Source organism: Sparus aurata, chromosome 20 (assembly GCF_900880675.1).
Source record: "Sparus aurata chromosome 20, fSpaAur1.1, whole genome shotgun sequence".
Taxonomy (NCBI): Eukaryota; Metazoa; Chordata; class Actinopteri; order Spariformes; family Sparidae; genus Sparus; species Sparus aurata.
The window spans coordinates 11,128,694-11,250,589 of NC_044206.1; the positions used below are offsets into that span (position 1 = coordinate 11,128,694).

Genomic DNA, 121,896 nt, shown 5'->3' on the forward strand with positions numbered 1-121,896 from the left:
ATCTAAAAAATCACAAAAGGTTTCAAACAAGAGCTGGAGGTGTGCCGTAAATTTAAAAAGTTAATCTAATTTGCCAAAGAGGCCAAGTTTCCTTAAGAGAGACGTTTCCAGACACGTTCCATATTTCTTTGCTTTTACGCGAGGCTGTAACTGCTAAATTATTTTTTATTTTCAGGTGTTACGCGCGGCACATGTCATAAACAGTACATTAAATTCAGTAAAACATAAAACTCTTTTTTTTGTGCGCTAATTTCTAAATGCCCACAAAATCTGAGCAATTTCCTTCCACAGTAAATTCTAGTTCGTCCCACAGAGCGTCCCAAGTTTGGAATATGGAGAACATATGCTTCAGACAAAAGACAGGAACTGACTTTTTTTCCCCAAAAAACACATTCGCCGTTCATACACGCGAGAAGGAGCAGCGTTCACAACTGACCTGAGTGCGGACCCATGGAGAGGTGGGATGAGTAGTATTTCCCCGGCTGGAAGTGAGCGGGGTGCTGCACGGAGCCGTGGCCGCCTGGCGCCATCCGAGACGCGGCGCTGTGAACCAACGCGCTCCGCTCCGTCAGGAGGTGGTGCGGTGGAGCGAAATCTCGGCTTTCCATCCCGGTGAGAAGAACCGATAAATCCCAAATCCAAAGTAAAATCCGGAGGCACCGAAGGTCTCAGGCAGCCAGATGCAAATAATCCCTTTTATGAACTTCGGGCTCCCCTCGCATTGAGCGGAGTTTTGGCTTTGCAGGGCAGAAACTGAGTCCCCGTCATGTCCTACAAAAGAGAGAGCAGGAGACACGTCAAAGCGCTGACAATAATGAGCCAGCCAGGGATGTAGTGCTGAAGAAAAGGCTGAACTGGGAGACAGTCGCTGTTCATGTTTAGACAAACAACCAGCATTTACAAAAGCAATTCAAATTTGACCAAAAAAAAAAACAGAAAAAAGCGCTTGAATAGACCACATTTACATATTATTCTTACCGCTTTGTCTCAGCGATTCATTTAAGGGGCGATTTACGCCAACAGAGGAAGGTGAGTAAAGTCTGTCCTGCAGATAAAAAAAGGTGGCTGAACTGAGTTTATGTGGATTTACCCCTGCACTACATCGTTGGCCCCAACAGAGGAGTCTTTGCTCCCCCCCCCCCCCTCCCTGCTCCTCCTCCTCCACCACCACCACCACCGCCTCCTCCTCCTCCTCCTCATCCTGTGACCGAACACGATGCAAATAACGCACACGGGAGCTTTCTTTATCAGCGAAAAGAATGGGAAAAGGAAAGGGGGAGATTTGGCTCAGGTACAAACAAATGGTGCATATACAGTACAAGAGTTCACGGCGGCGAGGAGCCCTTTTTTTTTCCTCCGTGAAGGACGAGCTGTTAAGTCTCTAGATTGAACAAGGGCTGGTCATAAACAAGCTGGACCCGTGTGTGCGTGTGTGTGTGTGTGTGTGTGTGTGTGTTGGCGGGGGTTCTTGCATTGAAATATGAAGAAAATACGTTTCATTGTTTGTACCCTCAAGTATGTTCGCCACCAAAAGCTGGAATAAACGCGCGTTTCCAGGTCTGATTAATGATTTTTTTTGTTTGTTTATGTCAACGCAGTTGTCATTAAAAAAAAATCTGACTCGCCGGTGCGTCTATTTAATATTTAACACGTCGTTATGTCACTTTACAAGATAGTCTTGATTCCTGTTTTTATTTGAGAAAAAAACAAAAAGAGGCTATAAAACACCGGGTTGATATAAGATCCAGCAGCCACACACACACACACACACGTTTCAGCCTTGGATCAATAGTGTTTGATGTACAGCTTTTATAAATGAAAACTGACTTTACTGATCGCTGGGTTTTTTTTGTGCTCATTTCCTGATTTTCTTTACAGTAACCGGGACCCTTGTTTTGTTGGCGCTGCTTGTTAATGGAAACGGGGCGCTGAAACAGCCATTTCTAGGAGTCACCAGCGGTGGCCCCCATGCGTCTCCGCTACACGTACAGTACATGTAGGGCTACACTGTAATCACAAACACAAATCAAATCACCTTTATGCTCCGGTGCGAGGGGAGCGGGGCAATAAACAGTGAAATAGACTAGGAAATCATCGACTTTATATGTATGCCTTATAGCCCGGGTCATTTACTTAAATAGGGCTCCGTGTGACGCTCAGATAGGGGAGAGCGAAGGGCGCCTGCGTTCTCCAAACACACCTCAGCAGTCCATCTATTAGGCCTCTCAATGCATGGCACGTCCATCTAGCGCTCTGTAGATGCTGATAGCACCTCCCAGGAATCAACGATAAAGGAACAAAGAAAATATCAAATGCTCTGGTGGACCAAAGGGGGGGGGGGGGGTGATCGTGAAGTGCGTGAGAATACAGGCAGCGCACACACACACACACACTCAGGCACACACACGAGCTTGGTCTCAAGGACTCCCAACTTTCAGGGAATTGTGTTTGGGAGAGAGGGAAGAGGGGGGGGTCTCAAAGTTCGGCAGCTCTGACAGAACGCGCCCAGAGCGTAAAAATACCCAAAACACGCGAATATCTCAAACGTTTCCCTCAAAAGTGCGAGTATGTTGTAATAATGCAATCTCTCTGTCTCTCTCTCTCCACCCCCCCCCCCCCCTTTTTTGTGTGAGAGTCACGTTATCGTTTTTTTTTTTTTCTTTACATCCAGTCCACAGCGAGAAGGTGGGAAAGAACGAGGGTGGAAATGGGAGAGAAGCGCTACTACTGCGAGCGCACAGGGAAGGCAAAATGGACTCTCTCCTGTCCCCTAGGCTGTGAGAAACAATGGCCCTTCTCTGCGGGACATCAATCATAAACCACTCTCCTCTGACATTTGTCTATACATTTTTAAATTTTCGGGCCGTAAACACACGTCCTCGGTGTTTACATTCCACGTCAACAGAGAGCCACTCAGGCTACATTTAACAACCTGGATCTAAATCCCCGTGTTATCGTGCGCCACGCAAACAGAGCGACGTGAGTGAGCGAGATCGCGCGTAACAGTTTGTGTGTGTATGGGGGGGGGGTTGTGATCATTTTGGATCTGCTGTAGTGTGTGTGTGTGTGTGTGTACGTGGAAGGCGTTCAGACTTCCTTCCACTTCACCCAGACTCCCCCAAACACACACACACACACACACACAGAGATACGCACACACACCTTCCCAAACGCGCACACACATCCACCATCACTGCCCTGCAAAGGGTCAAACTATCGTCACACACACACACACACACATACAAAAATCCCCCGCACAAAAGTAAGCAATACTGATCAAAACGGCGTGACATGAACACAACACAAAAGCTGGAAATTCCGGAGAGAATTGTGCTTTTAGGACGAGGCTTGAAATTAAAAAAGGAAGTGAAAAAAAGATGCGTTTTTGCTTTTTGAGCAGGAATCTTTTAAATCATAAACATGTGCACCTTTGGACGAGCGATAAAAGGGAATTAAAAGCCATCCGCGTCGGGTTCAGAGGCCAGCTCACTGCCTGCAACAATTTTGCAATAAAAGTAAAGTCACAAAGCATGACCGGGACAGTAAACCCGGATATTCAGAGGCCGGCTGAGCAGGAGAGACAAGCCCGAGCCGAGCCGAAGACAGCCCGGCGTCTGCACAGCCTTTACGCCGAGGAGAAGGAGGAGGAGGGGGGGGGGATGCAGAGAGCACTGCAGTTTTGCAATAAACTGCCCCTGTCTCCCTGCCTCCCAAACGCACACTCGCACACACTGACAAAGAATAATCTACAATTCATCATCTTTGAAACTAGAGGCGTGAGGAGGCGCAGTGAGAAGCGAGTGCTTTGGAATCGTCCTCTGAATGAATTAGAAACACACACACACACACACACACACAACACACACACAGTAATGTGGCTGTGGAGAGGTCAGATCAAGAAGTGACACACATATCGGCCGCAGCTCGGATCAGTCCTCCAGAGAGAAAACCCAGGGGAGACGATGACTGAAATAAACCCGTCAAATCGTGAGATGTGTTGCTTTAGCGCTAATATTTTAATTAGTGAATGAGGGGTGTGTGTGCGTGTGTGTGGATTATCATTCTGTAAGGTACAGCAGAGTCATACCAGCCTGTGTTTTACTTCTCTAAAAAGGTATGACAGCGAAGAACAGCGGAGTTTATAGAGGGGGAAAATAGCTGCATGTCCATTTAAATAAATCGGTAAATGTAGATCCTCCTCTCCTGCATGCAGCGCTCCAACTAAAAAATAATAATAATAATAATAATCGACATCCAGCTCGAGCATTTAAAGACTCTATAAAAGCTTTAAATTAATTGTTCTACTTACTGGTAAGTTATATCCACTGCGTGGCGAGGAGGGTGTAATGAAAGGAAAAGTAGAAAAATATTCAAAGTGAAAATCCCGAGTCGCAGAGGTGAAACATGTGGGATTGATTACATCCTATGCTGCTGCTGCAGACTGTGCTGTGCAGTCAGTTGAGGTATGGGAGAGACGCATCGTAGAAGTTCAGGCTTGTAGTGAATCGAGGCTCGTTCATGCAGCCGGAGACTCAGACACGCCGGGAGGAGGAGGAGGATGGAGGGGTGTGTGTGTGTGTGTGAGTGTGTGTGCGCGGGGCGGGGTGAGCGCGCAGGCCTATTGGTTTGAGAACGACAATGTGAAAGCGTGCCCGTGAGGCGCCCCCTCCACCACCGCCGCCGCCGCCCCACCCTACCCTATCCTAGCCTTTCCTACACACACACACACGCACACACACACACAGACACCCCAACTCTCCCCCCCCCCCCCCCCCCCCATCGACGGTAAACACGCGCCGCCATTGGCTGCTGCTCCGAGCCAATGAGGAAGCCGCCGGAGCCGCGGAGCGAAACGGCGGGCGTTTGATTTGCAGCCCTCGGCGCGCTGCGTGCACAAGCAAATGCGAGGAGACAGGCGGCACAGCTCGGCGCGGCTCGGTGCGCGGAGAGGAGAGGAGAGGAGAGGAGAGAAGCCGGAGCCGTGCGGCGATGCCTGCGCTTTCTGATCACTGGTGGAGAGCAAACAGCATCTAGCCTATTCTGTGTGATCCCGCTGCAGTTCAGTTCAAATGCCGCATGTGCTCTGCAGTGTTTCGTTATTTTTTATATTTTTTTTTTCGCTCGTGTGACAGCGATGATGTGATAGTTTTATTGATGCTCCTTTAGGGAAATCCGCTTTTTTTTTCTTCCACCAGCCCTACTGCATGTGTTTTGCTAAATAAATCCTTATTTGCTGAATTTGCCTCTGATTTATTGGACATGCAGGGCTGTGTCACTAATGAAAGACAGTTTGCATTTCACATGAAGAGAAGTTTGTGACCTGTTACTAATAGGCGTAAAGTCTAGTGTGAGTCCGATAAAGAAAACGTGTCCGATGGGGGTAAATCTGGAAGTTTTCATTAAATCTGATTGTGTAATTTCTTTTGTATCAGCCCACATGATCCACCGGCATGCCGTTTATAAACTCTTGTCATTTAACTACATTAGAAATGACACTTGAACGCAGCTGGCCCATTATGGAGAAAGGGTTAATAAAGTGGCTTGGTTTTTATGTGCATTCGGGGGAGAGTTTATCAGGGTTACACGTAAATTTAAACAACATAGACCAGACTACATTCAATATTTTCTATTTTATAGCTGTATGTCTGTTTACCTGAATCTGCCTCTTTCTCTCACACACACACACACACATACACACACACACATTCACACACACGGGCAAATTGAATCACTGCGTAATTTGAAAGCATTACTGTCCCCGGGGTTAGCCTCGCGCACGGTTCACTAATTTAGCCAATTAAAAGTGGAAGGATATGGGCTTGTGTGTTTCCATGTCGAAATATATGAGCAGCTATAGGCTAATATTCCCCGTCCAGGTTTGTTTATACGTGGAGGCAAAGGGTTAAAACTCGGGGCTTCAGCCGCGCGGGGCTCCTGATTGGCTGGCACGCTGCCAGAGTGCTGTCAATCACCGAGTGTAAACAAGGCTCTGATTGGCTGCTGGCCAGTCCGCACTGGGCTGCCTGAAAAAAGCAATTACTGCCCCTGCGGTTTCAAGGCGGCCCCGCGCTGAACGATGAAAGGCGATAAGGAGGGGCGGTTTCAAGGCGCCCCCCACGGCGAACCCCGTTGGCCCCAGAGCAAAAGGAGAGTCAAGAGTGACTAAATCAAAGGGAATACGGTAAAAGGGGGGAAATTACACGTTGTATTAAATGCAGGGGCTAAATTCGCGGAATGGTGCAATAACAACTTTGTGTTTAGAAAATGGAGGAGAGAACGGCGACGACAACCGGAAAACAGCTACTGCGCTGCTCCGAGGGAGCTCCTTCTTTACAAACACGAAGGGAGAAAAGTTTGTGTCGACAAAGGAAACATGGAAAGAGAAGCAGTAGGATTGTGAACAAACTAAACGATAAGATTCTCTGTGCTAGACGTTAAAACAGGGGCTTCAGGACTCGGCTCTCATTGTGCTCCTGCGCTTCAAATGTCGACTAAAACTTGACAGCTGTTAAATAATTGAGTGGACATTTCCGCTTTTTACGCTTCAGCATAAACGGTAGGTCAGTTATGATAATTAATTAGGTTAGCTTTTTTTTCTAAAGAGGGAACAGAAGGTACTGATGATTCCTTATTTTTGTTTTCCAGTATAAAAAAAACGAAATCGGAAAATACACATAACAACTATGAAAAGTGTAACAATTAAATGCAATTGAATTAACTGAATCGAAGTAAAAAGTAGATGTGTAAATGTGTTTACCTTTTGACGTTTGCGTTATCTGGTTTCCCAGAAACAGTATAAATAGAACAATACAGAAACCTCATGTCAAGGAATATACACACATATATATATATGTGTATATATATATATATATATATATATATATATATATATATATATATATATATATATATATGAGAATCTTTGGTCATTCTGATGATTTATTTAGTTATTTGGGAGTCTTTCTTCAAACCAACAACGCAGCAAATATTCAGTCATGTGGCCGCATGAAAGCAAAACCTCACAGCCTGTTTATCTTTAAGCTGAACTTGTCCAGAGCTGACAACAGTGAACATGCACCTCATAAACTATATGAAGACTGTTCCAACTGATGTCCCTTTACATTAAAACAGAGCCTCGCTGCCTTCGCTTTGGTCGTCCAGCCCCCAACAACACACACTGGACAAAGGAGAGCCGGGCGACAGACAGACTTGTAAACTGTGCCGCGAGGAGTAAAACGAGACTCTCATCTATACGGTAAAATTAATTGATACATATATAATTCAAATCAAATAACGCCAAAGCGAGCAGATTTATCACGTCTGTAATTAGATAATCGTTACCCTCTTTTCCTATTTACATAGCAGCCTGCATTCCGCAGCCCTGCGCTCTCTCCAATGGGCTTCAGCCACCACGTGTCCACACACACACACACACACACACCACGCGCACACACAGACAGAGTATACAAAAACTCAAATCCAACAATATTCCACACTTCCACAGTTGTTCTACGTCGATAGTGTACTCGTCTAAAGACGACCGTGAATGCTTTGGAGTCCATTTAGATATTTAGATGACAAACATAAACCTGTGTGCAGTTTTGAAACTCAAACTGGTGTTTCCGGCGTCCATCAGAATGTATAGCCTATAGAGTTAATGTTGTTAAAGCTTTCATGTAAAACTATATATATATAGCTACAAAGATTCTCATGGGCTGTAGAGACGACACGTTTGGATCCAAAATGAACTATGGCTTTATCATAACCAACACGTTTGCAGTGATCTTGCACATTCGAGAATTCACAGGCTGGTTACAACCCTACGCATAGTGAAAAACAAACAGTGGACATCCTCTGCCGATAAATCGACATGCCGATAATATATATAGTTTCCTTAGTTTCCTCCCTGTTCTCACCCTGACGGTGTTGCCCTCAGCACTAATGACAGAGGGACAATAAAGAATCCTGTTCCGCGGCTCACAAAAGGGGTCCAGCACTTAAAACAGAAATCTGCATTTAATTTATTTAGTGACAAGGAAAAGCCTTTTATAGCTGGATTTTTATTGGTTCTTTTTCACTTTAAAGGAGGGGGGTGTGAGGTGCGTGTGTGGATGAGTGTGAGTGTTGCAGAGAGAGAGAGAGAGAGAAAGCATAACACACACGCGTGCGAATACACACACTCACACACACACACCAGCCTCCTCCTCTGGTCCGTGTGCCAGCGCGAGCTACCCTATACGGTGGGAGGAGGGAGGTGGGGGGGCGCGCGGATAATTAATGCGGATTGACTGATTGCTCTTGAAACAGACCGGTCCTGCGCGCGGATTGTCCTCAAGCAATGAAGCGTTCCTGACTGACACTTTCCACCTTCCCTTCTTCGCTTCCTTCTCCCTCCTTCCCTCCCTCCCCCCCCTCTCTCTCCCCTCACACCAGACCGGTGTGCGAGACTTCCTCCGCGGCGAGGAGCCACACATCCCGGCCGCGCCTCTGGTCGTCCAGCCGGGCCAGCCGAAGTACGCTCTCCCCCCCACCCCAAGTGCTCTGGAGATGTGGCGCGAGCGTTTCACAAATGAACGAACCTGAATTGTACTAAATAAATCAGCAGATAAATTAAGCATGCACACATTATTTATAGATCAGATTTTGGGGGTATTTTTGTTTCTCCTTGTGCGTAAAACCACAATTTCTCGCGCAGCCGGCACGGCGCTGCCTTTTTTTTTTTTTTTTTTTTTTTTTTTACGAAAATGAACTCTTTACTGCAACTTCCCCCCACGTGAGGAGTTATGCCTCCGTAAAACAAAACAAGGTGAGCAAGCCATTTTCCGCACATTAAAAAAGTGGAAGAAGTGCGTTTAAAGTGGGTGCCGTACCCTCCAGTTGCAGCCATGACATTAATTGAATAAACTTCTGAACGTCTAAATAGGACCACATGAAAAAGAAAAAAAAGAAAAGAAAAGAAAGAAAAAAAAAACATAATTCACAGTGAACGGAAAACACATTGGCGAAGCTGGTTTTTAAATGAGGTCCAAATGGAGAGCTGTCTCCACGGGAGGCCCTCAGTACAGGGCAACCGTGCTATTCTCACCAGATATTTCTGATAGCCCTTTAATGACGCGCATTTCCAAACAGGCTCGTTCACCAGGGAGACGCCCCGGCTATCTGAAGGTGGCGCAACCCCGTGAGACAATAGAGCCATATTAGAGAGGAAAAGGCATGAGAAATGTGGTGCTGCTGCGCTTCACAACAAGGCTGTTCTGTGAGTGCAGCGGCGGTGATGTGGGCACCGTTTCTCCCTCCCAGTCTTTGGTGGTAAATATCCACCGCTGAGATGGAGGAGAAGACGTGATGGAGTCAGAAGTTGACTGGACACACACACGCTAAAAAAAACAACAACAACAAAAAAAAAACAACAACAACGTGACCTTTTCGTCTCTGTGTGCGCAGGACAGATGCGGCTCCCTCTGACAATCCTGACAGGAGAGAGAGCTGAGGCCCTCGCGACGGGGTCATGCGATGCGAAATCGTTGGCCTGAAGAATGAAACGACTCGAAATGTTCTTGGTTAAAAGACGTGGATTTTGCGAGGCTTCAGACACCTCGAATCAAGAGCAGGACGCGACAGCAGCAGCAGCAGCAGAAGAAGAAGATGATGGCAGTGATGATGATGGTGACGGAGGCACCAAATTAGTAGCTGTCACAGAGCCATATATCCGGCTGTAACCACCAGCAGGCCTGTATGGATGAGATGAAAGCACCAGCATCTATTTATAGGCCATCGAAACACGCAGGTGGAGGCTTTAATTAGCATTACTATTTCAACATAAACAGCCATAGCGTGCCGTCCTGCGCTGCGAGCTTCATGTGTAGTTTATACTCCGACAGGGAGGAGAATTGAATCTTAACAGCCAGTGAGAGAAACGCACGCAAATAATGGGACTGAACGTGGCGCGCGCCTGACTTGGTGCCACCTCACTCTGCTGCGTCCGTCTCCCACAGTGTCACTTTCTTCTCCAGGACAACAACGTGACGCGCACGTCCACGGGAGTAAGAAACTTTTCGCTCACCTTGGTTTACTTTCAAGCACCGAGATCGTAAAATGTGTTTTTGCTCAATCGGAAAAAATCTCAAAGCAAATGTTGAAAGTGCAATACTGAGCATCTCCAGCATGGGACGTGGAGGAGGGGTCAAAGGTCAGCTGACCATCTGCGATTCATCACTGGGGTTTTCAAGTGAGCCAATTGTTTCTTTCAGCAAAAACAAAGACTTATTTTGTAACCAAGGTCTTTGCATGACTCACAATTCAAAAGGTGCAGTACGTAGTTTTGGGGAGGAAGACACAGACCTTCACCCACTGATTTTAAAAAATGTATATGTCTAAATAAACAAGATAAATAAACTCTTTGGTTTCATGACAGAATAAACAAACTGACCTTAAAGGACAATACTATTTCATACTGTTTTACTTTGTTTATATTTGGCGGGCCATGCCACCTTTCTAGTTTATTTTACTTATTTCCCCCTGAGAACATTTTGTTTAGTCAGATATGGGAAAATACATATTTCTGAGTTTGAATTATTACTTAATTAATTAATTTTGTAAATATTAAAATTCTGGGTTTTAATTTCCTATCCAAAACTACAGAGTGCCCCTTTAAAGCCTTAAGCAAAAAGGGCCAGCAACTGAGAGAAAACTGGATTTGAGAAAACCTTTCAGAGAAAAACACTACATCATGTCCTCTGTTGTTTTATGGTTCATTTAAAGCACCTGATCAGAACTCTTCTCTGCGTCTGGATCTTCTCTCAAACAGAAAACACAGCCAACAACAACTGCATGTCGAGTTCAACTCTGCGTGTAGGAGCCAGAAACATTTGGGAGTGGACACGCTGCAGCACAGGGCGTCAGTTTCTGTGGAAAAGTGTCGAGGACATTAGGGTCATATTTAAAAAAAAAAAAAAAAAAACAACTTTGATTTGTATGGTCTTCAACATATGCGATTTGAGGCAATGTAATGAGGGTGACTGTATTAAGTCAGAGTGGATGGTCACAGCAGGGAGAACAAAACACAACGGCGCGCATAAAAATTCATTTCACTTCATTTGTTTGTCAACACTTTAAGATATACTTATTTTATTTATTAATTTTTTTTTGCTAATTATGATTTTTTTAAGTCACTTCAAATAGTGTTTACATGGCACCCATGCACTGCAGAATCAACGTTCAACTTAAATTCCAACTACAGTGAACCCTAACCCAAACCACGACACGATCCAGAATTTAAAAAATGCATCACTTGTACGATCCAGACACACTTAATTACTTTTTGTTACCGCTGCACATCATCATTTTAATAAGATTTTTTTTTACCAAATGTGTCTTCAACTTGATGATTTAAAATAATTCAGATAAATAATATAACATAGAAATGTATTCCAGAATCACAATCAGTGTGCCTCTGAGCGCTGACACAAACCAGTCAAGGTGTTTATTGCAGACTTTCCTTCGCTGTGGCTTTTATTTTTCTTCACTGCAGCTAAACTACTAATGTGCATGTTCAGATGCACACATCAGGACGCTCGGTTCTGCCGTGCACATTGTATTTAGCTTACTTGACCCCGGGATGACGAGCGCAATTATTCATAAATCAGACAAACGCGACAAAATCCAAATAAACAAAAGCGGAGTGCTGAATAATCGGTCTTTGTGGTGCGGATCTCTGTAGAGGACTCCCTCAGTCAACGTCCATCAACTTCATTACATCTGACTCCACTGCCACTTTCTCAGACTGAGTCAGAAATCACAAATGTGACCTGAAAAGGCAGCGTCATCTCGCGTGGACGGCTGTATGGCGAACGATGTTGCCAAAAGCTCTCGCTGGTGTGTGTGTGCGTGTGCGTGTGTGCGTGTGTGTGTGTGTGTGAGAGAGAGAGAGAGAGAGAGAGAGAGAGAGAGAGAGAGAGAGAGATCAACTGCTTATACAGTGGTACCGTGTAACACAATATAACACAAGTAAGCCTGACAAACTATAACACCCAACTGTGGAGCCGATCGACTGATGGGAACTCTGGTTTACATGGTTGGATCACCGTGTGGGTGTGTGTGTGTGTGTGTGTGTGTGTGTGTGTGTGTGTGTGTGCGCGCGCGCGCGTGCGCATGCATGTGTGCGCGCGCATGTGTATTGGCACATGCCACCCCGAGAGGCCCCAACTGATACACCTTCTTACATGGAGCGCACACCCAGTGTTCAGGAGAGACGTCGAGATCCTTCGCTCAAAACCATACACCCAGATAAACATCACAGTCGTTATACTCAAAATACGCACAAATACGAAATACGTGTTTAGACGTTATAAAGTTGTCGGAAGAGTAAAAACCAGAATACGCAAACTTTTTTTTTCGCGTGTTTTATTCCTAACTAAAATACTTGCGTAAAACTCACAATCAAGGCCCTTCTAAATAGGTAAATAAATAAATAAATAAACAAAAAAACAAATAAACTGGAGCCAGGAGCCAAAACCCCCGTCATTAAAAAAAACTCTTCAGGGTTGTTATATCCCAAAATACAGGAGTCAAAACTCTGAAAAAACAGTAAAAATCTCTTATTTTTTACACAGAAAACTGATTAAACAGAATACAAAATACAACACCTACCTACACACTGACCGTCTCCGTGTGGCACATTATTGTATTTAAGGATATAAATCGAAAAATGAATGACCAAAATGAGGTCTGTCTTCCTCCCAGAAACTTGTCAACTCAGTAGAAAAAAGAAAAAAACAAAAAAAGATCCTGCTCCTACACGCTTTATCCGAGCCAACGCGCATTCAAAATGTATGGCCTTAAATAGCCGCTCCTCCGCTTCCTTACGCGTTCATTCTCGGCTCAGTTTATCCACCGAGGGGTTTTCCCCGACTACAAGCTCCGGATCCTGTTAGATGCGAGTCTCCATGAGGCTGGAGAATAGCAAATTTATGTCTGGATGACGCGCCCGCTCTCTCTCCCACAATGGAGCCGGAGTGCTGACATTAAACAGAAAATTGATGGAGAAACTCTCTCTTTCTCTCTCTCTCTCTCTCCTTCCCTTTCCCATGCTCTCTCTCTCTCTCTCTCTCTCTCTCTCTCTCTCTAGAAGGAAGCTTTCTTGAATTTTCTGTTGTGTGTGTGTTTTTTTTAATCAGGGGAGGGGGCAGAGGGACATCAGTTACACATCAGGAATACACCCACTTCCATCCACGCCGACTAACATATAGCCTATACAAATGCAGGCACACATTTGTGTGCGCGCGCGCACACACACACACACACACACACACAAACACACACACACACACAAACAGCTTCTTCTGACCAGTGTTTGCGTTTGTGATTGTGCTGAACTGGATCGTGGAGGTGGAGGTGGAGGATCAGGATGAGGAGGTGGTGGAGGCCTATAGCACTTCTTCCACATTCATCTTGACAACGTGAGATCTGCACGAAAAGTTTGAACACAGCGAGCAGAGAGTATCGTTCCTACATCCACGGTGGAGGCCGAGCTGCTCGGATGTTGTGTGTTGTGAATAGTTTGACTCTGGCACGGAACGGAGCGACTCTTCTCCGGACATCCAGCAGTTGATATATGATATATGTTGATATATATTTATATGTCCAGAGAAGAGTCGTGACTGCAGGTCACAGTTTGCCCACCTTTTTAAAATTCACCAACAATCCCTGCTATATATACATATATATATATATATATATATATATATATATATATATATATATATATATATATATATATATATATACATATATATATATATATATACATATATATAAAAGCTCCTCTTGAGTTACACAACCATTTTGTTGTCAGGATGACCAGCCGGCGCAGGCAAACACTGCCGTGCACACACACACACGCACACACACGCACACACACACACACACACACACAGCACGCAAACAAAAACACACACACACACACACACACGGGTTCAATTGTAAGAGCGCTATAAACATTTAGCACAGACGTTAAAAGAGTCCACGGCGTTCGTGCGCGTCTGCCCCGCAGCCTTTGATCCAGTCCAAACGCTCCGGACAAGTTTGTGCGTAAAAAGTGAATTTATCTCCCGCTCTCGCTCCTCAGCAAAAAAATAAATAAAAAATGTGGAGCTTCGGCGTGTCGCCGTGGACTCAAACAGACAAAGAAATGATCGTGCAGTAAAAACACACTCACACACACACACACGTACACGGACAGTCGGGAAACTGAAGATGCGTCGGAACAAGAAGTGAGCCGCAGGTTGGAGATGAATGCGGAAGGAGCGGAGCTGCAGTTTAGAGGTAATTTGCAGGGACGCGGTGGTTCGTTGGGAGTCTTCTTCCCCTCTTTCCCAAACGGGACCTCTCAGCCTCGGCTTTCTCCTCTCCTCTTCTCCCCCTGCAGCCCCCACCGGCTGCCCCCGTGGGTCACCGCTTCAGGAGCACCACGTCACCACGTTAACCCCTGCATCACCAAGTCCGGGCCAGAAGAGGGGCTGAGAGCCCTGTGGGGTGGTGCACGTTAGGTTAGGGAGGAGGAGGGCGGGGGGGGCAGTCCCCAAATTGGGGTGCGGGGACCTCCAGGCGCCCAGAAGGGCGGGTCCGGGGGGTCTCTGGCAAAATGAGGAACAGGTTTCGTTTAATTTATTTCAATTCGGTGGAAATTCACCCTGCGACAGCTTCTATTAGAATAACTGCTGTAATTAGGCTGCAGCAGTCTTTCCTGTCTGTGTACACGAGCTGCTGAAGAACTACACATTTCAAATGAGCGCCATTTAAAATCCTAATGACTACAGAAACAACCGAGCAGGAAGGCCAGAAAACTGTGTTGCCGTTGTCACAATCCACATCAGCCTGTCCAGATGTTATTTCATGATTCGTATTCCTCAATTGATTTTTCAACAAAATCAAACAAATCACGTGAATTCCTGACTGGAGTAGCCAAACGCAGACCAAAGCCCCGACGGCGCAGTGAGCTCACGACACAAATCTGACTTCGTCCCTTTGGTTTGTCACATATTTCGGCGGTCAGTTGACTGTGACATCAGACGTTTCCATCTGACAACAAAAAATATACATATATATATGCATCGCGAGGCCCAACAGGCAAATCCACTTAAACTAACTCACTAAAGCTCAGGCTAAGTAATTCTGTTATGACTTTTACAAACCAAGGCTGCCCTCATCACAGTGATGAAAAATAGAAACTATTCACAAGACCAAAAGCAACAATACAAACATAAATCCTTCCAGTATGGTTTTGGCTCTGCCTTTGAAAGGATTTATGGGAAGGGGAAGTAGGAGGGTTCACGGCAGACCCCGCCCTCTCGGGAGCATGACCTTTATTTGTGTCTGTGATGGCCTACTGTTGCATTGTGGGTTTTGCAGTTAGTCCATAAACTCAAACCCTATTACACATTTCGCGAGTCACAAAGGATATTTTTTTCTTTATGGACTAAATCTGATTCTGACGTAACTTATTATATGTATGTTATATTCTCATTTAAAATGAACAGAGAACTTAAGTTAAATTCAACAACGTGACAGAACTTTAAAATGCACCTTTGACGTCTTTTGAAGAATTGTGTGTATTTTTATCTATTTATTTTTATTTCAAATCCTGTTTCTGTCTTGTTTTGGGCTCTTCTTGACAACTTGAGCCACTTTGTCCCACTTCATCGTCACAAGATTGAAATATTTGCAGTGTAGGTTTCTGAAAACCAAGGATGCGTAGAATTTGTACATTTAATATCACATGAACGTTTGTATGATACGTGTCAAGTCACATTCAGATCACATGTATATGGGTCCACTGTGTGTTTCAACATTTGAGGGCGGTACATTTTTGGATATTTTTGACAAGGCACCAGGACATTTTCCAGCAGTGTTATTGGGAACAAAACCAACCACTTTTGATGAAATGGTGGGACAATATCCAGCCCTGTTGAAAAAAACAAAACATGATCCTTTCCTACTGCTGCAGGTTCAGATATCACCATGTTGGTTGTTGCTCCTGGTCCATCATAATTGATGTTGCTCCAGCAACATCATTGAAGCTGAGCGATTACATATTTGTAATGTCAGAGCTTAGCATTTAGAGTGTATAAGGTAAAAGTAAAAACACTGTAAAATGGTGTATTTTCAACTAAATAAACTGTATTTTTTACCTAAGTATTCTTCCATCGTGGAATTTAGTTCACTAAACCTAACCAAGTATTCTAGTTCCCTAAACCTCATCATGGAATTTAGTTCACTAAACCTAACCAAGTATTCTAGTTCCCTAAACTTTACTGATTTTTTTAGTTCCCTAAACAAAATAGCAACAAGAAACAAAAAAGAGAAAAAAAAATGATAAGTAAACTCTGAACAGGACGACAACCTCGGACCCCTAGAATTGATTTTCATCACTGTTTTGTAAGTTGATGGTCCTGGTGCGACATTAATTATGGTGTTCCAGAAACAGCAATAGTTACATCTCCTTTGTGCCTAAACCAAACCTCACTATAAACACAGCATTGTCACAACATAAGATTCAAAACTGAACATAAAGAAATGGTAAGTTTCAACATGTCTGTGCTTCCATTGCAAACGTTTACTCTGGAGAGTGAGTTGTCTGATCATAACTTTTTCTGGAGGAATATTCAAGAGTCCACTCTTTGTCTTTTCGTGGTTGGATTTTTTGAATTGTTGAGGAATACATTACTGCACAGCAGCTTATACATCTCATAGTTGTCCCTTTAAAACATGTTCATACAAGTCCTGCTTTATATGTGTCTAAATTCTTCAGCAAAACCTCATAGAAGCTCTGTGTGCTTCCTGTCATAGCTGTGTCGCCACTGGTCCTCGTCTTTCAACCCAAGTTCCAACTGCACACACAAACCGGCCTGAGACCCAGCGGTTAAATAGATGCCGTTCATACACTCACTCATCCATCTACTTCAGCTCTGATGAGGGACGACTCTGCTGCATTGGAACCGTCGCCTGCGGCCTGAAATGCGACCCTTCGATCCAAGAATCCCAAACAGGGCCAGTTTACAGCTAAACCCCTGGCCAGCCTGGACCCTCTCTGCTTGTGTTGGGTAAACACACCTTGATGAGATACTATCAGAGGTGTCAGGTGGTTTGCACTCCTGGATTCCTTCACATAGTGAAGTATATACAGCACCTGTTGGGAACCAAGGGCCTGTTTCTTGAGCAGAACTTTGCTTTTGGGAACATGAAACTCCTTAAATAATATCCTCTACTAAGTTGTTTGCCAAAACTTCATTATGAAGTAAACACATTGATGCAGGAAACATCTGTAACATTCATTACAAAACACAGCAGCTGCTGAAAAGACAATGGTTGTCTTTAAGAGCATTTGGCTTGCGTGTTTCCGACAAGCTCTAAAGCCCATCATGATGTCGAACACATATGGTGGTATTGATAAACGTGGACAAATGTTTGAGATTTACTCCATAGATGTGATGCTTCTCATTTGCTGTGGTGTAATACAGTTGCTCACTCTTAACCCTGTTCAGATACCACTCGCCTGCTGCATGCATGTGTATGTGGGCCCCTGGTATTAGTGTGTGTGTGGGGGGGGGGACACAGCTGCAATAGGTTAAGAATCAGACGCTAAACCTGTTTCTGGTTCCAGTTTGAGACCAGCTCCTCTTTGGCAAATGGAAAACACTTCAAGGTGCCACCGCGCCTAAAGACGGTTTCTGCACTTTACATGATCATGTGTTTTTTGGAGAACAGACGTTATTTGCCCCGGAGGCAAGTGCACTGCACGCACGTGGAAACACACGCACACAATGCACTTCTTCAAGTTTATGGAGGCCCAGTGGCCCCATAGGTGAGCGTGGCTGCATAACTGAGACTGCCACAAAGGGGTGAGCTAAGAGAGCAAAGCATCCTGGGACGTGACTTCTTGCCATAGCACTAAATTCTTTCATCTTTGCTCTCATATTGTAATGCATATCAGTCATAAAAGAGTGTGACATCACTGGACGCACAGTGGTGCCTTTATCCTGACTCTGCCATGTAGGTCCTCATCTCTATGAGTTATGGCATATATGCATATTCTATGAAGCCACATTAAACCACAGTGTACTAAAGTGACAAACAGAGACATCTCTTAAACGTCGTGCTAGCCCATTCAGCCCTCCATGCCATCGTCCATCCATCCTCTTCTCTCTCCGCTTTTTTTTATTGCAGCTGCTAATGCAGCAGCCAGAACAGAAACAAAGCCAGCTTTGTGACCCCCCTCCCCTCCTCGCTGTCTGCTGACGCGTTTGCTTGTTCTCCATGTCACCCCCCAGCCCTTGTTCCCCTTCCAATCTTTCACTAAAAACTTCTTTTCTTCCTTTTATAATTTTTTTTTTTCCTCCTAACATCTGCAGCAGCATCACGCGGCCTGGCAATGGCCGGCCCGGATAGTCATGTGATCTCCACAGTGGCTGTTGCTTGGGAGAAGAAAAGGGAAGTGTGTGTCAGAACCCATTTTTTGGCCCAGCTGGAAGGTCAGGGGTCAACTCAACGCTGATCCAATCAGTTCAAGCCACAGAAGGGCCGGCTCACTTTTACCCCGTCCTTGCCCTCTTTCTGCTGGTTCTAACTTTATCCTCCCTTTCTTCTTTGCTGCTCTTGCCTCTGGTCAGATCCAAATGTCAAGGCCTGAGGTTGACTGTGACTAAATATGCGCAGAAATGTGGTTTGTAAATCTTAACACCAGCAGAATATCAGGCGCTTCACCACAACAGGGCCCAGAGCTGATCTTGATCTTTTAACTCTAAACAATTGTTTTTTTGTGCCTAAACCTCACCAACCATAAGCAGTGCTGGTCACATCATAAAATAGAAAACTGAACCTCAATAAACTTGAAGTTGCAACATTATTAATCATTAAGTAGGCTATTAAGCCTAATCAAATATCAAATAAAAACATTTTTATTTGATATTTATTTTATTTGGATCCCCATCATAGATACAAGGCACCTAAATACATTGGATTTTTATTCTTCGTTCATATCCATGCAGTATAACCTAAGAAAAAAAAAGAAAAAAAAGGGGCACCCTATCTCACTATGTTATAGAACGTAAGAAATGATTCCTGGATCCGTAATTTTAACTGGATCGCCTCTAAAACATAATGGGGGTCTATTCTGGGCCGAGACTCAGCCTCCATCCGAATTTCTTGAAAATCTGCTCGGTAGTTTTTGTGAAATCCTGCCGACAAACCAACCAACTAACTAACAAACAGATTGAATGGACAGTATGCAATATCTGCCACTAGGGGTCCCTAAATCAAAACAATAAAAACAAAATTCTGAGTTTGAATATATGTTGAAAAACTAGTGTGGAATCATGAGAGTTTTTATCTAACTGATGTGAGGCAGGCAGCATGTTCACTAATAAAGTCTTGCTTTGACATTTTATTGACATTAGATTTAGTCATATTCGCCAACTTCCTTCCTCGCTCCCTGACATATCATCTGATGTTTCCTTGGACGGCAGAGCAACAGGTGAGCAAATGAAACGCGCCCTTGTCTTTAATAAGATCCAGGATTTCTCTGGGTTTGAAGATCTAGAAACATTTGGGAAACAGTGAGCTGGGCAGGATCTTCAGGAAGTTTATTTCAATGTTAATATATTCATTTGTTCATTTTAAACACACAGCATTAGCTCTACTCTTCAACCACGTGCGTATGAATACCACAATATAAATACATAAGCTAAAAAGAGTTTTATTTGAATCATGTGGCATTTAAGTAATTTCGTTTGTTTACCAAATATGGAGGGGCCAAATCAAAAAGTCTGCCCAAAGTAATCTGTGCTTTTAATCCGGCCCTGAATTTAAGTATACAACTCAACAAAACATCAAACGAAGGTCCCATCCCTTTTTAAACATTTTAAAGGGGAGGTATGACATAAAATAAATTTGATGCAACAGAAAGAAAACCTCAGACGTTTAACTCAGTCAACATCATTGAGGTCAGTGCTGTAAACTGATGCTGCTGCAGGTGTAACATCAGGACGCTCCCTCGCAGACTTACAGCCGACAACAGCAACAAGAGCTGGCGTACACACCCTCTGCTGATCAAAAGTGAGTGAATGTGACGGCTGAGGAGTGAGTAGAAAACTTGTACTGAGATGATGAAAGGGGAGCAGAATGGGGATAGTTTATGGGTTCATAGTTACTGTAATCATGATTGTTCTGTGTTGGCTTTTACTCTAACCGAATGTGGTTTGGGAGGAAAAACCTTCTTAACTGCTGTTTTGTTTCATCAGCCCGGAGCTAATCCATCGAGCAGATAACACAGAAATCCATTTGATTGCTTGTGAATACGCTCAGAAATCAAACAGGAATCATGTAGAGGAGCTACACCCCGATGCTACACTGTGTACACATACACACACACACACACACCGCTTTAACTCTCCACCTCCTCTCTCCTCCGCATCCATAAAGACAGATATGTTTATGTGGCACATTGTGGAGGACTTTACACAAAGCAGATGCATTAAAACATCCATCTTACTTGGATGAAATTGTCCCCCCCCCCCCTTCCTTGCTATCGTCATCTCCAGCAACAAGTGGCCTCTTCCCCAGATGAATCTTTACATCCGCGGTAATGCTGTCTGCTCCTCCTGACACACAGCAAGGGGGGGGTGTTGCGTTGATTGCGCTCGGAGGGGTGACAGGTACACACGGAGGAAGTGTTCGGTAAAATAAAACAAGTGCATGCACGCACACTTCTGAGGCTTTTCCATCCCACTTTCCACCCCCCCCCTTGATCAACTTGAATGAGCGGGCTGCTCAAATAAAATTTTAGTGCCGTGGTAATGTTGCGGAGCAGCATGGCGCCACAGCTAATGGGGGGATCGTATCTACACCCCCCCCCTGTTCCTGCACCCAGCTCCGCGTTTAAAACCCCCAGCGTCTGTCATCGTCCTGCGTGATACAACGGGCCTCGGAAAGTTCAAACGTCAAGCACACATAAAAAAATTAAAAAAAAACATAAAAAAAAAAAAAACAACAGTGTGATATTTCTGTGTTATGGAGGTTATAAAGGAACAGGCGGAGAAGAGCTAGTGAGTATGCGGAGGGGAGGGATTGACACAGCGATTGTGCGGTTTGTGGAATCTCAAAGTGGGGCTCGATTTGATATCGGTAGAAAAGAAATATGAAAGCTAAAGGAGCGCTATTTGCAGTTCTGGAGAAGAGGCTCGACCTCGGAATTCTAACATTTGCAATATTAATGAGGTAATAATAAAAACACAGAAATATTTACCTTTCTATAACAGAATAAACAAGCTGTTCTCAGAGGCCAGTTTGTTTATTCAGTTTATTCAGTCATGAATACAATGACAGTTTATTCATTTAGTTTGTTTAGGCATAAAAAAGGTCAGTCAGTGAAGATCTTTCTCTTCTTCCCCAAAAACTACATAGTGCTCCTTTAAAGGACTTAAAACTGACAGTCAACGTGCAAGTGATGAAAGTTGCATTTTCTTCTCAGATAAACATACTCAACATGTCTAAAATCAAATCAAGAGGCCTGCCAGTGAAAGTGTGTGTGCATGTAAGTGAGTGAGTGTGTGTGTGCGTGTGTGCGCGTGTACATCATGTGAGCAGCGCATTATTAGGCCTTTCTGGGGAGTTATCCATTAATTCGGGGTTAAAGTCCATTTGCATCGAGACAAAAGGGACATGGGCCATCCATCTCCACACTGAGGGGAAGGGGGTAACAGAGGGAGGGGAAGGGGGAGGGGTGTGTGTGTGTGTGTGTGAGGGAGGTGAACCGTCCTCTTGCAGATAAATCTGTTGCCCTCAGGGGTGCGTTTACATAGGTGAGGACTGACTGTTCTGCAAGCCGAGAGTGATTTATCTGAAAATACCACCACTAACAGACACACACACACACACACACACACACATATATAACAACACACACACACACACACACACACCTATAGCACTCCTCTGAATCAATTCCTTCACCATGGATGAAGCAGCCTATTTCACTTCCAGTGTGTGTGTGTAGATGAACTCACAGTAGCAGGCTTGCACACGCGAACACTAATGTGCACAATAAACAGAGGACACACAAACACACACACCTGCACACACTCCTCAATAAATCCATAACTTTTATTTTAAAGAAGGACCAAAATCTTTATTTGAGAGAGGATAAAAGTTGATGTCGTTTTGCAGAGGATTTTTTTTTTTTCGAGTGCAGCTGCGATTTCATCCTGCTTGTAGATCCTCCCTCACACAACCACAGAAAGGATTTCCTAGCAACGATTATAATGCGCGCACACACACAAACACACACACGCACACAAGCTCAACGCGCTGGGGCTCCCTCCAGCTATCAGCGTGGGCTTCCCCCTCCTTCTCCCCCCTCCTCCTCCTCCTCCTCTTCTTCTCCCTCGCCGCTCCGCCGTGGAGGGAAGGAGAGAGAGAGTGAGAGAGAGAGAGAGAGAGAGGGAGAGAGAGGGAGAGAGAGAGAGATCCCCTCCACACAACTCTCCCCTGGAAGCCCCAGCTGCTGGCTAGACTGCGCGGTTACACGGGCTGCCCGCCTGCCTGCTCGCGCATCGGAGTAGCGGTGTGCGGACCCGTTCTGCGCCAAAGCGGCCACCGGAGCGACGGTCTGGAAGGAGCCGGGAGGACATGGCGGAGGAGAGAGGGTTTGTGCGCACCGCCGCGGATCGTTTTCAAGCGAAAGTCGCGCAGAGGAGACGGGGAACGGCTCCTTGTTTTCGAGGAGCGAGGCAGCAGAGGGAGAGGGGGGATGGGGAGGCTCGGATAGCCGCGGAAGCCCGAGAGGTGCGCTTTTATTTGGTGCGTAATGACACGACGCGTCTCTCCGATGGTTGTACCGACGTGCTGTTGACGAGCAGGGGAGGGGGTTTGGGAGGGTGAGGGGGTAGATTCAGCGTGTGAGGCTTCACCGGCGAATACCGGGGACGGTTTTATATCCAGATACTACAACCGACACGGGAGCAGAGGCTACAGCCCCATTGCGCGTAACACGACGCACATGGCACGCCCCCCTCTGCCCCTCGCCCCGTCCTCCTCCCCCCTCCTCCTCCTCCTCACTGACAGGGAGGCGTTTGCTGCAGGGCGCCATTTTCAAAAGCCTTCTTTGCATATGAGATTTATCTTGCTGCAGGAGGGCTGCAGCCGTCCTGCCGTCTCATGTTACACGCTAGAACAATATGGACCGACGAGGAGGAAAACAGGAAAAGTGGACCAAAAGTCAACCTGTCATCTTTTCTTCTCTTAACGATTGTTTTATTGTTACAAAGGTGAGAAATAATTTTATGATTTTTTTTTTTAATTATTCATTAACAATAAGCACATGCAGCTGCAGCTCGGATGTCATTGATATTGTTTGTTCCTCATACATTTGCACATAATTTGAATTTAACTTGAGTGGAAAACCGAAACAAGAAAATATCGATTTGATTGTTTTAACATTATGCAAAAGCTACATTGTTTTTACAATTATGACGAGGTCTATAATTATGCAAAGTTATGCAATTAAAAAAATCATTCTGCCGAAAACATAATCTATCGTTTTGAAAGGAGATCAGTGTGTTCCTGATGTAAGTCTGAACTCTATAGGTTACTTTACATGTAATTAATTTTATTTGAATTTTTATTCAATTTTAATTTAATGTTGGAATCATTTATTATGAATACTAAAACTTTCCCTGATGTTTTCCCGTTATTTAAAAATCTGATAGAAACACGAGGTGGTGCGTTCAAGGCGCACAAATCGGAGCCAATAAAACCTAAAAATCGATCATTGGCGGGGTGGGCGAGCCACGACCAGCCATGTTGAGATCCTGTGTGTGTGTGTGTGTGTGTGTGTGTGTGTGTGTGTGTGTGTGTGTGTGTGTGTTGGTCCGGAGCTCCTATTACCCTGACCTCTATTTGTTTTTAACCAAAGTATGAAATATAGCGGGCTATATTAACATATCAAATGTAAGGTTTTTAAAGGTAAAATGCACACGAATTAAAATAAATCCTCTCGATTTAAGTCGCATTAAAATAATTCACAGAAAAAAAAAAAAAGATCCTCAGAGATTCAGACTACAGTTTGAGATTTGTTTTCACAGTTTCAGAGAGATTTCATATGCTTTTCTCGCGCTGGAAGTTTTTAATTTTAGGAGCTTCTATTCTTGTGTCCCGTCGTCTGATTCGAAGTTGTGTCTTCTTTTTTAAAGTCGACAGGCTTCTGAAAAAAAGTGTTAAATTACAGGCTGGCTGCAGGAGCAGGCCTGCTTTACATAATTACACACGGTGGACTAGTCTGCTCACTTTGAAGAACACGCTTTTAGTTCTGCTAATCATCACAGCGTGTACAACAGCGGCTCATTAAAATGCAAACATATTATCCTTATTATCTTATTCGCACTTTTTCTGATTCGGTTTGAACATTTTTGATAAAAGGCAGCGTTTTGTTTTTCTTCTGTGCGTCCGTTTGTTTTCACCGCCAACACGGTCGATTAGTCGGAGTTTAGTTCTAATCTCTCCGGACAAACAGCTGAAAAAAAAAAAAAAAAAAAAAAAAAAAAAAAAAAAAACTAAAGGAAAACACGTGTTTGGGTTTAGGTGTGTTTCCATAAAATTCAGAACATACTCAAACGTTTGTCTGTGTGTGTGTGTGTGTGTGTGTGTGTGTGTGTGTGTGTGTGTTTTGAGCTGCTGGAAATGAGTGAGGAGTTTCCGTGTTGGTGAAGTTAATTCAAAGTGACTGCAGCAGGACGGACAGCTTTTCTGTGGCAGCACGATGAGGCGATAATAGCAATAATAACAATAACAGGACACACACTCACCGGAACACACCGGAATATATATCACCGTTATACATCACTACCAGCGGAGAGATACGAGCCTGGACCATTTTAATTATTTTTTATTCATTCAGGTGTGTTTGATACTCAGAGCTGAGAGAGATGCACATGTCACTAATAATAATAATAATAATAATAATAATAATGATAATAATAATAATACATTTTCAATCAAAATGGGCTAATAAGTATTTACCATATACGTTATTATCTCACTCCAATTATCACGATAACTCAAGTTAAAAAATGTCATTCATGCTTTTAAATGTATGACTCATTGATTTAAAAATAATAAAATATGAAATGCTGTAAATAATCAAAACTGTAAATTGTAAAAAAAAATCCAAACTTTTATATGAAAAAAAAACTAATTTAATTTTGCAATTTGATTACTGATAATTTTATTTTGAATAAGCAGCTACAGAGATACTCTAAACAATGATACTAAATACACAATTAAATAAGTGAATAAATAAATAAGACGATAAATGATTTTGACTGGTTTTATTTATCTTGCTCTACTTTTCATTTTCTCAGTCAGGCAGTGTTACTGGAGTGTAATGTTTTATTTTTCTTTTCTTTTTTCCAATCAATTTTTACCAACTATTCACGTTATCATGACATAGATTCGACAGCTTTAGGGCGTATGGAGTTGTGTGCTTTTATTTTGTAATTCTTAGAGAGATATTTGTGTAGCTTTATTGTTTGACGAATTACGACCCATAGTAGATTGGCAGCTATAGGCTAATATAGTCATGTGCTGTTTTATTTATTTATTTATTTATTTATTTTGCTTTAATTGCATATATATAACGTATTTTTGTGTCCTCTCAAATCAGCTACTTACTTGATTGTAGTCTAGACTTGACAGCTGTAGGATTTATATAATTTAGTTTTTAGTTTTTTTGCCCTAATTATCTAAATATTTGTATAGAAGCCTTTGGTAATTTTTAGGTTTAGTTGTTTTTGGGGTTTTTTTGTTTTGTTTGTTGCCATCTCGTTGGTGTCTTTGTGTCATGATAATTATTCATTAAATACGTTAAACAAGTGAATGTTTCATATTTTCAGTTGTGGCCTATTTGCCTATAAAACGATTCCTGTGCGTGCAGGTGTGTCTGTTGTGCGTGCGTAATTGCTGAGGGTCCACCTGAATTATTTAAAAATTTGCAAGACAAACAAGCTTGTGTGTGTGTGTGTGTGTGTGTGTGTGTGTGTGTGTGTGTGTGTGTGTGTGTGTGTGTGTGTGCGTTCACGTGTGTAATCTATGCAAACCTGAAAGAAGGCTGCTGCTCATAACTTCCATTATAGCCTAAAGTGCAGATAGATTTAATTTAAAAAAAAAAAAAAAAAGAAAAGAAAGAAAGAAAAAACAAGCACACTGTAGGTGGAGGAGAAAAGGGCTCGTGATGTGGGGGCCACAGCAGCGGGGCATGCTGGGATGTGTCCGTGCTGAGCTGCGTGGCGCTCGGAGGTGATTTTTTTTAGGAGCCAGTCGAGGCCACAAAATAAAAAGAAAAAAAAAAGAAAAGAAAAAGGGCAAGTTCAGGGTGTCAGAGAGTTGATTTAAGAGGCCTGCGCCGTCCTCCTGCAGCACTGATGGGCGTCATGCAGACCATCCATATCTCCATAATTGCATCGCGGACAATTAAGACACAAATTAACAAAGTGGTGGGCCCATGAAGTGGAATATAACAGAGTGCGGCCCTGTGCAACGTGTCTGCGATAACTCAGACAGCGATCAGACATTCAGGCTGCAGCAAGAGGTACATAAACAGGTAAACCCTATTTGTTCTTCTTTATTTTGAATCCACCTAAACTCAGCTAATCAGACTGATTATGAGAGCATAATGAGGCTTTTCCAAACATACTCACTTTCAACTTTTTCCGACCATGGTGTTTGTTGAACTTGTTTTTGCTGCCACGCACATTCAGAGAGCCATATCTGCAGCCCACTTTACATGAAAGACGCCTATTTTCGCTACCAGTTGATTGTTTGGTATAAGACAGAGGCGGAGCTGAGAGGAGGAGGGGTGAGGGGGTGAGGTGGTGGTGGAGGGGGCCCCCTTCCCCCACCCCCACCCCCCCACCCCCTGCTGCACTGGGATGGCCTGAGAGAGACTCCCCCACCCTATAGCGAGAAGGCACCCAGCTACGAAACACAATACAAACTCAATTAAATGCAGTCTCCGCTGCGATTTACCCGCAATGAATGATAAATTGGCCGACGTTCTCACACTGTAGGATCTCCGAAATTGCAATAATAGGCAGAATCGTTATGTAAAATATGCACGGGGCCCACATTTACCAAATTTAGTCCAGGAGGGGCAAACTGTCCGTCCGCGCCTTTGTCCGGAAGATTCCTGCTCAAATAACCAGGTTTGTCTCTGGGAAGCGTGTGTTTAAGGTCAAACTGCTACATGGGCCAAATTGCCACATTGTTACCCGCAAGAGAGGACGAGTTCCCTCCGCTAAATAAAAATGAATCTACGTCTCTCACATATTGCGAGAATGCTGAATAATTTTGTGGCTGTCTAGCGTGAAATTAGTACACGGCAAAAGATGGTTTAGCAGTAAACAGTGTAAACAATAATTACAAAGAGAGGGAGGGCGCGTGGGAGGGAGGGTCTTTACCTGCGGAGCAAGGGAGGAGAACAAAAACCACCTAAACTCATTCTAAACACAAACACACTCCCAATCATTCACATGTATTTGCTTGAAACCAGAGAGCAATGTGGTGAGATTGCAAATAAGTCAGCGAGCGTTAAACCGCTTGTCTTTTTTGTTACACGTTCATTCAAATATCCCGGGAAATGCGAGGACTTAAAAGATTAGACTAAAGTTAAGAGGGTAAGAATTTTTTATTTTCTATAGGTATAAAACTTATTTAGCTGCTGTTTGTGTAATTAAAGCCTGGGGAGTGTTCATGTGTTACATAGTGGAGAGAAAACCCTTTTTTTATATATATAGATTTATATAGACCACAAAGACATGACAGTTTTATTTAATTTTATAGTGACGCAAAATGGTAATTTTAGAGAAACTTTTCTGAGATCTGTCACTTTATACTTACACTTCTAAATTAGATAGATAGATAGATAGATAGATAGATAGATAGATAGATAGATAGATAATTAAATGTATTAAATATATTAATGTAATATATAATAAAATAGTCGGTGTGCAATGTGCCCAAATGAAACCCATTACAAGTCAGTAATTCTGTAAAGGCTGGTTACATTCAAAATAAAAAAAAGTTATACAAATATTTTCAAAATAAAATAATTTGTTTTTAAAAACACTGAAATTCAGTGGGTAAAATATTTAGCCAGTGGAGAAACCGAGGTGAGTCGCTGTTTTGATCCCGTAATCCAACAGTTACAAGAAAAGTAACACGAACGTTGAGTTAAAATATCCCATCGCTGCTTAACCTATTGTATTTCAACCCATTGAATTAAATGGGCATGACTGGATATGTAGATTTATAAGAAATGTACTACTTTTCATCACATCTCTGCTATTGTTGCGGAATATTTTTGTATTTCACCAGATACATGAATGAAACTCCCGTTTTATGTATAAATCTGATAGTCATTGCAACTTTCACGAGTTCAGTCAGTAGATTTCCCTTCAGTCTTACTGTACTCGCTGTGTTGAGCGTCAGATAAAAGCTCAAATGAAAATTTCAGTCCTCGTTTAAAGCCTAAATGTCACTCCTCAGCCCCAGAAATAAACCTCCAGAGGGTCTCGTATTAAAAAAGGAAAGAAAAACAGTGATGAGTTCCATGTAAAAAAAAAAAAAAAACATAACACAATTATTGGTTATATAAATTTCCACATTCAATTCAGATTCTAGATGTTGTGCCGGAGTCACCTGGTGAGTGTGTAAATACGCTGGGAGTCAAACCACTGAAACTCTTCTTTTATGACTCACACTCTCAGCAAATATCACAGTAAGTGGTATCGCACTCATGTCAGTTATAGGAGCTCGTAAGGCCCCCGCAGGAGAAGTGAAACCTGTGCTGCTGAATGTATTTTATTTTTAAAAATTTTTTAATAAGAGTTATTTTTGATTATATTAACAGCACTGTTAAAGTGGTCCTGCAGCTTTGGATTCGATCCATTTGTCGCAAAACTTGTAGATTTGGAAAAAAAAAAAAAGGACTGCATCTGGTGTTTTAGCCCCCACCTCCCTCCCGTCAGGCTCTGCTCCCCCTTTGAGACAATCAACGCATAGTTCAATTCTCTCCTTACTGAGAGCATAAAACAACAAGGCCACTATTCATTTGTATCTGCACATTCCCCTTTTCTTCTTCTTCTTCTTCTTCTTCTTCTTCTTCTCTCCCTCTCTACAATTACCCCGCCACGCTGAAACACACTAATTTAATAGAACTGAGAAATCGATGCACTATTATGCTCCTTGGGCTTCTTATTCTTTTTAATCTCTCCCCACCCCTTTCACAGACACCAGCATGTTGACGTGAAGGAGGCACAACATGTTGGAACTGGGTGCAAAAAATGTTACCCGTAAAGTGCGGAATGGTTTGCACTGCGAGCTATAGGAGGGACGGCTCGCTTGTATCTCAAAAATGGCAAACCTCAGGACGAGATTCGTAAACAAATCAAATACTACAATTTCAAACAGACGCGTCTAATTAACTCAGATGTCAGATCGCAGCTCAGGACGGCTAATATTTAGGTTTTGATGGGGGTATTTTGTGCTTGTGTACGGCCAACAGTGAGGGCCGTGTATCATGGAAAAATATTGATTTTGCAGTGGCCTGAGAAAGACAGACACACACTCACTCACTCACTCTTTCTCCCCCTTCTCCTCCTCTTCCTCCTCCTCCTCCTCCTCCTCCTCTCCTCTTTATTCCATTAATCTCTCGGAGCAGTGTAAGATACTGGAGGGTTAGTGTAACATCGTGCAGCTCTAATGTATTCCAGCCCTCACTTTGCCTGTGGCATCCATATGTTTAATTCCACTACAAATGTTTTGACAGCAAATGAAACTCGTTTCTTTCTCCTGGAAAAAAAAACAGTTCTTTCTCTCCTTTCTACCTTCTCTCTTTGCATCTAGAGGGCTTCTCGTTCTCTCTCTCCCTCTCTCTTTCTCTTTCGTGTGTGAGAGAGAGAGAAAGAGAGCGAGAAAGAGTGAGAGAGTGAGTGTGTGATGCTTTATTTAATTGGTTGTGGACCACCTGGAGTTTCAACATTTCCCCTGGCTGATTTCAGACTCCCTCAGGTCACCTATACATGTGATGTCTATAGCTGCAGAGGAGATGGATGAAATGTGTCATTTGCAATGCTAAACTGGTGTAATGTTGCACGGATTATGTTTCAGCTCTTTTTTGTTTATTTGTGTTGTTAAAAAAAAAAGCTGTACAGAAAAAAATTAATAAAGAATTACAAAGGGAAATCTTTGAATTTTGGGGCTCTTATTTGCTAATAGCTTCACACACACAAAGCACACAATGAACACAGACGAACTGTGTGTAGGGCAGTGGACACCACAGACAGACACCACATCAGAATATTGTGTGTGTGTGTGTGTGTGTGTGTGTGTACATGTGTCGGCCAAGGAAGGAAGGAGGCTTATGAGGTCACCAGGAGAGGAGGAGAAGGGGAGAGGATAGTGGACAAGAAAGCAAAGGAGGGAGAGTGTGTGTGTGTGTTACGTGTGTGCACAAGTGTGTGGCAGTGGCTTGGTAACGTGTGCTTCCGGTGCAGGATAGCCCATTCATCATTTTCACATGGTGGATTTACTTTGCCAGTGATAGAGACAGGGGTGAGGAGCAGCAGCACCACGGGGAGAATTAATGTGTGTGTGCGTGCGTGTGTGTGTGTGCGTGTGTGTTGGAGGAGGGGCACGTCAATTTAAGAATGGGACGGATGGCCAAACCAGATGTGAAGGAAGGTGTGCACGTTTCTCCTGTGTGTGTGTGTGTGTGTGTGTGTGTGCACGCGCCGAGGTGTGTCACAGGGTCAGATCCACTCTCCCTTCTTCCTCCCTCATAGCTGACATACATGTCACATGTCACCCCTCTTTCCCTCCCCCCTTTTCCTCCCCCATCCTCACCTACAAAAAAAATCTACACACACAGCTGAGCTCCACCTCTTTACATTCCTCCATGCGCACACACATGAAGATGAAGCTTCACTCCAAGTTGAAGGTGTCTTGTTTGGGATGACATCACGCCACAAATGTGTGTGTGTGTGTGTGTGTGTGTGTGTGTGTGTGTGTGTGTGTGTGTGTGTTTGCGGGTTCAGAGTGAGGTCAGGTGACATAACAGATGATCCCGTCAGGCTCTCAAACAAACAGCTGCAGCCATGACAACAACTAAATATGCAACAGGCCCGTCCTGGGAAAGAGAAGAAGAGGAGGAGGAGGAGGAGGAGGAGGAGGAGGAGGAGGAGAGGGTGGAGGTCAACGGATGAGGAGTCACATCCTCCGTAGGTCAGGGTAAACTTCAACCTGCACCGTAGCGATATTACACCTCCTCTCCAGGTTTTTTTTTTTTTGGTTTATTTTTTATCTGTTAAATCCTGAATCAGCTCAACTGGAACGCCTGGCGCCTTTCTGGAGGTCTGCTGACCCCTGACCTACAGGATCAGCTGGTTTCGTGTTATGGGAAGCGACAGGAAGAGTCTCAAAGGACGAGCCACAGCCTCCCCTACTGGCCACATACCAGACCACACTCTCCTCTGACTGCAGCAGGTCCGATCCGGAATCATCTGAATCTGATTAACTAAACCAATTAAAGGATCTGTGTGATTAAAAGTCAGCAGAGGAGGTGAGATTTGATGGAGCAGGGTTTTTTCTCCTTTTTTTTTTGTAATTTATTATTCTTTTAAGGGGAAACGGTGAAGGGTGAGAGAGGGGACACTGAGGCGAGGTCGCCGCGGTAACTGGGAATTGGGAACACCTGTGGGATCCTGGGATTCGTCATATCATAGACATGCATGAATAATACACCGATGCAGTGTGGACGTGCACGCACGCAGGTCCTCTCTTCCCTTTTCCTGCAAACACACACACTTGGCGGTGCGCACACACACACACTCACACGTGCACATTTTCCTCTGACCTTGTTTGGGGTCACACAGAGGGGGACTGAAATGAGTTTCAAATGTTCACATTATTTATTATTGGGTATCATCTCACTGTACAAATCCCTTACAGATGTTAGCCTCTGGAGCGTGTGTGTGTGTGTGTGTGTGTGTGTGTATGTGTGTTGTGTGCATGATTAGGAAGTGCTGCAGTTATACTTGTAAAAGGAGGATGGTATGTTAGTGATTGGTGAGGTATGGAGGTCAGTGTACGTTAAGTGACGGTGCATCTTTTTGTGTATGTGTGTGTGTGTGTGTGTGTGTGTGTGTGCTCTGAGTGACTGGAGAAGAAATGAGGGATGATCTTTATGTGGCAGCTTATTTGTTTTTAAATGCAGGAGGCTCAGAGGCCCAGAACTTAAGGCATCAAACGCAGGGCAAGAAGGACGTCCGTCACTGTACTGTCAGCACACACACACACACAGAGAGAGAGAGAGAGAGAGAGAGAACCAGAGGAAGACGAGAAAGAGCAACACACTGCCCCGTCTCGTGATCCCCCGCCCCCCTTCTGAGTGAACGGCTTCTTCATTTCACAAAGAGGAAACAGTGAGAAGTGAAATGAGTCTGTGAGATATGAGAAATTGCACAGTGACAATGTAACCCGGGATGACAATAGTTGAAGACACTCATATAGAGCAGAAAAGAAAGCTAAGAGTAAATGCTGCAGATGAAAGGCAGCTGCGTCATGATCTTCTGATATCTATGTGCCAGCAGCTTAAACATTTTGCAAGTACGATTAAGAATGAAGGACATAAATACTGTAATGTAGCATCTTAAGCAGGGGTGCCCCAAACTTTTTCCTTGGAGGGGGTTAAAACTGAAGCTTAATTGTGGGCAAAGTGCCAAAAGCAAGCTCCTATTATGTTCTATTGTTAGGATGCAAAATTGTACTAAGAGCCCAAATTCCCTTAACTGACTGACTTCTTGTGTCAATCTGCCCACTATGTTAGGACTATGAATTTAAAAAAAAAAGAAAAAACTACAGATTATTATTATTACATAGGTTTAGGGGAGCATTTTTATCTTATCAAAAAATAAAACAGTTAAAACATTGTTATCATAAATATATTATTCTTATTTCATTTTCATTATATCATTTCAATTTTGTTTTGTGCCGTTTTTTGCATGGTTTTTCATCGGCTTAAATCTCATGACGTGTCAAATTTGGCCCGCGAGCCACACTTTAGGCAGCCCTTATTTAAAAGGTAATATAGAGTAAAAGTCCTTTGTATATTTGCTGAGATTTGAAAGTTGGGCTGTCAGCATATCAGATTATCACTACATGATTACCATGATCAAACAAGTTTGCAATAACGATATTATTGCAATATCTCAAGAAAACTGGAAAAACAAATTCTAGCAATCAGAACTATCTTTAATTTTGTTTACTCTTTGTTTTGTCTTTTTTTTGGCAAATAAAGTGTCAGCAAAGAAGAGACTCTGTAATCATAACTGTGAAGAAAAGTGTAAATAAATAAATAAATAAAAAGGGAAAAAAAAGTACAATTACTACCATCTGCTCAATTATTAGCTAAAATGCAACCAGATGAACACATAAACCAAAGTTGCACTACGCGAAACAATAAGACTGGATCAATAAGACGATTTAATCATATGTTTATTATGAACACTTTATCAGTATTTAATTTGTTAATATCAGGTTATCATGAATTTTGTAATATTGTGACATATTTCAAAGTTTTCAGTGTGAGTGAAGTTTACAAATTGCAGTTGAAGTGTACATACAATGTTTGATTATTTTACACACCAATTCTAGTATTTTAAATATATTTTAATTTGACTGTCATTTGGACCCAAATGAAAAAAAGAATATATATATATTCTTGTATTTCCTCACCAGAATTTTTATGTAGACCATGTAAACATTTAAGCTATATCTCAGAAGATGCAACTAAACAAATACAAATTAAATATGAAAAATAATAAATAATTAGAACATTTTACAGGCTTTCTTTTTTGTTCCATTTCCCAGGGAGGGTACGGTTGAATTAGGGGAGTTCACGCTCAGGATCTTAAAATTTCTGGCTACGGTCCTGATAACGTCAGCGCGCAGGGAAGTTTCCAGACACACTGAGGGATTAAAAGGGGTTGAGAAAACGTTCTTAGTTCTTCCGCCAATAAAATCCATATAAATCCTTTGGATTATCTCACAAAGGCTTGATCACGAAAATGAAAACAGGACTGTTTTTCTTATTAATGACGTACATTCAGCCGACAGTTTGGACACATAACTAAAATCTTGCAATCGTGATTCTTTAACTCAAAATTGCTGTTATCGTGTGAAGATGAAGTATTTGTCGTATTGTGAGAATATTATTTAGAATTATTGCCAAGCTAGAACAAACCAAAATGTGGATTTTCTCAACTGTGGTCCATGAAATTGGTGAAATTCAGGAAATCCCGCGTCAAATAACTTTTTGTAGTTTTAAGGATTAGTTTGACACGAGGAAATAAATGACAAAAGTTCAACGTAAACAAATGAGAGCACATTTGATCATTTAGCAGCAGAGGAGAGGCCTGATCCTCCTGACGAGGCGCAGTGTGTCCCACGTCTGGTACCAATGAAGCTCTTAGTAAAAGGTCAGCGGTGAAACTCAGAGGAGAGGACTGGTTTGGTCACCAGGCTCGCCTCAGGACAGAGGGTCAGCTTCGTCGCAGCCTGGACGTGACTGCTGACCTTTCTGATGTCAGAGTGTGTGGATTTAATGTGTGTGTGTGTGTGTGAGTGAGAGAGAGAGAGAGAGAGTGTGTCTTCGCCTGGGGGAAGATTGAAGGCAGGTCATATCTAAATGTGCCCACATGTTGAGACGGGGGGGGATGCATATCGTCTCTGCATTGGGGATTTTCTTGTTTTTGTGGGTGGTGTCGAGTTGAATATCAGCAAATAAATAAAGAATATAGAGGTGGGGGGAGGGGAGGGGGGGGGGGCTTTGGTACTTTGTAAAACACCTCGGGTTTCTGTTTTTGGCCCACACACTAGAGAGTCCTTGGCAGAAGCTAAATGGACGAAAGTAAATAAAAGTGGCCATTATGTGTGGGCTCCAGTAAATAGCTGCTCTCTTGTCTCTCTGTGCTTCAAAAAGAGGGGCGGAAGATGCGATCACGAGGAAAGCCCGTGTCTTTTCTTCTCCAGCCACTATAGAGAGAGGGGGCGGCGGCGGTGGGGGGGCGCTGGGGTCTGGCTCTCCTCCTCTGCCTCCCCCCTTCCTCCTCTTCTTCTCTACCCCTTTCAGCTTTCTATCCCTGCTTCCTGTTCCTCTCTCTCCCCCCCCTGCCCCTCTCTCCCTCTCTCCAGTTCACTTGTGTTGTCCCTCTCCTCCCTCCTCGTCCTTCTCCTCCTCGCCGCCTCGCTCTGCCCGCCCAGTGTTCCTCGAACATGCAGGAGGGGAGAGATCAATGGTGTCCTCGGAGAGGGAATTACACAGCTGAATTTCGATGAGAACAGAAGAAAGCAAGAGGAAGGGGAGAACAAGCAGAGGCGGGGAAGGCATGTGAAAAGGGAGAGAGAGGGAAGGAGGATAGTATATCCTTCAAGGGAAAAAAAAGAAAAGGGAAAAAAAAGGAGAAATGAGAGGAATGTGGAAAAGTATGTGGAAGAGTGGATGAGTGTGAGCATGCCTTGAAAGACTTTGAAAAAACAGAAATTAAAAACCTTGAATATGAATCTTCGTGTGTGTGTGTGTGTGTGTGTGTGTGTGTGTGTTGCAGGACCGAGATAACATCCATAACTGTGAGCATTGGCCCATAATTTGTGCTGACAAGTGAATGTCTGTGCCTGCGTTGTATTTGCTGGGATTGAAGAGATATTTCCTGTTTATTAGGGGTGAATCTGCTGTGTTTGCATCAACACACACACACACACACACACGCACACACACACACGGACGTAAGACTCAAGTGGTAAGAGCGATGAGAATTCAGCAAGAGACAGGGGGAGGAGAAAAAACAGCAGCTGTTTGTTGAGATTTGTATCATCAGTCAACTTTGTGTCTATCCCAGTGTGACGTTATGAGGTGAGATGTTGACGCGTATTTAGAGTTGTGGGCCTGGATGTGACCTTTGACCTCTGCTTGAGGTTTTCCTCCTTCTTCCTCTAGCCGGAACATCCTGCGAACAGCCCTTCGTTGGATTCGAAATATGAAATTTGTGAGAGGCTGATTAGGATGGAAAAATGTAAATACATGCAGAAACAGATGCATGTTGAAAACATGCTCATATACACATCGTCAACGTGTGTATAATGTTTTCACCCTTAGTCCAACCAAATTACAACACATTTTCTCCCTTGGCCAGCAGCATCTCCTGCAAATAGTTTGGGGTTTGGTCTGCTTCTGGTTCGACATATCTGTCTCTGAGGTTTGTGCCTCAACTGTGATTAATTTTTGAGGTGAAGGGGATTTTGTTTGTGGTGCTCGCAGCACTGAAAAGACACATTAAAATTTCATGAAAAAAATGTCCTGGTTATTCTGGTGATCCACAGACCTCACTAACAGTTTTCATAGGAAATTTCTGGGGGATTGAAAAGAAGGCCGTTCACTCATGCAAGCCACCACTGGAATATTTAAAGCAAAAATATAAATAAATAAAATAAGGGAAGGAAACCTATACAATTCTGTCATTTTTCAAAGGTTTTTGAGCACAATATGCACAATTCAGTTTACCTCCATTGTATGGGGAGAGGAGCAGAGGTATCCCACACAGATATATGAAAGTAGACAAAGGCAACTTTTCCCCCCTAGTGTTTCCAGGTGGTAATCTTGTTGCCGGCCCTGCTGCGAAGATCACTTTCAGTTTTCCTCAGAGATGAAAATATGAACAGAACAGGACAAAACATGAGATTTTTAATTCATTCACTCTATAATGGAGGCGCAAAAATAGATAGAAGGGATGCTAAGCTGCAAGTCGACCTTCATTTTCCCAGCGGCAGACAGAGCTGCATAGTGAAAGCGAGGTGTCTCAGTCTTCATAATACCCGTCAAAGTAAAACATTTTAAACAAACAGAAGAAAAAACAAATGTTTGGTAAACTGACCCCTTAAATTAGAATGAAAACTGATCGTTAAAGTGCAAAAGAAAGCAGCAAATGTGAAGCATGGCTTCAAGGCACAGATAGATCAGGGGAAAGAAATAAAATATTAAAAGGTGCATTCTATTCAATTTTTTTGGAGGACATTTTAATCAGAAGTGACAAATCTTCATTGATTGATTTTAAAGACTGAATAAAGAAACTGTCGTCAAAGGACAACACAAAGTCATACTGTTTTACTTTGTTTTTATTCCAGGACCCTTGTAAGTAGCCACCTGTCTGGCTTCACACAGCGTTCTGGGGACCGTATTTCTCTATGGGAACATCTTGTTAAATTAAATGGAAATATATCAATTTTTTTTATTACCTTACTGATGTTATAAATATCACCTTTCTGACTTTTGATCAATTTTCCAAAACTATAAAGGTGCACCTTTAATGGAATAATTCAACCAATAAATGAAACTGTTGTCATTATCTACTCGCCCCCATGCCAATGGAAAAAAAGGAAAGGGTTAGGGTTAGGGTTAGGTTATTCACAACAAAGAAAAATATTTGTAGCATGTAAAGAACAGCAGTAGATGGTTCGATTCTGGCAGGAGGTCATTTGCTGCATGTCACATCCCCCTCTCTCTCCCGTATTTCCTCTCTGTCTACTGCTTAATAAAAGGTGTCTATGCCGAAAAAAATCTGAGACATCTGAAAAATCTGAGACATCTGAAAAAAAGAAAAAAAAATCCAGGTAATGACTGAATTATCATTTTAGGGTGGACCTACCCTTTAAAGTCAGGCTTGTTGTTAAAATACATTGTCATAATCTCAGACACCTCCACGTTAATTTCATTAGCTAAACTTAAAGCATTCTGCGCCTCCATGTGGCGTGCTTGATACAAAGAAATCCACTAATAAAAGAAAATAAACAAATTTGCAGAATTTAGAAACAAACGCGGAGAAGTGTTGACCCCAGACCGTCACGCTCTTTCTCCTCACCACTTTAATGTCTGTTTCTTGTCATGTCTCCTCTATGTAATCCAACTGTGGTTGGGAAAATTCCTCTCACATTAAGTGCACTTCACAAACATTTTCTAAAAGCTTTTTAATCTGGGCTGTGAGAGACCGTATCATACAAGGCTATTTACTGGGTTTGTTAAGGGCGTTCAGGCTGCTGTTTGTTCTGTCCCGGTCTGTAATAAATCAGCAAAGCCATAAAAAAAAAAAAAAGGCAGGAATAATCCTAATATTGGTTGGGTAAGGACCTGGCTGTTCATGATAAGTGCCACTCCTAAAATCCTAATGATGCTGCTGGCACCAGAGAGCCGTATAAAGCTGTGTTTGAAGTGAAAGGCCTGTTTTCTGGCCGAGCAGCCGCAGACGGCCGGCGGGAGAAGGAGCGGTGGTGGAGCCTGAGGAGAACCCATCTCTCCTGGCTCTGAACTCTGCTCGGGCCTCCAACGCCGTCAATTACTGGGAGATATACGGGCCGGCCCGTTTCCACCACTTTACTGAGTCCCCTTCAGTCGCGGCCCACTCGGACTGTAAATTATCACTTCCCCCGTCCAAGGTTTGCAGCAGTTTTGGAGTCACCAGTGAGACCCTCCTCTGTCTCGGCCCGAATCTGAAGGAATTCCCTCCCTCTGTGTGCCAAACCCCAAAAACCATCATGAACCGGAGCTGTGGAGCATGCAGCTGCATGCCCATGTGGACACGCTCACTCGCAAACATTGATTTAAACGCACACAAATGCACACAAATGTTCGTATATGGTATATAAATTCCCCTGGAGCTATAGATCATTGGGAACAGGTAGAGAGTTTAGCTCACACACACACACACACACACACACACACACACACACACACACACACACACACACACACACACACACACACACACACACACACACACACACACACACACATCTACACAGGCTGTAGATCACTGAGGTGGGCAGGGACGTCAGCACTCCCATACACAGTGAGCCTTATTGCAGAGTTTAATAGAGGAAAGCCAGCATGAATCCCCACAGTCATTCTGTTCCAGTCAAACACACCATTCACTACACACTGCTCCTGTGTGTGTGTGCGCGCGCTGATACACACATATGCAACTTCCTACACACTGTACATCATGTGCCTCAGATATGTATACTATATGCATATATGAATGTGATTGAGTGTGTTCTCATACAAATGCAACATACTACGTGTGTGTGCCATATGTGTGGTTACGCATGAGTACATTTGTATGTACTGTACCTGTGAGTGTGTGTGTGTGTGTGTGGTAGGATGGAGGGCATATTGACCTATCAGTGCTGCTCTGTCACCTCTTCTCTTTATGAGTCTGGCCTTTTAAAAACAAACTGGATTTATGGTCAGTTTGGGCGCTATCTCAGACACGGTGTGTGTGTGTGTGTATGTGTGTGTGTGAGAGAGAGAGAGAGAGAGAGAGAGAGAGAGAGAGAGAGAGAGAGAGAGAGAGAGAGAGAGAGAGAGAGAGAAGACTTCTTTCCCTGAGCTACGGCACTAATGTAGAAAGTTAGTTTCGTTTTGCTGTCAAAAGGGGAATTAAACACATAAACAGTCAAAGTGATGAGAGGATTATTAGCTGCTACAGTACACTGAGAAAGGTTAGCTATGAGATATTTAGAAAGGGGAAGATATATCGACATCGGCTTTGTCCCTACGGTGTTTATTAAACTTTACTTTAAAGGTTCACCCAAAAATGAAATTTCAGTCATTATCTACTCACCTGTATGTTGATGGAAAGTTGGCTGAAGGTTTGTAGCCCACAAAACATTTCTGGAGCTTCACAGCAACATAATGTTGCAGCGTTCTCCAAAATAACTGAAGTAGATGGGGACTTGTTTTAAAACACTAATAAACAACCTAAAAAAAAACATGAAACGGCTCCACACAGGTCTTACAGAAGCCCTGACATCCTAAATTAATTTGACAAGACGTTATTTACACCCTCGTTCTGGCTGGACACCCACTTCAGACAGGGTGCACTTTTAGCTCGGCAGCGTCAGCGAAGATTTCAGCTTTTAAAAGCGACGTAAATAACGTCTTTTCAAATCAGTTTGGGATCTCAATGCATCTGGACACTTGGATTACACGAAATGGGCTGAATGGAGCCATTTTAAATTTTGGGTTTTTTACATTTTAAAGTCCCCATCTACCTCAGTTGTTTAGGCAAATACTGCAGCTCTGTTTGTTAAAATGTTCCTTTAATGATAAAACTTCATAAACATGTAGACAACAATATACTAGTGTAAAAAAACATTATTAAAAAAAATGTAATAAAGCTTTCAGTTATAGATTTTTTTGTTTTTTGATAAACAATTCGGGATTAAATCAGCCGTTTTGTCTGTCATCAAGAGCTTTCACTTGATATACTGTATATAACATATTTTCACCCAAAATGTCAAACCTTATCATGTAGTCCAAGTTGTCTCATTGTCTGATTCTACATGCAAGGAGTGTCAGATACAGTACTACAATGTTTCTGACCACCTCAGGTATCTCATCAGAAAATTAAAAAAATAATGAAACTCATACGAAAAACTGCCTGGTTCAACTGAACGTGCAGTGATGTCGGACAATCTCCAATAGCAGCGGAAAAGGGACTTAAATCAAAAACGTACCCATAGTGCTCTGGAGGCGTACATGTGCTAGCATTAATAACATAAAAGCACTAAAATACTTTCATATTTTCACAGACACATGTTTAGTTTGGTGTGTAAACTGTCCGAGTCGTGATGTTTACGCGTGTTGACCCAAGACCAGGTGATGTGAGTAAGAACAGAATTCTCCCTGCATGTAAACAAGGTGATGGATGTCAATATTCACGCTCACACACATGCATGCGTACAGAGCTGAGCGGCGCAGATGGCGACTTGACATCTCTCTCCCTCTGTGTGTGTGTGTGTGTGTGTGTGTGTGTGCGACGCAAAATCCCACGTCATCTCACAGAACGCTCTGCCTCCAAATTGATTTCACAGTGCGAGAGCCCCCCTGGAGATTAACAAAGTAAATTCCACTTCTTCTCTCCAAAAGAAACACCCACAAAATTCTGCTTGGACCTCCGATAAGCAGACGTGGAGGGTTTTTCTTGGGACTATGCATCCTTTATCTGTGACTCGAGGTGCTATCTCACTGTGGATGGAGCCTAATGTGTGGTCCATTTGCTTCATTAATGGGGCAGACGCGCGCCGTTCAGCCAAGAAAACGCCTATTGTCCCCCTTTACCTTCCCGTTTTTTTAATGTGTAGCATTAGTCCAGCAGTTGTTAGTGCTAGACCATAGTGCTTTGCTGATGGTCAAATGACAAAGTCTTAATAGAATATAGTGGGACCGGCAGGACAAAGGTGGGCAATGTTCAGCTGGATGCAGCCAATTTCTGTGTGAGAGGCCTGCCTAAAAACCCCATTCATAGGCCGTCTAATGCTGGTGCGTAATTAAATGTGATTACTGGAGCAGAGGGCTCCTCTCTCCCTCTCTGAGGGCCACACACAGGACTGGAGGCAGCATGCATGCGCTCATTAAGGAGGCGCTAACAGATGTACACAAGCAACGACCACGGGCATACCTAAAAATCTAAGCCGTATCTCACACACAAACACAAACAGAGGTAGAAAAACCATGTATCTCCGACATGTCAACTTCTCCGGCGCTAAGAAAAAGCAGGATTGGATTTGAAAGGGAATAAGCCCAAGGGTGGGGAGAGTTTTTTTTTTTAACCGAGGAGTATGTAATATTTCAAGTGAAGTTCAAACATGAAGCGGAGTTGCGAGGTTTTTTTTTTACCTGACCGAACAAAGTCTCTCCAAAAATAAACACGCACCAAGTAATGTAGCAGCAAATAAAAATTAGGCTTAACTATGACCTTCAGTCAGTGATAATCATAAAGCAAACAAGCAGAAATATAAACAAAAATCAATTATGGTTTACACACATATACCTTGTCCGGCTCGCTCTCCGGCCCAGTTTCCTGGGCAGACACAGTCCCCTGGTGCTCATGGGAAATAGTGAGCATGCCGGGCCCCACAAAGACATCCTTTCAGCCACCCGCATGCTTGACCTGTGTGGGGTCAGCGCTTTGCTTTGTGCCCCGTGACCCCCGAGTGACCAGGGGTCGTGGCATGGGCCCAGGGATCAAATCCAGATGCCTGCGTCTAATTTCGCCCCAACTGGGTTATCCGTCCAGATCTGCCCTAAAATTTGCCCCCACCCTAAAACCCTACTACTACCTCCACACATGACTGAGTCCTATAGAAATACATAGGTACTCTGCAGTCTAATTGGACTACTGTGGAGTAGTGCTCACACTCGAGCTCTCTCATACTGACGCACACACACATGCTGGCCTGACCCCCTGTAACTGCACTAATACCCCATCCCATGGCCTTTGGTCTATCTTGAGGGATTAGGTGCAGAAAGACACACATACAAGCACACATCCACGCACACACACACACACTTATGAGCGCAGCAGGCCTGGCTGAGAGTCTACCTTGAGGGATTAGGTGCAGAGAGACAGGACCCTCCAGCCAATCAACCGGTCTGTCACATTGATTTTGAGGGGTCACTGGTGCACAATGGCCAGGGTTTTCCTGTCTTAACCCCTCTGATCACACACATATGCACACACACACTTGTACACATGCATGCGTAACGACAATCAGCTTTATTTATATCATTTACGGAGAAGTCAGAGCTGAAAAAAGTTCTTAGTGGGAGGCTAAAATATAAGAAACAATGGAGGGTAAAAATAGAAAGCACAAAAAAAAACAAATAGTGTGAATAAAATAAATTCCTGTTATTATAGAAACGTAGGACCTTCTGCATTCACACACATACACACACACACACACACACACACACACACACACACACACACACACACACACACACACACACACACACACACACACACACACACCTATACAATCCAGAATTCCCCCCGTACGCCTCTCAAAGCTTCATCACATCCCTGCTTCTGAAAATCCTCCATCCCTGGGGGGGAAAGCACACCCGGCTGAGGGGGAAAGGTCCCAGGCCAACCCTCCTCCCCTCCCCTCGCTCCCTCTTCTCTTTCCTGATCAAACAACACAATAGTCACGTATCACAGAGGGCACCGGGCAGCCGCTTCAGCTGACAGAAATAAACCCGGCTACTGCCAGCTACGTTTCAGGTGCTCGGGCTGACTGTTCTCTCTGACGTCATCCACGATCGGCCTGTTCTGTTTTAGTCCTTTTTTGTTTCCCACTCGCACCTTTAGCCCTCACATCCCTCTGTTGCCTGTTTCCCTTTCCTGGAGGGAATCTCTGAGGCATCTGGAAAAACAGGATTCATGCGTGTCTGTTGGCATTGTTGTGATTACAGGGCTCATCAGTGGTGGAGGAATTGGTCGGGTACTTTAGTTAAGTAAAAGAGGGAGTGACATGTTGGAAACATGTGCAATTACCTGAAAACAATTCAAAATCCTACTTAGGCAAAATTATTAATTAACTCAATGTGCAGGAAAATGGCCCATGTTACATCATATATATGACATTATCAGACTGTCACTGATGCAGCAACATGTCAGTCGCATTTTATTTTATATTGTATAGGCATACTGCTATGGTTTAGTAGTTTGGTTGAGTAGTTGCCAATACAGGGTTCAGACTCCCCTCTATAGGGTCATAAGATGAATCTAAGGGGGTTGTGAGATGATTGATAATGTAGGAAAGAAGAAAACACATAAATGACACGTTTCTATTTCTTTTATTCTCTAATCGTTGTTTTTTTAATGACACTGATAGGGGCTTCATCTGTTCTATATAAATAAGGCCTTTAACTGACTATTACTATTCATTGTCACTAAATCTGTAATTATTTTTCTTGATTAATCGATCAGTTGTTTGGTCTATAACATGCCAGAGAACGGTGACAAATATTGATCAGTGTTTCCCAAAGGAATTCAAGGAATTTTGACTGTTTTTATCTAAAAAAAACAACAACATACAAAACAAACCTCAAACCAATTGATCTAAGATGAAAACTAAAGGAAAGTGTCTGAAAAGTTAAGATGAAAATCACTCTTTAGCAGTGGTGGAATGTGGCTAAATACATTTACAGCACTTGAGGTAATTGTGTTTTACTTCAGTATTTCCATTTTCTACCACCACATCATTGAGCCAAATTTGTACTTTTCCTCCACTACAAGTATGTGACAACTGTAGTTACTGGTTACTTTGAAAAATGCCCTAAGCAGCCACTGTTTGTGTAAGAGGTCAAAAGCTGAAAGCTTGAAAGGTTTATACCTTAACAATTCACTGTATTTTCTAAAGATATACATGTTTTTTTTCTTTAAGTAAAATCTCAAAGTCTGACAAGTAATTTGTAGGTATAGTTAAAAAAATAAAAAATAAAAAGTCAAAAGTACAGCTTACCTTCTTAATTGTGGTGGAGTAGAATTTAATTTAAGTAGCATTAAAAGGAAATACTCAACTAAAGCACATGGCAACGGAGAGTTCCTGATGAATTAAGAGAAAAACGGTGAATATGCTAGAAGAGAGCAAATAACTTATTATCCAAGTACAACTAATGGTACCAAAGTCATGTCCCTCATGTGACCACTAGTGGGCGCCCGAGTCTTTCAGCAGACTGACAGCAGCGCGCCGTGTTGTCTTCGGTCACTTCCTCGACTACAGTCCCCACTTCCTGGATACGCTTTCAGAAAAAACACCCAGGTTTTGACATCGTTATCCTACACAGAGTTTCTTCTAACCTGTAGCGTGTAAATACGCACAAACCAAGACGCAGTTTTCAACAACTTAAGACCGTTCTGTGTGAGGAAACTACCGATGATAACGTAAACAGGGCAGCGAGGCGGAGGCGCTGAAGTCGAGGAGAAAGGTGAAAAAGTAATGTTACTAACGGTTCACGGATGTTTGTAACAGCCTGTTAGCCTGCTAGCGAAAATACTGATTTTAGTGCAGTAAAATAGTTTATATCTGTGTTTCTGTTTGTTTAGGGTGTGTTTTACAGAATGACGAGAGCTTCGAGCGAGTCAAACATCACACTCAGTTGTCTCTTGTGTTTTCTCCCAGAGCGCCACGTCATTGATCGGCGGAGTCGTCAGAAAAACACACCCGGAATATAGTCCCCAGTCCCATCCGCCCCGAGGCAGGCACACGGTCATACTGCACCGTGCGCCTTCAATGAGCTGCTATCTACGTGTCTTTTGACATTTTCTTACCGAAGGAGGTTTCCTGTCAACAAGGGGGCTCAAAATGACGGCGTCCAATTGGGGTCTTATCATGAACGTGGTGAACAGCATCGTCGGAGTGAGCGTGCTCACCATGCCCTTCTGCTTCAAACAGGTGGGTCACCTGCGGCCGAGCACGCGCACCTGCGGATGTGAAAAAATTATCGTTCCCAGAAACTCATCCGTCCCTGAACGCGCCCCCCATATGATGACTGTACACAGTGGCAGGAGTAGCTCTTTAGATTATTCACCAAGGTAAAAGTAGCAGTACATTGTGTATTTTACTACAACTATCAGCAACAAAGTCAGTAAAAGCTCACGTACGCAGAATGACCAATGTTTGTTTTAATACAACTCTCATAATAGGCCGATATTTATATAATGCGTTCACATGCAACCAATATCATAATGTTGTAGTTTATCAAGCTGGAGCTCCTTTGACTTGTATTATTGTTAGCTAGTTGCATTTCAGGCAACACATGTGGCTGTACACGCCCTATAACGACCTGATTAAATATTCTGTATATCTATTAAAAATCCTTTGCATGATTTCATCCCCAGTTTGTCATAATTCATTTAAATGATGTCATAAACAATCAGTTGTTGTTTAAAGTGGTGTTTATTTTTGCAAAGTGTTGTTTTTAATACTCAGTTAAACATCAGTGATAGCAAACAGCTGGAAACAGAAAATGTAAAAATCCCTTTCGGTGTAACACAACATGATTCAACCAACTGTGAACTGTGGAAGTGATGTCATGTTATAGTTGCACATTTTAACTGTCAGCTTGATGACTGTGCTTCATTTTAATCTTGCTGTGTTTATGCCCTCATCATACTAGGACATCATTGTGAAGGGAAATTGACCTGATAGGTGACTGTGTTATTGTCAAAGCCAGACAACTTCCTCATGATATCAATGGATGCTTGGTTGAACATAAACACTAACCCGGCATGTTGTATGACTGCATCAAGAGACTTTTAAATAATTTGAACACACTGTCTTAAAGGTTTTGGCACAAATACCAAAACATTGTTTTTAAACTGTCTGTCTTTGCAAAAGTTACCGTTGGGTTAAACACTATAGGTGAGGCATTCCCCTCCAAACTCTATTTAGAAAACAGGGTTAAAAGGGAGGAGGATTCATACATGCAATCCTAACTTCATTGTGATCACAGTCTGATCTTAGGAACAAATGGGCTTTCAAGTTTGTCGGCCCACTTCCTGCCACACCTTCTTTCTGTCTTTATTTTGTGTGACCATGAACAAAGTGTACACAAGTAAACTGCAAGTTCAAAATATATGTGTTAAATATGTACAAAGGGAACTTAAGATAAGGAGTCTGGGTGAAACGTGTTTAACTTTCTTTGTCAGTTTCAGATGTGGATAAATGTTATGTCTCTTCTCTGTACTTTAAGTTGTGGATATCTTGTACATGGATAAGCCATACATTCTGTTGTTACGTTATGAAGTGTGTGTGTGTGTACATCTTCTCAGACTTTCCCTTTTCAAACATCTGTCTTGAGTCAAAAGATTTGTGCATTTATGGTGTATTTCCCTGTTGGACTGGTGTTGTAATTATTTTTAAAGACTGACTGTAGTCAAGTTAGTTTAGTAGGATTCCAGTTTGAATCCTAGCCAGGGCATCATGACTTAATCAAGGTCATGTTAAACACAGATTCTTGTATAATTTAAAAGAGCACATTATTAAGTTCCCCTCTGTCTTTTTACAGTGTGGGATTGTGCTTGGAACTATCCTGTTGTTCTTCTGCTCATGGATGACTCACAAGTCCTGCATGTTCCTGGTGCACACAGCGAGCAACACCAAAAGGAGGACCTATGCAGGGTTGGGTGAGTTGAAGTAGTAATGAGTGTCATTTTAAATTAATGATTAAGATTTCACAGATAAATTATATGTTGTACAGGGAATCATCTGTGTTACTTTTTGCTGACAGAACAGCCACTGAGGAAGAAGTGTGTGTTTAGCAGTAGCAGTGATACCCGCATGACTGTACAGACAGATACAACTGTGTCACTTAAAAAAACGGAAATGAGAGAAACCGCATCTTCACCCACAGTGATGATAAACATGCTGCTTTTGAAGTGGAACTTTCCCAGCTCCCAGCTTTTTTCAAAGTGGTATTATTGTTGGCACCACTGTCACAAAGACAAATAGAACATTTCTGTTTTCCTCAGAGTCGCATCTACCAATAACACAGGAAGAAATGTGAGTTCATTCACAATAGAGACATGAAAGAAGATTTTAAAAAAAGACAGCTTGACTGGATCGCCAGTCAACCTTCATTTTCCCTGGAGATTTTGTGTTCAACATGTCTCTGTGACAGTGGAAGACAAAATAGCGGAGTGAAAGCAAAGTTTATAGGAAACCAATCTTAACACATATGGTGTCATTATTCTATAACAGTTACATTGTGCAGTCAACATTTACTTCATAATGATACGTTAAAAGCAAAAAACTTCTCTATTGCCAGTTATGCTCTACTGTAGCACACATCATCTTGAATAAGCATAGCTACGTTGCTTTGATAGGTATTGAAAGATATTATGATAGCAGAAACTATTTTTAGGACACTGCCATCTGTCAGTCTGCATGTCGTTCACACTGACGTCACTCCCTTTTCTGCAGCCTTCCATGCTTACGGGAAACCAGGAAAAACACTTGTGGAGACGAGGCAAGTCTCATTATTAATTCACCACACATTCTCTGCTGTGTTTAAAGTGTGTATTATGACTTGATTTTCTACAAATAAAAAAACATTGTGGATTTTTTTCCAATATTATGTTAACTGATAATAACTGTGTTTTCACCTTTCCCCTCTGTCTTCCTCTGCAGTATGATCGGTTTGATGTTGGGGACCTGTATCGCGTTCTACGTTGTTATAGCTGATCTGGGCTCAAATTTCTTCGCTCAGCTGTTAGGTTTACAGGTTTGAGATCAGTATTTGCTACATTCATCCCTGTATATCTGAATATCTCTGAACACTATTATGATCAAGTCCTATGTTTCCTCCACACTGCAATCATCAGCCCATCAACTTTACTGTATAGCAACCAAAACAGTTAATTAGTGTCCTAAAGAAACAATGTTTTGTTTTCATATGACATTGTCCTCTAAAGGTGACCTTCGGTTTTCGCGTGCTGCTGCTCATCGCCGTGTCTCTGTTCATCGTCCTCCCTCTGAGTCTGCAGAGGAACATGATGTCCTCCATCCAGTCCTTCTCCGCGATGGCTCTCATGTTCTACACTCTCTTCATGTTCACGGTGAGTCCACCAGCACATAGACAGCTACACTCCATGCAATGATTATAAAAAGACTGTAATGGAAAGTTACTTCAGCAATTCAGTCAAGGTGAACAGTAGTTCAGTTCAAAGTAAATGGAGCTCAGATGGATTTAAATGTCTTGATACAAACTCATCTAACCTGTGTGAGATCACAGCAATTGATATAAAATTTGCTGAATTGATTCTGAAGCCAATGTGCTCTTAATGCACGTCTTCCATCCCAAACACATGTTACGCATAATTACTACATTTGTGCTGCTCGCTATTTTAACTTGAAACATATTTGATTGCCAAAATATTGTTTGGATAAATGTTATTTTGTTGTATTCTGTGTAAATTCTTCCTTATTCGCTCCATTGTGCAGAACTATGTCTGCCTTACCGACACAATGTTGCCTTGCTCCTCTTTTTTTTTTTTTTTTAAAGAGCAAATTCACACTAAATCACATCCGGCAGAAAACAATTGCTGCTCTGCTCTTTATAAGCTGAAACAAAGACTCTCCCCTGGGAAGGAGGCACCGCTTGGGAGTAGCCACTAGAGACTTTTTAAGCACTGCAAGTGCAAAGTAAATGGAGGTCAGATAGTCAACAGCACTTAATCACAAGGAGTTGCAACTTTAGGGAATTGTCTTTCTATATTTGCTCATTTGTTGCCAGATATAAATATGGCAAATGCTTTTTGTATATTTCAGATGTCACATTACTATTTCTAGGCCAGCTGTGGCGTGCACATTTATTCTCTGATCGTAAGTCCTGTGTCATTTTTATTTCTACATACCACTCGATCAGTCATCATTGACTAGCAGCTTCACAATGGCTCCTACAAAATTTGGGATGTACTGTAGCTTACTCAGGAACCTCGGCCAGATATATAACAAGCCACCTAAATATATGTAGTAACTCGTTTAGGCATTTTATACTTTTTTGTGTTTGTTTTAATTCTTCTGTGAGAACAATGCCATCCATGATCAGTTAACTAGGTGACAATCAGATGCACTGTTTTGATCGTCCACATAATTGACAACAAGCTTTCTCCTCATACAAAACACTGAACAGACAGCCAAAACCCGCATATATTCAAATCCCACTGTTGTAAAACAAAGAATAGTCACAAATTCTCACATGGAAGCAGTTGGACCCAGAATATATGTGACATTTTACATATTGGTGAATGACAATAATTAGTTAGTGGACTAATCAATTCAGTACAAGTTCAAACTTGGCACAGAGGTGCACATGTTTGCATGTCCACAGTTCAGTCAAAACAGGCACCTGTACAACATGGAGCACTTTGTGACCTCTGATAAACATGTATTAATACCCTTGTTATGAGTATTCACACAAGCCACTGAAGTATATCTGTTACAACACCAAGCAGCACTAAAAACACACAGCCCTCTCACAGCTGACTGAATTGACAGGTTGAAGTGTGTCCAGCAGCAGTTTTCTGCCTGATGTGATTCAGCTCGTTTTACTCTTTAAGTGTTCTGTTTTACTGACCTGTAGTGCTGCTTTCACAGACTCCTCACTGCCGTTTACAGTGTCTTTGTGCGATGTGATGATCGTAGCATGGCGATATACATAACCTGGAGCGTTCGTGTGGTGTGTGTCTGGCTTCAGATCCAGGCCCGGCCCAGTCCAGACCCCTAACCCTCTAACAGTGATGTATCTTCCCTCCTTCCCTCCCTCCTTTCATCCTACTCCTTTCTGCTTATTGCTTTTTCTTCCTCTCACTCTCCTTGATCATCTCTCCTCCTCCTTCTCCTCCTCTTCCTCTGCACCTCTTTGTTTGCTCCCTTCTGTCCCACTGTTGTTTCTGTCGGCGGTGCTGTAGATAGTGTTGTCGTCTCTGCGCTACGGCATAATCTCGGGCTCCTGGGTGGAGCGGGTTCACCTGTGGCGCTTCAAGGGCGTCATTCAGTGCCTGCCCATTATCGCCACAACCTTCTGCTGTCACCCGTAAGTAAACCGAGGAAACCACCCCCACAATAACACCACCGTAAGGGCAGTGGCGGGGGGGTGGAGAGTGAAGGAAGCCTGATGTTCCCACTGCAACTTTATGCTCCTTACACCCCCCCTCCCGCCTACCTGTACGTTCCACCCTCTTCTCTCAGTCATCCCCATTTTTCCCTTTTTAATTCGGGTTTTGGTCTGAGCCATTTGTGCTCTGTGACTGTGTGTGTGTCTGTGTGTGTGTGTGTTTGGTGGCAGTAGTAAGAAGGCAGAGGAGTGCAACATGCTGAAATGAAATCATGATTATTGCAGCCCTCCCACTACCGCCCCACACCCAGGATAAGCAGCCTGGGTGTGGGTGTCGGAGGCTGGAGGGTGATGGAGTGTTCTGCTGTCCTCCGGGACTTAAAGGAGCAAGACGTAGGAAACGCATGCTGATCAAAACCTGTGGAGTACTTTGTGTCCAGATTACACTTCTATGAGATTTTTATTTTCCTCTCAAATTTATGATTTCACTTTGATTCATAATGTTTCACCTTCATTACTCAATTTTGTCCGCCATGACAGGTTTGTAGTTCAGTATGGGATTTCCTGTCATGTCTCTTTGTTGTTTCTTCATTTTCTCTGGTTTCCCCCCCTCATCCCTCATTCATTACTCTCATTATCTGTCTGTGAGCCGTCAGCATGGGTGCAGCCCCCCTCCATCCCCTCCTCTTCTTCGTGCTCTTCCCCCCTACGTGTCTTCATTTGGATCGGGCCGTAACCTCCCCTCCCTCCTCCCCCTCCTTCCCCCTCAGATGGTGCTGTCCTCGTTCAAACACGGGCTGCTCAGCGGCTGGTGGCTAGAGCAGGTCAATGTGGTGCGCTGGGAGGGTGTGTTTCGCTGTCTCCCCATCTGTGGCATGGCCTTCGCCTGTCAGTCGTAAGTACTCCACCCGCCCCTCCACCTGCACGTAATGCAACCAGCGTCAAACAGGACTCGAAACAAGACTGAGAATATGGAAAATATGACAGTAGTCCTAAAATCATGCTGTGGGTCGATGCTCAAAATGTCCCAAACTGCAGTGAATTGAATCTTTCATAGCTGCATGTAGAAATTGAGCAAACGTCCCAATTATTGCATGTGCACTGGCGTCATTCCGTTATAAGCCACAGTGGAGGGTTTGGGGTGAGTTTGTGACAAATTTGTGGTGGAGATGAGGTCGTTACTGAGGGATTTCTAGACCCAGTTTCTACGCTGCTTATTTGCTAATGTGCCTTTCACAGTCAGCTCATCTGTTTCTGTTCCAGTTAGGTCTGCCGTCGCAAGAATTAACCTGAAACTGCTTTGTGACCACACTAGTGCTTTTGTTTTCTGATATAATATGAATACAACGTCAAAAAGTTGTTGAGGGACTTTTAAATGTCACATAAATTACAATGACAATACACTGAAAGGAAAAATGATCAGCATTCAGCAGTGCATAAGCGTTTTCCTTTCTTGGTTTTAAAGGCTGCATTAAAATAGAGTGCTTTTATTTTCTTAACTTACCAGACTGTTCTACTCATTCTGACACTTGCCTTTATGCTCATGGTCACTACATCCACAACCTGTAAACGTTACTAACGCTAGTTTACATTAGGGCAGTACAGTCTGCTGGGTGCATACTGTAGAACTCCACAGACTCGCAACGACCAAGAACAAGTCCTGTTAGTAACTGGACCCAGCAGTCAAAATTCTTACACAGACATAAACAAAACAATAATTTTGGACACTACAAACATTTTAAAATTATTGATCTTGCAAAAATACAAATAGTCACCCCTACCATATTGTCCCAATACTTACATCAAGATGTTTGGTCCAAAAAATTGTGATACTTGACTTTGTCCTAGCATTTATAAAGCACTTTTGAGAATAAAATATCAAGATAAATATTGTGTATTGCAACCTTTTATTAAAGCCATATTGCCCAGCCCTTTGCAGACCCTGCTAGTGTGGCAAATACTGTACATACATTGAGTTTATTTTCTTTGCCAGGAACTAAGAATGTTTTTAATGCTTTTTTTCCACGCATAACATCCCATGCTGACCTCTACACTTACTCCGTGTCACTTCTCACAACTTAATCAGAGCATCTTCACTTTTTCATCTCTCCATTGTCGTCCATCTGCATGCTCTGTCACTGAACTTTTTTTTTTTCCTGTCCTTCAAGCTTCACTGCTTGCTCTGGGTTAGCGTTGAGTCGAGCGGTAGAAGGTCTGCTTATCTTTGATTTGAAAGCAGTGCCGGGCAAGGATGCAGGGGGTGTTGTGGTGAGGTTATTAGGAGCCAGATGTTTGGGTGGTGGTACTGTATGGGTTTGTTTGTGTGTGAGAGAGAGTGAGGTAAGTGGCTGGAGTGGGTGACTGTAGCCTTGAGACTGAAACGAGACTTTAATTAATGTAATCGCACGAAGCCAACAGAACATTACGATATGTCGAGCGCTTTTATTAGCAAGTGAGGTGTGCCCATGTTAGAGGGAGGAAGAAAGTGTGCGCTTTTGTGTGTTTATGCTTGTGCCTTTTGTGCGTCAGGTTCCTACTAGCGGCGCTGAGTGATATTTGGCAAGGCGATTTCTTGGCCTGTGGTCAGGCCGAGCAAGGCAAGCGCTCCGTTAGGCAGCAGGCAGCTTAAGCCAAACCACTAATCAACACATTGGACCGCCGCCATCTTACAGACACACACTGATGTATTCACATGCTGATTAAACAGCTCTCAGCACATTGGATTTTTATTACATTCATGAAATGTGTTTACTTTCAGTTAAAACATTACTTAACATCACCATTATGTCGGGATGTGAGCTGGCCCCGTTGTTTTTTGGCTGCTCTTTGAATAGTGAAGAGCAGTTAGCTCATAATAGAGGGACATACGAAAAACACGTGCAGCGAAAATGTCCCCCTGTGATGCTACCGTCAGCATGCTTTCAGCTCCAAGTTAATGATATTATCTCCAGCACACACTCGAGCCCTCCCAACACACATGCACACTTCCCCCACGTTCGCTTTGAAGACCTTCTCCGTCATATTTCCTCCATTTAAGGGCAGCGTTAAAGCAAAAACACATTAGCCTCTGAGTCGGGACTATTGAGTGACCATTAGATGCTTTAGCTCCGCACTTACGATATGCCGTTTTATTTAACCTTGGCTCCGAGATTTACTGGTTTGCGGATTAAACAAGCGTCAAGAAAAAGCACCACGGGACAGTGCTGGCTCATAAAACCAGAGTGTGTGAAAGAGAGACGGGCAAAGAGGCCGAGAAAGTTATGGTTTCTTTCCCTCTCTCTCATTTCTTCTCTCTGTTTCTTCCTTTCACATATATAAGAGGGCGAGGGAGAGAGGAAGAGAGGAGGCGAGCACAAAGAGTCAGCCAGGAAAGTTTATAATGCTCTAAAACCTGCCAGGCACTCGCTGTTATATATAAAGCCTGTAAATCCACGGGGTAATGTGCGGATGGTCCACTCCACACACTACCTCTGTCTCTTACAGCACAGGAGATAGGTACCTGGGCGTACAGACAGGCAAGTCTCAGGTACAACCTCAGCCAGCCTTGACTACTGTCACCCATTCTGTGTCACACACACATACAAGCACACACACACACACACATTACTCACACCTCAGCCCCACTGCCATCACATCACTCCCATCTCGTGTGGTGCAATTAAAACATTTTGAAACAACTGCTATTATACTGTATTCATAATATGAGAAAAAAATCCACATGCTGAAAAACTTGATGCATTCATGTGCATGTCATACGTACCCTCAGCCACACAACTTGTATGTTTATATGCTCTAAAGGCACCTAAATTGTTTGTGTTTGGGGGGCACATTCTTGAGGGAAGTAGTCAATTGATAATTTGCAGGACAATTCCATCTCTTTATCAATTCAATTAGTGTAATTATTATAGTTTAACAGTTATTTGATAAATGGGGGAGAAGGATTTGAAGCAAGCAAGGACATGAGCAAGTGAAAAACAAATTATTTACACTAAACAAACGTAAATAATTGATCATTTCCCATTGGGAAGGGATGTTCGGCTGTTCATTTTAAACCATTTCTCAGCTGTTATTTGGTCAAAACTGGCAGCTTTGCCTATTATCACCCATAGGCAGTAGGCAATTTGAGGGGGGACACAATCCCCCTCCATAGCAAAATGACCAAAATGCATCGTCCGTGATAATAAGGGCGTAAATCACCAGTTTTATCACGATACGATATGATATCTATTCATTCAGTACTTGCCGATTACATAAATATCATTACCATGATACAATTTAAATTTGATTCAATTCAGGGGCCTACAATCAATATGAAATACGATATCATATGTCTATTTAACACAATCAGTCACCTGACGCTCCAGCATGAGGGTTAGCCATTATGGTATTATAGAATTTAGCAAGTTATACGTACCTTCTTGGTTTGCTTGTGTGACTTTTAAAAAGACTATGTAAGAGCACGTTTTGCAGAAGTTGGCAGTGACTGAAATTTATTAGCAACGAATGCAGATAATGTGGAAATGTACATTAGTGAGTAGGCATTAATGACAAACAGGAGATCTGACTGCAGCTTTGTAGACAATATAAATCTTCATAATCAAATGATGCGTCCCTCTCCTCATGTCCTTGTCACCATCCAACTCAGACAAGTGATTTATTTTTGCTTGTATAGTCCATTAAAGTTTAAACGGTGTAAGACTGTCATCAGTAATGCATCAAATTGAGTGGCACAAATGGGCCTCCATATGGCTGCACATTAAAGAAATCTACGGAGCAGTTTCCAGAAAAAAATCTCAACTCTGTGGATTCATGTAACAACCGGGAGACTACTTTCTCCTGATTCTGCCTGATAGATGTGGGAGTGCCACATCCCAGAGCAAAAGTTGTGTATCTGACAGTCCAGGTAGCACATGAATACACAACAACAGCAGCACAGATGTGGTCTGGTGTCATTCAGCTCGCAGATTGTTTTGTTGTTGGGCTGCTTGGATCTCACAGGCAGGTGCTGCCGACCTACGACAGCCTGGATGAGCCGTCCGTCAAGCGCATGAGCACCATATTTACCTCGGCCCTCAACGTAGTCACCATCTTCTACATCACTGTGAGTGGAGTACACACTTCCAGCCTCCTATATTTTGGACTCACTACATATGCCTCTGTCAGTGCTGTCACATGGAAACCTTGAGATATAACAGAGTCTGCTTCACCTGATTTTTTTGAAAAAGGCCTTCAGACCGATGCAAAAGTTAATGAATGCTGTTTTTTCTTGTGAGAACTCCAACATCTTTTATGCCTGTGTCGGTGGTAAAATTGTTGTTTTAAACTGGCATTAAAAGTGTTTTGAAAGGCGATGTTTCCATCAGACAGCACAGCAGATGTTATTCATGTGTACACAGTTTCAACTGAGGAACTTCTACACAATCACATCTCTATATTTTGCTTGCCTTCCACCTCTCTCTGAGCCAGGTCGGTTTCTTTGGGTACGTCAGCTTCACAGAGAACATCGCTGGCAATGTGCTGATGAACTTCCCGTCCAACCTTGTGACGGAGATGATCCGCGTTGGCTTCATGATGTCCGTCGCTGTCGGATTTCCCATGATGATCTTGCCCTGCCGTCAGGCCATTAACACCATGCTTTTTGAGCAGCAGGTGAGCGCAAGTGTTAGCGGTAAACCAGCTGTATGGGGAGTGCAGATGGTTTGAAGATTTGAATTCAAGTTCTTGAGATTAAATTTTTTTATTTCCTCTCATTTCAATCCCTTTTTCCGTCTCACAGCAGAAGGATGGGACGTTTGCTGCCGGGGGATACATGCCTCCTCTGCGCTTCAAGGCGATCACCCTCTGCATTGTGTTCGGCACCATGCTGGGAGGCATTCTCATCCCAAACGGTACGTCCTGTGTATGTGTGCGAACAATCAGACATGAATTGAAACTGTATGTGTGCTTGCTGACTGCAGGTCTTTAAGGTGCATGTGTTCCTTTATGTGGGCGGAGTAGCTGGGGAGCTTTACGACGTGTGTGAATGTGACTTTACGAGTCAGTGACTGTCACACTCTAACACAGTCCTTAAATCAGGGCCCTAACTTTTATCTCCTTTTAGACGGGCAGACGGGAAGATAGGACCATTATTCTCCCAGTCTCTCTCACACACACACACACACACACACACACACACACACACACACACACACACACACTCAGACACATCCATGTACACACCAATATTGGCTCCCTGTCAAGTTCTTCAGTCTGTCCCTCTCAGGAACGACTCCAAAATGGTGGAGATGTAAAGGTTAGCATGAGTTTATGTTTTATTCATCCTTTTATATGGTAGCTGTTTGTTAAACTTTTGATTGGGTCGACACACACACACGCTCACGCTCACACTCACACTCACACAAACACACAAACACAAAGCACATTTGGCTGGCTCTTTGTGTATCTAATCAGACTAATAGACTGAGGAGAAGGGGAGGTAAGGACCCTGGGGAGAATGGACACTAAATCTGAGGGAGACAATATGGTGTCCGTCCTCTGGATGAACGATGGGCTTCCAGGCCCGACGCCCAGCCGGCCCGGTCCACAGAGACAGGGGTGGGGCAAGGGCTCGCTGCTGCCAGAAGCAGGGTGCCATGGATGGCAGCCTGGGGCTGGGCGGGTGCCGGTTATGAATGGCAGAGAAAGATGTGAATGGAGTTAGTAATGAAGATATACCGTATATATGGGGAAGTGAGTTTTTTCCCGTCAGTACCCCTTCTTCAACACCACCTGTTGGTTTACAAATGTGTTTATTTTAATTGATTTTAATGCGGTGTTGGGTAATATAACAACAAGTGAATCTTTCACACTTTTATCAATTTTTTTTTTGGTTTAACTATATCAACTGTTTATCTTTTACTTTTTAACAAGATTTTTAAGCTGTTTATCTTCTATCTTAAGCAAATTGTTTCAACTTTTCATTTGCAATTTTTGTCTAGCTACATTTATTTATCCATTCTTTTTTTGGCAATTATTTCAACAGGTTTTAGTACTGCGTCTTAAGCCGTGACAACTATGGAATTACCCGCTGGAGTACAGGTACCCGTGGGAGTCCAGGCTCTTCAAAATTGCAAGATGTAATGCTTGTGTTTTTCTTTCCCTTTCTTTCTTTAGTGGAAACTATTCTGGGTCTGACCGGTGCCACCATGGGTAGCCTCATCTGCTTCATATGCCCAGCTCTCATATACAGAAAGATCCAGAAGAATGGCATAATTGCTCAGGTGACATAGTCATATTTAACCAGTGTTGGGAAAGTTCACTTTCTACATAAACTAGTTCAAAGTTCAGTTCACAAATGTTAAAATGATCTAGTTCAGTTCATAGTTCATAATTCAAAATTTTGAACTAAGTTCACAGTTCCAAAAATGAACCAGTTCATACTTCTTCTTTTTTTCAATATGTTGCTGCGAGCTATTATTTTTCTAAATTATTGCCACAGCCCATATAGAACCACAGACAGCTATTGTTTGATCAGTTTTACCACTGAAACTGTAGCTCTCCCACAATATACTGCAAAACCAGGTGGTCCAGCTGCGGGAGATGCAGACAACGGAGCCACTACTGTACACCGTTAATGTGATTTGGGTTGTAGAGGATCTGTTTTGGCTCGCCGTTGCCGTGTCTTTTGATTTTTCATTCACTCGCACAGACCTTGAAAGGCTAGCCGGTGCTTTAGTTCAATGTGCCGTTTCAGGTTCGTTGTTGATGTACGGAGTTGCTTCTTGAAACCCGGGGGGCAAAGTTTACACAAAAAGGTCAGATTTTTCCCAACTGGATCATCACTGACCTTTTCATAAAATAGTTTTAAGTAATCATACATATCATCATCAATCAAAGATGGCGTATTAATGGTGGAGGCACAGTCTGAGGTAGTGCTGCTGCCTTCATTTGTTTTTGCCTCCATGCTTCACATGTTGATGACGCATGCGCGGTGCGACTCTGTGTGTGGTTATATCCGTCCAGGACGAATTAATCTGTGTTCGTTTGGTAATGCCTCACTGCATGTTTGGTATGCAGCTGTTTCTGTCTGAACTAGTTAAGTTTCGTTTTGACCGAAAGTAAAGGGAGTTGCGTTCACAAAATTCTCGTCCAGCGTCTTTTTAATACACAACAGCCAGATTGGGTGTTTTTTCGCTACCTGTTCACGGTGTGTTTTAGCCGGTTTTCGCCTGGAAGGCTCGGTGGGAATCTGGCACTGTCTTGAAAGAAGAGCGCGCCGTTCACAAACGCCAGAATGAACGTGTTCACAATAACGTTCATCATGCAGAAATACGTACGTAACTTCAGTTCACGGTCGCCCAAAATATGAACGAGTTCATGAACGATCGTTCATTGAACGCGTTCAGGCACAACACTGTATTTAACACTTTCTTAATCATTTGAAAAAAGTTGTATTCATTGTTTCTGACCCGTTGTGCTTCTCCTCTTTCTCTTTCCTGTAGCTTGTGCTTTTGGTCGGTCTGGGCATCCTGCTGGTCAGCACCTTCACCACCCTGTCAATTTCAGCCCGAAGCCCCGGCACCAGGGTCCAAGCTCCTCCTCCACCAGCACCCGACAAGAACAACCTGCTGCTACCGGACCTCGCTGAACTGCACGGTAAAGATCACAGCATGCGCTAATGGCTGGCACTTATGTACTTGATGGGATGTAGAATAAAGTGCTTTACTAATGATCCATGGAAACATTTACCTCAACGGGCTGGAGCCAGGGTTGTCTGCTGTGTCTGAGAATGGACAGCAGTGCCGCATTTAATTATTTCATGCAAAAGGGACCAACACGTACGGGAGACATGTTTATTTCTAAAGTCGCGGCGCCCAAAGACAGCAACATAAAGAGTATATGAGGCCACAGTAAAGGGCCAGTGAGACTAAATTAGAAGCACAAAGCCACAGCCACAAAAAGGTTTCTTTCATCCCTGTCTGAAGAAAAGATGGAGACAGACGAAGTGACTGATAGACAGACAGCTAAGGTGAGGAGATAACCTCTTGATAATATCTGAGAGCAGCGCTGAGTGCTTGACATTGATGGAGCGAGAGTGATGCCCTTCAAACTCGAGTAATTTCTCTCCTCCACCCCTCTACCCCTGTTTCATTTCTCCTGCCATCCCCTCCCCCCTAAACACATTGTCTACACCCCCGTCTCCCCTGTATCTCCAGTGGCAGCTATAAAATGCCTCCAAGCTCTAGCTGCATAAAGGGAAGAGGGTGATATGGGTTTGGCGAGGGAAGAGGGGTGCAGACAAAACAAGAGATGAGGAACCCTTCATATTAAGGCTCTCATTTTTAGGGTGAATTTGGGAGGGTTTTAGTGTCAGTTCCTGTCCTTAACCCATTTGTTCTTCAGTAGCATCTTTCATAAGCCTAATCGCTACACCAGCAAAGGCTCAATCTTTGTAATTCTTTCTTTTCTTAGTCTGAACTCTTTCCTCATTCTTACTCCAGATGAAACACATGTGGTCTGATTTAAACACCTGTTTCCTCTTTGTCACTTTCTCTTTTCTTCTCTTCACTTCTCTTCTCTTCTCTTCTCTTCTCTTCCATTTATGCCAATTGTGTCAGCTTTGCCATTGTCAGTATTTGCTGCCACCTAGTGGATCTTCTCATGAGAAATAGTCTGTGGAATCAATTACAAACGAGTGTGTCGCTGCAGCACATATGCAGAGTTGTTAAATTATTTTAATGCCGGCAGTTAATGTGTGCAATAAACACGGCTGTACCAGAAAATAAAGAGTAGATGTCAGGGCCAGTGTTAAATAGGAATATAGTCGCTTTACTTTTCTCAGACAAGAGAAAATAGTGGAATAAACGAGGTGTCGAATTTACGGTTTCTCGATTTAGTCGCGTTACTCACGTTAATGCGTCTCATATTTTTCAGACTGACTGTATATACTGTCTATGTGGGGAAAAAGAACGCAGCAAAGGCAAATAAAAAGAGCACCAGAAGCATTACTAAACAACAGTTAAAAATATCTTGGTGTGAAAACTTTGTTTTTATGGATGTATAAATCTGTTACTAAGAACTAATTTACGCAGTTGTTTTGCCCAAATGAGGAGCACAAAGGCTCTTGGGACTATGTTGGATATCTGACATGTTTGTGGAGGTGATATCCAGTTGCAGTACTCTGTGTTGTAACAGATTATGTTTTGTGTGTTTGCATGTAGACAACCCTGTAAACAAGAAGCCAGTGGAGATAGAAAAGCCTGACCTTCCAGTTGTGGAGGAGGTACAACCCGTAGACAGGGTCGAACCCCCCCAGATTAAAGGACCAGAGGAACTACCTAAGAAGAGGAAAGAGGAAGAGGTGCAGCTGGACCGCCCCGATGCTGGTAAGCAAACTGAACTACTACCTTAATCTTAAAGGGTAACTCCAGCAAGTCTATTACAGGTCTTTGGGAGTACTACTGCCGCTTTTGAAAAGCAGTCCACTGGTCTGTCATTGCATTCCTACAACACTTTTGAACTCATGGACAATTTAAAAACAAATGATTAGAATGACACAGCAGAATCTGAGATATTGCCTTTTTATTTCACACATTCTTCTTCCTTATACCCAAAATGCAAATTAGCCACTGAGTGATATCACTGGAGGCAATTAATCAGGTTTCACATATGCAGTAGTTCTCTCCAAGACCTGTTAACACACTTGAATATGTAAAATTAACAGTTTTTTCAATGAACTCTGTAGAATCAGTGATGTTTCTGTCTGTTTACCCAGGTGTTGCAGTGCCAGAGGCGGAGGCCCATCGCCATGAACCACCTATCCCTCGTGACGAGGTCATGGTAGACCAAAAAAAGAACAACGCAGAGCTGGAAGAGGACAAGGATCAAGCTCCTGCTGGAGGAGGAGAGGAAAAACCCAAAAGAGATGACAACCAAGGGCAGGCTGTGGAGGTGAACCAAAAAGACGGCAATGTGAGGAAAGAGGAAGTGGATTTGGGTGGAGGTGAAGTCCTGTCCAATGAGGTGCTGGAGAAGCCGGTTGGGGACGCAGGCAAAAAGCAGGAGGTCGACAAGCTTGATCCCGGGAAAGAACCTCTCGCAGGGAACGTAGCTGTGGTGGAAAATCAGGCTGCGGCGGGAAAAGATGATAATGTGGTTAAAGCTCCAGAGGCTGCAGGGAAAGGTGAGTATTTATGGCTTGTGTTACTGTAGTTTAAGGCAGCTGGATGGAAAAATGGTAAGTAAATAGACATTGATGTGATATCTGCTGATCCTTCAGCTCCCGTTCCAGATGGAGAGCATCATCCTGCTGCAGACGAGGCGCCAGCAGCGGACGGCAAAGACACAGCAGATGAGAAGTTGGACGGTAAGTGGAGAAGAAAACGTTATCAACACAAGTTCTTCAACCTAGGTCACAAGTTGCATTACAACGATGATACAACTTGATTTTTTTCACAAATATTAATAGGATTTGAAGATATATCTACATTAAGATATTTCTTGTCCAGCTAAATTAAAGTTTGTACACAATTTTTATTACAATTCAACAATCATAGAGCAAGAATGCTATGTAAATGAGGTGGGGATAGCAGCTTTTCCAGTGACAGTAGCCTCCATTGACCAGAATGCAATGCAGCCGCAGCTTTGTGTGGAAGGCGTGTAAGCTTATGAAATACAGTGGTCCTCTGGCAGTAAGGCTGTGCTCAGGTGCTCCTCCACTTTATGTCTTTCAACTTTGATGTGGGAGCAACATGATGCTGAAAAGAAAAAGAAGTGTGGGGTTTTTTTCACATTTTATCGCTCAGAGCATTAAAAAGTTGCAAGAAAGATCTCCCCAAAAAAAGTAAATATTGTAATAAATGTGCAGTGTTTTGCTGCATGCTGTTTATGCCCCTGCCTCTCTTTTCTTCATCTCAGTTTGCTTGTGTTAATCTTATGTAATCTCTGGGATCTACTTATGGTGCCTGTATTTGATGGTACAAATGGTGTAAAAGGTAGCAGAGATGCACAAATCCATTCCTTTCCCCTATTTCTTGACCTGGCTTGATACACTATGCAGTCATTTTTGGCTTTTGTTGACTTTTCCTCTGTTCTGTTTACCTTTGCCCTCTCTCTCCTCTTCTCCATCTTTACGCCCCTTTTTTTTCTTTCTGTCTCTGCCGGACTCCTATCACAGTGATAAAAAAGCTGGTTGCAGGTATGAATTCCATCTTGCCTCCTCTCTTTACCCTCAGTCTGACGCTCTGTCGTTCACTCAGTACATATACACACAGTACATATATTTGTGTTTTTATCATATCACTAAATAATGTGCCAGTTTAGAATCCAACCACTCACCTTGACCTCTAACATAGTGTGTGTGTTTGTGTCTACAGCTGCCAATTCCAGTTTCTGTTTAAGGCTACAACTTAGCCATAGTGGAACATTGCCGTTCCCTGTCCCTTCCCACACCAGCCTAACTAAGCTTCTTGACTAATGCATTGCTCTCAGAGTAGGTTGTGACTTATTTTAATTGAACATTTCTGTCGTGTAGAGGGCCAGCTCGACCACGCCGTACTGCTGCAGGTGATCAAGGAGCAGCAGCAGCAGCAGAAGAGACTTCTCGACCAGCAAGAGAAACTACTGGCTGTCATAGAGGAGCAACACAAGGAAATCCACCAGAAACAACCTGCAGGTGCGTGTACACATCATGTTTTATTTTTGCAGATATGGCACTGTTCAATTTAAGAAATTGATTTAACAAAGTGCTTATACCTTAAAGGGGCTGCCGGTGAAGGCGAGGCAGAGAAAGGCCTACAGGAACACTTAGAGGTAATGGAAGGTGGAGCAGCAGAGGCCAAAGATTCAGTAGTGGCCTCAGACCTGAAGCAACCCAAGGAGGTAGCCGGAGGTGTCGAGCCTCAGGCCCAGAAAGACGCTCAGGTTGTGGATAAGGGTGATGAGGTCGGGGCTCCTAAAGCACCTTACAAGGAGGACAGCCATGTTGCAGCTGGAGGAGAATCCCACAAGCTCAGTCAGCTGGGGGCGAGGGGAGTGCCGCTGGGAAAGAAAGAGCCTGATGATCATCTGGATGTGCCTCAGAATAATCAGGCGGCTCAACTTAAAGACGAAGAAAGGAGCCTGGATAAAGAAAAGGAGAAAATTGATGATCTTAAAAATGAACAAATAGAGAAAGTGGTTGAGGCGAGGCTGGAAAAAGAACAGCTCGAGAAGGAGATAAAGGAGAAGCTGGCCAGAGAGCAGGAGTTAGAAAAAATAGAGAAAGAAAGGATAGACAAAGAAGTGCAGGTGAGGTTAGAGAAAGAACGACAGGAGAAGGAGCGACAGGAAAAGCTGGCCAGAGAACAGGAGTTAGAAAGAGTAGAGAGAGAAAGGATAGAGAAAGAAGTGCAGGCACGAGTGGAGAAAGAGCGGCTGGAAAGGGAGAAACGAGAGAAGCAGGAGCTGGAGAAAGAAAGAGCACTGAAAGAGAAACTTGCACAGGAGAAAGCTGCCGAGGAGAGACATCAGCAGGAGATCCAGAGAGCAGACAATGAAATCCTTGAGAGAGCAAGGAAAGAGAAAAATGCGGAGGAGGCTCGAGAGAGGCAGGCCCAGCTGGAGCGAGCTGTGGAAGCCAAAAAAGTTGCACAGGGGGCTGAGAGAGAAGACGGCGAAGCTTTGAAGAATGGAGGACGAGACCTCAAAGAGAAAGCTGCCGCTCAGGCGGACCCCAGAGAAGGTGTGGAAGACAGGGCCGTCAAAGTCGGGGCTCACCCCCAGGGCTCCCACGAGAAGGCCAGGGACCAGGGAGAGATGGATCTAAGAAGGAGGCGCAGGGCACTGGGACCTGGAGAGGCTGGAGGGCCTCCAAAGGAGACCAGGGCTGTGCCGGGGCTGGAGCCCCTGCTGGAGCTGGGGGGCTCAGACCTGCACGCGGCCCTGGAGGAGCAGCTACTGGCTGGGGCCATGGTGCACTCACGGCAGATTAAGCAGGCTTCAGAGGACAAGGGAGCAAAATAACACACATCAGACACACACACACACACACACCTACAGCAACACACACACTGTACACCTGCAGAGAACTTCTTCATACTGTGGACCATGATATCGCTGCCTTACATTCTTTCTTGCCTTCAAAAAAGGTTATGGACAAAGAGGAACATCTCTCTCTATTGATACTGTGTACTCTGGAATAACCCAAAGTCTTTATTAAAGAGCAGTGTTTGTAAATATTAACTTATTTTTGTCAGTCGGAGGGAGAATTTGAAGAGGTAACTATTGAAATGTTTATGCAAATACCAAATTCTATGGAGCGAATATATTAATGTTTGTATTTGGGTCACCTTGATTCCTTGTTCGTCACCAGCTTCGCAGAGTCTGCTTCTCAGTAGGATCTTTGTTATTGCTGATTTTGTGTTAAAAAGGAAGGAAGAATATGTATATTCTACTTCTTACCTGTTGTGCTATTTATCCTTCAAGTTTGTTACAGTGATAGTTGTCAGATTTTGGACATATCGCTGGTCAGGATGTCTGCCTTTTAAATAGGATAAATAGCACAACTGGTCAGGGGAAAATTACAGTGTATATTGCTGATTTTGGAGTGAACTGTCCCTTTAAGGCATTGGTCAATTTGTGCTTATCTGTTACTTTGAGGTGTAAATATTGTCAGTGTTGTGTGATCATGTTTAATGGTTTCTTTGAGACTACATTAACCACATATTGGATGTAATGTGTGTTCACTTTCAATTGGAAGTGACTGAATACAACCTCCATGCTGGAGCTATGAGGTATATAGTGTAGCCTTACTGTTTATAAACTGTGGACAATGGAGCAGCTCGATCCATCTGGGTCCATAACATTCCATCTTCAATATCTCTTCCTTGTTAGTTTATCAGTGCCTTCCTAGCCATATGCTGCAGCAACGATATTTTATCGAAACAAAAATGTGTTTGTGGTGTTGTTCCTCTGGATCTCTTACTGTAAACAGTACAGTAATTATCAGAAAATTAGATATGAACATGCCTGTTTCTATTTCTACATAAGAAAATATGGTTGTTGTGTTTCTTAGTAATCCGACTTCTCTGAATTTCCTTCATCCGTTGGCACTTCAACACATGCTGGACCTTTGCTTTGTACAAGAGGCTATTTTTTAATATGGATATTTTTCTATGTGCATTGTATTTCTGTACATTTTGCTGAGAAGAATAAATAAAAAAAACATCTCTGACAGCCATGTCTGTGTTCATTTGAAACGGATAACAGCTAGATTTTTATTCACCTCTGTACATAACAGAAATCCATCAGTTTTGCATATTAAAGAATTAAAACTACTAAATGGCTTTGCGCAGCTTCAGCGACATGCAGTCTCCTCGTCAATAAAGACCACACCAATTCAGTTCATCGACTCTGCCCAGTAGAAAGTGTTGTGTCGTCATCAAGATATTATGATAATATGCTTCCAGCTCTTCAGGTCAACACTTGGCACTTGACCTCTTCTCCCCCAGCAGTGGACAGTTGAGGTTTGTCCACGCCAACGAAGCCAGGACCGGTTCCATTCATTTTACTTTTTTCTTGGCCTGTAATAAAAAATAAAAACTTTTCATTGATAATTATCTATCCGAACTATGTAACACCACTGGGAGGGTCCTTGTCACTTACTGCATTTATAAAGCAGGTCTTCAGTGCTTGAAATTCCTTAGCACACAGGTCCTTCTGCAGCTCCTGTCTACTTGTTGTGGTGGCTGCAACACACTTCCCATATACTGCTGCCTGAATCACAGAAGTTTACATTAGATGAGGAAAAACATTAAAAAAGGATCTTTTTTAATATAAAGTTTATCTGAAATAGTAGGTGGATTTCACATATGAAATGTGTGACTCTTGTGTGTGCTATTTTTAGCACATCATTAGCTACAATATTGTAAAATCTGACAAGGTGATCTAACTTTAAAAAAACAAAAAGATTGCCTCAAAATTACAATAAGTAGACTAATAATTTTAAGATGTTAAAGCTTTTCCGTCTCTTACAACTTAAGTTTCATGATCTACTTTACTTTGTGATTTTGAAGTAATTGGTTTACACTATTTTTTAAAATTAAGTCAACTTTTAACAATTAATAGTGTACGTAGGCTTATTTTACACAGTGTATATATACTGTATACAATCTTTCTGTCTGTGAATTGGTCATCCAATCTTTAAAATACAGGACTGTCATTTTTCTTCATTGTTACAATTACCAAAAATGTTGTTTTTGTATTATTAACGTACTGTTATCCATGTTAATTTAAGGAGCAATGTGTAATTCAAATGTTAAATTCATACTCAAAATAAGTCGGAGGGAGGCATATTGTCACATCGACTGCTAACTGCTATAAATTAGAGCTAGCTGTTAGCCGGTTAGCTCAATTAGCCGTGTGGCTAGCGGTTTAGGCTGGGAGCTTGGGGATCAGAGAAGTGTTTAGGGCTTGCAAAGGCGCTATGGACGCAAGCTGGTTAGCATGCTAACTTCAGTAGATATCTAAGACACACAAAACATAGACACGATTTGTTGTTTGTTTTTCTTTCAACAAAAATTCTTCCATAGTGCCCCTTTAACTTTTCAATTTTATTCTTATAATTTCTGTCTGTGCAGCATAGAAAAGTAGCTGCATTTCACTGTGCAACCCTGTGATGACTGATGACAGACAAGCTCAGCCTACTCCAAAGCAACATCTAAATTAACTAACCTAAATTAACAATGAATCCAGTGTAAAACACAATTAATTGTCTGAGTGGCCCCGCCGCAGCATCAGAGGGCAGAATGCAATAGATGATGAACCGCATGACTGATGTTTACATGTGGTCCTTTAATAGCATAGCTAGCTCTTCTGAATGTAAAGGTTAACTAATTTCTTCGCACAGTCGCAGAAAGTCACATAGTTTCCATTAGTAAGTCACGACTTACCTCTTCGGCACATTGTGCAAAAAGTTCGGGGAAGAGTCTCAATTTCTCTCGACTGCGACTCCACACGTTTGACCCAGACATGGTCGCTGTTCAGACGTTAACAGAGGTCATCTAAAGCCAACTGACGAGCACGATAATTCACAAAGTCACTCTGCTTCCGACTGTTAGATATAATCGCAAATTTTCACAGCATAAACATTAAAAATAGTCATCAACTGACGCTAACCCATGGAGCATTTCTGTAGCCCATGGAGAGTGCCATATTGTTGACCCTGTCATCAAGGAAACGTCCTGCGGAATATTGTGTAATCTGATTCGCTCACCCCTCTGTCAATCAAACAGTTCACGCTGGCCGTCCTGAATTCCATTCGCTGTTCGCCGACCCCGGGCGCAACCAGAAGGCCAATAGACTTTAGGGTTGCTACTCGCTGTTCTGTGATTGGCTAGCTGTCACAACGAGCCCCGCCCTCCCCTAGTACTCCTAGGAAGAAGATGAGTAACCCGCAGCCAGGATTGCTAAATCATGGCAACATTTATGGAACGATTAGCTTTTCTTCAGAAAGTAAGTGCTGTTTACAGTCATTAGTAGTTGATGAAACGATTAACAGCTAATGGGAGCGTTACGAATATGTCGTTCGTTTACATGGCTTTTTGAATATGTGAAGTTGTGCCATCACTAGCTAGCTACTAGCCTGCTAGCTAACAGCAAGCAGACACACATTTGTAAATTGCATCCAGCTAATGCCACATACAAATGACCGACGAGCTTGTTTCGTTGAAGGCTAAAAGCAGCAGACGGGCTTATAACACTGGTATAATTGCCGTATTGACCTGGTAACGAGCCCTGGTGTCATGCCAAGTTTGTGTCCATGACAGAATCTGTATCTTTAAGTATAAGGAGTTCTGTTATAATCAGAGGGTTGGTGTGCTGTACACTTGTCAGGGTTGCAGAACAGTCCCTTACTGTCAGATTTGAACTGGTTGTAATTTAGAATCACACATTATATTTTCCACCAACTGAAGGTCCCGACTCTGATGAAGGCTACATCAGATGATGAAAACCCCTGTCCTGGCTACCTTTTCCAAGAGATTGGAAGTATCCTTTGGCAGCCACTGTTGTGGTTGAGTCAGCAGTTACAACCTCTAAACGTTATACTTAATAACAATGTACTTCAAATATGATGTGGTTCACGTGACATATGCAAATCACTTAATTTAGCTGATAGCTACTGGATGCTTCAAAATGTCATCTTTAATCTGCAACAATGTGGAAATGTCTCCAAATGGGTGAAAGCCATTGCTCAATGATAATGTAATATAGCAAAGCTAATAGGAAGAATCACTTTACCCAGATGAGACATACCGAGTCTATTACACTATGTTAATGTCCTTAACCACTTTCACACTGTAGAAATCTCCCATGAGTCTTCAGGTTGTGGTCAGTGTTTGTTGGAGTACCTTCTGGAGAGGCTGCAGGTGGAGTCTTGTCACGTCAAACTCAAGGTGAGAACAGCGGTTCTGTCTGTAAGAGAAGGAGCTGTGTCATGTAGCTGTAATGTATTAAGCTTTAAACGTCGTGGACTTTCCTCCCTGTCCTGTTTGTGTCTGCTCCAGGTGCTGAAAATCTTTGTCCACCTTTGCGGTCATGGCTCGAGCCATTTCCTCACAGAACTCAGAAGGAACTCCACCTTTATCCAGCAAGCGTCAGGTGAGACATAGCTCTTATAGCACCATTAAACTCACATCACTTCACCGTCACCTGAATATTATAATTTGCTCACTCATGCGTGTTTTGCTTGTAAAGTTTACAGCGGCCCTCCTGATCCTATCCATGGTACAGCATTGTACCAGAAAGTCAGAAATACAGCACAGGTGAGAAGCAGGTTTTATTTGACTGTCATGCCAATAGCATAATCTGTGACATCTTGGAAAACACACTAAATTTTTACATGTTCTACATGCAGGAAGTGGCCAGGTTGCTTTTCACGGATACATTTTCCACCAAAAGCGACGTCTCTCCGCTTGAGCTGGCTCCCCCAACAATGGGTGAGTATTAACAAGGACCATATTGAACACATGAAGTCATTACACCACCAGAAAGGTGGCAGGTTCCTACAAATGTAAACAAAGCAAAACAGTATTCAGCCATTTTGTTTATTTAGTTTGTTTAGGCATAACAAATCAGTCAATAAAGATCTTTCTCTTCTTATTGAAATATCTTCCCTGCAACTACGTAGTGCACCTTTATTTAATTTAAATGAGTTGCATAAGGTTCTTTATATTTTGTAAACTTAAAGCCCTGAGTACAATAGGTCCTCTGTGTCTTCTTGTCCAGGTATGGGCTCAGGAACCTCCCACAGGTCAGGAATGCAGGGCTTTGGATACAGTCCAGGGAAGCAGGGGACAGGTGAGAGTACACACTCACACAGATCCAATCAAACTCATCTTTGTAAATTTCTTGAACCTTTTTTTATGTCTGTTTCTTTGCCCTTCCAGCCGGCAGTGACTCACTGCTGGATAAGATCCAGAAAGCTGCAGAGGTAGTGGCCAGCGCTGTCCTCCCCCCGACCGAACAGCAGGGCATCCGTCTCCATGACAACCATTACCGGGCCGTCGTTGCGCCGTCTGCACCCATAGAGGTGGCCGTGCCTGCGTGTGCCTATAACCTGGATGCTCGCAAACCAAAAGGTAAAATATTGTTGGTGTGTTGGCGTCGTTGGCGTCGTTGGCTTGTGTTAATGAATAAATGGCTTGTTTCTTGATGTACCTGGGACAACTTCTTTTCCACAGCGTTGACCCAGCGGTGCCCAGGACAGGTAGGAGGCGGCTGGGAAGAGACCGACAGCGGCAACAGCTCCTCTCACAACTCTTCTCAGGAACTTGTAGTTAACAGCAGGGCATCTGTGGGCAGCAAGTCAGCTGGTACGGGGAGCCAATCAGGGGCCAGTAGAGAGAGCAGTGGGGACCTTTCAGATCGGTGAGTGAGTGACAACATATGATGAACCCCACATATGCTAACTTCCTCCATATAATTTCTCTCTCGCATGCTTTCTGGTGTCCAGGGTGGAGGCCTTGCAGTTAGGGGACTGTGGCCAGGAGATGGCGCTCATCAGCAGACTGACTGTAGGATCCAGAGTTTTCCTGTCCAGAGAAGAGAGCCAGCACTTCATCAAAGAGTCAGTGCATTAGTAATCACACTGCGAAAAAATTTATCACCTGCATTTTTTGTTGATTTTTTTCTTGTTTAATCTGTCAGGTGCTCCATTCTCAACTGTGAGGTTGTGCTGGAGTTGCTCTCAAGCAAGCTTCAGGATCCATCAAACACTGTTAAAATGGTAATAATGCTCAGGATTTACTAAAAGTCCAGGTTTTCTGTATGATACCATGCAATCCTTATCCTCTTCCTTTAATCCTGCAGCGGGCACTGTGTGCTGTATCATGCCTCCTGACCTCTGACCTCCTCTCTCTGGAACAAATGTTTGGAGCTACACAGCGAAGGCTCCGCCAGCTGAGTGAGGGAGCTCCGGGACCTGTAGCCAACAAAGCCACCAAGGTAAGAGAGAAAGAGAAAGCTGCACATGGCAAAGAATGATTGGACAGAACTATATATGCTGGAGATTTTTTTTGTTCTTATCTCCTCTCACCAGATCCTGCGACAGTTTGAGGCTCTGATGGGTGGATCTGCACACGCTCCCAGGCAGGATGCCGCCAACAGCAGCCATCAGGCAACAACTAATCACACTCCTACATCTACATACTTGAACACTTTACTACCAACACACTCTCCTGGCAACCTCAACCATCATCAGCCTGACATCTTACACACACATGGAAATAACCCATCATCTTCTGCCAGTCTGGCCCAGAGAGACTCTTCAGGGGAGCTGATGAATGAGGCTGATGAGGAGAAACTTTCTCCCATTCAGGTCGAGCCAGTCAGGACTGCTGGGGCTGAATCGGTTGCTGAGGAATCAGCGTCTTGCCCCTCACCTCAGGGCGAGCAGCCCTGTCTGAGCAGACTGTCCCTGTTCAGCGGTATGCAGCTGGTGACCAAGGGGAGGCATGTGTGTCAAGAGGAGACGTCCCAGACAGAGACGGATGACAGTTTCAGGGAGGATCCAGCTGTGCAGAACTGTATCAGCATCACCAGTGATGATGCTCCTTCAGTTTGCAATTCAGTTGCATCTGATAGCAGCCAACCAGTATCGGCCTTCTCATTTGTCAGCTTTTGACCAATGTTTACAGCTGGAACTGTTAAAGAGTTAAACCAATGATGTCATCATGTATATCCTCACAGAAATCTATTTAATTTTATAAGATCAGATCTGTTATGTTATAACAATATATAAAGACACCCGATTCATGTCATGTTAGGGTTTTCTGTTTTTATCTGTATGGTGCCTCCGTAGAAGTTGTGTTCAAAGAGCAGACAGAGATAACAAGATTATCAATGAGTGCAGTCCGACTCAACTGCCATAAGTGAGGACTGGTGTGTAAGCTGTGTGGCTTGAATTTCTCAGAAGTATTTTACCAAGAAAGGTTGTCTTGAATAACAGTTTGCTTTATCTCAGGTTTTCCTTTTAGTTATTCTTAGAGCCTCTGCAGCACGTCCTGAACCTCAATTTGTAATTTGCACTACAATTGCTCGTCTTATGGACTCTTAAAACTACAAATGAAAGTTGTCTTCCATATTTTTTTGGTACTTATCAATTATGTCAATGTTAACGTTATCCAAGTGTTAGTTTACAACTTATTTATTACGTCTATCCTGCATTGATTAAAACATACCTGTGCGAGTGGTGGCAGAGTGCATGTCTAGGATTAAAAAAACTGTTAGGGAGAATTCATTAATATTGAGATGTTCTGTGTGCATAATCAATGTGTGGAACTACGTGTGATAAAACATCTGATATCAGCGCAATGCAAAACATCTGCAATTTCATGTTTCATTTCAACAGTTGCTCGTATAATTGAAAAGCAAATCAGATCACGTTCACTATCTCACCATTGGTATTTCAGTTACTGTACTGTGGCATTGATCACTGTGGAATGTGGTGCAAACTACACGCCCAGATGGTCATCCAACCTAATGGAGCGTGCAACGAACACCTGCTGATGTATTTTGTTTCGGTGAACACGAGCTATGCTGTTGCACATGCTGATGAACAATAAAACAGTCTGTATTTTTGCTACAGCACTTACTACTACATCAGTGAGTCATGTTATACTGTATTTAAAGGTGCAATATGTAAGGATTGTAGTTTTGACATAGTGTCATCTATGTATTGTGTTGCAGAGATATCCCATGAAGTTAGCATGCTAACCACCTAGCCCCTCCTGGTCCAAAACTCCTGTGCTAGCTGTGTAAACACCAACACTCATCTGGAGCTTTGAGCACCCAGGACCACCAGATCCACTGCTAACTGAGCTTACTAGCTAACAGCTGCTACAATTAGCAGCAATCAACAGCCATTCAAATCCACACCAGGCTGTGAATGATATATGAACAAACCCCTCTGTACAAACCCTCAGATTACAGATGGGAATAACACTTGTTACTGTGGTGTGGGTAGGTGCTACTCAAGTTTCATGCTCAGAGTTAAGTACTACCTAATTCTGACAAATGGCCTTTCAAGATGTGTATTATAAAATTCCATACATGTTCAAGGTGGAATACTTAAGAATTGACACCCTCTTGAATCTAACTTCATATTACCAGAGTAACCACTAACTGATGCTAACTGAAGCTGCCATTAGCTAGTTAGCTACAATGGTTATGCAAATACTGCTTTATCTAAATGAATGAGCACTAATTTCCATACATCTCATTGACACCCACATGTGGATTTTGCCCATTGAAAGAAGACATGTTATTGCAGCAAATTATCCTAAAATCTCAAAGTTGACCAGTGCATGAAATGTCTGCCTGTAGTGTCTGTCCTTAACAGAATTCTGAATGCTATCAGTGACATGTTGCAGACATTACTTTCAGCAACGCTTTATTTCAATGTCAAATGATTTGGCAAATTACATAAAATATGTATCACTCATACATCTCTCATTTTTATTTGCAACACAGTGTGCTGGTCATATTAAACCATACGCAATCAAGTATGGCTGACAGGCTTACGACACACATACACACACACACACACAAATGTGTAAGATGTTAAAGAAGTAAACACGTGGTTACAAACTGATTCAGAGAGCTTTTTTCTTGAGGCTGTGTTTGTCTGAAGCACTGTGCTGAGTGTAACGACGTCCGTGCTGCAGACTTCAGTGCTTGCTCTCACGGCTCTATAATTAGCCGGGGTCTAATCTGAGGTTGGATTTTGGTGGCGAGGCTCATGAGGAATCTGTGCTCCATTACCTTGAACCTACTGACCTGCCACACCAGAACATTATAGATTCATTTAGATGCAGTAGTTTAGTAAGAGCAAGGGCAAATGCACTATACTTTAACTTTACCACTTTGGCTGGAGGGAACAAATAAGGCCTAACATGTTATGACTGGATTGTTTTAATTATGTTCCTTGGGAGTGAGTCCGTTTACCTGGATGAACTTCCTTTGTGAAATGGATCACTACAACTCCCACTTAACTGATACAAACATGCGACTGACTTACCCAGTCGAGAGTAAACAGAATGAGGAGTTATTAGGTAAAGTGCTAAGCTTTATTTAGTTCTGCAAGCACTTTGGATCATCACACGTTTCTTGTGATTAGCACCAATGAAAATGTCCACGCATCAACACACGCATGTAAAGAGAATGATATCTCTTTATAAAGTGCACAGGGTGCGTGCACACACACACGCGCACACACTTACACATCAATACTGCACAGAAAACCACAGTGGCTGGGCCATGGAAAGGCGGATGTGCTTATGGTCTTGACAAATGGTACATGGTGAGGTGGGGATGAGCCTTTACGCCCAAAAATCTGTAAACCTCCCCACACGTCGCCCCCTCTTCCCCTTGGCCCGAGTGTGTCACTTGAGACTTTCGAGGAGGAGCCAGCAGTTTCAGCACTGATGGACGAGGGGCCAAAGGTCAGGAGAGGGGTCAGAGGTCATGGTCATGTCGAGCCTGGACGTCCTCTGGTCTGCAGACTACTGAAGTGCGCCTCCCTCAGGACTCTATTGATGTAGTCATAGGAGAGACTGCTGCCGTCGCCATGGAAACCGTGCTGCAAGGAAATAGCGGAGTCTTCAGGCTTTGGGCTGGGGGAGGACTGGGTGATGCGGTTGTTCTGGCTGTGTATGCACGGCCTGGTGGTAACCACTATTGCTGTCTCTGGACTACTGATCCCGTTACTGCTGTCGCTGCTGGAAGACTGCAAATACAGAACACAGATAGGCTCTGAAGTGTAGTTTCATGGATGGATGCTGGAGCTTTAAATAAAACATTCTGAGCTGTTTCTGAAAGTGGTGCATTGCATGTGAATGCAGAGTCACGTGTATTTATATGCATGATGCCAGGTTGCTTGCTCTATCCATAAATGTCATTGGGCTTTACATTGTTAAGTCAATAAATACATAAATGACCTTAGCAGAAATACTTTTCCTCTACAACAATCAGATTAAATCTGGGCCTGTGTCAGTCTGATGGTCTAAAGATGAACGTAAACATCAAGTTAGTCTAACCTCTGAGTCCAGATCTGACACGAGCAGGCTGGGACCTCCTACTGATCTCTTGGCCTGAGGACTCAGCTGTTGGTCTTCCTCGCTGTCACAACTGCGGTGTCGTTTCCTGTGTAAATCAGAAATGGAACGAACAGAGTGTTTTTTGAGTGGAGAGGACAGTAAAGAGAACATCAAAGTGAAAGAGTGTGACGAGAAGGATGCAGGCGATGGTGGTGGTGGGGGGGGGACACTGAGTGGAGAAAGAGAGAGATCATGAAGAGGAACCAAAAATAGCACGTCACACTCAGGCAGTTACATGATCAGACATGTGGCACTCCCATTATGAAATCACATTGATTAACATACCTTCACTGGGGTCTATATAGAGACTGAACAGACGGTGTGCATGCTACGTTGTTGTAATGATAATGTGTAATGTAATTTAGCTATTGCAATAAATGCCACAATTACTACATGTTGAATTCTATATAACATTAAGCCCGTATAAAGATAAAGATATGTAAAAATGGTTATTCTGGTAAACTTACCTGTTGTCAGTCAGCATTTCTGCAGTCTTGACGGATGTTATTTTGGCAAACAGAAAGGCTGACACTGCGTGTGAGCCGGGCTGAGATATCTTATTTAAAAGCTTTGGCTATGTTACAGCTCCACGACCATTTGGCAGATACTCAGCACGGCAAGCTCCCTCTCATCTCAACAGAGAGTCTAGGCTGTGCGAGTAAATGATCTCCAGACGGCTGAAGCACAGGTCGCCGTAGGAAAGCACCAACCTCGGCTGTGGGTGAGTTCAGACCTGTCACTGCTCCAAGTCCTGTCCGCCCTGCCTACGCCTCGGCGCTGGTACAAACTGCTTTTGGGCGTCTGGAAGCTAACCAGCTAACGTTAACGCCTGGGTATTCTCGTTTACGAAGTGAAATCTCGAAGAACTCCGGGCATGACAGCACACGGAGCAAGCTAGCCTGCTAGCCGCTACCGTGAAATGTTAAATCCGCTACTTGTCGGCTAACTACTTTAGCTAACTAATGCCGCACCATGCTAACAGAAAGTTCTTCCGCTTTCGTATTCCGTCCACTCGCTGTTAATTGTGGTTAACTGTTGCCTGTACTTGACAGCAGTCCGACACAAGAAAGAAAAGTGAGTTAAAAATACATTAGTTTTTGATGTTGTCCGAGGTAGGGTAGCCGAAACGCTGGGCTCGTTGTGCCACAGCAGTAAGCTTGTCTTCTTTGCTTGTCATTAATGTCGACTCAAGTCAAGAGCTCCGCCCCTCTGTTTACCTGACGTCATCAGTAGAGAGCTGAAACGGCTTCCGGTATCAACATTATGGCGAACTACATGTCTGCTCTCGGCTAAATTATTCGATATTTAATCATTTTTTTTACTGACAAATAAGCCGATACATTTGTCCTTAAAGACATGACTTGATAGGGTAACGTGTTTTGTTGTCGAACGGGCATGTCGCAACGTGTTTTGTATGCCGTGGAATTTGGAAAACTCACTAGAAATTCTACTATTAGCTGTCTAATATTTATTCCGTGCTGTATGTGAAATAGATCAGCAGTGTATTTCCAGGAAGGTTTTTATTATTATAGTTTATTATTTTATAAATCGTATTTCCATCCATTATGTGGGCTTGTAACCTGTCCAGTATTTTCTGTCACATAGACTTGCTTTGCTAACAGCCTCCTAGTTTACTTCTATAGGGTTTAGATAACCAGGATACATTTAGTTCTCTATAATTCTTTTGAATCATTTTTTTCATAAGCATCCATAGGTAGCTGTAGGGGTTCAGATATGTAAGTTAAACTGTAGCAAGTAGAAGAAATGCTATCAAAGCCGTGTTGAAAATGTCACATTGTTGATGGCTGTCTCTCCTGCAGATGAAGGTGATCCAGCACTCTGCCGAGACGCTGCAAACAGCTTTGGTCTCCAGTCGTCAAGATTTGGTTAAACTTTACAGCAAGTACACAAAGGTAGAAAGGCAACTGCTGGAGGAAGGGTTCCACCCAGGGCAGCCGGGTTCACTTTTCCAACCCATCACAGTGCACTCTGACTCCGACTGGATCCCCGCTCACCCTGAGGAGCCTCAAGACTTCGAGAGCTTCTACAGAGACCCTTACCGCAAGACCCCTAGTGCGAGTCACAATACAATTTATATTCAAACCATAGGTGAGTATATTTGTGTCTTGTGCGGCTAGAGCTTCTGTAATCCTCAGTCCAGAGTGTGGGAGTGGTGCCGATAGATATATTTTTTAAGGAAAGGACATGCGTGCTTGACATTTTTCCATGCCATGTGCCCATGACCACCACAGTAAACATGTCACCAATTACTCAAACGATGAAAATACATAGTCTTTTTTTTTTGGACTCATGCAGCATGGGTTACATAGTTTGCTGGCCTTAATTCTACATTGTGTTTCCTGTAGGGTCCTTTGGGGAGGCGGGGGCAAGGACAGACCAGTATGTTGAGTGGCTCAGAGACTACTGCCAGGCCTTCTTCCATGGACTTTCTGTCAAGTTAATGCCGGCGGTAACTGTAGCTGAAACAGGATGCTCCTTCAGAGTTAACAGCCACTCGTATAACCTGCAGATCCTCACTGGTAAGTACCTAGGGCAAGTCTTAGGGCTTGGTTGGCTACTTTCCATTTGGAGCTACAGGAGTATTGGGGTAAAATACATAGATCTCCAACTGGACCTGCCATTATTGTCTTCTCTTGAAATGTAGGTGACTTGCTACGATTCCTGGGGAGCAGGAAACCAAAGGATGCTTTTTGCATTGTTGGAATCACAATGATTGACCTCTATCCTAAAGAGTCCTGGAACTTTGTCTTTGGACAGGCCTCTCTTAGTATGGGTGAGATTTATTTCAATGCTTTAAATAAGAACATTTTACTTTATCTGTGATTATTAAGGATAGATGCTACTACACTTAACAATAATAATCCACTGAGTATCAACACAGACTTAATCTGATGTTTAAAACACTTTGTTATGTTCAGGACATGCACAATTTCAAGGAGAGAATCCGTAAACATGGCTTCATTTATGATCATAAGTTCTACCTCTGATGGTGTAATGTGGTTGAGCTGCCACCAGGTGGTGCCAAAGTCATTTACATACAATTCCATTTCATTACCCGCATCCTCACCATTGCAGGAATGGGTGTTTTCAGCTTTGCCAGGTATGATGACAACTTCTACAGCAGAACTTATGCTGGGAGGCTAAAGAAACGACTTCTGCCAAAGCAGGGAGACTACTCTGTGTTTGATGGTTACTACACTCCACCCATCACCAGCACCCTGTTGCTTCGATCCTGCAAGGTTTCTAACAAACATGCTCCTCCACTCACTCAATTTTGATACTATGAACCTCTTAGTGGTCCAGCCAAAGGTCCTTCTTCCCTTTACTGTCATCATTTCATGATTAAACAGTCAATACTCCTGTTATCTTTTTTTTATCAGCAAAACCTCATGTTAAATATTTATTTTCCAGACAATGACCCATGAGATCGGCCATATGTTTGGAGTAAAGCATTGCCAGTGGTTGAACTGCGTCATGCAGGGTTCCAACCACCTGGAGGAGTCTGATCGCAGGCCCCTGGATTTCTGTCCCATCTGCCTTCGCAAGCTACAGGTCGCCATCGGCTTCAAAATAGCTGAAAGATATCAGGTAAAGGAAATAACAACATTTTCCTCAACAAAAATTTGACTGTTTCACAATGACAGTGAATTCTAACCAGAATTATATATATGCTTTAGTTCCATTTAGTATTACAACTTTTTTCTTTGAATTTTTTATAATTACACTGAAGTAATTCATTGTGACATGTGATCTCCTTTACAAAGAAGCATCTGTTTTTTTCCCAAAATTTCCCATAATTGAATGTTATTGCTGTGTTCAATAGGCCTTACTGCACTGGATTGAGGAGGATCAGAGTCAAACATCCAGACCAGAGGAGGCATCTGCCTGTCAGTCTGTACTGCACTATCAAAAACCCACTGAAGCCTTTCATACATCTGCACTGTGGCTCCGCAAGTGCCTGGACATACTAGAGAAAGGATAAACTTTAGTACCACTTTCGGTTTGATTAGAAAACAGGATCTTAAATTTGTTAAGTGGTACATCCAATTTCATACACACTGGATAACATATCTGGACTGTAAGATGTATATTGAGTTTCAGACACAGCCTTGCTTTAACAAAGTGAAAGATGCAAAATGTACATAACAAATTTTTAATGGAAAAGGCAACACTATTTAAAAAAACAAAAACAAAACATTACATCTGATTGAGAAGTTCAAATCACACTGTTGGTTTATTGCGATTGAACACATTTTACATACAAAAATAGTTTGTATTTATTTGTATATTTGTCTGACATCTCATCACACATAACAGCACATCGTCAGCTTGGCAACAGTTTGATTAAAAAAAACAAACACTTTTAATCACGCACGTTATCTCCTCAGCTTTATGTATTTTCTATAACACTTGTTACAGAATCTGTGCAATTTATTGTTATGCAGCTACATTTGTGTCACAGTGTCTCCGGTTATCATTGCAGTATTGATCACCAGCTGGCAATTAGTTCATCAGGTATCAGTGTTGTGGAATATCTAAAACTGAGGCACATCCACTAATGGTTGATCACTCATAGTTCACTTTGAACACATCCATACTTCCACATCTCACAAAATTGTCCTTTAAAGCATGGCCATATCAAAAGTTTACTCACTTAAAGCTGATTTAATAGTACTCTTCCATTTTAACAGTACTAAAAAACACCATTTGGTATGTAAGTTATGTAAGGCAACATTGGCACATACATATTGTGGTCTAAAAGATCTTGCTCTCAGAGCTCAGATCTACAATGACAGATCATACACACTCAACACTTATTATTGGTCTTTCTTTTCATTGTACTCATGACACTTCCGCACTTGCCTGTAGTTGTCCTTAGATAGCCTTTCACCTTCATGAGGCTTGACCCTTTTATTACCCTTACCCTATCGTTATCAGCTCAAGCAAAACTTATAACCGCCTCACTGTCTCTTGTGGCCTCCGCTTGGTTGCAGACCAAGTTGTCATCTACTTCAAAACGATCTTGAGGACTTTCAGTTCTTTTTTTCTGTTTACATACTGCACTCTGTTCCACAGAGTTCTCTGTTCTTTCATGTATGTTTTCAGGGTGTTTTGAGTTCCTCCTGCTGCAGAGTAATCCTCTCTTAGCAGGTCTTACCAAACCCAAGAACACGGCACTGACTGCCATGCCAACTGCACAGGAGTAGAAGGCAGCTCCGTAGTTTTGAGTCATATCCACTAGCAAGCCTGGTAGAGGACAAAAAAGGATTTAAAGGAAGCATTAAAGGGTTATTCCAACAATTTTGCACATATAATTCACTTGTTGTCAGGAGAACAGTCCTGAAATTTGGAGACTGCACGTTTTCTTGTGTAAAGCTTGCACAACAAAATGTGACAGGAAGGGTCTAATGCAAGAAGCTACTGAGTTGCTATAGGAAACAAAAGATCCTGTGTTGGAGAAAGACTTTAGACTAATGGTGTGTAATGGTTGAAAATATTTGACTTAAGTGAAAAATGTTTTGAGTGTTGTGTGGGGAGGGTCGCAGAGAGTCGGATGCAGAGCCAGACCTTCCGACCATTGCTGTTGTGTGTTTATGTTTTGTAATGTTAACTGCTGACTGGATCTAGAGTGGAAATGTACTTTACTTCATGAATTTCATGAGCGTGCTGCTGCTTGCTAGTTTACCTTAAAAGTACAGTCAAGTATTTTGTTATGTTTGGGGTGAATAAGCACAAATTTGAGTAATGTGGAGCAACAACTAGTCTGCTTTCTGTGTGAACACTATAAGGACTGAAGTGAAGGATATCTCGGCAGCTACTGCACCAAGTCCCTCAAATTTATGGAATTCCGGTCCTAAAGAAAATAGAGTAGCACTTTAAATCTTGCTGTATATTCAAACTAGACCTCAGAGCAGCATTTATGCATTGCATGTTTGCGTGCTTGTCTCAAATTACTTCTTCCTCTCTAGTACTTTCTCTTTAAGCGTTGATTTTGATTAAAATAATTGAAAACTTGTCACTACAAGAAAACACTTACCACCGAGGGGGGGTCCAGCCAGCCCAGCAAAGCTTTGTATGAACACATAGACACCAGCAGCTGAAGACATCCTCTCTATGCCCACCACGTCATCTTCAGCCAGAATGGGGATGTGAGTGCACGCTAGTGTTCCCATTAAGAACCCATACAAAGCACAGCATACAGCCAGGCCGTAGAACTCCGTGACCAAGGTAAATCCCACCAGATCCGCAGTCATTGCAATGACACATGCCAGTAGCACAAGCAGCTTCCTTTTCATGAGCTGCTTCCGTGTAAGGATCCAACCAATGGCGAAGCGGCCCAAGATTTCAGACACAGCCATGATGGAAAGCATGTAGGCTGCCCGGTCTCGCTCCACCCCTCGACTCACACTCAGCTCGATGATGTAGAGTTGAGGGGCAAAGAAGCCAAGTGTGGCGAACAGTCCGAACATAGAGTAGAGGATGAAGCTGCACTCTCTGAGGATGGAGAAATCTAGAAGTTTCTTTGCAGATAGCTTTTCATCCTCTGATTTTAATTGATCTTTCATCACTTGTTTCTCTGCATCTTTGTTCTGCTTATCATCTGTCTCAGACTCTTTGAACTCTGTCACACTGTTTTCCACAGATGTCTGTTTTTCTTTGTCGAGTAAAGTATTTTCCTCTGTGTCCTTCAAAGACTGGACACCAGAGTCTCCAGTGCTCACAGAGCCACTGGTGAGCTCATTATCCAGACTGTGGGAGGTATTTTGTCCATGTGAGGTATTACCTGTCAAAGAGTCCTTATGGTTTGTGCCCTCTAAGTTCTCCTGTGAACTTAGTGCCTCCAGTTCCTTTGAGGATGATCTATCAGTCTCAGCCATATGAGTCGCTCTGGGTTTGATAATGATTGGCCGCAGAAGAGCACCACAGACAATGATGATGCTTTGCAGAGCTCCTATCACTGCCATGGTGTGACGCCAGCCAATATGGTTCCTTAGTGCAGAAAAGGCTGAGAGGGTAAGAGGGGGTATATAGTGAGTGTTCATCAGTAAAGCTGCATATGTGGTTTTAAGTTTGGTGTGTTCACAATCTCACTTGGATAAAGACTACTGCGGAAAATGACATGAAAGAAACTGAGGACATGACCTCAGTGTTCCATGCATTGTTATGTTATTGTCAACAAGTCCAACGAAAAAAGACTAAAACAACCATGTTCTGGTTGGTCTAGGCACTTAGCCCATCCCAATTGGTTCCCACAATGGGTGTGACTCTTTAAAAACAGACCATAAATGTATAGGCTAAATTATTTCCTAGAACAGCTTGCCACTTTGGTGTTTATCATAGATTACACAAACAGGACTAAAACTTTTTTTTTGTTGGGGACTTTTTCAAGTTGAGTATTTTTCAAATGAGTATTTACAGCAGCAGGGTGGTTTATGTGGACTAGATCTAAATAAACTCAGTGTGCCTGTGTTGAGGAAAAAACCTGTCAAAAGTGCAACGGTGTGGTTAATGATTTGTTTTTCATAGTTTTAGGCTTTGAATATATGCTGGAAGTTTGTACTTGTTTGTAGGATCCCTTCATTGTTGGTTTTCTTGGCAATTGCTGACATTAAGCAATATATGTCAATATATTGTGTTGCAGAGACATCTACTGAAGTTAGTATGCTAACCAGCAAACCCTGTCCTGTATCTGTCCACAGCTCCTGGGCCAGCAGTGTGAACACCAACACTCCCAGTCTGGACCACTAGATGAACTGCTGAATAAGATAAATAGCTAACAGTAGCTACAGATTATAGCAATTAGCTGTTACTTGAGATGAAATGCCAACCTCCATTCATTTTTAACAAACAAATTCTTAAATATTGCCCCTTTCAGTAAATTATTGGAAGCAGGAAAACATCTGTTCAAAGGCAACTGTCTACAAATGCAGTTGGTGTTTGTTAAAGCTATTTTTATAGGCTTAATTTTTTTAATCTGACCTGCTGAATATGTTTCTCTAAGCATTTTATGTAGTAGTCAATACATAAGATACACATGTCCTCCTGTCCAAAGAGTCGCAAACTCAAGAACACATAAAAATAGAAAAAATAGAATATTAAAAAGCAAGTACTTTCAAGTCTGTCTTCATATTGATGACGAAAAAAACTGTTTGCTTCGTCTTCGTTGTCTTGAATAGGAATGTATTTAATTCATTACTGCCCAGAAAGCAACACTTCTTAGCTATCTAAACAACAGAGTCACATCTATACCAGTTACCCAAAACAAGCATATCTCAAGACATTGAGACAAGGCCTTATAATCTTCCTGTCTCGACAGTATGAAACCTAGAAAGTGTATGAAGGTTACAGTGATCCTTTTAAGTTATTGAAGTGCAGTAATTTTTCTGCCGCAAAAACACATTCATCACATGGTTTTCAACCAACATCTCCCATTCACCTGGTGCCAGGGCGAACATGGACAGGGACTCTCCAGTAGATGCCACAGCTGTAACTAGAGCCCGACGATGGTTAAAGTACTGGGAGAGGATGGTCACAGTGGGCAGGAAGGTCAGGCAGTAGCCCATACCTGCACAGTGGAAAAGATGCAAGTTTGATTTAGCAACACAAGCTGCTAAGACACAAATTCAAAGAACATTATGTGGTGTTCAGACAGGAAGAAGAAATCAATTAAATACCTGCAACCAGTCCATAGGTGATGTACATTTGATTGACAGAAATGGTAAAGCTGGTGGCGATGGTACCAGCGGAAACTAGAAATCCTCCAAGCATGACAACAAGTTGGAACCCAAAGCGGTTAGTCATCACAGAGGAGAGAGGACCTGAGGAACCATTGAGAACAGACTTTCATTTCATTGTTTCATTTTGGATTTTGGCTACAGTCTGTACTTTATTTGGTTTTGTCAGGTGTCATCAACTCAACCTCATCAGTTGTACTCACCATTGAAGGTCATGACAAACACGCAGATGGAAATGATCCAGGAGACCCGACTGTTGGTCTCCCCGTACTCCTCCATCAGGTCCTGGAGGAAGATGCCGAAGCTCTTGATGGTGCCGTAGGTGAAAACCTCCACCAGGAAAAAGGCCACAGCCACCGCCCATCCCCAGCCTCCATCAGGGGCCTCTGTGTACACATTTGGCCCCAAGAAGCGTGGCCCCTTGACTCCGCAGAGTGCCATGCCCTGTTAAGAGAAATTATGTTTTTAGTGAATGGCTGATAGCCGTCATAACTGATGTCAAATGTATCCAACCTAACAACAAACATTACAAGTCCGTCCTGTGTAACCAGTGGCTTCTCCTTTCAATCAGAGAAATGCCATGTTAGTGTGGTTAATCTGCTCATACCTTCAAGTTGGAGAAATCAGCTGACTTGAAAATGCTGCCTGACTAGTAGGCACGTTATCGTATTCCCTCTTATATTCCTCTTTGTTTAGCAACTTGCCGTTTAAATGAACAGCTTCTGTGCATCCTTTCCTTACCGGGCTGCTGTTGAATGTACAAACACTGTCTGTGCAGTGACCAAATATGGTAAAGGAGGAAAAGGTAGCAGTTGTTTAGGTGCAGCCCCTCTTTGCACAAGGTCAGGCCTAATCAATTATTAAAGCTAAAGTACACTGGGTGCAGCATCAGCAGCTCATACAGTTTTAGTAGATCATAATAAATACCTATTGGCAATGATTCTGGGTAGGATATGTTGAAATGTTACACAACTATATTTAAATTTGTCTCTTTAAGCCATTTTGCTTTAAAGTCTTAAATATGGCGTTATTCTAAAAAAAATAATTCTGCAGACAGTGGCCCCTTCATCAACACCATGAAACCAAGGCACATAAAATCCCATATATGCACATATTTTCTACCTGTTTGGAGCAATAAATCCTCATTTCTAAACTGGATACATTGAGCTCTAAAACCAAGCAACAACATAATGGATATTAAGGTTTAAAAATATATAGTTTAAGGTGTGATTTGATCATTATACTGATAATTGTCAAACAGTCCTCAATCATCCAACTGATCAGAGTTTGGTGGTCAAAGGTCACTGAGGCCTCACAACACACATTTTTGGCTGTAGTTCAAGAAATTAATTCGCTTATTATGTCTCATAAATCTGATGTCAATTCAATGTCCATGAATTCAAATTCTTTGAGACATCATAATGCTCAGCAAAAACACTATTTTGGCTGTTGTTTTACACCACAACTCAGGAACAGAAGGGAAGGTCGTGACTAGATTCCAAAATTAGTCTGACGCTGCATTTCGACACTAATCCTGGTTGTCCACCTTAAAACTGTGCTGATCATAGATCTTCTGTGCTGCTGGGCTGCAGATGTGTGTGAAGCATTTGACAAACTCATACAAGGGATATGCCTGTTTTTTGTTTGTTCTCAATGAACTTTCAGACTATAATAGACATTCAGTAATAGTCCACCACAAACTCATTCATTCCGTGGATTATGATCTTGATGTGACTGCTGTGGGACCATGTGACAAAACTCCATCAGTCCCCTGTAGACCTCTGTAAAAGCACTCTCCAATTGATGACAGCAAGATTCTCACTGGAATTTATTCACTGGAATCATACATGTCAATGGTGACAACTTCAAGTTTGCCAACAAAAAAACAACAACTCTTAATTACTTTTAATTAGATTCCTTCAAAATGTTCACTACATTTGTTTTTCTTTGTCATGCCTTTTTTCTGTAACCAACAAAGAGGTGCAATAGTTAAAGAGATGGCCACCAGTCAAGTCTATGTTGTAAACAAACAGGGGATAGCATGCCGCCATGGTAACGGCTAACTGCTGCCATGGACGTGGACATCGTAGCTTCAATCCATTTAATTTATGTCTTCACCGTCTGTCGTCTGTTCATTTTGTAACGTTTTGGACTACAACTATTACACATTGCAAATGTAAGTGTTTTGTTCCATTATCAAAGTGTTCTTTCTTAACTAATTGTCAGGGGAAAAAAAAACATTATAATCCCTTTTTTTGTTTTTCGTTCTAGCTGTTAAATTGAAAATCACTTCCTGTCCTGTTACAGGATACACCTTGATTTGTAGATGATAACTAGATTATTCACGACTTTAAAACACACTAGACACGTTTTGTTTGCTTTTAGCGCCTTGACCTGTTTAAAAAAAAAATCGACTTTTTGAAGAATTGTTTTTTAACCGTTTTGAATTAAGCGGGATGGGAGGGGATACTGATGAGTAGTGGGAGCCATCTGTTTGGAACCCGGCTGACGCAACGCTCCCGGCGGCGGCTCATGCGGTCGGTGGACAATGTGACTTTAATAACTGCTAAAACACGTTGTAAGTACTCGTACGTGGCTTCATTGAGCTCTATGTTTAATTCAAGACGTACTGGAGATGTGTCCTCGGATAAACAGTTGATTAACATGAGCAACACGGTGTATTAACGTGTATTTGAGTCGTGTGCCTCACCTGTGTGTAGCTAGTTTCAGGCGGATGTGCCTCCCTTTCTTTGCTCGTGTGTTGCTCCTGTAATCCCGCCGCCTCAGTCAAAAACTGAACTTTACATCCACATTTCCTCCACACGGTCTGTGACGTGCATATATATCTTCATAGACGCACACATGAAGACACACTGACATGCTGTCTGACACTGGCTCGCATTCATCGCCACCCCCCGCTCCCAGACGGGCGAGGGGGGCTGAGAAGGGTTAAGAGGGATCTGGTTACAGCCAGTTCTCCTGGCCCGGAGCGGTCTGTTGACTCCCCTACTGCCCTGCTTAACTGTGGGGTGCAGGGGTTGTCTGGGGGAGGTCATCTGAGGGTGTGGGAGACTGGATCTGCGGATGGTTGTTGTGGCTTGAAGCTGTAAGGCCAAGTGGTAAAAAACTTTAAATTAAATACATAATTACTTAAATATCTACAAAATGTCAAAAAGACATTGCCTACAGTCATTATTTTGATTTATCTTGCAGAAGACATAGGATATTATGCTAATTTTCTCCTTTATTTTGCGTTTTGAATAGGTTTTCAATCCGCGCTGCAGTTCTGTATTCCCCCCTCCGTCTTAAACCCTTAGCTTTAGCCCCTGTCTGGATTCGTCTGATCCCAGATTTTTAAAAATTGGTCTCCAAATAAACTTGACAGCTTTTAATATACCTGGGTGACCCGCCCAAGTAAACTGTATGTGTGGGAAACTCTGAGTTTTGTTTGTAGTTAGCACTTCCATTATGTATAACAAATTGTTACAGACCTGGGATTTGTGTTTACAGTAGTGTTGTTGCACTCAGAAACTGTTGCAAACACCAATTTGCACAAAATGCCAATTTCTATACAATGTTGCTTTAACCATAGACTTGTTTTCGATCTGTTAACAGAAATGCTGATCTCAATATTTAGACTTGAAGTAGTTGATATTCATATATATATATATATATATATATATATATATTAGGGCTGTCAAACGATTAATTTTTTTAATCGCGATTAATCGCATTTTGTCCATAGTTAACTCGCGATTAATCGCGAATTAATCGCAATTTTTTTGGCACATTTTTTTCTGTTCTAAATGTACCTTGATGTATTTTTTAATGTTCTTAATACTTTTAACAACATAAGAAAGGGCAAATATGCTTGCATTATGAACATTTGTGGCGGGGGGGGGGGGGGGGCTCTCTGCATCTACCCTGTGTTTGGCTTGCAAGTGATATTTGAGACTCAATGTACTTCGATGGTAAGTCATTTCATGTCGATAGTACATGCATATATATACATGCATATATATATATATATATATATATATATATATATATATATTAGGGCTATTAGGGCTATGTATATATATGTATATGTGTATATATATATATATATATATATATATATATATATATATCAACTACTTCAAGTCTAAATATTGAGATATATATATATATATATATATATATATATATATATATATATATATATATATATATATATATATATATATATATATATATATATACATATATACATATACATATACACACACACACATTTGGTAATTGCAAATAATTGGATTGGAACAATCATGTGTCTTCACCAGAGACACATATTGACCTCTGACCTCAAACAACCAGGTTACAGGCACAAAGTGGGGCAAAGCAGGAACAATTGTTGAATTTTCTCTTCATCCCTGATTATAGACACAAGGTTTCATTTTCACATGGCTTTTAAGAGATTTTTGTCTGACAGAAATTATTCTACATGATTTCCAACTTTGTGACCGGTATTGGTACCAACTGATTGGTTGGACAAAGTTTATCTGGTAATAGACACGTTTTTTTTCTTTAACATAAATGTATGAGGTTTTAAGCATTGATTGTAGAATCTAATGGCTGTAGAATGACACCAGTGGTCTTAGATATGTTCCCTATAGACCTCGCTATATGAAGGCAATGAAGGTAAAGCTGATGGTATCTGGATCTGGTCATCTGGGGTTTGTATAGTCTACAGTCTTATCTGTGGCAAGCTATTTTATTTAACATCATTGTGTTTTTAAAGCCTAAAAAATGTATGGACTGCACTAAATATAACAGAAAGGGGTTTTGTGGTGGTGGTTGCACTGTAAATCCCAAAATAAGACAGTTGCCTCATCATTTTTTTTATATGGTACATAAACTGCTTTTTTGTATTTTGTTGTATACATTTATTTACACCCAAGTGTGCTTGGATGCCATGCTGTTAATGGAACGAATGAGAGTGCATGCCAGCAAAGGATTCAATGAAACCTATCTGACCCTTTCCAGATTTTGACACAAAATGGCAGAGGGTTTCTCCTTGGTTATTCTCTCTGGGATGCTGATGTGTGGTTTGCTGCTCCACATGATTTCCCAACATGAAGCCAGTGTTAAAAAGCCAAGTGAGAAGCCTAATTTCATAGTCATACTGGCAGATGATATTGGCTGGGGTGACCTGGACTCTAACCAGCCGGAAGAGAAGGCAAACAGAACACCTTACCTCAACCTGATGGCTGAGCAAGGACTAAGGTAGAGAAATGAATCATCTGCCTGTTATGTCACATTTAATTCCATCTTGTATCATCAGATATTTAATGGGAATCATGACATTTATAACATAATGGAACAATGTTTGCATTGCACGGTGTTTCAGTCTCTGACATGGTAAAGTGAGATTGCATGGGAAAAGTTATAAATGGTTGCCCGAGTATAAATAGCTCTCTCCCTCTGTGAGCCATTTCTCCTTAAAAATTACTTTTCCCAGATTGACAGACTTCCACTCTCCTGCCTCAACCTGTTCACCATCCCGTGCTGCCATCCTGACAGGCCGCTATGGCCTGAGAAACGGGGTGACTCATAACTTTGCTGTGGGCTCTGTGGCCGGTCTGCCTCTCTCTGAAGTCACCCTACCTCAGCTACTGCGGAAAGCGGGATATTACACTGCCATGATCGGGAAATGGCATCTTGGCCACAATGGACGGTACGGTCCACTTAAAAGAGGCAAGTGGGAGTTTGATATTTATCCCCCTAAAAACCTTTCCAAAGTGTTTGCATTTAGGTCAGTCCTCAATTTTTCAGCCTGATCTAAAGGGACAGTTCACCCAAAAACATTTAACTTATTTACTATTTTCTTTCTATCGTACACGTCACAGAAGGAACGTGCATCTACTCATGGACGAGAGGCTCCCGCTCGTTGGGGGATGTAAACAAGAATGGGCTAAGCTTTAATGTTAACCAGTTAGCTTGGTTAGCAAGCCTTTGTCCATGCATGATTCCTTCAGTGTAGTGATACTGTTGGTAGGTGTAGTTCGTTAGAAAGAAAATAGTTCCACATGAAACTGCTCACAACAAGGTCTGTGGATTATCTTGAGTAACACATTAAGTTGTCTTGAAAGAGACACTGCTGTCAAGTTTTTCAAATGTATTTTTTGCAGACATCATCTTGGTTCGTTATAGTTGACATCCGGGGCTGTAGCCCCGCAAATAGTCTTTTTTTAACGGGGGTCCAGGGATTTCTCCCCGGGGAAATTTTGAAAAGTGGGCTTTTTTTAAAAGGAAAGAAAAGCCAATCGTTGGGGTCCTCATCATCATATTTTGATCACAAATGAAGCTAACTTTCCCTCACTATAGGCCTACTGAGTAATGTTTATGTTAGATATTATAGCCTGTAACAACACCTGTGCTGTGTGCATAGGCTATTAGAGCAGGTAGAACATTCCCTATTATAATTTCTTTGCTTCATTGTCTGTCTGCATTAGGCCTACAGTAGACTTTGTAGGGTATTAAGAGAAAAAAATCGTAATTTAACAGAGACTACACACTCAGACTACACCCACACCACAATTCCGATTTGATTTACCACAGTGGGCAAAATTAGAAATTGAAATTAGAATGATTAACACATGCACCTACCTGGTGTCAAGGTGACCATATAGAGGTTAAATTCACGGCGGGACTGCTGAATCTGTGCAAGCAAGCTATCCCTGCTCCTCCTCAGGGGTTGGGGGAGATGATGTCTCTTCTCCAAAAAACCTCCCTATATCCATAATAACTAACTACTATAAATGCTGCAATGGTACTAAACAGTAGGCTGATAGATGGGCTCTGATGATATCTGTGATCCATAGAGGGGGAAAGAATAACACTGATGTTGAATTTGCAACAAATTATTCGGACTCTGCCCATATATGGCCATATGCCATAAGGAAAGCCAGGTCAGCTTCTGCACAATTTGTGCTGGTGACAATGTTGCATTTGTGGCTGCTGGCCGTTCGATATGCAACCACATAAAAACTACTGGGGCTATTTTCATCATTAGGCTATTATATTTTATTCATTTATTATTATTAGTTTTTTTAAGGTAAAGAGATCCGGGGCTATAGCCTCGAACGCTTAGGTCTAACGATGCACCTGGAGCTATGTATACATTTTGCATTTATTTAACAATTCAAGGATTTTAAACAATTTAAAAATACAAAAATATTTGTTGTTGCCACCTAAAACAATGAGCTATCACACACTCTCCTGTCGCACAACACTGAGTATTTTCAATACAGTGTTGTGGCGTCAGTAAGCTTTTCTAGGTCATTCCAGCCACATCAAGCATGTGAGCCAATCCATCGGCCTCACTGCAGGGAACAGACTACACACACGTCCCTGCAGCTGTGTCCTACAAGACGACAGACTGGTTTCTCAGCTTTTCGCCAACAGCTGACTCAACACCCACCCCCAAGTATAACTAACCCTTCAGTACCACCACCTCACTTCAAATAGCCACAGCCTACAAATCCCATTGAATTTGTGAGCTTGTGCAGGCTCACTATCACTTAAAGTTCCACACTTTTGGAACTGAAAGCCAACATCGACCAACCAAGGTTTCCTCCTGTACAATTTCCAGTTAATATACAGTGATGTACATCTGGGATGTACAGCTGATACAAAGGAAAAAGCACTTGCAAACAACCACAAGGACCTGTTACTCTCCAGCTTGGGAGGGAGTACCATTGGGCATATAGGGTCACTAAACACATTGCTATGGTATTTTGTTTATTATTAAGCGGACATGTCGTCCGTTGTTCTGATACAAAAACACAAAAACCAGTGCACAAGTTTTAGCAAAAAGAAACTGGCATCAATAAGTTCACACTATTGAGGTCTTTGCTGGTAAAATCCTTATAAACTGGACCAAAAGTAAACAAGAGATTAACGATGATTTAGAGCCAAGCAAACACTGAAGCAAGCTCAAGCTTATTGCCTCTTGAGCGGATCTAGACTACTCATTTGATGCATTTATACATTGTATTGCATGGGGGTTAAAATCCAGTTTAATGTAGGAGATTGATAGGAAACGATAAATAATATGTCATTAAAGGGAAACTCCAAATTTTACATATAAAAATGTCCTACTACTGCAAGTACTACTGGAAATGTGAATAAGTGCGGTAAAGCCTATTGTGGCTCCTAAGGAAGCTGCATGTAAGATAAATTGCCTCCAGTGAAGTCACTCAGTAGCTAAGTTGCATTGTGGTTAATGTAGGCAGATGTGAAATAAAAAAGGTGATACCGCTTGTTCTAACATAATAATTTTGATCATTTGACTTTGATCAACTGTCCATAATGAGTCCAGCAGTGTAATAGGGCTGCTTTTCAAAACCTAAAGCCTACATTACCCACAGTGCAACTTAGCTCTGGAGCCAAGAATGGCTTATTACTGCCTTCTTTCAAATATGCAGTAGTACTCTCCAAGACCTGCAGACACACTTTAATGTTGACAGTTGGTGGAGTTACCCTTTAAATATTCTTGCCTCAAAATATGAGAAGACAGTCTGGCTGCTCTTAAATGTGCTCGGCTTTCTTCCCATAGTCAGTAGACATCAACGCCATTAAATTTGGCTAGCAAAAAAGCCAAACTGTGGCCATATTGGAAAATTGGATGTAGTTTGTGCTACCAGTAAGTATTCTGTATGTCGTTATCATGGCAAACTACTTTTTCCAAGGTGAAGCAGGAGCTTTCATGCTCAATTTCTTACTTATATTGTCAAAACATTCTGTGTTATTGGTTGATAACATCATATGTGTGTTGATATATACTAGTTTATGGCACAATCCAAGCATAATGCAGTTTTATCTGCTGGCAGATTTTCTTATGGTGCCAAAAATGTGTTCCAGTTGTATTGACACGTATTTGCACCACGTTTATTGTCTCTTGAGCAGGTTTTGACTACTACTTAGGAATTCCTTACAGCAATGACATGGGCTGTACTGACATTCCTGGGTACAACTTGCCACAGTGTCCTCCCTGTGATTCTTCTGGGCCTCAAGTAATCAGGTGTGACTATGTGCTCCTACTGTAACAAATATGATCATAATAAGAGTTGTTCAGCTGACAAATGTTATACACATTTATTTCTACATGTACATGGAAGACTTGTTTTTCCCAACCTTCCGTGTTTTATATAGGTTATTTTGCATGTAAAAGATATTGAAAGGTAAAAAGACCAGAGCCCACAGCAACAGAAGCTCCTCTCTCCTCCAGAAAACAATGCCTCGCCAGTAGTCCCACCTTTTAATTTCATGACTTTGTGACATCATACTACATCAACCATGTCCCAGGTCTGCAAAATTTAAGATGAGCGGCTAGTTTGGAACGTAAGAATTAATTTAGCATACCTTTCTACTACTAGTAGTAACTAATATCACAACCCTGAAAATGACCATAATAAAACGTATTTAAGTTTAGTATGTAATACAACACTGTCAGGGGACTTGTCAAATTTACTAGTAAACCATAGTCAGTTTACTTTTCTCCATCCCGGTGTTGTCAGGACTTTACAGGATTAAGCAAAATTGAAAAGTAATCGTGAATCTTCAAGTAAATCAACAAGTGAAGTCAAGGATGGTGAGTTTAGGGTGAGCCATAACCAGCTTATGACAGACCAAACACAAAAAGACTCTGCTAGGCCACCTACTGATCAAGACTTAGGGCTGTACATATGGTAAATATACATACCATTTATTTTGCTCTCATGCTATTGCTCTCATGGTCTAGATTGAAGAGGAGTGGACATGGAGGCTGTTATTCCAAAGTGGGCCTTCCTCTGATTGAAAACAGCAGTATTGTGGAGCAGCCGCTCGACCTTTGGACGCTAACAGACCAATACAAATCCACTGCAACCAGGATTATACAAAATGCAAGGTACAGTTCAGCTATGAAACCAGTTAAACAGCACAATCACACAGTACAAGTCAGCCTCTCCTTTCCATATTCTATGAAGTGACACAATGTGTGTGTGTTCATAATAAATGTCCAGAAGTATGAAGGGTTGACACTCAAATGTCTACGCCATCATATAAATGTTTTCCAGCGTCACAGTGCAAACACACATATGCATAAAATGACATTGTAGAAAAACAGCTCGCTTAATGTACCTGTTAATCAGAACAGTGCAGCAGAACAGTGTGTGCTAATAAACCTGAACACTTCTGTTTGAGTTGTAGCAGATGTTGATAGGCTGCTGCGGTGCAAATACCCTGTGAATGAACAGTCCTTAAGGGTGTGAGCACGGCTTGTGCTAATCCTTACATTATGCAACCTGTGTGTTTGAGCCAGGCATGCCCATAGAGAATAAGCTTCTCTTTTGCGTCTGTGTGTTGTCCACTGACTTGGCGGTGAGACTTTCAAGTGTGCTCTCTCTACATAATGCGTGTGCATGAGGGTGTTACATTAGTACTCAACTGTGATTTGGTCCAGAAGAGACAGCTGAGGGAAGTTTATACTTGTTCGTCAACAAGCACTAGCCCGAACACACAGTGGGAGAAGTCTCGAAAAGTCTACTTTGCACATTACCACTTGCCGGGATATGATGAAGTGCTGCAGTCTACAAATGGGAGATGTAGAGTTTGACCACCAATTTGTGTGTCAACCATCTAATGAAGGAGTATGTCACCTGAATGCTGTGGTGTGGCTCTTTTTGGGTTTTCAAGATTGAGAAGGAGGAAGGCAGCTGAGTTTTATAGAGCTTTATTTTAATTTGTTGATACCAAAAAAATGACGTAATTCAAAGTAACAAGCCTGGTTACCTGACCCAACCTTAGATCAGCTGGTCGGTGGATCTTATTGTTCTTCTGGTGTATATTCAATTAAATTAAATTCAAACAACTTTATTTATCCCCGCAGGGCAATTCAGTTTGCGGCCTCAGTCACATAAGCGACTGAGAGGTTGCTGGGTCGCACACTGCGGAGTGCCCCGTAGTATTAATATCAGGACAACTGTATAATCTATGTGTATTCCAGACAGTACTGTAAATTTACAGTTTTATCAATTTTACCCACTAAGGTGAGAATGCTGATGGAAATACAAGACTGTGTGTGTGATCTGATTTGTGCCAATTTTGGGAACACACATCAGATTCAAGGCAATTCATTGGAGACAAAAGCTGTGTCTTAATCCAAGGTTAGGGTTAGGGTTAGGCAAGTATGGTTAGTAAGTATATGTGACACTATATAAATTCCCCAAATGTGATGTCCGTAAGATTTTATGTGCGAGTGTGTTGAAAGGAAAAGAGGAGGGCGGTAAGCCTGTTGCACAGGCTACAGTTTGCAAACAGATGCTATAGTACAGGGTCATGTGAACCAGTGCAGCAGTTGTTAGTCATGTGCTGTACAGTCCCAACAGTACGCAGGCTTTCCTTCATTCACATCATTTAGGGTGACTAATGCTGTGTATCAGATCTGCCAGTAAACTGGAAAGTTCACATTCCTGCAAAAATGAATGTCAACACAGACTTTAACGGAGGAATCATGCTTCAGTGTGCACATACAAACCCTATGAATGCCACATATTGTTTCCAACCTGATTATAACTTCAATAACTTTTTAGTGTTTTCATAGTTTATCACTTTAAATCTCTGAAAATACTGTAAAAAGTTGAGACCTTTGCTGAGACATGAAAATGATCCTAAGACTCATTGTCACTCTAAGTTGTCTTAATTGTGCCTGCAGGGAGCGAGGCCAGCCATATCTACTCTACATAGCATTGGCTCACATGCATGTTCCCCTGTCCCCTCGCTTTCCTCCGGATTCCTCTGCCACTGGCGTGCGCCCAGATGAAGTATATGCTGCCAGCCTGCGAGAGATGGATGACCTAGTAGGCGCAGTAAAGAGTGCTTCGGATGACGCAGACAAAAACAATACTCTTGTCTGGTTCACTGGTTAGTTAGCCTGTTCTTCCACACTAGTGTAATCACAGAAAAAGCCTTAATTACAGTTATGTACAGTATTTTTGTGTTGTGTTTAGGTGACAACGGTCCCTGGGAGCAGAAGTGCCAGTTTGCAGGAAGTGTAGGACCTTTTATGGGAAAGTGGCAGACCAGCAGAGGTATGAAAATCTAACTCCCTCCATGTATGCTTCATGATTGGGGTGATGTGTTAAGATACACAGCAACGGCATTTTGTTGACCTTGAACCTCATATTCCTAAAGTCATCATTTGCCTGTGTGGTAGGTGGAGGCTCAGCTAAGCGGACAACCTGGGAGGGAGGTCACAGGGTGCCAACAGTGGCTTACTGGCCTGGGAGAATCCCTGCTAACACCACCAGCTCTGCCCTGCTCAGGTGCTCTCATCTTACCAACAGGCAGCAACGGTTTTAAATTAATTGTCATACGCTTGAAAAGTGATAAATGTATGAATTGGCTACTTGTCAAATTTATTCTCAAAACAAATATGGGCACCATATCACCTGAGTAACAGCTAACAGCTGCTAACTGCAGCAGTGCAGTGAACATCTCTGGTACACAGTACATAGACAACATAATGTCAACACTTTTATTTATTCTTTCTTTTTTGATAATTTGAGTTGATTTTTAAGTGTTTTTTATCAAAAGTCTTACATAGACCCCTTTAACGATGTATTTATTTTATAGACCTTAAGTTTATAGAAGGACTCATCATTAGTAAAATGTCTCAACACCTGGTGGATGTATTGCAAAGAAATTTTGTATTGACGTTCTTGTCCCTTTCACTTTCCCAATCACAATCGATTTTCGTCATTCATCAAGTCAGAATTTCAGTCTCTCCAGTAGTTTATGACTAAATACTTGCAAAACTAGTGACATCAGCCTCAGCTTTACTTTGTGAATACAGTAAACATGATTATACCTGCTAAAATCCAGCATGTTAGCATTATCAGTGTTGTCAGTGTGACAAGCATATGTGGAGACATGCTAGCTGTTCCTCTCTTCCATCCTCTCTTATTTATTTTTTCTTCTCATTATCATTAGCACTTCTAAGTTAATCATAAGCACCTTCATCTTAACGGACCCAAACTGTCCCCTCCTCTCCTCCTGCAGTGGTATGGACATCTTCCCAACCCTCCTGTCCCTGGCAGGTGTAACTCCCCCATCAGACAGACGTTATGATGGCATTGACGCCACAAACATCCTCCTGAATGGTGAACAGAATGGTCATGAGGTACTAGTTGCTTCTTGTTGTTAATCTTACTTTGGTTTATGTAAATAACTTTCTCTAAATTGTCACTGCTGGTAGTTGTAGACATGAGTTCTTCTCTGCTTTCTTGTAGTTTCTCTTCCACCCTAACAGCGGTGCTGCAGGGAAGTTTGGCGACCTGCAGACAGTTCGAACAGGGAAACACAAAGCTTTCTACATCACTGGTATGGGCCAAACACAGGTCACGTGTCCACAATCTTAAGACTGTAATTTAACGGACTTATCCAACAAAATGAAAAAAAAAAGGCTTCTCCAACAATGATGACAGTGATGCCACCACATGTGTTCCCATATTTTCTGAGCATGACTCCAAAGGCTATGTGATAGCAGCCTCATTTTCATAGTGAAGCATTCTGCTGTGTACATTTTGATATCTAATAGTTCAATTAAATATTAAAAGTATGACTCAGTAGTGCTATAGGATATTAAAGGTGCAATGTGTAGGAATCACTCTAAAAACTCACTCTAATCATTCTAAAATTAACTACAATTGTCAGCAGAATGGGAAGAAATAATGTTTAGTGCTGTACAGATATCTAATGATGTTAGCGTGCTAACCAGCTAGCCCCGACCTTGAAAACCTCTATCTCCCAGAGTAGTGGTGTAAAAACCAACCCTCTGGTTAGCTACATGACAAACTAAGCTTACAGTCATGAACAGAATGTAGTTGGCAGCAGTTAGCTACTGTGGTGAGATGCTGCCCCTGTTTGTTTGGGGTATGACGAACATGTCCAACTTTACTTATTGCACCTTTAGTTTCATGTTACAGTTTATCACAAAATTAAATATTCAGAACTCCGATAATAGATAAAGGTTATAAAAGGGAATATAAATGTGTCTTAGTGTGGCAAATGTGAAAAAGGCTTATAAGAAATCACATATACTTGTTCCTCTACAGGTGCGGCTGAGGCCTGTGGTGGTGCAACAGGACAGCAGCAGCTCCACGACCCGCCGCTGATATTTGATCTGCAGCGTGACGAGGCTGAAGAAACACCACTGGAGGTCGAGACACCTGAATACCAGGCGGTAGCGGAGAGGATCGCCCGCAGGAGGGAGGAGTTATTATGGGACATTGCCAGCGACGAGTCTGTGTCCACAGCGGACTACAGCACGAAAGAATCAGCAGCGCCCTGCTGTGACCCCACACTGCCTGTTTGTCGCTGCCACACACTGGGCTGAGGTTGGGAAAATGACACACACAAACTCGCAAACAGATGTGGAGACAAACATCTCCTTTTAAATGTGCTCAGCTGTTTGTTTATAGACCATGTTATTGGGGAGGTTCAATGTCCAGATGCAGCGGGGGACGTGCAAACAAGCAGAGAGAGCAAAGAGGCGCCGGCAGCTAGACTTTATCCAGCTGGTATTGTGAGGTCACTCATTCGGGAAAAGATAAGAACTATCAAAACAGTTTAGACATGCTCTTTACCAATCAATTTGGTTGTAGTGACATTCAGCATGTTCGAACAGTGCAAGTTTCAGGGGTCAAAACCTTGAAAAAACCTTGACCCCTGAAAGGCGGCACTTTGTAGTTTTGGGGAACAAGCCCAAACTCAGAATTTTAAGATTTACAGTACTAATGAGTTAATAATACAAATTCCATGAGTGAATAAACAAGCCGTTCTCAGAGGAAAATAAGGTCCCCAGAACACTGATTGAAGCTAGAAAGGTGGCAGGGTCCGCCACATATAAACAAAGTAAAACAGTATGACCTTGTGTTGTCCTTTAAGGTCAGTTTGTTTATTCATCAGTCATGAAAACAAAGACACTTATATGCTTAGACAAGTTTGTTTAGGCATATCAAATCAGTCAATAAAGATAAATCACATTTGATTAATTTCTTTACCCCCAAAACTATATAGTGCACATTTAACATGTACACAACTTTGCTTTGTTATTATTTTGTTGGATATGACATCAATACAGGATTCATGATAAATGACCCAGTGCAGAGGTTGAACTTCTCAGCTTTAATGAGTCTCTGGTGTAAATGGCCAGTATCAAACAGCTCAATGCAGCGTAAGGGTGTCCTCACAGCGCCACCTTTTGGCAAATCAAATGGCATTACCATGTTACTTATTACAACAGAACTATATATAAATGTTATATATACATTATACACACAGTAAAAATCCTCAATATATAATTTACGCATTGGTAAGTCTATGCATTTGATGTGTAATACTTAAAACATTTTTGCAAAAAACCCATTTAATACATCAAAGTAAAAATGACTTTCATATCAACAGACTGTATTCAGCATCGTTCAGTCAATAAAAAGGTCTTCAGGATACCACTGAAATTCAAGGACCTGTAACTTTGTCATGTACAGCTTCGCCACCAAGCGTTTCACATTCAGCTGCTGCCACAGAGCCCATCATCAGGTTCTGACTCTGCCCGTCATTTAGTCTCATCTACCACTACCAGAATTAGTGATGACAGCTGCATGTGCAGGTCATGTAGTACTTACTGCATGTGTCATGATTTAAATAGTGCATCACACGTACAACATGTTCTCCTTCTGCTCCTCTTTGCTGAGGTTTGACATGTTTAATGCCCACTGATGAGCACCCCAAATTCCCGACGCCTGATTGACAGAAATGTCCTCGTAATAGCTTTTCAGATGCTGATTCCAAAAAACAAGACAGGAATCTTAAGAGATTTGACAACTGTCAGGTGACATCTTCCCATCTCTCTTTTTGTGCATTTGAGCATTTTTGTCAATCTGCTGTCTCTTCTACCATCTTGGTATATTCATACCTCTCACTTAAACTTTGCGGGACCAACCACATGCTCATCTGGTTGCTACCATGGTAATATTGTGCAACAGTAGTGTAACTGTGTTGTCAGGGTTTCTTTGCTTTGTACAGTCAGTCTTAAAAATAGGTTCAACACTGTTAATATGGGAGTCAAGAGTGGGACACAGTCTTTAAATCTGTCTAAGTGTTTAAGATGTTCTGAATGTAGTTGGTTTTTTAGTGTTTTTTCTTTTAGTCCTTATAAAAACGCGAGAGGGACACAGAATACGGAAACACCAGGGAGTCACACTCTTTCAGATTTGACCCTAGGCCAGCAGGGGTACTTGTTTGTGGGAGGGTGGGGGTGCCACAGTGTCTCACATACAGGAATATTTTCGTCCACCTTCCCTGCTCGAAACAAGCAAGTCTGATTGTTGTGCAGGGATCGGATGTTTTGTTAAATGGGGGAGGGTTTGGTCAGTTACTCTGGTTGCCGACCGGAGGGAACTCATTCTCGTCGTCCAGACAGACGGGGCTCTCTGCGAACTCGTGCTCTGGGATGACCTCACCTTTCTGGGCTCCACCGTCCTCAGAGTAACCTGGGGAGGGAAGGAAGGAGGAAAATGAGTAGGCCCCTTAATACTGATCATAATCTGCTTTGACTGGGAACCCTTGTTTGTTTCACATGATATGTTTTGGAAAGTATGTACAGTTGAGTATTCGGTAAAGTTTATAAGGGTTAATAATCATTAATGAAGGGTTTTTGCTGGTTTGCCTAAAGAAAGACAAGAAAACCATCTTCCAACCCCTACATTTTTAATCCAAACTCCCAAGACAATCAGATACACGAGAAGTTAAATGGAACATTGATATGCTGAGGACTTTGTAATAATAAATACAAGGTTATTTATAGTCGTTTGAATGTGCAATATGTAAGAATTTGAATTGAAAACATTCTAAAATTCAAATTATGTGAAGAAATAGTAGTGTTGATGTTCTGACACCTATATATTGTGCTACCGAGATATCTACTGGAGATATCTATGAGATATCCCCCTGGTTTATAACAATTTGTAAATGGTCAATAAATACTGTGGGGTTCTATAATCCAAAACATTATTTTGCTGGCCATTATAAAGTTGCAAATGTTATATTACTGTGTACAAACATTAACTTGTGCTAAATACATGTTTTATAAAGCATTTCATTGGTAACGGTGAAAATAACTTAACTCTAGTTTTAAAATTTGGTAATGATGGTGATTATAGCATGTTATTCTGATATTTCCAGTGAGCTAATATGACCTTGTATTAACAGATATCCTTTACACTGTGGATTATACTATTATAACATTCAGTGAGAATTGAAAGAACTGAATTTGTTGATTAAACAAGCTATTACTTCCAGACATAGGGTGATTATCTTATAAAAATGAAAGTACATTCTCAATACCAAAAATTATTATTATCAGGTTTCAGGAGTCACAAAACAACAGTCGACGCCATCACAAATACAGTTTACTGTTGAATCTAGGCAAAGCTTTGGTAAACCTTTACAAGTATAAACATTGCGACCTTATAAAAGCCATCTTAATACTGTTCATAGATGAACTACACAGTATTGATTAACCATTTACAGAGTATAACAGTCGTCATTTGAACCTTCACAATGAACAATTGCTTATAAACTTTAACAGCAGCTTTCACTAAAGTTTAACTACCTATACATTTCTCATTTCTGATTGATGTTTATCATAAAATATTGCCAAAGTTTCCATCAGTTGATAATGAGGAATACTGTACCCATGAGAGTGGTGGAGGAGGGTGGGGTTGAAGGTAGAGCCACAGTCGCAGCGTATGATTGGCTGGGTGGTTGGGGAGGGACGTCCTCCGGTTTGTCCTCCTCGATCTGTTCCACCTGCTCCTCGCTGGAGTCAAACAGCCTACGCGAACAGAGAGGACAGAGAGTCAACGACTGCCAACTCGCTGTGATAAAACCAGCATGAAGCATTGTGACATTTTAAAGCTGCATGTGGAAGGTTTTAATGTATATTAAAAAAAAAAAAAAAAAAAAAAGGCACCAGCTGATGTTGTCTTTTAAATGACAAAACTGATTGTAAAAGTGTAAAATATTAACTCAGTGATGTATTATCTTCAGGTACCTTTTCATTTTTACTTGTCACAGGCTAAAAATGCAGCTAGATGATTTTGTTTTAATTTTTTTTTAGATATACCTTCCAATTCTTACATTTCTTCGCAGCTCACAATAAATGTTTTGAAATCCAAATTTAGATGATTTTGGGCACCTAAAGTAAATCTCTGCACCTTTTTTAGAAGTCACAGCATATTGACACATGCAGACACACACTCACCTGTGTTTTTGGACCAGGACGCACTCGCCTCCATCCTGTGGATCCACATTATAGATGTAGAGGAGGCTGTCTGAGGACGCCACCAGCAGGCGAGGGAGCTTCTGAATCCTGACAAACAAAAACACACACAAGATGTGAATGAACCTGCACACAGGTGCACCACTCTCCTTGAATACACGTCCCTATCCTGTCTTACGTAGCCAGGGCGCAGATGTTCTTCAGGCCGAACATGTTGAGTCGTACTGTGGCGAAGGCTCTGTCCTGATGCATCATGTCGGACACCTGGGAGGGCAGGTAGGTGCTGGCTGCTGTGAACATTTTGCCCACGTACGCTGACCATGTAGGAGACTCCTCCTCTTGACTGGTTGGAAACAAAATGAGCGTTTTTTTTTTTAACATCAATAAATCATTAGTGAAGACATTTAGATGTTTTTTTCTTTTTGTTCTTTTTATAGTAGGCCATTTTGTTGGAATTCACAGGAACACGAGTTGCTTTTGCATGATAAATACAGCAGAGGGTGCTCATCGTTCCATGTATTGTCCTTCTCTGAACCGTACAAGGTTCAGAGGAGGACCATGGAGACATCTAATGCAGATAAATTGCAACATGAATGACATGTAACCTTAAACCCCAATGAGAAAATATTTTACCAGGGATAAAAGAAAGAAGTCCCCTTTGACAGCAAATAGTGGTTTATTTTGGTCTGGATTAAAGCACAAGCACGAGATTTGTCAGAACCATGTCCACGCTTGGTAAGTCAATTAATTAATTACTTAAGCTACAGAAAACAAATCACTAGCTTCATTCATCAAACTGTGTGTGTTTACCTGGGGCTGTGCTGCTCCAGTTTAAAGATGTGGACCGTCTCAGTGTTGCTGGAGGCACACAGGAACTGGGCGTCCGCACTGAAGGACAATGAACTGATGCTAACGTATCTGACAGAAAGAGGGAAAAGATTATGTTTAGGTTTTCATTGACAACAAAAGAAAGATTTACTCCAACACAACTTATGTTTCAGAAATCGGCCTGTCAAGAATCCAGTATTTCTGCTTTAAAAACAGAGATACTTGGTCAGAGACACTCGAACAACAAACTACTATTGGCCTTATTCACACAGTGGACATTTTCCTCTGATGTCACGCTCAAAAGGTTGAAAGCCGTATAAACATAGTGAATCTCGCAAATCGTTACCATTTCACAACCTCCACACTGATCAGCAACTTAAAGACGATTGATTGTGAACATTTTGAGGGACATTGGGCCTCATTTCAATGTAAAACACAAATTTGATTACCTATTACCTAACATTAGCATTCAGCCACTTCCAAGCAAACGTTAGCGCTGGGTTTACATACAGTGTGTGTGTCCAGGCTTAAATAAACGAGACCAAGCTGTTAATGTTATTTGAGAATTAATCAACACCTTCCGTGCAACACCCTCACTATAATGCTAACCAGGTGGCGGTTGACCGCTAACGTTTGCCATTGTCCAAAAGAGGCTAAAATATGTTGTTCGGTCATGAAATGTGGTCCGGATCTTTGCACTATCAATTGTTTTTTTTTTTCCATTGCTGATCAATTAGAAAACCATGTAAAGATACTTTGTCAGATTCCCTACTTTTATAGGACTAACAAGCTGGAGAACAGCTGAACAAGCGTGACGTCAGAGGTCATGGTCTCTTGGCCACTGAGCAGCAAGTGTCTGACTCACCTCCACACTAACTGTTGAGTAACAGGAGGGTCATTTGAACTACTCACTGTCACAAGCCCTTTGTTTAATCTGGCTTTAACCAAACACCATGAATCATCTTCACCACCATCTGTCCACAGTTTTGCTTGTTAACAGTTTCTTATCCAACTACACGAAAGAAGTGACCTAACCTCTTCATCCCTCGGCGGAACTCGAACAGTTTCTGTCCTTCAGGAACGCTGAAGACTCTGATGACGGTGCCCTGTAGACGAGAACATGTTCAGCTAGAGTCTTGTCGATGGTAAAACAGATGGGAGGGATCTAAAAAGATGAAGGAAATCGAGTCCTCACCTTCTCTGAAGCGCTGGCCAGTTTGGAGCCAGAGGCATTAAAGGTGAGGGCTGCCAGGGGACTGTCATGGGCTTGGATCAGCGTCAGAGTGCTCTGAAGGAGGAAAAACAAGTGCGTTCTAATGACATCAGCACCAACCCCGGGCTGCTCGTCCCCAGTGGGGTTATCAAGAGACATAAGAACTGCAATTTTTTCCTTTGTTGCTATGTCAGGAGTGTTAATGCAGCCTCACCAGGTTGTTGGCATCATAGACGGTGATCTCTCCGATGCTGGCGCTGCCGGGGTACGCCAGGTAGGAGTTACTGTGGTTGACGGAGAGAGCGCAGAGACCTAGAAGACAATAGAGAGAACGATTTAGGCAGTTGTCTGCTTGCATCCTGAGCATCCATTTACAAGATATTACAAGATTATAGAACATTATTTAGATTCTGTGAGAAGGAGTAACAGTCTTCATGTTAATAAATGGGCAGTTGAGTTTAGAGATAATAAAATGGTGGCTCAGTTCCGTACAATTAGAGGTTACACCGCTACAGCCTCTTTTTGGTCTTGTATAACCACTAGCTTCTGCTCTTAATTTTCCCAATATTTAGATCAAGATATTGTTCTTCTAAACTAAGATCGCTGCTTATGAATGAAGAATCTGTACAAAAGGAACAAGATCATTGTATCGGAAGCATTCTGGTTTTCATTTGTAGACAGTCTGTGTTGAAAGGAAAAGAGGCTGACTGCGTTGGACGATTGCACCGCATAGCATTGCAATCTCAAGAACTAATCATCTGATGATGAAATAGCTTTTTTTATTATCTTTTTTAAACATTTATCAGCATTCATAGATAGGTCATAGACACCCTCCCTCAACTCCAACCCTATTCTCGCGTCTCAAGTTGCTAATTGGAATGTAAACGATGACCAGAAGAGAAGAGGAAGTTTTGGCCCGGACAGCTGCTTCCTGAATCTCTGCTGGCTACAACAGAATCCCTGAAACACTGGCCCGTTGCCCCAAGAGGTTTAATTGTCATTAGATGAGAGCTGATTGGTTCCAAGATTGCAATCAATGTAACAGTGTTAATAATCATGCTGTAAATTTCACTTGTTGCCATATGTATTATCACTTGTAAGGTAATTGGGGTCTACAAGAATCAATTTACACACTTTATCTGGTTTACATAGATATACAGTATATGTCCTCTTCACATTTTGAGTGTACCTGAGGGGTTTGTCGGTGTGTTGAGCAGGGTCTTGAGTAGTTTCATGTCTTTGATATTGTGGATGTAGACCGACTCCTCCAGGCACACCACCAGTCGCTGTGAGAGTGACAGAGACATCATGGTCACAAAAAAATATATAATATACAGGCAACAACTTTGAGGAATTACAGGTAAATCAAGATCCATCTCCTGTTCTCACCTGTCTGTTGAGCCTGACGGAGAGGATGTTGTTGGAGTAGCTGTAGTTACAAATCTCTGTGCCTTTCTTGAAGTGGTATACGTTCATTCGCCGTGGCATGGACAGACTGACGACCACCACCAGACTGCTGGAGAACAGCCGCTCCACTATGTACACGTCTGGACACTCCACTGGGAAGGAGAGGAGATCGGATACTTTTATTTAGGAGTGGTGAATGGGTGCTCTGATATATGTTCAAATCAAGGTTCATTTACAGTAAATTCATGAACAGCATCTTCTTTGCTGCCAACTCCTATACATTTTCCTGCACTGTTACAAATGACAATGACTGTAGCTTTCCACCCAAAGTACCAGCCACTTTAAGCCCCAGGAACTGCTTTTCGAAGGAACTGAAATTCCTGCACTTTTGGAAGGTAATACCCTACGAGCAAGGAACTTTTCTGGGGGTGAAATAATATCTCAGGAACGTAATTTTGACCCTTGGCAACCCACAGAGTTCCTCCAAAAGGTCGGGAAGGTTCTTGCGGTGGAAACTAAAGCAAGAGAGTACATTGATGACCTCAAACTGACTCAGACTTTCTCTTTCGCAGTTGCTATTGAGGATTAGAAAGTGTAGGGTTCCCGTTTTTGCCCTCTGTCAACAGCAAAGCAAACATTCTGCAGGCTGTCTGAGGTGAAACTCACCACAGCTCAAACAATACTGTGCCGACTTCCATCGCTCCGCACTGATGTCACCTCAGGGAGGAGATACTGGCGTGTCACAGTGTATCTGCTGTACGAGTGTCGTGTGATTTTTAAACACATTTCCCGTAATTTGAACTCCCTCGGATTACTGCAGAGAGCAAAGTACACTGCCCCTCGTATTACCTCCTTCATGGATGCAGTCCAGTTTGTCCACAGCAGTGACAGAGAAGAGCCGGTAGCCAGTCTTGGTGCCCACCGACAGAGACCTACAATAACATCACACACACACACACACACACACACACACACACAGCCACACACACACAGCCACAGCCACACCCAGCACTGTTACAATAAAAAATAGCTTGGCTGTAATTACAGTTTTTAATTACAGTGATTTAAAAAAGAAAATTGACCCTGAAACACAAACACAATTACAGCTCAAGTCGAAAAATAATCCCACGAAACCTTTTTTTTCCCCCGTCTGTTTGGTAACACTAGACCAGATTAGGGGATGGATTTGGAAAAAAAAACAATAGTTTGCTATTGAAAAGCATAGGATTATCCATGCACAGACACACAGACCGCACAGAAAAACGGGTCAAGTCTAGGTTGTGGCTGCTACATAACACTGCCCTTTTTGATTGCTAGTTTCCACGAAGGAATAAGTGCAAGATGACTGTAACACCATCATTGAAAACGCCGTAATGACCAATGCTGACATGAGGCGGTCACCAGGTCACACCCGGCTTGGTAGCCATGATTTTTTCCCCCCCAGACTCTCTTATCTTGTTTAGACAATGCAGCTGCCATTAAAATCCGTTGATTGCCCCAAAGAAGGCTGCCTTATCTTATCAAGGTTGGAAAGAACGTGATGACAGAGAGTTAAGAAGGCCCTGTTGACCGTTTGGACACCTGCTTAGTTTTACAATCAGAGACACAGGAGATGTTTATCCAGGCCGGCACACCTGTAACTGAAGCAGTCTGCTGGATTTGTCTGTTCTACAGTAGTGTGCCCTCTAATAGTCCCTGAGCGACTTCTGCTTGTAAAGTTGCATTCAATAATGTTTTTTATAACCTCAGAAAATACCACATTTGCCTTTACTGGTTAATCCAAATAATGAACATGTAATAATGTATGTTCAGTGGCATGAATCAAGCAGGAAACGTGCATTAGATACTACAGAAAAAAGCCTGTTTTCAGTGTCTTGTTACACAACAGCAAGAAGTTTGTACAGTAACCACCTAGTTTAATGTGCAACAGGCCGTGAAGATTAACACAGTGGCCTAGTTCACTTTCAGCTGCTCGAGTCTAATCCAGAAGTTTAGCCTGTAGTTTCATTGTGGACGCGCAGACACAACTGCACGATTGTTGGCGCTTATTGCCAAATCACACAAGGCAAACACACAAAGAGTAGGCTGCGACCGAAAACAATTATGCAACAGTCAGGTGCATCAAGGAGATTTGAGTTCACGCTGGGCCCAGCTCGCAGGTCGCTTACGTGGTGTCCTGGTTAAACGAGGCGCAGATGAAGCCTCGCGGCGCTTCGAGGGCGTCCGGTGCGTCCTGAGACTCCATCCGGACCGCCGAGCTCCGTCTCCTCTCGCCGGTGTCGAGGTCGGAGGCCTCTGGGCTCGGGTCGATCCCCGCCGGAACCCGCTTCCCCTCCTCTGCTCCCCGACTCCAAGCGCCACGCTCACACTCTTCAGGGGAGAGGAATGTCCGGGCAGGCTGGCTCAGATGGCACACATGACACACACCGAGCGGACAGTCCGGACAGGACACCAGATGATCGATAACTACTCCCGAGTGAGCCGTTTCACTTTAATCCCCCGATACCGCTGATATTATGTTATAAACTTCTAAAATCCACACAGCAAAACAAAAACAGCTGATGGGTGGATGCGTCACGCTGCGGTGCTTCGCGATTGGCAGGCGGTAAAATGTCAGACCCTCCGCTCCGGCGCTCCTATTGGTCGAGCTGCTTAAAGCCTCCGATTCATTTTACACAGCAGCTGTCAGTCAAACGAGAGCCGCCTATTTTGGTGAAAAAACGGTTGATTGGCCAATTATACTTTCTGTCTTGTCACGAGGAATTGTTTTGATGATTTCATTGGATAAAATCCGTATCAACGTTTTCTTTTTTTCTTCCTTACTTCCCGTCAGTGCAGAGACAAATCAACAAGCCTGGGACAGAGACGTTCAAGAGTTTACCAAGACTATTTGATATTATTCGACCATTTTTTAAAACATTCTTTTAAGCTTATCTTTAACTAAATGTAATACTGTTTAATTCTCTGTTTATTTAGCCAATTCATATTAGTATTAGTATTATTTTACCTGTGTGTTTACATATCTTATAAGCAAATATTGAATACTAAAAAGATGTGATATATCTATTAAGCTAAAAACAATAAACAGAATTGTTTTGTATGTATCATTTTAATTTAGCCACTGTTACCCCTGGGTCAAATGCAATAAGCATATAGTATTAAGTTTATTTGTTGGGTACTTGTATTTTCATTGTATGTTACTTTATTCATGCACTATAAAGCTATATGTTACACTACAAGTGCATATTTTCAGTGATGACATGTAACTAAGTGCATTTACTCAACTACTGCACTTAAGTACAATTTTAAGGTACTTCACTTGAGTATTTCCATTTTCTGCTACTTTACACTGCCACATTTTGGAGGCAAATATTGTGCTCCACTACATTTATTTGATAACTTAAGTTCCTAGTCGCAGATTACATGCTGCATAAGATTAAAGGAAGTGCTTTTTTTAAAATGAATATATCGTTCATCAGAATCAGAATCAGAAATGCTTTAATGTCCTGCAGATGGGGACATTTGTTTGTCGCAGCAGCAGAATATTACAAGAACAGAGCAATAGCATAATAGACAATATAAAATAGACAATGTAATTAAAAAGGAAAGAATCGACGTATATACATATTTACATGATATAGTGCAAGAATGGACAGATGAAAAAAAAAATTCATTGGGATTATCAGAATTATATTGGAACTATTATTCAGTACATAATTTGACTATTAGTATGATACTTACGAACATTTATTGCCAGAACATTACCATTGATACTCACATACAGTTGATATCATATACTTTAAGACTTTTACTCAGGTATCTGGTTGACTTTCACTTTCACCAAGTAACTACTTCAGCAGTTCATAGTTTAGGTGCATTATGCAGATGATGCTTCTGTATTGTAGGCAGCCTAAGTAACCTTTTGAAAGCAGAACTAATGCTTGTAGTTGAATACTTTTACATTGTGGTCTTGCTAGGCTACTTTATTCAAGTAAAGGATTTAAATACATACACTTACATGATTCGTATAAGTTAATGTTTACAGTATTGTACTTGACGTTATCTGTTTATGAGAAAAGAGTGAGAAAACTTTGCACTAATTTCATATGTTCCTATGAGAATTGATCTATCTGGGGAGCCCACTTCTGACTTTTCAGTTCCTTCCAGGATATCTATCCCCAAATATCCTCATTGAGAAATTTTTAAAAAAGAAGTCCATGCACCCTGCGGTGAGCCTGGATGGTTTACCTGTCTCTAAATAACAACACCACACAGAGATTCCCGTTGTCAGGGTAATTTTTAATCAGATATAAATCGATTTTTTTTTTTTTCTTTCATTTTCTAAACCATTTCCTTGACGTCACGGTTTCCGTGCAGGCTCCTTTAAGGTTGCCAGGGGTTACGAGCTCACATGTCAGAACGAGGAGAATTGACGTCAGTGACGGCCGTTGATTGGTTCTCAGCCGTATCCGGTGGGGCAGCGGTCCAGGGCTCGGGAAAAAAATCGAAGCGAGGAGGATCTGGTAACGGTACGCTTTGAGAAATATCATCCATCCCGAGTCGCTATCGAAGGGCTCGGCAGGAATTTACAGTTTCTTGTGAGTATTTGCGTTTCTTCTGCTCGTGGATCATATGACCTCTGGATAGGTGAAATTTGTTTCCTCCGTCTCTCGTTTGTTTATGATAGAGCTCAAGATGGCGTCATTGGAGGAGAGCTTTGCCTTTGCACGGAGCTAGCCCGCTAAGCATCAACTAGACTCACTCTCCAACACAACGCAGGCCAAAGATAGCCGAGCAAAAGTATAAAACGTGTATTAGTCATTTGTATTTTGTGTTTACTTGTCATTTTAAGGGGAGGGTAGCGTAGTGTTTTAGCATTAGCTCGCTTGCTGTAAGCCGTCAGCCTCCTCATGAAGCCTTCCTGACCTAGACGGTGTTATAGACGGGGCATTTGCTTCTCACTGTCTTTAAAGCTGACAACATTTACTCAATTTGTTGACCATTGGATGCTTAATTATCATGTATCATCCAACATACTCCACTGTCACTCGTTCAGCAAGGTCATTTGTGCATCGCAGTGTTTTCTTTAATTTAATTGACAGCCCGCTTCTTCCATCAGACAGCAGAGGTGGTGCTGCAGCTCGGTAACTGAATTAGAGAATTAACATGTTAATTGTACACTCTCACTACCTCAGATAAAAATAACCCAGATTTACTAATAATACAAGTCTAAGGAGGCTTGTTGTTGGCCCTTGTCTTGGCTCTTAATTTATACCACCTGATCCGAAAACAGTAGGCTATCATTTATCACTAAGTTATTCCTGTGAACGGTTAAGCTTAAAGCGGGCCTGCCAAGTTTCCACCATGAGTGCAGTAAGTTGCCAGCCTCATCTTTGATAACATGGCTAGTAATCTCCCCTGGGCCTTTTCAGATTAGAAATTATCCGAATCCTATTATACTGATGCACATGCTTGCTCGGTGCACTTGCAAGTGACAGGATGGACCACAGCACTTGCTCGCTCACGTTCTTATTTAAAATGCACATGTTGGTTACAGCAGGGCTTCAGAGGCCTTCCTGTTTCAGCTCAAAGCTGTCTGAAGAAGTTCATATCACAGAGGCCGATCACATGGTTTGGGATCTGACAAGCGGTTTTGCTCAGTAGAAGCATTGTGACCTGAAATGTTGAAACCCCAAGCAAGTGCATTTATGGTGTGGTCTGTTTTACAGTGGATTGATTCACTGGCCCTCATTTCACCATTGCTCTAAGATTAGGCTGCGTGTGTGAGATACTGTCTGACTGATAGAGGGCTTCATTCAGGCTGGTGAAAAACTTGAATTGTTTTGGGTAAATAAACCCAGGACACACAGAGTGCCTGCCCTAGTTTGCTGTCTGTGGTCAAAAATGCGTGATCATGTCATATGACCAGTCCAACACTTAGAGGCACTCAGGCTCCACAGTGCCAAAACAACACCCCACCTCTCAGTGGTTTCTCACTCGGGCTCTATTTTTCTCACATTCTCACGTTCTCTGTCCGTCCGTTCCTCATCACGACCCCCCCGACATTCGTGTTGCTCTCTGTTCATCCAGAGTTGTACAATGATGATCTGAAGTCATGCTCCCTTTTCCCCGCTACTGTCCCCTCTCCCCAGTACAAAGGTTAGAGGTCACAGAGCAGGGTCGCCGTTGTCGTCATGGCATCTGGAAGTACGAGCAGCGAGGAGGAGCGGAGCCTGAGGGAGTGTGAGCAGTACGTGCAGAAACACAACATTCAACAGCTGCTGAAGGACTGCATTGTCCAGCTGTGCACCTCCAGGCCAGACAGGCCCATGGCCTTCCTCAGGGAGTACTTCGAAAGGCTGGAGAAGGTTTGTGTGTGTGCTTCTTTGTTATCCTTCTTAAAACCGAGCAATATATGCACTTGTATTGCAACAGGCTGTTAATGTCTCAGAAGCTAGCTAAGAGTTGTCATCATAAGCTTCATTTATTCACACTTGGTCGGACTATGTTTACTATTTATTTCTTGGGCAAAAAGAAAAACAAAACACATCTGTGATGCAGTGGATGTCAAAGATGAAGCAGTTTCTCACTCATTTACCCTGAAGCACTTTGTGTGATATTATCAATAAGTTTAGCTTCACATGTTTTGGGTGAAATCTTCTTCGCAATAGCTAAAAATGATTGTAACATTATTAAATGCAAACTAATTGGCTTTCTTTCAGGCATGCTAGCCCCACTTAAATGACAGTTGCTACATGCTGCATAACATCTGTGTCCAGAGCAGTTTATTTTCTTACCCACTTACTTCTGTGTTTTGTTTTGCGGCAACTAGAGCCCCATTAGTTGAAAGCAACACACAAGCCACTTGTTTTCTTATGGTGCAAGGAATCTCATCCCCGATAAACTAAATTCCAACGAAACATAGTTATTCCTGCACAAATGTTTTACCTCTGCATTGATTAATTTATTTTAAAAAGACAGACGTTTCTCAAGACACGAGCTTGGTCATCGAGAGCCCAACCAATATATATCAGTAGGGAAATACTATCTAACGATATTGCCCAGCCAATATTTTAGAGTTTATAATCATGAAAAAGATGCTTAAGGTAACACACATTTATTGTATTTCCAGTTAAGTTTACTGTTCCAGTTCACTGGTATCATTTAAGACTGTAAAGGTTAATGTTAAACTATAAAATATCCTGCCTACACATATCGTTGTCAAGTGACAGCATTTGAGGAGTAATTGCAAATGAATTTCCCAATCAGTCCCAAAAAATCAAGCATCAGTAGAGCTCTAGCTGCAACTGCGGCAAACTTCTGACCTCGATACAATACCTTGAAAAATATCTATATTTGATACAATCTTTGATACCATGGGGGAAAACTGACACAACATTATTACTATTTTTACTATTACTATTACTATTTAAATTTTTATTATGCATATTGACAACACTACACAACGCTATATTACAAGGTTTTTTAGACAGTATGCACATGCTGTGGACAAGACTTCCCAATGTACATGCACACGTGGGGATCAGTTTTATAGTCAAACCTGTATGCTGCATTTACTTTAATTATCAGTAAACTAACAGACTAGTGAGGCGAATAAGGGGTTGCTTGATTCAAGCAATTATTTAAATTGAAATTAAGACAAACAGTTGCACATTCAATTAATGAAATTCCATATTACCACCACTGTGAACTATGATTATTTTCAAATTGACTAACAAACAAAAAAAGACCGTACAGCAATATTTTGTATCTTACACAAACAGCCAGTCAGGCAAGTTCATAGATCCAGCAAACAACAAACAAAACAAAGCAAACTAAAACAAGCCAGAAAATGTGAATTAAAAAAAGGAAAAGACAGTTAACGGTGGGGGTAGTATTTGCATATCAAAAACTTACTTGAGCATTCGTCTAACAGCATGTTTTATTAAAGTACAACATTTGATAGCTATTCCATCTGTTGTTTTCAGGATATGATAGCTAAGAAGGGTGACCGTATTGTGTTATACTTACCAAGACAGCCTGTATTCATTCAAGCTTAACTATTTAACAGTGCAATATTCCAGTCTTGAATGTATAGAGCACTGCTGTGAATTGTTTTCAGAGGACTTTTTAATGGAAGTACTGCTGAATGCTGTCACCAGTCTGGCTGTCAATATATTGCTATTATATCATCATATATATATGTCGTCTTAGATTTTGGATATTGATCTATCATGATATGACATACGTGTTGTTTTTTAAAGGCTGCATCACAGTAAAATGATGTCATTTTCTAAATGTGTTACCTGTTTTAATACCGTAACCCATGTAGTCATTATATCCACAGCCACATGATTATTTATCAAAAATCTCATTGTGTTGAAATTTTGTGAAAGCTCCAATTGTCATCCCTACAACACTGTGGCAATATCAGTATTGAAGTTGAACTTGGTAAAAAAAAAAAAATCATATTTGATTTTGTCGCCCAGTCCGACCATTAATGTACTGCTTTTGAAGAGATTAAAACTACTGCAGTATTATTTTAAAGCCATATTCTCTAGTCTGTATAAGTTGAGCACGCAGCAGCAACAGCAGCAGCAGCAGCAGCTTTGAACACTGTTGGTTGACTCCATCGCCTCCTTCCGTTCCAGGAGGAGGCCAAGCAGATTCAGAACCAGCAGAAGGCCAGCAGTTCCCGTTCAGACTCGCGTGATGAGGAGGTGTCTCCTCCCATGAACCCTGTGGTAAAGGGACGCCGGCGGAGAGGAGCCTTCAGCGCAGAGGTCTACACAGAGGAGGACGCAGCCTCATATGTCAGAAAGGTAGTCAGGCAGCTGTGGCAACACTTACATCAATGATGAAACGATGAAAAGTTAACTTGTGTGAAAATGTTTTAACAAGTCGCTTGTTTTTTAAGGTCATTCCAAAAGACTACAAGACGATGGCAGCCTTGGCCAAAGCTATTGAAAAGAATGTGCTCTTCTCACACCTGGACGACAACGAGAGGAGGTACCTGTGTTTAAAAGTTTTTTTGCGCTGTTTTTATTCATTTGTATTTTCAAGAAGAAAATGCCAACTAAATACCACATTGAGAGTATTTGCATAGTTTGTCTAGGAAACAAAACACAGCATTAATCTCCCTTTTCTCCCGCTTTCTTACACAATAAACACCAGTACACTATCTCAACCTCTCAGAAGTGACAATAATGACAACCATTTTAGTGCCTGTGTCTTTAAGGCCCCCTGAAAAGCCCAGTTTGCTCTGATTGGTCAGCTCTCGCAGGCCTGAGTAGGCAGCCCCCAAAGTGTTTCCACATCAGCTCTGCCCCGTTTCTTTGCAACTCCAGCTGTACCGGCGGTGACTGTATAGTTACAACACCAAAACCTTTCAGAAGTCTTGCGGCCGTTGGAAGGCTCAGTTTCTGAGTATGAGCTGTCTGCATTTCTCTGTGGGTTGAGTGTTTTGACACATTCACAGTGTTCAACAGCAACCAGACTGGTTTTGTAATAAAAATAAATACCTGAAACTCTCACCTGTTCTTAATGGTGCAAGTTGAATTTTGTTCATGCTTCTGATGAAAAATCACCAAGTGATAGTCTTCAGAGTGTCTTTTTAAAAGTCTTTCTAAACAAAGTTTTGATAATTGTGTAACCTTGTTCCTTGCTGATCAATTCTCAATTCTGTTCCTTTCCAGTGACATATTTGATGCCATGTTTCCAGTCACCTACATCGCTGGAGAAACAGTTATTCTGCAGGGTACGTTTACATCTTTTCAGAGTTTAATTGAAGTTTTAATTTATCCAAATCACAGCATGTCTTCAATGCTAATGGGTTTTGTTGCGTGCACCCAGGTGACGAAGGTGACAATTTTTATGTAATCGACCAAGGGGAGATGGATGTGAGTATCTAAACCTTGTTGTTTATTTCTAGAAAGCAATATTAAACCTACTATCTGTGGCTGCAGCTAACGATTATTTTCACTGTCGATTAATCCGTTGATTAATTTCTTGATGAATCCATTAGTTGTTCGATCTTTAAAATGTCAGATGATCGAACATTTTTAAAGGTTTCATGTTTGGAAAAGCTCAACATTGTCTTGTTTTGTCCATAAACCCAAAGATATACATTTCATAGAGTAAAGAAAAATATACAGATTTGAGAAGCTAGAATCAGAAAAAAATTGACTAGTGGGTGGATTCATTGCTGCAGCTCTACTACAAATATCTTTTTTCTTGGTTTCTTCCCTGCTAATCCGGCAGGTGTATGTGAACAACGAATGGGTGACCAGCATCGGGGAAGGAGGCAGCTTTGGAGAGCTGGCCCTGATATACGGCACCCCGAGGGCGGCCACAGTTAGAGCCAAGACCAACGTCAAGCTGTGGGGCATCGACAGAGACAGCTACAGGAGAATACTTATGGTGAGGAGACATTTGACTGTACCTGTGGAGAAAGACTTAATAAAGCTTGGTTTTTCAAATTCTATTTTAATTTTATTATCCACAATTCCACTAACACAGATATTTTTCTCCACAGGGAAGCACTTTGAGAAAGAGGAAGATGTACGAGGAATTCCTCAGGAAAGTGTCCATTCTAGGTGGGTTCATTTCGTTCTGTTCTTTTTTTCTTTCTTTTTTACAAGTATCACTTCACTGCGCAACTTGAAAATAGATGAAGAGGAGCACATTACTTGTGTTTGGTGCTGAGATTAAAATAACCTGAAAGAGCATATAAAAATATCTCACCTGAAAAAATATTTCAATCAAATGAGATGCTAATTCCTTTCTTCCACACATACACACACAGAGTCTCTTGACAAATGGGAGCGTCTGACAGTTGCTGATGCCTTGGAGCCCGTCCAGTTTGAGGACGGACAGAAGATTGTAGTGCAGGGAGAGCCTGGAGATGAATTCTTCATCATCTTGGAGGTATATACTCCCTTTTCTCACATAAATACGACCTGATGCGCCTGGGTTACCTTTTCCATGTTGTGTGGTCGTCGTCTGTTCTTCAATTAAATAGTTACATTTCACAGTTTAAGAGCTGTCTGATCTACTTTTAGCAGTGGGAATTTAAACCATTAACAACCAATTTGTCATCAACACATGTGCGCCCTCTTGTGGTGATGTGAAAATGTTCCCCAGAGCTGAAAAGATCGGTGCATTAATTGCTTAGTCGATCATCAGAAAATTAATTTGCAACTGTTTTGATAATCAAAAACGATAAAATGCAAGAATTTGTGAAAATGTTGCTTCCAGCTTTTTAAATGGGATCATTTGTTTTTATTTGTTTTTGTTTTACATTATTGTAAAGTAGAAATTTTTAAGGATGTATGACTTTTTTACTTGCTTTTATAGAAAATAATCCAAGAAAATGAAGATGATGTCGTATTAGAATTTATATTGCAATCTGTATCTCTGTAAACCCATGTTAAGCAGTGTTTCCTAGCTTTTCAATTGTATCAGATGTCTTGTTTGTGCATTCAGGGGCTCTGTAGTGAACATGATTATGTTGTAACATTGTGCAGCATTGACTCTTTGATGTAACCCCTGTGGTTTCCTCCTCTGGGCCAACAGGCAGTGGTTGTAGCCGAGCTACTTTTGTTCATGTTAAGTTGATAATATAATCCCTTTAGTGTCCTCTGTTAAGATTTAATAACATTTCTAGTTACTCTCTGAGCTTTTTTGGACATATCTACATGGTCAGCAAATCAAATTTAGGATTACAACTGTTTTCTACTGAAAAATGTCCAGAACAGTATTATAATAAATGTCTGTTACCTGCTGAGGAAAGGTCAGAAGAAGACAAAGTCCATCTTTTAAAAAAAACAAACGCAAAAAGAACACCAAGTTTTGACTGGCGTTTCGTTTAATTTCTGGTAAATTCTTCCATTCCCAGATAAAACAAATGTAAAAATTAGGACTCTCAATGAGCCAGACTGAAAAAAAGACTCCTGATGCTAACCGCTCTACTAGAGAAGGAAAAACAAAATGCATACAGGAGAGGGAATCTGATATTATTACATGCATTTTAGTCATTCAGTTCTTTTTTTTAAAGATGCACCTCTATACAGATGATAAACTTTCATCTGACACAGGTGCTGATGAGACTGAAGTTAAAACCGCTTGATGCCAACCAATCTGTGTGTTTGTGTTTTTCAGGGTTCTGCAGCCGTGTTGCAGCGTCGCTCAGAGAATGAGGAGTTTGTGGAAGTGGGGAGGTTAGGACCATCTGACTACTTTGGTAAGAACTAAAGCGACATCACAGCAGTCTTTTATTTCATAATTACAGCATTTTATTAATATTAGATCTGTAACTGTTTGTACTAGTGGCACCAAACACATGACAAAAATGGGACTTCTGTAACTAATGTCTCTGACCCCAGTCAGATCTGGAAAACAGAATATAACACTCAGACTTTGTGTTCTTAATGAATTGTACTCAAAATATCTGCTAAATTGCTTTGCATGGATTTCTTTTTCTGTCATTCATGGATTTCCGTTGACTGTGTGTCTCTCCAGGTGAGATCGCTCTGCTGATGAACCGTCCGCGCGCTGCCACCGTGGTCGCCCGCGGCCCGCTGAAGTGCGTGAAGCTGGACCGACCTCGCTTCGAGCGCGTCCTGGGCCCCTGTTCGGACATTCTCAAACGCAACATCCAACAGTACAACAGCTTTGTCTCGCTGTCTGTCTGAAGTGGCGTCTCTCTCTCTCTCTCTCTCTATCTCTGTCTCTCTCTCTAAAACTCCCTCTCCTCTCCACCCCGTCTATCTTTCTCTCCTTTCAGACCCAGGGTCCACCAATGCAATTTGCTTTTTTTGTCACTTTCTTCTTCTTTCTGTTGGCTTTTCTCCCCCTTTTTTTTTTTAATTTAATTGAATTTTTTTGTTTCACACACCGCGGAGATGGTTTTGTTGTTACCGCCCGTCACGCTGAGGTGACTTCTTTCAGCCATTCACCAGCGCTTATACCAGCTGCTGTATGCTACCTTGTAGGCACAGTTACATCACATGTTACCCATGTTTATATGCGTATTTGCCGGCTTTCTTTTGAAACACAAAGCAGGATTGTGAAGAGATCTGAAAGACATTAGGGTCTCAGACTGACGAGACGGGACAATCAACCTTTACATGGCGCTTTTGGGAAATTTGTATCAGATTTATGTTGTAGATTTAAAGTGAAGAGAGGGCTGCTTCTTCCCTGTTAAGAGTTTCCTTTTGACAACAGTGATTAGACAGCATAGAGCAGAATCTAGAAGCCGCAGAAAGCAGGACGTTTTTTTCAGCTGTGCGACGGTTGTGCTCCATTCGTTTTTTTTGTTGTTTTTTTTGGTTACCTCCGATTGGTACGACGAGACGACGACGAGCCTGTTTTTTGCTTAGTTCGAGAGAGCTTGTACATCTTTTTATTTTCTTGTGCAGCTACCAGGCTAGTGCCAAATGTTTGATTATGCATAGCCGTGGAAATGCAGTGCGTGTTCCGTTTCCCTGACTATTTTTGGAGCGCAAAACAGGAAGTAGTTATCACCCTTATTGTCCTCTTAATCGGTAGAACGACCATACAAGAACTGCCTTGACTACTCTGAGGAAAAAAAAAAAAACATGATAAAAAAGAAAGGAAAAAAAAAAAACAAGAGTATTAAGTGTATTTCAGTATTCAATTTTTTTAGTATATACCAAATAACTTGGTCACTCTTCTGCTATGGTTTGTAATCAAAAATGTTATCATAGTATAGTTAAAATGATCATAGTTCTATTATTATCATGGACTAAATGATAAACTTATGGTTTGGAGTGATGGTGAAAAAAAAAATACGTTTAACTGTCTTTTGTAAACATTTATTTTTCCATAAATTCTATTTTAGGTGTCCAGTGCCACAAAGTAAATAAATGCTTCTTCTTGTCAACTGACAAAAACAGTATGTAATTGTATTGTGTCATGGGTTAATTCAACCTTTTTAAAAATAGATCAATTTAATGGGTAATTACAGGTTTATTGAAGTGAAGTCTTGGAAAAAAAATATATAAAGTTGGTTTATGGATTTCAGGACATCTGAAGTATTTTATGTATCGAAGCATCACAGGTGAGCTGACAGGCAGATATTTATTTCAGACTAGTGTCATCGCTTATTGCCTATTGAAAAAGGTGGCTGTCCTTTCATCAGAGTAGCTTGTGATCTGTTCTCTATGCTTACTTGGCATGATGTTTTTTAGGCATCCAGTGATCCGGTGTGAATGGGAGCGTGCATTATAAAAAAAAAAATATATATAAAAAAAAAGAAGCGTGGCCCTGCTGCAGCTGTGTGCAGAAGCAGGAACTTTGTCAAATATTTGGTTTGTTACTCCCGAGCTTAACTGCTTCTATTTAGATGGCATAAGATGTTAAGTCTGTCTTCTTCTTCTTCTTCTTCTTCTTCCTCTTCCTCTTCTTTTTTTTCTTTTTTAAAGATCTTTACCAAAATCACACGATGTTGACTTTTGGATTTTAGGCTTAACTCTTCATTCCTGCCTCACTTGTCTGTTACCAGAGATGACGTTGAACCAGTCATGTGTCTGTTTTTCTGTTGTGTCTCATTCAGAGCGCTCGCTTAGAATCAAGATGTATGTTCGTACGTCCGAAAAAAGATTTGATTTTGGTGCCGATTGCAGGGTAGTCAGGTTAGTGCGAGGAGTTTTTCGTTCACGGACATGAGTGTATTTTAGATCATCTTTATCCGCACCCCCTCTCCTAACGCCTCGTGAATCTGGCTACATGTGGATTTGTGTCCACTGGCGACACGTCCCGTTTGTCCTCATCCACAGGAAGTGACTCCGTTAGGGGCGAGGGTCCGACGCACACATATTGTTTTCATGTAAATAGCAGCATCATCATTGGTTTTAGTCCAAAATGTTTTTAACCACACTGCAATCGTCCCGGTTTGCCTTAGCTTACCTAACCTGGGCTTTACAGTAGTAGTCAGTCACTCCTGCTAGCCCGACCTTCAGTGAGTTTGTCAGGCCCGCAGCACAGAGAGCTGCAGGCGATCAGAGGACCATTCTTTTTCTATTCTACCCTGTATTCAGTTTGACCTCCTGTATGTGCAAAGATGTTTATCCTTTTGGTATAGATTGTTCCAGATGGCAGTTTAAGCAATAAAAAAGTAAAAATGAATCAACGTTTGTGTGAGATTTCCTCCTTTTTGAAAGATTGGGGAAAAAAAAAAAAAAAAAGACTTGTGTTTCTCTACTTGCAATGATAGTTCAGGCTCTAAGTTAAGTCTTTCCCTCTTGTGTTTTTGTTTTAAGCATGTTGAATGATGCAGAGTTTATCTTAAAGGGGCTCTGTGGAACTGGTGGTGTGGTAGTGTTGGCCAGCACAACTTCTAAAATAACGTTAGCTGCTGTTGGACCGAAGACGAGGCATTCGATAATTAAAAAGTGATTAACGCATGTAAATTGTTACAAATCATTACAGATGGACCCTTTAGGAGTCAATCTCTTCTATATAATGGTATAGAAAGGGGTTTGTACGAAAGTCTTGAACGTTTGAGAAATGTTAACTTTAACCAGGGTTGCCCTTTTATGTCAACATTAACATTTCAGGTATTTTGTCCTCTTTCACGGAGTTCTTCATGTTGCAGCGCCATGTTGCTACAGTAGGCTGGAATGGACAAACAAACCTTTTGACTCTGTAGAGGAGCTGTCATGTTTTTTCGCATGATTAGCAGCCAATGGGTGTTTGGTTGGTTGGTTGCAATCTCGAATCTCCCCACAAGACACCACTGAATCTGGCATACTGGTTTTTAAAGTTAAGCAAGTGTCTGAAATTGATGATGGGCACTCCAAGGCATAATTTTTTATGATTATATTTTGCAGACGTGACGGTCATGTTTTGATCATATAGGCGACCTTGTATTCTTATTGGAAGGTAGAACACTGTCATCAAGTCAAGTCTCCGCTGCCTTCGAGTTCAGTCTCAAAGTCCAGACAGCTCTCCCAAATTACTAGTAATTTTCGGGACAAACAGGACATGATTCAGGATTTGGGACGACCGCTTGTAATTCAGGATTGTCCCAGATGTTTCTGTCTGCTCACCCTAGTCAACCTGCTGCCGTCAGCCACTCCTGTTGTCAGTCCTGCAGCCCGTTCAAATCAAAACTGCATTTCTTCATGGGGACCCTG

The 121,896-nt window shown here is 42.1% G+C and overlaps 10 protein-coding genes and 1 long non-coding RNA gene across 20 annotated transcripts in view; 6 read left to right on the forward strand and 5 right to left on the reverse strand.

The window, feature by feature from the left end:
- The window catches only part of bahcc1b (BAH domain and coiled-coil containing 1b), a 59,119-nt gene extending 54,498 nt beyond the window's left edge, over window positions 1-4,621 (reverse strand). The window contains exons 1-2 of one of the 2 annotated variants that reach the window (XM_030400161.1): window positions 4,310-4,621; window positions 437-771 (exon numbers count right to left, since the gene is read on the reverse strand). In XM_030400161.1, the coding sequence (XP_030256021.1) occupies window positions 437-608 (172 nt within the window). In that variant the 5' untranslated portion in view covers window positions 609-771; window positions 4,310-4,621. The remainder of the gene's footprint in view (window positions 1-436; window positions 772-4,309) is intronic. The other variant, XM_030400160.1, reaches the window with a different exon arrangement.
- A 1,461-nt stretch (window positions 4,622-6,082) lies between these two features.
- On the forward strand, window positions 6,083-6,647 carry LOC115571095 (uncharacterized). The gene is made up of 2 exons (XR_003981876.1): window positions 6,083-6,181; window positions 6,262-6,647. It is a non-coding gene; the product is annotated as an uncharacterized LOC115571095 (long non-coding RNA).
- A 38,069-nt stretch (window positions 6,648-44,716) lies between these two features.
- slc38a10 (solute carrier family 38 member 10) lies at window positions 44,717-65,749 on the forward strand. Of its 6 annotated transcripts, none has more exons than XM_030399974.1 (18): window positions 44,717-44,926; window positions 45,121-45,393; window positions 47,009-47,126; window positions 47,923-47,968; window positions 48,130-48,223; window positions 48,414-48,557; window positions 50,412-50,536; window positions 55,556-55,658; window positions 56,024-56,206; window positions 56,334-56,445; window positions 57,710-57,816; window positions 59,038-59,191; window positions 60,757-60,921; window positions 61,311-61,718; window positions 61,815-61,901; window positions 62,712-62,732; window positions 63,069-63,209; window positions 63,297-65,749. In XM_030399974.1, the coding sequence occupies exons 2-18, from the start codon at window positions 45,304-45,306 to the stop codon at window positions 64,535-64,537; spliced, it is 3,339 nt and encodes a 1,112-aa protein (XP_030255834.1). In that variant the 5' UTR covers window positions 44,717-44,926; window positions 45,121-45,303; the 3' UTR covers window positions 64,538-65,749. The 6 variants fall into 6 exon arrangements, with proteins under 6 accessions (XP_030255834.1, XP_030255836.1, XP_030255835.1 ...); XM_030399976.1 differs by having other exon boundaries at window positions 61,827-61,901; XM_030399975.1 differs by lacking the exon at window positions 50,412-50,536 and adding an exon at window positions 51,328-51,452.
- A 12-nt stretch (window positions 65,750-65,761) lies between these two features.
- ndufaf8 (NADH:ubiquinone oxidoreductase complex assembly factor 8) lies at window positions 65,762-67,776 on the reverse strand. Its single transcript, XM_030399981.1, has 3 exons — window positions 67,465-67,776; window positions 66,179-66,289; window positions 65,762-66,096 (listed from the first exon to the last, which is right to left on the reverse strand). The coding sequence occupies exons 1-3, from the start codon at window positions 67,543-67,545 to the stop codon at window positions 66,076-66,078; spliced, it is 213 nt and encodes a 70-aa protein (XP_030255841.1). The 5' UTR covers window positions 67,546-67,776; the 3' UTR covers window positions 65,762-66,075.
- Window positions 67,777-67,913: 137 nt separating this feature from the next.
- Window positions 67,914-72,671, forward strand: tepsin (TEPSIN adaptor related protein complex 4 accessory protein). Its single transcript, XM_030401017.1, has 13 exons — window positions 67,914-68,026; window positions 68,488-68,560; window positions 68,876-68,967; window positions 69,079-69,172; window positions 69,269-69,336; window positions 69,429-69,510; window positions 69,800-69,871; window positions 69,961-70,152; window positions 70,255-70,441; window positions 70,527-70,640; window positions 70,721-70,799; window positions 70,883-71,017; window positions 71,112-72,671. Exons 1-13 carry the CDS (start codon window positions 67,988-67,990, stop codon window positions 71,694-71,696), a joined length of 1,812 nt encoding a protein of 603 aa, XP_030256877.1. The 5' UTR covers window positions 67,914-67,987; the 3' UTR covers window positions 71,697-72,671.
- A 775-nt stretch (window positions 72,672-73,446) lies between these two features.
- On the reverse strand, window positions 73,447-76,372 carry si:dkey-21c1.1 (protein FAM104A-like). The gene is made up of 3 exons (XM_030401026.1): window positions 75,636-76,372; window positions 75,109-75,214; window positions 73,447-74,798 (listed from the first exon to the last, which is right to left on the reverse strand). Exons 1-3 carry the CDS (start codon window positions 75,650-75,652, stop codon window positions 74,541-74,543), a joined length of 381 nt encoding a protein of 126 aa, XP_030256886.1. The 5' UTR covers window positions 75,653-76,372; the 3' UTR covers window positions 73,447-74,540.
- On the forward strand, window positions 75,756-79,556 carry amz2 (archaelysin family metallopeptidase 2). 3 transcript variants are annotated; one of them, XM_030401023.1, is made up of 7 exons: window positions 75,756-75,889; window positions 76,989-77,277; window positions 77,535-77,708; window positions 77,834-77,962; window positions 78,265-78,428; window positions 78,601-78,777; window positions 79,013-79,307. In XM_030401023.1, exons 2-7 carry the CDS (start codon window positions 76,989-76,991, stop codon window positions 79,169-79,171), a joined length of 1,092 nt encoding a protein of 363 aa, XP_030256883.1. In that variant the 5' UTR covers window positions 75,756-75,889; the 3' UTR covers window positions 79,172-79,307. The 3 variants fall into 3 exon arrangements, with proteins under 3 accessions (XP_030256883.1, XP_030256884.1, XP_030256882.1); XM_030401024.1 differs by lacking the exon at window positions 75,756-75,889 and adding an exon at window positions 76,414-76,537 and having other exon boundaries at window positions 79,013-79,556; XM_030401022.1 differs by lacking the exon at window positions 75,756-75,889 and adding an exon at window positions 76,414-76,904.
- Window positions 79,329-86,976, reverse strand: LOC115571570 (monocarboxylate transporter 7-like). Its single transcript, XM_030401018.1, has 6 exons — window positions 86,635-86,976; window positions 84,128-84,368; window positions 83,865-84,008; window positions 83,627-83,755; window positions 81,227-82,195; window positions 79,329-80,436 (listed from the first exon to the last, which is right to left on the reverse strand). Exons 2-6 carry the CDS (start codon window positions 84,363-84,365, stop codon window positions 80,129-80,131), a joined length of 1,788 nt encoding a protein of 595 aa, XP_030256878.1. The 5' UTR covers window positions 84,366-84,368; window positions 86,635-86,976; the 3' UTR covers window positions 79,329-80,128.
- On the forward strand, window positions 85,312-99,106 carry arsg (arylsulfatase G). Of its 2 annotated transcripts, none has more exons than XM_030401019.1 (11): window positions 85,312-86,100; window positions 88,950-89,189; window positions 89,425-89,660; window positions 92,874-92,988; window positions 93,709-93,855; window positions 95,662-95,870; window positions 95,957-96,037; window positions 96,163-96,271; window positions 97,008-97,128; window positions 97,238-97,328; window positions 98,063-99,106. In XM_030401019.1, exons 2-11 carry the CDS (start codon window positions 88,963-88,965, stop codon window positions 98,341-98,343), a joined length of 1,617 nt encoding a protein of 538 aa, XP_030256879.1. In that variant the 5' UTR covers window positions 85,312-86,100; window positions 88,950-88,962; the 3' UTR covers window positions 98,344-99,106. The 2 variants fall into 2 exon arrangements, with proteins under 2 accessions (XP_030256879.1, XP_030256880.1); XM_030401020.1 differs by lacking the exon at window positions 85,312-86,100 and adding an exon at window positions 86,126-86,502.
- Window positions 99,107-99,115: 9 nt separating this feature from the next.
- Window positions 99,116-108,340, reverse strand: LOC115571572 (WD repeat domain phosphoinositide-interacting protein 1). The gene is made up of 12 exons (XM_030401021.1): window positions 107,908-108,340; window positions 106,589-106,671; window positions 105,722-105,891; window positions 105,522-105,618; window positions 104,547-104,644; window positions 104,315-104,407; window positions 104,155-104,225; window positions 103,102-103,209; window positions 102,470-102,634; window positions 102,274-102,381; window positions 101,705-101,844; window positions 99,116-100,501 (listed from the first exon to the last, which is right to left on the reverse strand). The coding sequence occupies exons 1-12, from the start codon at window positions 107,982-107,984 to the stop codon at window positions 100,380-100,382; spliced, it is 1,332 nt and encodes a 443-aa protein (XP_030256881.1). The 5' UTR covers window positions 107,985-108,340; the 3' UTR covers window positions 99,116-100,379.
- A 1,796-nt stretch (window positions 108,341-110,136) lies between these two features.
- On the forward strand, window positions 110,137-120,886 carry LOC115571130 (cAMP-dependent protein kinase type I-alpha regulatory subunit). Its single transcript, XM_030400226.1, has 11 exons — window positions 110,137-110,337; window positions 111,892-112,107; window positions 114,391-114,561; window positions 114,657-114,748; window positions 115,435-115,496; window positions 115,592-115,638; window positions 116,000-116,158; window positions 116,274-116,334; window positions 116,544-116,665; window positions 117,899-117,980; window positions 118,259-120,886. Exons 2-11 carry the CDS (start codon window positions 111,934-111,936, stop codon window positions 118,429-118,431), a joined length of 1,143 nt encoding a protein of 380 aa, XP_030256086.1. The 5' UTR covers window positions 110,137-110,337; window positions 111,892-111,933; the 3' UTR covers window positions 118,432-120,886.
- The last annotated feature ends 1,010 nt before the right edge of the window (window positions 120,887-121,896 follow it).

Coding starts and splice junctions, on each gene's coding strand:
- slc38a10 (XM_030399974.1), top strand. CDS start 45,304: ATGACGGCGTCCAATTGGGGTCTTATCATGAACGTGGTGAACAGCATC. Junction 47,969..48,129: donor AAAACACTTGTGGAGACGAG/GCAAGTCTCATT, acceptor CTTCCTCTGCAG/TATGATCGGTTTGATGTTGG. Junction 60,922..61,310: donor GCTGGACCGCCCCGATGCTG/GTAAGCAAACTG, acceptor CTGTTTACCCAG/GTGTTGCAGTGCCAGAGGCG.
- ndufaf8 (XM_030399981.1), bottom strand. CDS start 67,545: ATGTCTGGGTCAAACGTGTGGAGTCGCAGTCGAGAGAAATTGAGACTC. Junction 66,290..67,464: donor TTGCACAATGTGCCGAAGAG/GTAAGTCGTGAC, acceptor TCTGTGATTCAG/GCAGCAGTATATGGGAAGTG. Junction 66,097..66,178: donor AGACCTGCTTTATAAATGCA/GTAAGTGACAAG, acceptor TTTTTATTACAG/GCCAAGAAAAAAGTAAAATG.
- tepsin (XM_030401017.1), top strand. CDS start 67,988: ATGGCAACATTTATGGAACGATTAGCTTTTCTTCAGAAA. Junction 69,173..69,268: donor CTTTATCCAGCAAGCGTCAG/GTGAGACATAGC, acceptor TTGCTTGTAAAG/TTTACAGCGGCCCTCCTGAT. Junction 70,153..70,254: donor GGATGCTCGCAAACCAAAAG/GTAAAATATTGT, acceptor TCTTTTCCACAG/CGTTGACCCAGCGGTGCCCA.
- si:dkey-21c1.1 (XM_030401026.1), bottom strand. Junction 74,799..75,108: donor TGTCAGATCTGGACTCAGAG/GTTAGACTAACT, acceptor CTGTATTTGCAG/TCTTCCAGCAGCGACAGCAG.
- amz2 (XM_030401023.1), top strand. CDS start 76,989: ATGAAGGTGATCCAGCACTCTGCCGAGACGCTGCAAACAGCTTTGGTC. Junction 77,709..77,833: donor TAACCTGCAGATCCTCACTG/GTAAGTACCTAG, acceptor CTTGAAATGTAG/GTGACTTGCTACGATTCCTG. Junction 77,963..78,264: donor ACAGGCCTCTCTTAGTATGG/GTGAGATTTATT, acceptor TCACCATTGCAG/GAATGGGTGTTTTCAGCTTT.
- LOC115571570 (XM_030401018.1), bottom strand. CDS start 84,365: ATGGCACTCTGCGGAGTCAAGGGGCCACGCTTCTTGGGGCCAAATGTG. Junction 82,196..83,626: donor CATGTTCGCCCTGGCACCAG/GTGAATGGGAGA, acceptor TTACCCTCTCAG/CCTTTTCTGCACTAAGGAAC. Junction 80,437..81,226: donor GGCTGGACCCCCCCTCGGTG/GTAAGTGTTTTC, acceptor GTCCTCTACCAG/GCTTGCTAGTGGATATGACT.
- arsg (XM_030401019.1), top strand. CDS start 88,963: ATGGCAGAGGGTTTCTCCTTGGTTATTCTCTCTGGGATGCTGATGTGT. Junction 92,989..93,708: donor TCTGGGCCTCAAGTAATCAG/GTGTGACTATGT, acceptor CTCATGGTCTAG/ATTGAAGAGGAGTGGACATG. Junction 97,129..97,237: donor GTGAACAGAATGGTCATGAG/GTACTAGTTGCT, acceptor GCTTTCTTGTAG/TTTCTCTTCCACCCTAACAG.
- LOC115571572 (XM_030401021.1), bottom strand. CDS start 107,984: ATGGAGTCTCAGGACGCACCGGACGCCCTCGAAGCGCCGCGAGGCTTC. Junction 104,645..105,521: donor CACACCGACAAACCCCTCAG/GTACACTCAAAA, acceptor ATTGTCTTCTAG/GTCTCTGCGCTCTCTCCGTC. Junction 103,210..104,154: donor TTCCGCCGAGGGATGAAGAG/GTTAGGTCACTT, acceptor TCTTTCTGTCAG/ATACGTTAGCATCAGTTCAT.
- LOC115571130 (XM_030400226.1), top strand. CDS start 111,934: ATGGCATCTGGAAGTACGAGCAGCGAGGAGGAGCGGAGCCTGAGGGAG. Junction 112,108..114,390: donor ACTTCGAAAGGCTGGAGAAG/GTTTGTGTGTGT, acceptor CTTCCGTTCCAG/GAGGAGGCCAAGCAGATTCA. Junction 115,639..115,999: donor TCGACCAAGGGGAGATGGAT/GTGAGTATCTAA, acceptor CTAATCCGGCAG/GTGTATGTGAACAACGAATG.